The sequence below is a fragment of the Nelumbo nucifera genome, chromosome 4 (genome assembly GCF_055504915.1).
Source record: "Nelumbo nucifera cultivar China Antique chromosome 4, China Antique-T2T, whole genome shotgun sequence".
In the NCBI taxonomy this organism is placed as follows: Eukaryota; Viridiplantae; Streptophyta; class Magnoliopsida; order Proteales; family Nelumbonaceae; genus Nelumbo; species Nelumbo nucifera.
Genome location: NC_142652.1, coordinates 95,574,921 through 95,719,099, shown reverse-complemented (window position 1 = coordinate 95,719,099; position 144,179 = coordinate 95,574,921). Strand labels below are relative to the sequence as shown.

The following is a 144,179-nucleotide window of genomic DNA, read 5'->3' as shown; positions in this document are numbered from 1 at the left end:
ATCACTGTTGTATAACAGTAAGCCGGTGAACAATACCACGCGGGTGTTCTTGGTCTTCGATGTCGAGATAGGACGTAGGACAAATGGTGGGGCCACCAGCAAATATGCTCTGGAACCCGACCGGAGCTGACAGTCAAGCCAGTAGACCCGGAAAACGGTCTATCTTGGATCTAGACAAATTTCAGACCAAAAAAGATAAAGTACTGAACCAGCTTTTCCAAGTTCCAACAGCTCACCTGATCACCTTTAACTGTTGAACCGGACCTAAAGCTATGCCTTGTTCTTTTACTTTTGTTTTGTTGAAGGTAGTTGATCCCACCTCTTCACCTGGTCCACACCAATCAACCCTTCACCTCGTGCCTTGTTCTTTTACTTTTGTTTTGTTGAAGGTAGTTTATCCCACCTCTTCAACTGGTCCACACCAATCAACCCTTCACCTCGTTACCCGTGCCCGTCTATGTTAGCTGTAATCACCCCCGGTTCAACATCATGGCTCCGGTTCCACGAAGTCATAACCAATTTTGCCTCTAAGGCTCATTTTGATAGGAGTATAATATAGGAGTATAAATGCAAATATATATTATATAAATACATACAAAATAATATAAAATACAACGTTTTGCATTTTACAAATTTGTATTTAAACTCCTTCCAAAATGAGTCTTTTAAATTCAGCGGTTCATCCATCGAGTTCAAATAGAATTTGGATTTGCTACTCACAGAAGATGCCTTACAGCACATTGCAGCCACGCATTTCCTATATTTTCTATAAATAATAATATTAAATACGTGAAATCTTTTTAATTCACTGTGAGGCCTGCTATGTAAGGAATGAATCCAATCTAATTCAAATGAATTGATCCAAGTTTCAGCTTAGTGATTCATTAACCAATTTAACATTTTTTTAAAGGATTAGATTATGATATCGGAAAGACGTTACAATAATCAACTGGTATGGTAACAGAGGCGACCGATCGGTTAATACTCATCAAATTTATGGAATATTTTGATTGGTCAAACCTCTTCCCATATCTGATTTTCCCTTTTTCTAAAATAATAAATCCGGTGATAAATGAAATAAGAAAAATGACCCAATTTTTGGATTAAACCGTTCAACCAATCAGGTCAACGGCGTTTTGAAAACATTGTCCTGCGGGACTAAAACTTTAATAAATCATGGGCGAGGGCAGCACGCGCACAGAAAGTAAGGCAGAAACATTTATTTTATTTCAGAAGAAGATCAGAACGCAGGATGAGGCCGTGGCATATAATTGTTCCCTTGTTGTACATAGCATATGGTCAAATAATACAAGCTTTTATTTGGCGCATTTGGATTTTTTGACCTTCCTCATTGTCCCTCTTCTACGTTACATTTGCACACTTGCAGAAAAGCTTCAGTTTCATCTTTTGGGTCTTAGAATCCGATGCCCCGTAAGAAAGAGTATCGCAGAAGAGCATCTCTGAAGGTTATTTTGGTCATTTTACATGTATTATAGATGCCAGTTTTTGCCGTCACCAAACTGCCAAGTATGCTTTGTCACAGGCATTGTGATTGGTGGCGATCAATGGTACATTGAACGTACGTCCTCCAAATGTGTACACACGTGTGCATCAGTCAATTTTTCTTAAATAATAATAACAAATTAAAGGTTTATATAAAGATTACAAACATTTTCAGATTGGTTTGTATAATAATAATAATAATAATACAGTATGTATTTTAGCATGCTTGGATGCTTTACAAAGACCGTAACGCGTGATCTGTCGTGACATCGAAAAGCCGGTCATGCATTGATACTTTACACGCCTTTAGGACCAGGACACGTGCCTTGCCGGGTTACCGATGAATCGAACAAGTGGCGAGCTCTCGAGCAAGTAACAAAGTCTTTCCACTTGGCTAGAGTCTTGCATCGATGTGCTAAGGAATATAATATTATCCTTTTCTCATTTGCTCCTCTCAAAGGTCCCATTTCTTTTTTTTTTTTTTTTTTATCAATGGCTCCATTTTCCCCGGCAAGCTGTGGAGCTTTGAACTGTGAGAACACGCCTTGTTGAGTTGCTGTAAGTGTACTATTTAATTTTTATTTAAGAATTTTCATGACAAGTGAGTGGGAGACATTAGTAAGATTTGGATAAGAATCAGGGTGCAACTATAGCTCTCATAATACAATTAAACAAATGTAACATGAACAAAAAAAATTTAGGATCTGTTTGTTTATATTGCAATTTCATTTGTATAGTACAAAAAAATAGTAAAAAAATGAAAAATTTGCAAAATTTACTTTTGTTTTTTTCTTCTGGTTTTACATTTTCTGCTTGGGTCTACATCTTACTTTGCACTGCAAACAAATATTCCACAAAAAATAGAAAATTTCATTGATTCTAAATTTCTAATCAATACTAGATATATACACAAAAAGGACCCTTATTTAGAATCCACATTTTAGGAAAGAATTGTATGCAATAAAATAAAATTAATATTTTCTCTTTTAGAATAAGAGTATTTGTTTATTGTTTTTGTTTGAGTGAGGGATTGGTGAGAAACCATAGCGGTAAAGGGAGAAGCCCACGGCCCACATTCAAAGCCACTCAAAACGAATAGGCTTTTATAATATAAAGGGTGGAGGAAACGAGACACATCATTATCTGTACGAAGCTAATATTTTTTTGCCTTACTTTTGATTAATTAAAACTGTGGTCTGGGAAAGAAGTAATTAATAAATAATCACATTCAAAGATTGTGATTAGTTGGCAGAGTGAGTAAATTCTCAACTTGACATATGGATGGTGGGGAAGTAGACCTTTATTTTAGGTTTTATATTTTTATAGTTTATTATTTAGTTTGTATAGTGAGAGTGCAAAAGCTAGCTAGTGCTCTCCTTTTAGTCATCCCCACATTAAACCCTCCTTATTGCTTGAACTTACAAATATGCCCTTGTGTTGTAATATTTCAAAGAATGATTTGCTTATCACCTTGTGGGAGTTAAACTTTTGTCCTCTATGAGGAATATTGCTAACCCTACAACGAGACAGCTATTGGTTGTAGGAGTTGCTACCACCTACCGTTTATAAAATAAATGTTTTGTACGATTTTGTTTTGAAAAATAAGACAAAATCTGTTTTAAACGTTTTGTATAATTTTTTTTAGACTTTAGTGTCACTAAGTGTCATATAAGCTAAATAGTAAAAGAGGTCTTAAAAATGAAAAATGTGGTTCTCATGATTTTCTAGAGAGCGGTCCAACCGAATAAATTTTTTGACATTTTTGTTAAACGTGTTTATAATGCTGAGTTGGCACTGTTTTTCTAAAAGGCTACATCGATATCAAACACCATCCTAATATAAGTGGGTTAACCGCGAATTAGGTGTTAAATAGGTCAAGCCTTTTAGTTTGTATAGTTATACAATTCTATTTTTGTTTTGGGTTCAATCATTTGAGAAAGTAAGTCTAGTTTTGTTGTTTGTACAGTTACACCACTATGTATAACGGACTATATAACCAATCATGAATGAACACACTAATGTTCCGTATATATGGGCTCAGCTGAGTCTCGACCTGCTGCTTGCACCATTGTGTATAACGGGCCATGTGACCAATGACGAGTGAAGATGCCAGTGTTCACATGGGTGTAGGACACACCAAATGTGAGCTGCATATCCTAAGTGCAATCAGGTGTATCATATGGCTGCTAGTCGATCATGTATCTTGTGTTGGGGTGGTAGAAATTTTAGGGCGAGACATGCTTGTGAGGTTAGTAGGAGTGTAAGTCAGTTCATTCAAATTTTAGTGAATGTTCAATCCAAGTGCACCCAATATGTAAGTTGCGTACCTAATTTGAAGAATTTACACTATATCATGTCTAGGGTTTCAGACCAGGCCTATTTAAATTTTAACAAATTCTCAATCCAAGGCCACCCAAGTTGCATTCCAACCCACTTTTCCTTTTAGCTAAACAATTATAATAAAATTGGTTACTACTTGAACCAAGGTCACTAAGAAGAGGAAAAGGAAGAGGAAATTTTTTCTATAATACTTTTTTTCAACACAATTCTATTAAGATTCTAATTTTCATGGTTTCACCTTTTGCAAAGACACAAGGCACGTAGATGCTTTCATTGAGGCCATGAAAGGGAACTTTACCAAAGCAACATGGGGACCTCGAATTACCATAAAATTATAATACATTTTAATAACGAATTACTATGAAATTATTCATATTCCAGGTACATGTTGTTGTTATATACTTGATACCTAAGCTCAACATATAATCTAAAAAGAAAAATCTATTTGAAAATAGAAGACTAACAGCAAGCTTTAAAAGAACACAAATATTTTGTATATAATTTTCAAAGTTTTAAATTTATGATATAGAATAAACTTAAAGTATGTGTGTCTTACAATATTGTGCTTCTAAAATTTTTAATGATTATAATATTCCTCTTTATGAAATATGTTCCCTTATTGTGAGGACATAAAATGTAATTTAAATACTATTATTAAGTTTCTTCAATTCCCTTTGATTATTTAAGATATTAATGTCCATTATCTTTCATTGAATTATATATTTAAAGCATTTTCATTTCTCCTCACTAAATTCCACTAATTAAATTAATACTTAATATTTTTTTAAGGCAATAAATAATAATTTGAATAGTATAAAAACTTATATTTTTAAAGTCGACCCATATTTTTTATTAGATGATGATAAGAAGTTCAACCATTTTGGGTCAAATGGGTCAACCCATGATGCCATAATTAAACAATAAAATTTTCAAAAATAAAAAATAAAAAAATTGTACAAAATTTTGGACACATCTATGATAAATAAAAATATTTTTATCAATGATGGAAATGGAATATAAAATTAAAACAAACTAGAAATGAACCCTTTTTCAATTCTCTCTCATTAAGTCCCACATATAGGATATTAACTCTCATTCTCTTATTAAATCCTATACATAAGGTATATAGGTTTCTTATCATTAAATTCTACTTATTAAATTTAGAACACTAATTTTAATTGTATAAAAATTAATAATTTGAAAAATAACATAAAATAACCATTTCCTTCCTTCCTGGTGGTGGATAAACAATTCAATCATTTAGGTCAAATGGGTAACCAATGGTATACCATAATTAAATAATAAAAATTTAAAAATATATAGATATCATAAAATATAACAATACAGAAAATAAAAAAGATTGGGTATATCTCTAATATGATATATTCATCATTCTAAATGAAAATAAGTTTGATATGTAAAAGCTATTTATATTAATGATAGAAACAGAGTACATAATATGAAATCAACCTAAAATTGAAATGATGTCATACTAAAATAATAAAAGAATCACAAAAATACAGAAAAATAAAAGTTATAAAAAATTTTGAGCACATGTCTAATATTATATATTTATAAAAATAAAAAAGTCAGCTATGTCTCTAATTATATTCATTATGTTAAACAAAAACAAATATTATACATAAGAAGTAATTTTATTAAAGAGGGAAATGGAATACAAAATTTAAAATCAATCTTGAAATAAAACAATTTTCCTCTTTAGGTGATGAATTAGTGATTTGGGTCAAATACATCAATATACAAAGAATTACAAAAATATATAAAATTGTAGAAAATTTGTACTTATCTCTAATATTATATATTAAATATATAAAAAAAATTAAATGTGATAAGCAAGAATTGTTTTTATTAATGATGTAAGTGAAATATATAATTTAAAACTAACTAAAAATAGTATTTTCATTTAGGTGGTGGGTGATCAATTTAGTAAAATTAAACGGGTGAAGCTATAATGTCATAATTCAAGTAATAAAATTTTAAAAATAAATAGAAAGACAAATGGTTACAAAAAATTGAAAATTTGTAGAAAATATGGGTACATTTCTATTAAAGTATAATTTTCATATTAAAAATAAGTGTAATAAGTAATAATTATTTTATCAATAAAATAAATAGAATAAAAAATTAGGAGCAGTGAGAACTAATGTCTAACCGATAAACCCATTTTTTATTTTGAAAAAAACATTGGCAAGATTTTATTCAACTTAGCAAAATTGTCAAATACAACAATACATACAAAAATTCATGCACCTGAGGCCCATAAACCCATTGGCCAAGTTAAATGATTCAATAGTTTAATTTGCTACATCAATAACATAGTGCTTAAGTTAGTGTATTTTTGTAGGCAAATAGCTTGGTAGTAAATGGACCAAGATTTTTGTTTAGGTGACAAATTGACCAATCTAACTAATTGATTGAAGAATAGGATAAAAAACACTAATTGAAAACAAATGTTCTTAAAATCAATTTGAATTGTATTTTAATCTAATAAGTCAACTTGATATTCATAAATTAAATAATAACAATAAAAATATAACAAATTTTGTAAAACTTATAAAAGAATTAAGCATATATTTAATATTATATGTTTATCATATTAAACAAAAATGTATGAAAAATGAGATCTATTGTTATTATAGATGAAAATGGCTAAAAATATATAAAAGAAAGAAAGAATTAATGTCTTGTCCATGTTCTATTGACTTGGTCAAATAGGTCAGTAGTTCAACCCATATGGCCATTTGGTTGTCAACAAAGGCAATGGGTTTTTTTGAAATGGTTGGATTTAAACAAATTGTTGATTAAATTTATATGGGTGATAGGTCAATTGATTTAACTATTTGTTTCAACCACAAGTGAAAAACAATGATATAAAATACAAATAATTAGAAGATTTAAAGCAAAGTCTTTAAATTGAAAGACAACAAATCCACAAGTACACCATGCTTCGATCACTTATATTTATTGCCATAGGATCTACTATAAACACAAGTGTGCAAAGCTACATGCCAATTAGGCAATTACAAGTCAACATGTCGGTATTTTGTACACATGGACCCACATCTCACATGGGTTCCATGCATAAAGAACATTGGTATTCACTCATGCTTTGCTACATGACTAAGTTTGCACACTTATATTCACACCAAATATGAACTTTTCTTTGTTACACAGGTCTTAATAAGAATATTCAAACTATCAACATCATCACTTTTAATTTATCCAATTTCCTTTCATTAAGACTTGTGATTAAGTTATTAATTCATATTTTTCATTAAATCCCATATTTAAGGTATTTTTATTTCTCACAATTGAATTCCACTAATTTTGTCTAAAGCATTTTCTAATTAAATCTATATTACTATATACCACATAATTTTAATAGTATAAAAACTATATGTTTTTAAATCCAACCAAAAAATGAAACCATTCTTCCATTTAGGGCAATAGGTTGATGATTCAACCATCTCATACAAATCAAAATTAAGTCAATCCAAGATTTCATAATTAAATAGAAATATAAAAAGTAAATATAATACAAAAAAAGTAAGAAATGAATTTTTTGTAAAAATAAAACAGTGTAATATTATATATTCATCATATTTAACAAAGAATAAGCATATAATGAATAAGAAGTATATTTTTTTAATGATGGAAATGATGAAATTTAAAATTGACTAGGCAATAAAAATTGTTTTCCTGTTTAAGAGGTATGTCAATGGTTAAACTATCTCGATCAAATGGGACAATCAATCCATGATGCCATAATAAAATAATAATATTTTTTAAAATAAATATAAACTTAAAAGCTATAAAAATTTGGACATCTCTATAATATCATATTTATTGCAATAAATAAAACTTGTTTTTATTAATAATAAAAATGGAATAAAAAATTTAAAAAATTTAAAATCGACAAAACTTGTTTAAACATCCAAGCCAAATGAGCCAACCCATGATATTATAACTAAATAATAAAATTTTAGAATATATTAAATACAAAATTTATAAAAAAAGTATATAAAATGTGGACATATCTCCATTTTTCATATTATATATTCATTATATCAAACAAAATGGGTGATGGTGATGATGATGATGATGATGATAATTGTGTTATTGTAATTTAAAATTTCTATGTATCTCCATTCCCTGTTGCAACAAGGATGGGATCGAGATTTCTAGCCCTATTGGGGTACAGGGCAGGATGTTTGTATTCGGGGTGGGGCATGAGGTATGCCAAACCTGGCCCTGTCCTATTCTATTGCCATTCCTATTTTATTCATTTTCCTTATATTTATTAAATATATTTTAATAATTATGGTTGAAATCCATAGCTTTCCATCACTTCTTGCATGGATACAACTTGGGTAGGCTTGGGATGGAAATTTTCTAAAATTTGGATGGGCCAATCCCAAAAGCCCACGCCTGATACATTGTAAATTCTTTGAATATAGTATATAAGGCTTAGTTTCGAAAGAGTACAAATATAAATATGTACAATACAAATACATACAAAAGAATACAAAATAAAAGGTTTTACACTCTACATATTTGTATTTATACAATACAAATACATACTAAATAGTACAAAATATAAAGTTCTGCACTCTACGCATTTGTATTTGTACTCCTTCCAAATGGAGCCTAACTTGCATCCCTATATTCTTAAGGCTATGTTTGTTTAAGGTGTAAATTTAATTTTACACCAATATAAAATATGAACCAGTTCAATTATGGATGAAAATTGACACCGGTTATTTTTGAATATTTACACCAATCATGTTTGATTGTTAAGGCGTAAATTTTGATGATTTTTTTTTTCAGAATTTGGAATGCGCATCGGTGTAAATATAGCTTATAGCCTGCTACAACCTATAGCCTGTAACCTGCTACAACCTGTAGCTTGTAGCAAACACATCATTGCTCACCGGCTCTTTCATCCATGCTTCTCTTCACAGTTCGCTCTAATACAGCACCAAATACCAAATGAGAGAGAGAGAGAGAAGTGGAATGAAGAAACACCGGAGAAAATGGCAGAGCCGTACGGGATGAGACAGGAGGGTGGGAAGGCTGTCGGGGCGGAGGCATCTAAGAGGCTGTTCGGGCAGCAAGGAGGAGGCGGGACTCACCCACGGTGGGCTTTACCCTTCTCTCTAATGACCATGGCTACCGGGGGATTTATTTTAGTGGTTGTCGTCACTTAGTTCGCCTTGCATGCTAAAAAGAAGCCTAAAGCTTTTGCCGTCGGTGTAGCCAATGTCGCAGCTGGGAAGGCCGACCTTGCCACCACCCAAGTGAGAGAGAGGTCTGAAAATGGTACCGATGAGAGAGAAATCATGAGCATGATGGAGGTTGAGACGAAGCAGACAAAGAAATATTAGAGTGAGAAGAATTTTACTTCTATAAGTTTTATAGGTGTAAAAACATTTTCGAATGGAGTTTTACACCAAATTATGGTGTAAAATCGAACCGGGGTGTAAATTTACCCCGATTCAATTTTGCACCTCAAACAAACACGGCCTAATGATTGCAATTGCATTTTCTTTCTTTCTTTCTTGGTAAGAAATTGCAATTACATTGGGTCCACAACAAAAATATTTTACCTCCTAACTTGCACCCCTACTACCACTACTCTCCCTTTAACTTGTTATTGAGGTTATTTTATGCATAAAAAATTGTTTTTATGAACGTTTTTCCTTAACCAAGGATCTGTTTCGATATGCTTTTTAATTTTGAGGTTTGGACTGTGAAAATTAAAATTGAGCTTAAAAATGCCCTTAGCATTCGGTAAGAGTTGCTTTAAAGCACAACCTAATTTAAAAATATACATGTTTCAAAAAAAAAAAAGTACACAATATATCATTGATTTTTTTTTGAATAAGCTTCAAGTTATATTCTAATAATTTTTCTTTTAAAAATTCATCCCCTTTGTTTGTAGTCCTCTAATTGAAACCTAGCTATTAAAAAATGGTATTGTAAGAAATTAAATTTTTGGTAAAAGTTATTTGTTCAAGAAATCATGTTAAAAATGCATTAAAAAGCTTATTTCTTCCTTTATTTTTTAGAGGATCAACCATAGAAAAGGCAATTTGTTAATGTGTGATGAAATAAGGGCAATCATGTAATAGAAAGATTATTTAAAGTGAAACGGCGTTATGTCTGTCCTTTCCCGATAAGCCCGGTGATTGCTCGGATGGTGAACGCTTAGGGCATTGAAGCTCGAGCTCCTGCCCAGATTTCGGATAAAAACCGCCTTTTTTTTGTTCGATTTTTCAGACAGGAACCCTAAACGCAAACACACACACTCTTTCTCTCTTCAAAGACGAAGGCGATTCTTGTGACCTCAAAATCCATGGAAATTCAGCTCGAAATCCTACAATTTCTGTCAAAATTTAAGCTCCGTTAATGGCGTATGCACAGATGCCCCGAGCAAAGTTGCAGGGCTTTGTAGCGAAGCTTGCGATAGAGAGGTAAGAGCTCGCCGTACGCTTTCAGGGAGAAGGAAGAGCTGAACAGGAAGGAGGACTTTGGGCTTCGGAATTCGAAGCTCGAAAACCGGAGCAGGAAACAACGCCACAGGAAATCCGGTTTCGCGAGAAGAGATACTTCCGAGGAGGTCTTCTCGTCGTTCCAAGCCGCTTTAATCGGTCTTCGATTGACATCTGAGGTGAAATTTTGCTAATAGATTCAGTATTATAAATCACATTAATCGATTCCTTCGTCATTTTATATCTCCGATTCTTCAATGCCTTGGTATCGAATTCAACTTTCATGGACGATGTTGAGAGCTGCATATGTTTGAGGTTTTCTGTGACAAATCGTCTATTTTCTTTATTTTGTGACTCAGGAAACAATCTGCTGAGTTTGAAGCACAGTGGTAAGAACTAAAACCGTAGATCCACAAGGTCTAAAGCGTTGTTTTACTGACCATATTCTGGCCGGATCTTCGAATTCTAGTTTTAAGATTCCGATTGAGGAGAAACAACCTCAAAATTTACGTTGGAGCAGTTCAATTCCGCCATTTTTATCATCGCAAGCTTGAAATCTGAAGCATAAGCTCAGATCGGAGCCTGAATTGTAGAAGTGGAAACAAGGTGATATTTTTCTTCTATCATTTGTTTTTCTTGTTTAATTTGAAGCTGTTCAGTACCTCCAGACTTATTACTGTTTTCTGGCATCTGCCATTTTTTTCTGGCAGGAAGCTTTAGTACGAAACGAAAAAGTCTCAGATCGGTCTAAAATCTAAATTGTAAATAAAAAGGGACGAGTGTGTAATTCCGCCTTATGATTGTCGTTTCCGCCCGTTTTTCCTTATTTTTTTCCGCGAAGAAGCTTAAATCTGAGGCAGAAAAGATCAGGAGTTGAAATCTGAGGAATTTTAGGTGAGGTAAGCTTTTCTCTTTTTTATCTTTTCTTTTCTTTTTTTTTTTTCTTTTTATCCTCGTCGCTTTTTAAACTTTTGTACACCATCTTTAAAGGTAGAATAGGATTAGAGATCCTTGGTTTAGACTCTAAACAGTGGGGATCTCAATGCTCAAACGGCTCTTAAATCCTAATAACTCTTAAGTGACTGTACGACATCTAAAGCATCTGATGCCCTTCGCAGGCGACTGAGCGGCTTCTGCTAATAAGCGAAGAGTGAAAAGCACCCACCTTGCACAGGCACAGCTCATCTATTTAGACTCTTGCTTTTGTAAGGACTGCAAAAAGCTAGAGGGAGCTGCTGACACTTCCGGCCCTCGAGCGCGATATATCGAGCGTGGAAAACGGCTCTTTATCACAGAACCAAGTACTGAGACTCGTCATCAATGCAGAAGGACAGCGTCCACCTGCACTCAAAACCCTAATTCAGTTTCTTAGACTTTGCAAGAAGAGTCCCTCACTTCTCTCTCTATCCCTTTCTCTGTTGTCGGGTTCCGAATAAGAAGCAGAGAAGAGACATAAGAGAAAAAAAAAGAAAGAAGGAGAAGAACCAAAAGGGTCTAGTTCCAGTTTTTTCTCGAGAAAGGCATGAACGTGGTATGGAGGTGGACGACATTCAACCGTGTAAGCTTTCCAGGATTGGCAACGGTCGAAACGATACAACCAAGATAGGGCAGAAAGCAGGAGAGCAGTACCAAGATGAGGACGACGACGATGGAGAAGGTAGAGGAGGTGGGTGTGGTAGTGGTGGAGGTGGAAATGATAGTGGTCGCCTTCGCCAGTGGCCTGCGTCGAGGATTTTCAGGGTTTCTCGAGCATCTGGCGGGAAGGATCGTCACAGCAAGGTCTTAACGGCGAAAGGGCTCAGAGACCGTAGGGTTCGTCTTTCGGTCTCCACTGCTATCCAGTTCTACGACCTTCAGGACCGCCTGGGTTATGATCAGCCAAGTAAAGCTGTAGAGTGGCTGATTAAAGCTGCTGCAGACGCCATTGCCGAGCTTCCTTCTCTTAACAGTACCTTTCCCGATACACCCAAACAACCAAGCGACGAAAAGAGGCCCAACGCGTCCGAACCCAGATTTAACCCTGCCGAGGTGGAATTAGAAACCGACCCTTCTTATCAGCAACAACAGCAGCAGCAGCATATTTCTTTGACGAAATCTGCCTGCAGCAGCACCTCCGAGACCAGCAAGGGCTCCGTTTTATCTCTTTCCCGGTCTGAATCCCGAGTTAAAGCCAGAGAGAGGGCTAGGGAGAGAGCTGCGAAGGAGAAGGAGAGGGAGAAAGAGAAAGAGGATACTCATGCTGCTCATCAGCAGGATGTGAACCATAATTCCCAGAGCACTTCTTTCACGGAACTCCTCGCTGCTGCTGCTGCTGCTAATGACAATGGCACCAGCCCCACTACATCAGCTCAGCAAAACCTTGGTTTATCCAACTTCGTCCTGAAGCCACGACACGTGCCTTCTAGTCCCATGGATTACTTTGGCGCAGGGCTTTTTGGGCCGGCATCGTCCAGAGCACATAATTCATCTGGGTTTTCCGGTCAAACCCACTTTGGGAACCCTCAGCAGCATTCAATGGCAATGCAATCGCCTTTCAGTGTGACAGGCGATCATCCTCCGGAGCTGCAGCAGTTTTCGTTTTTGTCCGATCATCTAATCCCGGCCGCTGCTGCGGCTGGGAATGATTATAATCTTAATTTCACAATCTCTTCCGGCCTTGCTGGTTTGAATAGGGGGACCCTTCAGTCCAATTCACCATCTCCGTTGGCTCACCTTCAGAGGTTTTCTTCTCCTGTTGACGGATCAAATGTGCCATTCTTCATTGGAACTGCAGCTCCAGGGGCTGCGTCTGTGGAGAATCATCAATTCCCAGCTGGGTTTGATGCTCGCTTGCAACTCTACTATGGCGATGGGTGCAGGCATTCAGACCTGAAGGGTAAAGGGAAGAACTAATAATCTGGAAGAGCAGATCACACTCGGCCCGTCATCTTCGTTGCTGGTAAGAGTCAAACTCATTTTTTCTTCTAACTAATCTGTTTTTTCATTCTCTTTTGCTTTTCTCCTGTTTTTCTTACTCGTCCTCCGTCATTGATGATATATGTTTTTAGTTTAATCAAGAAAATTATGACTGCGTTCACTATCTTGGTGACTGTTTCGTTTAATCGTTTCTGGTTTCTTTCTTCACATGAATTGTTAGTTGGAAGGCTTTTTGGCTTTATGCCAGTTCTACCATTTGGCTAAACTTTTTTGAGACCATCAAATTCAAACCTGGCAATTGTTATTTGTTAGTCGTTTTCTTTTGATTGCAGATTTGCAATCTGCTGGATTATCATGGTGATTCCCTCGTCGATTCATGCGATCGTTGGTCGGGATCGTCTAGATGTCTGCTTTTGAGCCTTTTGCATGATCTTTTCCAGTTTTTCTATGGCCAGTCCAGGTGTCGAGCAATTTGATGAAATTAACACCTTCTCCCAGCACTGTTCATTAATGAATTTTGAATCCCTATTTGCCCGTCTAGACTCTAGAGTCCGACTTAAAACTACACATAATACCATAAATGTCCGTTGCGCTGCCAGTTGCCATTATACGAGGCAGATGTTCAGCCTATTGTCGGACGTGTCAAATCCATCTTCATTTATCGACCGTGAATCAAGTACATGTTCCCTCGTCAAGTCCAGCACTGTTCTTTAGGTAAACCTTCATAGGTCTTAGCGTTTCAATAATCAATAGTTTCTTCCCTGATCTTTAAGGCTGCTATTTCCCTATTGTCAGAAGTACTTGAACACTTTCATTACTGTTGATTGAAAAACATATCATTGTATTGATTTAACGGCTAACAGCATCAAAATGAATGTGAAATGATATTGACCTGGGGATTCTCCAGCTGCTTGTCTACATAAAGCACTTCAAATTTGCAAGTTACTAATCAATTAATGGTATCAATTACCGCCAAATTAAATACCTAAAAAAATAAAAAACTAAATTTAAGTTTTGCAACTTTATATTAATTGGATTATCTAGATAAATATGAATAGCAAGCAGATTACAAATATCTAAAAAAAGAATATCAAGCAGATAAAAAATGTCTGCATTTTATGTCAGGTGATAAAATACATTAAATATATGGGTTTCATGGGGCTACACAGTATAGGTAGCCCGTCCCGGCGTCTTCCATACCTAGGGGCTAGGGGTGATCATGGGCTAATTTCGGGTATATAAATTTTTTAAATTTATTAAATATAATATTTTATATCATATACATATAATGCATGTATAAAATTTATATATATGATGGATGCCATATTCTAATATATTTATCTATATGATATAAAATATAACATAAAATAACATATGAACATGAGATGTTATATTTGGAATACAAAACGTAAGGGGATCCTTATCCATACCCATAACTCACCCACCCCATGTGTATTATTAGAACATCCTTCCCTTAATGTTGTAAACTTTTTATTTATTTATTTCAGAGGAAGACAGTGGGATAGTGTATTTGGAACCACTAGGGTCTCATGATTATTTGTTAATAAATATGTATTTTGTGGGTTGACAAATGATAGGGAGTGTTAGATTGTAAGATATAGAAAATTTGTGGAGAGATTTATCGGTCTCTAAGTTGAAAGGCAAGAATTCCATCACTACATCATATTTCACTTTGTTGTTATGATTGTATGATCTCCGAATTTTTACTTATAGATATTTTCATTCCTTAGATCAAGTCTATCAAGAAAATTTGCAAAGAAATATTTGATTGCTTATATTTATGAATCTTAACAAGAATTATAGTAGTATCATAATAATTAAATAGACATTTTTTAATTTATGTAGCCGACCTGACATGGTTGGGATAAGGCTTTGGATGATAATGATAATAATGGTATTTTTAGTTCTATCATTTTTCAGCATTTCCCAAGTTTGTTCTAATAGTCCATATTTTATATAAACTATAGGATTATGTATTTCTTATGTATATATATATATATATATATATATATATATATATATATATATATAATATGATGTATTTTTTGGAATTTATTTTAGTTTCCCTAGCAAATCCATCATTGTCATCATCATCACCTAAGCGTTGTTTCAACTTTGTGGAATAGGAGTTGGAACTAATAGTTAGAACAAGCCTTGTTCCAATTGTTTTTTTTTTTTTTTTAAATTTCACCATTCAATTTTGTCCAATGCCATATCCATCGTTAAATTATGGGTGCTTAAATAATTTCTTATTACTTTCACCCAAATCCTTTTTTGCCTACCTCTTAGCTCATCTAACCCCTTTAACTTGTAGTAGATCACTTTTCCTAACATGTGTTTGTAGATGGTCTTATATTTACGTGATCAAACCATCTCAATACTTTCTCATTTTATCACCTATTGGAGTCACTCCTCTTTTTTTTTTTTGTATAACTTCATCTTTAACCCTTTCCTTTCTAGTTTTACCACTCATCCATCTAAACATTTACATTTCTACCACTTATGTTTTTGGACATGTTTCTTAACCATCCAACACTCTGCTCCATACAACATAGTCGGCCTTATAATTATTTTATAAAATTTTCCTTTTATTTGACATGGTATTTGTCTGTCACATATGACTCTGGATGCATCTCTTCATTTTTCCCATTATATTCTAATTTTATGGGCAACATCCTCCTAAATTTCTCTTTGATTATGGATTATTGAACCAATGGATGAGATCACATTGATTTTATCTCTTGGTCTTCAATTCTAAATGTACCCTGATTTGCACTATGATGGTGATTATTATTATTATTATTATTTTATTATTATTATTAGTATTAGTATTATTATTAAATTTACATTCTCTAGTGTTATCCATTTTTTTTATTGTATCCATACATATTAACAATATATCCTGATATATCTCTTAAAATTGTCTTTTTGGCACTCTACATTTTCAATACTTTGAACATTGGTTGTGTCCCTTGCATCAACATTTGGAAATCATGGCATATGAATATATTTGTAAGTACATTACATACTCGTATAAAATAATTTCAAAATCTCAATAGATGTGTTCTTTCTCATTTCACTTTTTCCAAAGAGTGTCAATGACATTCTTCTTTAAGCCCTTAGGCTAATTTCATTAGTTAATAGAAGAAACACAATCCTCCTTTGAAAACCCAGTGGTTAGATGAAGTGACTAACCTTGGAATGCAAACATGCTTGTTGATTATATTTTTTGGTCAAAGTTTCATGCCAAACACCAACCGTTGACATAATTCCAAGTGATCAAATGCTGAGTTACCTTTTACATAATTTCTGAATTTCATGTTGGATTTGAGGTTATTTCTTAATTTTCCAATTCATGAATGAGGGATTATGTATCAAATGTTTTTTTTTTCTTTTTTTTCCTTTTGTACCTATATCATCAGAGGCTCTTTTTGCAGTTCTTTCTTCTACTAGTAAATATGTACGTGCATTTGCACGTGACAATATCTCTAAGATAAAACTATTTGTTATTCGTGGGCAATTTCTGAACAGTTACAAGTGGGTAGTTTCTGAGCAGTTATAAGTGGGCAATTTCTAAAGTGAGAGTATAGGGCATATATACCCTCTTTATGCCCACTATATTCTTAGACAAGGGAATAGAAAACGTCCAATGAAAATTGCAGAAAAAAGGGGCATTCACTCTTTTATAGGTAGTATAGACTATTTTCCTTTAGAGCCATTGGATATGTCTTCTATGGAATGCCTCAAGAACTATTTACTTTTAGAAGTTATTAAGGATTTCAAAATCCATGGGTTCAGGAACATGTGTAATGACCCATAACTTTGCTTTGATGCAAAGAGGACCACATAATAATACCATCCAACTCAGCTACAATGAAATCATGCTCACTGATTTTCTTTTTCAAATGTCTGCAATTTTTTCATACACAAGGTTTTAAAAGGCTAAAGGTGGAAGTGAGGTAGTTGGGTGTTTGAGAGTTAAGGCATAATCCTCAAAATATATGTTATATATTGTATATATGAATATGGAACATCATACTGGTACTAAAAGAATAATATTTTTATTTAGTTTTACTGCTATTTTTCATAGTTTTATCTTATTTTTTTTTAATTTAAAGAAAAATCTCCATTATCATTTTTTTTGTTTGTACATTGGTGGATCCACTGCCATGTGTTATGGGTGAATATATAAATGGAGACAATATTCTCACATATGGTACATTAGGATATAAAGTGACACATACAATTATTATATTTAGTAAGAGAAAAGCAAATGGATATTTTTGGGTAAAAAAAGATATTACGAGAGTTTTTTAATTATATTGTCTTTTTAATTTATTTTTAAAAATGCTGAAGTAAAACTTTATCGAGAAAAATGTATACAAGAATGTGGAAATATGTTTTTATTATAATCCACCAAATATAGTTTTATTGAACAATATAGATGATTAAATCAATATTTTTATTTTTTCTCTTTTCAGAATTTTAGTGATGATTAAATGAGGCGCATACCTCATCAAATTGAGACATGAGGCAGTAAAGCATATGCCTCACCAAGTATGAGCCTCTTTATCTATATCTATACTACTATTAAAAGTGTGAAACTTTTGTTTAACTAAAATACCCCAATTTTTGAATTTGGTTATTCTATAATTGTAAGGACAAAACTGTAATTTGAACAACTACTTTTCCCCTCATCAAATCCCTTTCACTAAGTCTTATATTTAAGGTATAACTTTCACTAACATTCATTGTTCCTATTTTGACTAGAATATCCCTATTTTTGAATTTGATCCCTCTATAATTGTGAGGGCAAAAAATGTAATTTGGAGTGTTACATTTCTTCTCATTTAATGCCTTCTCATATTATGGCATTAACTTTCATTCTTTCATTGAATTCTATATTAAGTAACCATATTAAAGAAAAATAAGTGTGAAAGAATAATTGCTTTTATGTTTTATCAATGATAGAAATTATATATAAATTCAAAACCAACACAAAAATAGAGTTGTTTTCCTATTTTGTGGCGAGTTAACAATTCAACCTTTTTGGACAAATGCGTAAACCCTTGATAGGCTTGTCAATGATATCTGAAACTCTATAGCCCAATCTGACCTCCGATCTGATAAAATCCAAATCCAATTATATTATAATATTTATTTTTTGAATATATAAAATCTATATAATTATATTTGAAATTATAAAAACATATTTTTATATTATATTATATATAAATTTATCTATATATATAATAAACTCAATATTTTATGTTTACATTAATTTATTATATATAAAAAAGTTGAAAAGTAACTTTTATTTTTTGTATTTTAAAAAATTAAAACAGATTTGGATTAAATCTGAATCCAATCCGAGTCCGTTTTGAATCTAAGGTCTTCAGATCCGATTGGATTTGGATTTTTATTAATCCAATCCATTTATAGCCCTAACCCTTGATGTCATAATAATAGTAGTAGTAGTAATAAAAATTGTCATGTACAAAGCACATACACACTAATTCATTCAAAATGCATCAAGAAAAGGTGTTTTGTCTTTGCCTCAAATGCCTCAGTGCCTTTTAAAACCATGCTATAATATATTTACTGTATTTAAACCATGAGAACAGTTTGAACAATTCACTGGTTTAATCAACCAAGTGAACAGTAGTGGTTTGCAATATCGATGATATTTGGCAAAATATCCCCGGAATATCTCTATTTGCTTGGTGGCGATACAAAATCATTCAGGAGTCTTTTTTTTTTCAAATATCCATGCTATTTTGCTAATATATTGGTAGCATTTCAGACTTCATTGGTAGACTATATGTTTAAAGTTTAAAATTTTATAATATTATTAAAAACTTTTCAATATTTCATTAAAATCATTTTGATTTTTAAAAATATTTTCCTAAAAGAACTAATACAAAATTTATTATTGGATAATTAGCTTACTACTTTGATATGATTTACTTACTAAGTCGCTATAATTCAAAAGAAAAAGAAAAATGCATATAACTACAAAAGAGTATTCTCAATCTAATCAAAACATTTATTAATAATACAGATAAAAGTTATAATAGAAAATGATTGACATATATAAAGAATAGAAGATGGCTAAAGACCAAAAGGGAGACAAAGAGAAAACTACCTATTATAGTCTTTTAATTTTTCCTATTGATATTTCTACTTATCTAGTTCCTTGCTTTCATTTTTTGAACCTTAAATATGCAATTATATTTCTTTTAATGATTTCTTAAAGATTTATTAACTAATTTCATATTTCTCAAAAACTTTCATGTTTTTTAGATTTTCCAAATATCTTAGTAAAATTAGCAAAATAAAATTCTTCCAACTCTACATGGCGAAATATTCATCAATATTGAATTTGAAATTACCCATCATAGACATAAACACTTTTCTAAGTTACACATTGAGATACTCTTTCCGAACATATAAATCACAGAAATGCATCAATCAAAATAAATCCAAGGCTCAAGTGATTATAGTTAAGATATGAATACATAATAAATATAAATTTTAATAATTTATGTAGAGAGCAAACTACTAGGATACACTTGAACAATGATGGAAACTGGTGGAATAATTAAAATATTCACTGATACGTTTACGAAACCAATATGAATCTAATTACTACTTAAAATTTTTGGTAATAGTCTTGTCCATGTCTTTATTTTTCTTTTTTTCCTTTTAGTTTATTGGTTGGTACAAAGTATTGATTTGTATTAGCTAATACTTATCAATAAATTATTAGTACTAGCAATTCACCCTGATGCAGGTGAAAAAGCATTGGAACTAGGCCATATCTGCCCACGCCCAGTGTTGCATATGGAATAATGGATGATAACGAGTGTGCTAGTTTGAGAAGGGTTTTTGTAAATTTTAAATCGTTCCTGTCTCCTCAAACCTCCCAACTCATACCTTCTTCAAAACAGGTAGTGGGTTTTCTGCTTATGAAAATGAAAAACCTTTCTCAGCCCTATTCTTTTCACACTTAAAGGTGGCAGGTTGGGTTGGCAGCCAAGTCCAGAAACCACATCAAATTTCTTATTATATATAAATAATAAACAAGCAAATTAATATGAACAAACATCAACACTTTTAAGTGATAAAATCTCAAAACCTGTGACTACCACCCTATAATCCTTTTTTTTCAAAAAAAAAAAAGTCCTGTTAGGGTGAACACATACTGGGTAGAGTGGAAATTAATATGAACAAACATTAAAGTTTTCAAGTTATAAAATCTCAAAACCTGTTACTACCCTATAATCCTTTTATTTTTCAGAAAAAAAAAATCCTGTTAGGGTGAGCACATACTGGGTAGAGTAAAAATTGCCATCCATGATCCATACATGGGACTCTTCTATCTGGATGGTGAGCATGTTGACATGCATGCGTTGAGTCCAGCACACCACAAATTCTTAACATCTACATGACATCTTTTAAATCTCCTATATTTAGCTTATTTACATTATTGAACATGTACAAGTGTGACATCAGGTGTTCCTGGCTTACGCTTCCTTGTGAGTGGGAGGCTTATGCTTGCTTTGAGTAATGCTTCCAGACGATGCTTCACACGCCTTTAAATCATTGATCAATATCATTGTTTATTATTATTATTATTATTATTATTATTTATACTTGATAACAAATTCAACATTTTAGAATTCAAAAAAGTATGAATGTTTTTTTATTCTTTTTGGTAAAATGAACTATTTTTTATAGTATGCATCTTTAATAGATGCGTCCACAAATCCAAGTTTTCTTATCTTTGCTGAGTTGGATTACTGGGCATGCTTTGGATTCTGACTCCCCTTTCTGTCCATTCAGCACTGTCACTGCAACGTTCTAGGAACCTTAAAATACGATATTGGCCTAAATCGGCTGTATCGTATATATAAATACATAAACTGAGGCCCTGTTTGGTTTACAGGAATAGGAGTTTGAAATCAGAATTGAAATGAGCTATTTTGATTCTAATTGTGTGATTGGGCAAAATCGGAATCCCATTTTCATTTTTGATGGAATGGCCATTCCCTACCCCTTTCTTAGTTCTGCTGATTTCAATTTTCATTCCCATTTCTGTCTGAACCAAACAAATTATGGGAATAAATCATTCAGATTTTGATTTTAAAAAATTCTGATTCCGATTCCAAACTGCAAACCAAATAGACCCTGAGTTTACTAAAAATACCAAAACGTCTTTCATGCCTCCAAGTAGCGGTGATCATCATTGGGCGATGACTCTTTGTCTTAGAGGTTCAAATTGGGGTTCCTGAGAGAAAAGCCTTTGTTCTTTAGAAACTAGCAAGGAAGCTGGCTGTAATTCCAATTTGGAAATTGGATTATAGGGAATATCGCAAGGGTTCATCTGTGGACATAGGCAACTATTGCTGAACTACGTTAAATCTTGTCTTCTCTTCTTATGATCATTATTTACTTGAATGATTTTTTTTTTATGGTTTTGATTTTTCATAGGAAAGAAGTTAATGATGGCATGATGCTCTATTTAGCAAGACCTCAAAGAATGTTTAGTACCATTCACTACCATGTCAAAATTTTTTATTTTGAATTCTGGTTATCAGGTGCATTGCATTTGTTTATATATGCATGGTTGCGTTGTTTTTGCATGTCTTCAAAGCAGGTCAAGAATTGTCATGTTTTTCTGGATTTATTCGTCTGGTATTAAGAAAGGAAGTCTTAAATATAGTCCTACATATAACTGCATCATGATATAAATAAAAAACCGTAACCTATTTATCGGTTAACTACATGTGTATGGATTTGGAAGATGAAAAACTCCATCTTCAACTAATATGGTCTTGAGAGAAATACAAAATGGTTTTTTTTGCCGTATCTTTTCATTTTATGTTGTAAGGTTCTTTTATGGAGTCCGGAGTTATAATTATTGGCCTACTGACTGTATTTGTATGCAGCATGATGTTTTTCTATAATAAAATCATTGATATTAATTACAGTTATCACTGTTATAATACTCATTTTTGCCACATCATTTTTTGGATATATTCATATATTGTTTTTTAACTGTCCAATACTTTGTTTCGCATAGTATAGTTGGTCTTACAACTGTTTTATAAAATTTCCCATTTATTTTAAGTGATACTTGCCTTATTGCCTATATAACATAATACTCTAGATGCACCCCTCCATTTTGTCCATCTTAGTCTGATTCTATGAGTGACATTCTCAATCTCTCCTCTCATTGTGAATTATCGATCCAAGATATCCTAAGTGTGCCTTAATTTATCATCCTTTTATTATTAAATTTACATTAACATATATTCTGTTTTAGTTCTACTTGTTTTAGAATCTCTTATTTCTAAGTTATTTGTTCATAAACTTAATTTTGCGTTTAACTTTTTGATCCTAGCTCGATGAAGACAGAAAGGAATTCAGATTGCATTAAATGAATGAAATTGTGAGAATAAATACAAGTGGTGATATACAAAGATAAGAACTGTACACTTGCTAGGACTCTTAAGTTTCCTGGGTTTATCACTACGTTAAAACAGTCAGAGAGATATAGAGATAAGATGAGGCGTGTGGGCTTATCCATTCATCTGATCCCCCCACCCCCACCCCCACCCCTCAAACTGTGTAGTGGGAGAGGTCACACAAAAATTGTGTCCAAAACTGCAAAACAGAGCCCTAAAAGGCTTACAGCACATTAGCAATTTGATCTATAGAGCTAATGTGTTTAACCCTCAACTGGTGTTTCGTGACTTGATCACATAGAAAATGTATGTCAATTTTGATAGCTTGGAGCGAGCATGGAGAACAGGATTCAAGGAGAGATATGTAGCGCCTACATTATCACACCAAGGTGGCGTATGCATGGACAAAGTAAGTTCATGAAAAAGAGATTTGAGCCAAAAGAATTTTAGCTGTTGTGGCAGCCACACTTCGATACTCAGCTTCAGTGCTAGACCTGGATATATACAATTGTTTTCTTCTTCGAACACCACAAGATCAGGTTTTATCCAAGATATATTCAAAACCAGTATGAGATTTCTTATCATTAGGATTTTCATCTCAATTGGCATTTGGAGTTGACTACAAGAGGAGAAGGGACAATGCAAAGGCCATGATCAAGTGTACTCTTAAGATAGTGAAGAATACGCTTAACTGCTGCTCAATGATCATTCGTAGGGTTGTGCGTAAACGTACAAACTTGATTAATTGAGAAAGAGATATCCGGGCGCATCATTGAGAGGTATTGGAGTGCTCTGATTGTCTGGTGATACATGGAAGCCTCGGAGAGAGACACACCAGAATGCTGACTAAAAGGAGTACCACTAGCAACTGGAGTGGTTATGGGCGTGGCCATTAAGGCCAACTTTAGCCAATAGGTTTAGAATGTACTTGCTCTGAGATAAGTAGAAACCAGCCTTAGTGCGAACAAATTCAACAACAAGAAAATAAGATAAATCACCAAGATCCTTGATGGAAAAGTGACAATACATGCCCTTAATAAACTGCTGAATAAAGGAACTAGTGATGATGATGATATCATTGTTAGAGAATAAAACCTATTCAAAGACCTCACTTAACAGCTTAAGCTTTTAGGTTGAATGGTTCTTTGAGATGATATCAGAGTCACTTTGAGCAAGTGGTCTAGTGTTTGATTCTTGTCACCCCCATTATAATAAATTAAGTTTCAGCACAAGGTATGGGTGGGCCTGTGCTGCCCACGCTTCAAGCCCAAGTGGCTTTCATGTGAGGGGGCATGTTAGAGAATAAAACCTATTCAATGACCTCACTTAACAGCTTAAGCTTTTAGGTTATTTGAGAGTCATCAACATAAATAAGAACATATGTAGCTATGGTTACGGTGATATGAATGAATAGAGAAAAATCAGAGGCTGATCCTTTGAAGCCAATGGAGAGCAAAAAGGAGCTTAGCATGTAATATCAGGTCCGTGGGGCCTGTTTAAGGCAGAAGGTTGTTGCATGAATACCTATTCTGATAATTCATCATGAAAGAATGCATTCTGCACTTCAAATTGCTCTATCGACCACCCATGAGAGGCAGTGATGCCAAGCACAACCTGCACTTTAGAGGACTTGGCTACGAGACTGAAAGTTTCATTTGTAGTTAATGATATCTCTTAGCAATGAGATGAGCTTTAGAAGCTTTATGAAATCCCTTAGCAATGCTGATGAAATCCCTTGTTACCGTCAATTCATCGTTTAACACTGTATACCCATTTACAGCCATGGATGTTAGAAGCTTTATGACAGGGAACGAGATCCCAATCACTATTGCACTTAAGTGCAGCAATTTCCTCTGCCATAGCCGACTACCATTTGGGGTCAGAGAGGGCTTGTTAAAGGGTTGAAGGTTCAGAGTGAGAGAGAAGGATAGAATATTTGGAGGCTACATGAGCAAGTGGGGTCTGAGAGTTTAAGAGCTTGGTACAGGGTCAAACAATGCCATCTTTGAGGTGAGTTCGCATCAGATGGGTATTGAGAGGTGGGGGAGGTGGTGGTGGCGATGGTGGATCCGAGAAAGGTGGGGGTGATGGGGGAGCTAGGGAAAGTGGTGATGGTTCGGTGCTTAATGCAATATCACACATAGGGAAGGGCAATGGTGTAGGCAAAGTGGTCAAGGTGGTAGTCGGAGGGGTGGTGGGGAGCCCAGTTGGAGTGGCAGTAGAATAATTGAGTGTGCATGATCAAAAGTGTTGGATTTTAATCTCATAAGAGATTAAATCCAATGGGTTTGATTGGTCAATTACATGAGAAATTGCACCTACCTTTTCTTCATACCTCTTCATAAACTATTTAAGGAGCATGAATCAAACTTAAAAAATACACAATTTCGAAATCCACTTTCTCTTTCTCTCTCAGTCCGATCTGTTACAATCTCACAAAATGTTTCTTCGGAGATTTTTCAACTTTGCTGGTTGCAGATTCTCGCTCAATGCTTTGTTGTATCTTGGGAACGGATTTGTCTGTAACCTAACAACAAACTCAGTGAAACTGAGTGGGGGTAAATAACGTTCTAAAGACAGTGTCTTCAGACGTGCCTCAAAGCTTCTCCTCCAAAGTTATAGTGACCCCATTTTCCAACAATTTTAGAATGTTATTCTGTAATGGAGGCGGAAGCAAGCATGACTTCAATTAAGATGATGAACCGAGATCTTGTTCGACTAAACCAATTCGATGGAGCAAATTTCAACCGATGGCAAGACAAGATGATCTTTTTTCTGACCACACTAAAATTATATTATCTGTTGGACCTGAATCTGCAATCACTTCCTGAACCCACTGACAAAGACTCAGAAAAACTAAAGAAGAAAAGAGCAAAACGAGAAGATGACTTACTTCTGTGCCGATGACACATACTGAATGCCTTATCAGACCGGCTCTACAACTTCTACAAGGAACTTACATCTCCAAAAGAAATCTGGAAGGCCTTGAAAATCAAATACAAGGTGCAAGAAGCAGGTACGAATAAGTATCTTATTGCAGAATACTTTGACTTCACCATGAATGACCATAAACCCATATTGGAGCAAGTTCATGAACTACAGGTGATAGTCAACAAAATTCGATCCATTGACATCATCCTTCCTGAATCTTTCCAAGTGGGAGCAATCATTGTCAAACTTCCACCCTCTTGGAAGTATTACAGGAAGAAGCTTCTGCACAAGGCTGAAGAACTTACCTTGGAACAAATTCAGCAACACCTTTGTATTGAAGAAGAATCTTGGATTAGAGACAGTAAGGATAAGACCCTAGCCGGTATGCTGAACTCTAAGGTCAATTTTGTGGAAAACGAATCGAAGAAGACTAACCCTGCATTACAAGTAAAGAAGAAGGATGGGAACTTCAAAAATAGCAACAATAAGAAAGGATCCTACTATGTTTGTGGAAAGAATGGGCATTATGCCCGAGTCTACCGACATCGAAAAGGCGGAACCAAGTCTGCAAACATGGTAGAAGACAATCTAGTGGCCATGATTACTAAAGTCAACATGGCAGAATCATCTTCTGGATGGTGGTTTGATTCAGGCGCCACAGTCCATGTTTGCAAGGACAAGTCCTTGTTCAAGACATATGAAGAAGTGACTGATGGCTAGGAGGTACAGATGGAAAACCAAACATGTGTCAAAGTTGCTGGAGGAGGCAACGTAGAGTTGAACTTCACCTCCAAAAAAACACTGACTCTCCTGAATGTTCCTCCATGTTCCTGACATTAGAAAGAACTTGGTCTCAGTAAATCTTATCTGTAAGAGGGGATTCAAAGTTGTCTTTGAATCCGACAAACTAATCCTATCCAAGAATGGGATGTTTATTGGAAAGGGATATGGTTGTAATGGTATGTTCAAATTAAGTATTAATGAAGGAAAAGTTTCTACTAATATTGTTGATTCTTTCTCTTTATGACATGATAGATTAGCACACTTGAATTTTAAATCCATAAAGAACGTGAGCAAACTTGGTATAATTGCTTATAGTAATGAATCAAGTGAAAAATGTGAGATATGAGTAAAATCTAAAATGGCTAAGAAACATTTCCCTAGTGTTGATAGAAATTATCAACTTGTAGAACTAATTCATTCTGACATCTGTGAAATCAATGGTGTATTAACTAGAGGAGGTAAGAGATACTTCATAACATTTATATATGATTTTTCTAGGTACACCTATGTCTACCTTATGAGAACTAAGGGTGAAGCCTTTGACATGTTTAAACTGTACAAGACTGAAGTTGAAAAATCAATTAGAAAAAAAAATTAAAATCCTTAGAAGTGATAGGGGTGCTGAATACTTTAAAAATGAGTTTAATTCTTTCTGTGAAGAATTTGGAATAATACATCAGTGTTCTGCTCCCTATACCCCTCAATAGAATGGCCTAGCCGAAAGGAAAAATAGAATACTTATCGAAATGATAAACTACATGTTGTTAAAACCTAATGCACCCTTAAACCTGTGGGGGGAAGCTCTCCTAACAGCCTGCCATTTACATAACAGAATGGTTTCTAGAGTTAATAACAAATGCCCATATGAATTATGGATAGAAAAAAAGTCTAATTTAGCATATCTAAAAGTGTGGGGTGCTTAGTATATTATAGAGTTTCAGATCCTAAAAGAACCAAGTTAGGACTTAGAGCTAAGAGAAATATGTTTGTTGGATATGCAGAACATAGCAAGGCTTATAGGTTTATAGACTTAGAGTCCAACATAATAATTGAAACTAGATCTCAATACCTGAAAGAGAAACTCAGATCTCAATACCTGTTGATAATAATGAGACTGAAAGAAGAAATTACAAAACTGTAACACCTACAATAGGACTTGGAAGAAGTCAAAAACAAAGAACAGAGAAACACTTGGGTTCAGATTTTATCTCTACTCAGTCAATTGTATTTTTGGTTGAGGCTGATAGAGAGAAGATTTTAAATAAGATACCCATTGTCCTGAACATTGAAAATGATCCAAAAACCTATAGTAAGGCCATGACCTCTAGAGATGCTGCTTTTTGGAATGAAGCTATAAATGATGAAATGGATTCAATAATGTCAAATAACACATGGGTACTAGTAGACCTGCCTCCAGGATCAAAACCAATAAAATGTAAATGGGTGTTTAGAAGAAAATACAACATTGGTGGAACTGTACAAACTTTTAAGGCTAGATCGGTAGCCAAAGGATTTAGTCAAAAGGAATGGATTGATTACTTTGACACTTATGCACCAGTGGCTAGAACAACTTCTATTATAACACTCATATCATTAGCATCCATTTATCACTTATCTATTCATCAAATGGATGTTAAAACAGCTTTCTTAAATGGTGATTTAAATGAAGAGGTTTATATGGAACAACCAGAAGGATTTGTTCTTCCTGAAAATGAGAAGAAAGTCTGTAAACTGGTTAAATCACTATATGGATTAAAATAAGCACCTAAACAGTGGCATGAGAAATTTGATTATTGCATTATCGCTTTTGGTTTTAAACATAATAGTGCTGATAGATGCATCTACTCAAAATTCACTGAAAATTATGGAGTAATTGTATGTCTTTATGTTGATGATATGCTTATTGTGGGTACAAATATGGTTGGCATAAATGAAACTAAAAACTACTTATTCTCTATCTTCAAGATGAAAGATTTAGGAGAACTAGATATCATCTTGGGAATAAAAGTTAAAAAGCATAATAGGGGTTATGCATTAAGCCAATCACATTATATTGAGAAAGTACTTGAGAAATTTAAGCATTTAGGGTTTAAAGAATATAGCACACCATATGATTCTAGTATAAAGTTAGTAGAAAATACTGGTAGAGCAATTGCACAACTTGAGTATGCTAGTGCAGTAGGAAGCTTGATGTATGTTATGCTTTGTATTAGACCTGATATTGCATTTGTAGTAAGTAAACTTAGTCGGTTTACAAGTAGTCCCAGTACAGAGCACTGGAAAGCAATTGGGAGTGTTCTTGGGTCTCTCAAGAGAACCTTGGAACTTGGCTTGTTTTACTGTGCTTATCTAGCTATACTAGAAGGGTACACTGATGCAAGTTGGATTAACGGTAATGAAGATAACAAATCCACCTCTAGATGGATTTTCGTCCTTGGTGGGGGTGCGATCTCTTGGGCATCCAAGAGACAAACTTGTATATCTCACTCGGCCATGGAATCCGAATTCATAGCCTTAGCGGCTACTGGAGAAGAGGCTGAATGGATTAGGAATTTATTATTGGATATAAAACTTTGGCCTAGTCCTATGCCTCCAATTTCCATTTACTGTGATAGCGAGGCATCTCTGTCAAGAGCCTAAAGTGGTACCTACAATGGTAAGTCCAGATATATAAGTCTGAGACATGAATTGTTAGGCAACTGATTCAAGATGGAGTTATCACTACAATCTATGTGAGGTCAAGTATTGGTTGATCCTCTTACCAAGTACTTGGCCAGAGAATTGGTAAAAATGGCAATCAAAGAGATGAGATTAAAACCCTTTACTTAGTCACCTGTAATGGTAATCCGACCTGAACTAAAAAACCATCAGTATTGGGTTTAATGGGTAACAAGTTACAACAATGTGACTGTTAGCACTGACATTGAGAAATTTCCCATCACAACATAAACAGTGTTATCCGTTATGATGAGAGGTTGAGTTAAACTCTTAATGATGTTCTGAAATGTGTCAAATAACGAAACACATAGTGGAACTTCACCTATTTGAGCATAGAAGTGGTGCCACTTTTCATGAGAGTTTGAGTTTGCTCTTGGGATTGTTCATGAAACCAGGAAAGAAACACATTGTCATAACAGTGCTGAGCAAAACTTGAAACTCTTGCAGAGACTGGACATTTTTGTGTGTATGGGTGTCTCCAGACTGTCTTGAGAGTAATTGATAAACACATTTTGTATGCATAACTGTGTCATAGTAGTTTGGATTGAGAGATAACTATGTAATTAATCAATCAATGTGGGGGATTGTTGGATTTTAATCTCATAAGAGATTAAATCCAATGGGTTTGATTGGTCAATTACATGAGAAATTGCACCTGCACACTTGATTGAAAAATTAGCTTTTATCTTACAAAACCCAATTTTGAACTTGTCCCACATTAGAAAATTATAAGCTTTGTTTTCAGTATTTTAATAGGAGTTGATTTACACTCCTTAGAAATAGTAGAGTAGAGTATGGGGGTTTGATACCGCGCAGTGCGCACGTGCGTGTGCGGCGCAATGAGGCGCACTTTGCTCGCACTTCGCGCGGCTCGCGAAGGGCGGCTTTGGTTTTGGTGCGATGCTGACCGTTGATCACCATTGATGAGATCAATAGTCACGATTCGATCGAGTGTGATCAAGAGGCATAATTCAAAGTTAACAATCATTAACTGTTAACCATTTTTTGAATAGTCACAATGTTTGAAATTGTGACAGTTCAAGGTGCCTTATCTGAACCAGCACCTACCTTTTCTTCATACCTCTTCATAAACTATTTAAGGAGCATGAATCAGACTTCAAAAACACACAATTTTGAAATCCACTTTTTATCTCTCTCTCTGTCTTAGTCCGATCTGCTACAGTCTCACATAAGGTTTCTTTGGAGATTCTTCAACTTTACTGATTGCAGATTCTCGCCCAAGGTTCTGTTGTATCTTGGGAACGGATTTGCCTGTAACCCAACAACAAACTCCGTGAAACTGAATAGGGGCAAATAACGTTCTAAAGACAATGTCTTCAGACGCACCTCAGAGCTTCTCCTCCAAAATTACAATGACCCCATTTTCCAACAAAAAATATATAATATGTTGAACGGGAAGAATGGTTCGTCAAACAAACATCGTTTGATATGTACTATCTCTCTGGTAGGTAAGTGGAGGCACAAACATCCCTTGTGAACATTGTTGTAGTCAAGGAAGACACAAGGGAGAGAGCAAGGTTTGGTTTGTGAGTATTGTATGACCGAACATGAGGGTAGCACAAGCAATGAAATTCCCAAAGAAATAAGAAATCCGGTGTCTTCTTGTATAGCAGTTCCAACGGAGATTTATTTACAGTTGATAGTGTCCTGTTCCTCAAGTAGACAACTGTACAAAAGGCTTCTCACCACTTGGAGAGCGGCGCCAAGGCTTGGGCAAGTAAGGCAATGAGGTCTCTTAGCAATTCCGTTCTGCGCTCGGGTGTAAGGGCAAAAAAAGTTGATAGGTGATACCATGTTGCTCCAAACAGCAGTACATTTTAAAATATTCTCCACCATTATCTGATTGAAAAGCACTTGATAGAGGTACCCAATTGTTTTTCTACCATAGTTTTAAATTTCAGAAAAACAGATAAAATTTCACTCTTATAATGTAGAGAAATGATCAATAAATTTTAATATTATAGCCATGAGTGGATGAGATTGGGGAAGGATCCCATACATCAGAAGCAATCAATTCCAAGGGTGTGATAGATTAATAGAAGAAGATGAGAAGGGCTGTCTGTGACTCTTGCCCAATATACATGGTTGACAGAAAGATATCTGTGTTGCTAGTAGGAAGACCATAAGAACAAACAATAAAAATAGTCAAATTAGAGGGGTGTCCCAACTGCTTATGCCAAATGTCCAGAGAGGCTCGTACACCAACAAGCGCAGAACGATTTATCGGAGGGACGCTAAATGATAGAGACCTTGCCTATTCTCGCCTTGAAGAAGTGTCTGCCCCATTTGCCCTTTACAAAGAAACAGTGAGGGAGGAACTCAAACATGAAACGCCACATTGTTATCTTTAGTAAAACGAGATACAAAAAATAAATTTCTAGTAATGACAGTAACATGAAGAACATGTTTAAGATATGAAGAATTATGCAATTTGGATTGGCCCTACTTAGCATTTATACTACTTCGGTCTCGGGCTTTGGGCCAAGCTCATTGAAATTTTGATAAAACCCCAACCCAAATCCCCTAGTATGTTAGTAGGCTTCCAGCAACTAGTTTGGTAAGGTTTTCAATAGCTAGTTTTGCCTAGAATTTTCCAAAAGTTATTTTTTTCGCATGGGGATCCAGATATTGTCTTTCTTTTTAAGAAAAAAGAGTTTTCATTTGAGAGTGAAAGAGCCCTTAGTTGGATGAGTGAATCTCCTTTCACTTGGACGAATGGGTCCCAACCCCTTGGATGAATTCTCCAAATTCTGTTAGTCTATGTAGTCAATATTTCCGTAAAAAGTTGCATTGAATTTCCTTTTTATTTTATTCCTGAGTTATTTCTTTCTTGCTACCTGAGCTATGCCAATATTGCTACTCTGCTGCAATCATTTTTCTTCTAAACGTAACTTAGAAACAAAAGATAGCAATCTTGAATCATTATTTGCTTAGCAATCAAATAATCTAAAAATTTCAAGAACTGTATATATTACCCACAAACAACTATACATGACTCTCAAGAAAAATAAGCTGCCTGAAGCCATTCAAGCTGAGCAGAAGGTTTATTGGAGACCTAAATTTATTCCAATCTGTAGCCCATAATTAGACCCAATACGTGGCCCAACTTCAGATCTGATATGCATTCATGTCCATGATTAAGAAAATGGGTTGGTCAGCAGGTCCATGATTCAAGGGGCTTTTGAAACAAAATAAACTTGTTTTTGCTTCAAACCAGAATTAAAGAACACATTTTATATTTTAACTTGAGAAAAAACACATTTACAACCAAAGAACATTCCATATTTTTTTAGAAACAATTCATTTCAAAGCTAGTTTGTTTTAATTTGTTTTTGAATCTCACAAAAGCAATTCATTTTGAAAAACATCCTCTCGGTTTTCAAGTTATTGTTTGAACATTTTCAAAGCAGGGCGATCTAGTGTCATCGCTGTATTTGGTAAGTACATGTATTACTGAAAACCTGGAGAAAGTAAGTTTCAACTAGTATTTACATCATATGCATAGTTGTATACATACATATGGTTATCATGCTTGTGAATATCATTTCCATGGATGTATTTTCAGGAATCAGGAGCATAATTGCATATTGTTCCATACATGTGTATATACATTTATGTACATGTAAATAATTTGTGGCATATAATAAATGCTAGAATTCAACAATCTGTTTAATCCATCAAATTCCTCTTGGACACAGGTGCATGACCTATTTTGCAAAATTCGAAGTCAGCATATAGCCCAAATTAGGGCATTAAGTCTTGGTAACTCTCAAGGTCCTTTTTTATACATTTTGAGCTAAACTTGCTTTTCCTCTCTGAGGCTTCACAAACTTGGTGATGGAATTATGAAATTGTTCTTTTTTTCTTTTTCCTTCTCTAGGTTCTTATTTATTCATATCCTTTTGGAGCCAAGAAAATGATCATGCTAAAGTAGGCAACCAGGAATCTACGTAATAAAAATTATTAATTTGTTGTCTGGTTTCTAATCCTTATTTGTCCACTCAAACCCAGTCTCTGATATAGAAAACAAGATGGCATAGAGATTTCAGGATTTTAACTTTGCAAATGAACCTTTGACTCAATTTGGAAAGAGTACAAATACAAATATGTAGAGTGCAAAATCATGTATTTTGTATTATTTTGTATGCATTTACACTGTACATATTTGTATTTATACTCTTTCCAAACTGAACCTTGATGTCTCTAATTCTTTATGTTCTACATATAATAAACATAAAATATAGTTAATCCTTATTACAAACTGTATTCTATCTTCATTTTTATATACATACCAAAAGAACGCAATGCATCAACAAAAAATAATGTAAAACGTTCAATCCATTTCAGGTTTTTAAGATACCATCGTATTAAAATGTTTCGTAATTTGTATTGCAACTGATGCAGGTAAATGAACAAGTGTGGCGGGCCGTGGTGAATGCGTTAACTTCCCTACCTCAGGCAAAAGATATTATTATGTTCTTACAATTATTAATATTTGTATTCATCCATTTTTAAGTCCTTTCAGCTTGCTCAGGTATATATACATATATATATTTGGTAATTTACATGCATTTGAGCATTGTGTATTTCATTGAGATATAACATTAAACATCTCTCAGTTTATCAAATCATTTCAATGAGCTTCTTTTCTTGGTTTCGACATTTTGTTTCTTGTTTGCCATCTCTCTTCACTTGTTACCAGCCACCACTTCACAATTTAATGGTATTTTATTTTAATCTGGTGTGCTATTTTAGGTCTGACTTATAGATGGAAATCGAAGCCCCTTCTTCTGTATCTAGTGGTCGCCTTAATTAGATTGCCAATGGTTCACACAATTGATCATTCTATACTGTTCGGGTGAATCATAAAACACCATGTAGAGGGTATTTGGCTTTTTTTTTTTTGTTTTATTTTTAACCATTGGATTTGAGAATAATCGGCAAAACAGCATCCCTTTTCAATTATGCAACATTCTACCGGGTAAACATGTGCTGATTAGATGTTTATTTAGGATGTGTTTGGTTTAACAGAAAATAATTAGAGAGAAACAGAAAGTTGAGCGAAAGTTCTCAAGTTCACTTATTTGCTTTCAAACCAGACATAGCAAAATTCTCTCCCCAACCATTATAAAAATTTCAAATGGTGTTCTTAAGCCTGAGTATCGTCCCTTAGTATATGTTGGAGATTCAAATTTTCAAGAATCTCTCTCCTCCCTCTCTTGGCTCGTCTTTTCTCTTCCCACCCTTGAGTGCATGGGAACACTCCTTATCCCACATTGCTTGGGAAAGGAGGGGAAGTTGAGTATATTTGTAGTTTTGCTCTCTATGGGTAGGGGCCCATAGGAGGTGAGGGAAAAGGCACCGCTATAGATGGAAGACCCAAAAAGAATTGCTCGTCAAAAACAAAATGGTGACATACATATATTCAGCCAGTTTTGAAAGTCGATTGATCAAGGAGGCTATGGTCTCAACCATATCGGACCAAAAATTTTGAGGGAGAGATGGGAACACTAGTAGAGATATTTGTAGTTTTGCTCTCTATGGGTAGGGGCCCATAGGAGGTGAGGGAAAAGGCACCGCTATAGATGGAAGACCCAAAAAGAATTGCTCGTCAAAAACAAAATGGTGACATACATATATTCAGCCAGTTTTGAAAGTCGATTGATCAAGGAGGCTACGGTCTCAACCATATCGGACCAAAAATTTTGAGGGAGAGATGGGAACACTAGTAGAGATAGGGTGGACTCCATCACATGCCAATGCTTGCATTCAACAGTACCATTCTATTCATGAGTATGTGGGCAAGCAAGCCGATGTCCAATGCCTTGTGAGTTGAAGTATTGTGCGAGTCGTCTGTGTTCTCCTCCCCAATCTAAACGGAATAGTTTAATTTTTGCATCAAATAAATTTTCAACATGTCGTTTAAATTTGAGAAAAATATCAAATACATCAAATTTTTAGCTCATAGAAAAAATCCAAGAGAATTTGGAATAGCATTTATAGATTAAACATAATATCTAAATCCACTAGTAGAAGCTACTAGAGAAGTTCCTCATACATTAGAATAAACTATCTCTAATGGATGACTATAACAAGTAGAAGATGTTGAAAGATGTAAATGATGACTTTTGCATAGTTGACACAAACCACACACTGTTGAATCAAATGAACCATTGTATGGAAGACCAAAACGTGAAAGAACATGTTGAACAATTTTGGTAAAAGCATGTCTAAGTCGATGATGCCAGACTTGGACAGTGGCTTTCTCTCTAATGAACGCAACTACATTACTAGTAAACAATTGTGAAGACGGTTCAATCCTTGCTGAAGTAGAAAAATGATAGAGTCCACTTTTACTAGGTCCTCAGAGCAAAACTCTTACCAAATGGTCATTCAAGAGAAAAAAAAAGGAGGGATGAAATTCGAAAATAACATTATTATCTTTGGTAAATTTACTGATTAACAATAGATTTTTTATAATAGATGGATCATTATAAATATCTTGCAACTAAAACTGATGATCACCATGAGAAATTATAGAAGAACCAATATTTTTCATTTGCAAACTTGTGTCATTACCAACTTTCACCTGATCAGTCCCACTAATCTGATCGAAATTGGAGATTGTCAAGCTCAGATGTGATGTGATGTGTCACTCCCGAGTCAGTTCAGGAGTGGTGGGATTCGGAGTAATTTGGCAATCACCATTAGGGAATAAGAGATCAAATCGGCGATGACACTTCCATATGCCATGGTCAGGGATGTTGCACAGTTGACAGACATGGTGTTGCATCCTCTAGCACAACTCAGACCATCAGTGTAACCACCACGACCACCTCTTCCTTTGCCATGATGTGAATTGTTGCGCGACTGTTGGGAATTGTTCTTATTGCCGAAGGAAGCAATATTAGTAGAGTCATGGTCATCGGCTTTAGTGTATTGATTGTTATCTCGAAGCCAAGACTCGTGATTGAGCAATTGGCCAATAATATAAAAAATTCTCAATTTATCAAAGATTAGATCAATTTGTAACAGCAGTAATAATCAATTCATACTTAGGGCCAAGTCTGGCTAAAATATACAAAACAAGATCTTATTTTGAAACAGGTTTAGCAATAGTCAAGAGATTATCAACAATACTCTTGGCCTTTTGAACATACTCAGAAATGGAAAGTGTACCTTTCTTGAGACTCTGAAGTTGTCTCCACAGTTGGAGAACTCTGAATCTAAAATGTGAAGCAAAGGAATCTTCCAATGCACCCCAAACTTCGACTGAGGAAGACATGCCTACAACCAGGCCGAGTACACCTTCAGTTAGTGATGAGACTATCCAGTTTATTACCAATTGATCCAACTAATACTAGTGATCATATGCTGGGTTCTGGGTCATTGATCTCTTCAGGAGGAGCTGGAGTTTTTTCTTCAACCATTCCCATCAGCTTGTAGGTTCTAAGAATAGGAAGAAGTTGTGCATGCCACAAGATATAGTTGTCATTGTTCAACTTGATAGGTAAGTAGTGTGTAATGTTTGGCATCAACGTTGCAGCTCCTGGGGTCACAACAGAAACTAATGATCCAAGGCTATTGAGCTCCTCTTCGGCTGAACTATTGATCGACGACATGGTGGTATTGGCTCTGATGCCAAGTTTGAAATAAAATAGCAAAAGAAGAATAAATTGGAAGAATGATTTGGTGGTGTTGATCACCAGAACCTTGTTCAATATATATAACATTATAAAGTAGAGTCCAAGTACAACACTATCTTGTATAGATTACAACAAGAAGAAGATAAAGAGATAGAGAAGATAACAATTATCGATCTAGAGAGAGAGAGAGAGGTAATCCTAGATCGACTAGAAGTGAGATTATCCAGCTCTAATGGAGTCTTGGTTGCTATCCGATGAGGTGGCAACCTTACTCCTAATACGGATAAAGAAGGTGGCAGCTCTACATCATCTTCTATTTCTCCAGATTTATGTGATTTAATTAAAGATTTCCATCTCATTGATATTGGGTTTAAAGGATCTCATTTTAGATAGTCAAATAATCGCCAAAGATCTTATTCGAGAAAGGCTTGATAGAGTATTGATGACTCAGACTTGGCTGGAATTTTTTCAACAAGTTTGGGTATGGCGTTTACTAGCAATTAGAAGCGATCATTGTCCTATTGTACTACATACTACTTGCTCTTCTTGGCAGCACCCTCCTCCTTGCTTGGAATCCTATTGGTCTCATATGACTGGATTTCATGATCAAGTTCATGCAAATTGGATTCCAAGAAATAATTTTTTTTAAATAATTGTTCTAGCTGTAAAGAATCCCTTCGGAATTGGCTAATCAGAGACAATGCTGCACTCCAATCTTCCTCTCTCAAGCCACTGATAATCTTGGCAAAGAATTGAATGGGCTCTACAAATGGAGTTGGAGCACCTATTGGATTTGGAGGGCATCAAAGATCCTGTTGCATGCAATTGGCTTCTTTCTAGGGATCAAAACAATAAGTTTTTTCATTCTTTTGCTTCTCATCGATGTCGTAAAAATAGCATTACATTGCTGAAGATAGTTCATGGGGAATGGACTTCTGATCAAAATATTATTGAACAACTGTTGCGAGATTATTTTGTGGAATTGAACTCTTCACTTCTACGAATCCTTCTTTGGACGGTCTTACTTATATTTGCCTTGTTCTCTGAATGTTAGCTGGCAGTGAGGTTTTATTTATGGCACCAAATGGGTGCAACTTGGGCGGGCTTGGGTTGAGAAATTCTCAAAATTTCAATGGGATTAGCCTGAAAACTCAAGCCTGATGTAGTGTAAATTCTTCAATTCGAGTACCAACTTTCACCCCTCCAAATTTGAGCCATTCAATCCATGCTATGTGCCGGTCCCCGGAAAATAATATAACTAATATACCTTAAGCATATGTGTCGTATTAATACTTTTGAGCTCATGCCCTTAATCAAAGAAGGCATGAGAGGCATGCATCCCTTTTGGATAAGTACCAATGAAGATAATTTTGAGCACCAACCAAGAAGACAACGACCCTACAAAGTTCTGCAGACAAATGAGAAAACAACTTTCAAAAAGTAAAAGTTGGAAAAAAATTCAAGTCATAAATGTTTTCTATCATAGTGTTTATCTTCCATTGCATTGAAACAAATCGCTACATCAGCATTTTTGCATAAATGGATAAAATTCATGTTTTGTTATGCCCATTTATGGCAAATGGAAAATAGATGTTTTCTAACTCTTCATAAAGAGTGTAAATTGTAGAATTGTCAAATTGGTTTTTTTACATGAGGTATTAATTGGGAAATAAAAATGTAGTTTACTTTTTTATTTGTATTATTGTAATAACATTTTAATAAAAGTACTTCTTGAGAAGGATGTAACAATGGGTATGGCACTATACAGAATGGAATATTAATGGAAAAACAGCATTAAAGTACCCAACCCCAACCCCATATATTCGGGATAAGGCTTAGGTGATGATGATAATAGAATAATTTAATACATAGTTAGCATGGAACATAGTCGTACATTGTGCTACTTAGCATGGAACATAGTTGTCACACAACAACGAGATGGATGATGTGCTGGACGAAACTATTCCCAACTCGTGAACAAACTTCTTCATCCACACGGCTTATTTGGCAGCCTCACTTGCGGAAATGTATTCGGCCTCGGTCGTGGAGTCTGCAGTGGACCCCTGTTTGTTGTTTTTCCAGCAAACAGCACACGATCCTATCGTGAAAACATATCCAGATGTAAACTTTCTATCACCTGGATCCGACTGGAAATCGGCATCTGTATACCCTTGGATCTGTAGTGAGCTACCATCAAATACTGGACAAAACTCTTTTGTCCTTCGAAGGTACTTAAGTATGTTTTTCACAGCAGTCCAGTGCTCCTGCCCTGGGTTGGCCTGAAATCTGCTTACTACACTCACTGCCTGAGCAATGTCAGGACGAGTGCACAGCATGGCATACATGATGCTCCCTACGGCAGAGGCATATGGAACGTCTTTCATGCCATCAATCTCCTCAGAAGTCTTGGGAGACATCTTCTTGGAGAGAGTGACTCCGTGCCTGAAAGGAACATTTCCTTTCTTGGAGTTTTCCATACTGTATCTTTTGACTCTTTTGTCAATGTAAGCAGATTGGGATAATCATGTTATCCACTTCGATCTATCTCTATAGAGTCGAAGACCTAGTATATAGGAGGCTTCTCCAAGATCTTTCATGGAGAATTGCTGTGAAAGCCATACTTTCACCATAGTTAACATTCCTACATCATTCCCAATTAGTAGAATGTCATCTACATACAGAACCAAGAAAGTAACCTTATCTCCACTGTACTTCCTGTAGACACAGGGTTCATCCAGATTCTGCTTGAAGTCAAACGATTTGACAGCAGAGTCAAAACGGATGTTTCAACTTCTAGAAGCTTGCTTAAGTCCATAAATGGATCTATTAAGTTTACATACCATGTCTTCCTGACCTGCAGCAATGAAGCCTTGCGGCTGCTGCATATAAATATCTTCAGTAAGATCTCCATTCAGGAATGCAGTTTTGACATCCATTTGCTAAATCTCATAATCATGGTATGCTGCTATAGTTAGCAGGATCTTAATGGACTTAAGCATGGCCACAGACGAAAAGGTTTCCTCATAGTCGATGCCCTCTTTTTGAGTGTACCCTTTCGTCACTAGATGAGCTTTGAAGGTCTCAACCCTACCATCGGGGCTCTTCTTCCTCTTGTAAATCCACTTGTAACCGATTGCTTTTACCTCGGAGGGCGGATCTATTAGAGTCCAGACTCCATTGGTCTCCATTGAGTCCATCTCTTCTCTCATGGCCTCCACCCACTTCTGGGAATCAATGTCCAACATAGCTTCCGCATATGTCACAGGATCCTCCTCACTAGTCAAGGTTTCCACCAGGCAACTATCCTGGTCATAACCATAACGGACTGGTGGCCTGGATACCCAAGTGGATCTTCTAGGTTGGTCACTACCTGGAATTTGTGGGACATCTCCCACTGCTCTTGAGCTCTCCTCATCAAGAACTATTTCCTGACGATGGGTGTATAGTATGAAATCGGTTTCCAAGAATTGTGCATTTTGACTGCAGAACACCTTCTGCTCACTTGGGTCATAGAATAAGTAACCCACAGAGCCTTTTGGGTAGCCTACAAATAGGCAACAACTAGTTTTGGATTCCAACTTGTCTGCACTTGTTCTTTTAACATGTCCTGGACAACCCCAAATCTTCAAGTGTCTGACACTTGGTTTCTTTTCGGTCCAAAGTTCATATGGAGTATTCAGAACCGATTTGGTTGGAACCCGATTCAGCACGTAAATCGTAGTCTCTAATGCGTAACCCCAAAAGGATGTGGGTAACTCTGAGTGTATGAGAAGTGATCGGACCATATCCAATAAGGTCCTATTCCTCCTCTCTAAAACACCATTAAGTTGTGGTGTGGTAGGAGGAGCTAACTGTGATATTATCCCATTGTCCTTTAAGTAGTCCCTGAATTCATCAGAGAGATACTCGCTACATCAATCTGATCGAAGGGCTTTAATTTCTCTCCCTAACTGTTTCTCGACTTCTTGTCTGAACTCTTTGAACTTTTCAAAGGATCCAGACTTGTGTCTCATTAGGTACACGTAACCATATCGTGAAAAATCATTTGTGAAGATGATGAAATACACGTGTTGATTCCGTGTCCTAATACTTAGGGGACCACATACATCAGTATGTATTAGGTCAAGTGTGCCTGTACATCTTTCAGGCTTACCGTTAAATGGCCGTTTCGTCATCTTGCATTGTAGGCAAGGCTCACAAATGGGAAGATCTTCTACAGTTAGAAAATCCAAATGACCATCCTTTACCAACCTTGTGATTCGGTCAATACCGATGTGGCCAAGTCGGTAATGCCACAGACACGTGGGATTAACTGTATCATGGGCTCTCTTCTTGGGGATTTCAGCCGTCGTAGTTTCAGTTATGTTAGTTTCTAGAGAAGGATGTAGAACATAGAGACCATTCTCCAGTTCCCTGTATGCGATGAATCTGTTATTTCTTTTAATAGTAATCGTATTACTAAAGAAGACAGAATAACCATCTGCACAGTTTTGAGACAAAAATCAAATTTCTCCTTAAATTTTGTACATAAAGACAATCTTTCAGTACAATTGTTCCTTCTCTAAAAAGTAACTCCACGGTTCCTATGGCCGCGGCTGCAACAGTTGCAGTAGTCCCCAAGTAGAGTGTGACTTCTCCTTCACTCAGCCTTCTGCTTACCTTGAACCCTTGCAGTGAGTTACACGCATGAGTTGAAGCCCCGGAGTCAATACACTAGGACGCAGAAGCTACCAATAAATTGGTTTCTATAACACAAGTTTCAAAATTACCTTTCTTGGGTTCCAAGTAGGCAGGATAGTTCCTTTTCCAGTGGCCGGTCTTCTTGCAGAAGTGACAGGCATCCGATGCTTTGTCTTTCTTCTGCGTCTTGCCCTTAGTGGCTTTCTTCTGAGGCTTCTTTGCCTTCCTCTTTCTCTTGCCTGTCTTGCTAGCTTCAACAAGCATAACTACAGGCTCATCCTTTTTAATCAGTTCTTCAACTCTTTGCAACATATTGCTGAGCTCTTGCAAGTTGACATTCAGCTTGTTCATGTTATAGTTCATGATGAACGGATTAAAGGAAGGAGGCAAAGAATTAAGGATAACATCTATCTGGGTCGCAAGGTCCAGCCCGGATCCAAGAGCCTCCAGTTCGTTAATGTATCCCATCATCCAAAGACAATGGTCGTGAACTTGTTGGCCCTTAGACATTTGTGCGGTCATAAACTGTTTCAAGACCTTTTGTCGAGTAGAACGATTCTGCTCTTCATACATCGTCCTGAGACTGTCCAATATGTCCTTGGAAAGTTCGATCTGATCGAACTGCCTCTGTATTGGGTTGTCCAAGGAGGCAATAATGTAACACCGGGCAAGGGAGTTTTTCTCCTCCCATTCCTGATAGTCTCTCCTTCAGGCCTTAGAAGCCCTATCACCCGGACACTCCGAGGCAGGATTCTTTGCCACTTTATCTAACTTTTCAGAAGTTAGGACCAGCATAAGGTTCCTGTACCAGTCGACATAGTTTGGGCCCTTCAACTTGTTGTCATCAAGCAACTTTGCAAATTGTCCGTGTGCCATTTTCTAATAAAAGAGCAAACATCAGTCCACAGTCCAACTTGATTCATGTTCATTTCATAGATATGGATTTTAATCTACGTTCCATTTCCATTTATTCATCTCTAAGATTTCCCTCCTTTCTCAGTGACGGAGACTACGGGTTGTCTCTAGAAATGTGGAAAATCACATAGGGTGCATGGAGCCAAATGTTTCAGCTGCATAACCCCACCACCTTTCTGTGAAGGATCATATCCACTCATCATACGAGTTTTCCCTTTGGCCTCTGTTAAACAAGGTTCAAAGCCGTTTTCAGGTAAACCTTTCTGTCCAGTGAGTGCTTACCCATCATATTTGTGAACGCCAAGGTACCGTGAGAGAGTTCCCATTTTCTGGTGAAGCCCCTCCCACATCGGTCTATGACGCCCCTATCATCTTATGAAACATTCAGACAAGCCCAACAACAAATGGATAGCCCATTTTCTGGTGTGTTTCCTCATTACTAAATGACCCATCCTCATGCTAATGATGGAAGGCCTTTAGAGAGTTCATCATATGAATCTCCTTATCACATGCACTCATATTAGCTAGAGGGAATAGTTAATTACGCCCTAGTTTGATCTAGGTCAAACCCAAGTGGCTCCCACTGACTTTCATAAAGTCAGATTACGGTGGGCCTAAATCGGCTAGGGTTCCGCACGTAACTTCTCCATGAGGTGTGGGTCCCACCACTGAGGAAGGTCATCCAATGACCAAAAGGGACACCATGGTAATGATGTGCATTCAGCCATGGTGTGCGCAAGAGCCACTATCGACTGAGCATGGGCCAAACACTTATGGTCCATGTACGTAGCACATCACACATCCAAACATCACATGCAAGGATAAATTGATCCAATCAATTAATTATCTGTAAAGCCCATTTGAAGCCCATTTTAAATCCATAATATTAACCATTAATATTATCTAGGTATATGGGCTGAAATAGGGTTGAATGGTTCGGCCCATATAGCTTTAAGATTTTAGTGGGCTTTTAGTAGTTTTAACTATTTAAAACTGGGCCTTTACAAGTTGGGCCGAATTAACCATTTAATTAAACATCAATCCTCAGACCCATTAGTGGGAAAATTAGGGCTGACATTCATCCTTGATTAAACCCTAGATTCGGTCCAAACAATTTGAACCAATCTTGGTTCGAATGGGTTTAGGGTTTGATCTTTAATTCAAGAAAATAATCTGAAATTAAATTTTGATAAAAGAGCAATCAAGAATCAGTCTATCAGGGCTCTTCGCACAATCCTTCCTGCAAAACAGAGGTTAGATCACAGGTTGCAGTTTCACAAACTGCAAATCGCAAATAGCGATTCTCCCATCTGCGAAATCTCCTCCTCTACGAGTTCTCCTTTTCTGCGGCACCATCTTCGATCCAAAATAAAATAAATAGAAATCCTAGTTTCTATTAATAATTACAACAGATCGAATACCTATACATTCAGTCTAAAAAATAAAAAAATATATATATTTTACAGACCAAATGTAACAAAATAACCCATAATCTGCAAAATCGCAGGTTCCCTGCGCAAATCAAGATTTTGATCTCCTCTTGTACGAACAACCCATAAATCAAGAAAACCATAAAGAACAATTCTAAACAATAATCAGATTTATATAAAATTAATTTCAGATTATTCGCCCATTAATTTTGGGAACAGATTTCCCAAAACCCATATCTGCGCAAATCGGGTAGAACGCCTTCTGCCCATTTGCGCAGGTTCAGATCTGAAACAAATTGGTTCAAGATTTGAACCTAGGCTCTGATACCACTGAAGGGATGAGAGATCCATCATATGGACGCCCAAAACTCGTGGAATAAGGTGGGCGAATTTCCAAAAATTTCTCTCCCTTCAACTGGGAATCGCATTCCCTATTTAGAAAATCATATTTTCAAAGATCATTCTTGAACCATAAACTGAACCAGATCTGAACCAAAAGGAGTAGGAGAAGATTATACCTGATACGGAGAAATAGTATCCTCCAACGAAGGTGTTCACGCCCAAGAAAGGATCCAAAGACTGCTCCCACTGAAGATGGCGCAGTGTAGGATGGAGCAGAATCAGTAGTATTCTTCTCCAATAATTTTGTCCTTCGCAAGAAACAGCAGGATGGCACGTGAGCACAGCTTCCTATCAATTCTTTCTCAAAGAACTGATGTCAAGATCGAATCTTGACTTCTCCCACAACTGGAGATCGAACTGGATGTCTGGAGGCTACAGGAAGGAGGTGGCAAGAAGAGATCTTTGCAGGGATTGCAGAAATCTTTCTTCTCTAGTTTCAGTTTTAAAGAGGATCTGATTATTTGATTCTTCTAAAGGTTGTCGCCCCCTCCTTCTTTTTTTGTAAAACTAAAGGAGTTGCTTATCCAAATCATATTTGGATCAGTCCTCTCTTTAGGTGATAAGGATAAACCCTTATCTTATCTGTAAATTATATCAGCCTTCTCCTAATCTCATTAGGAGGTTTCTAGATCTGAATCATATTCAGATCTGGACTCTTTGAGTGGATAGGGTTAAGACCCTATCTTATTTGCTGACCCATCTCAGAATTCGCCCAAATTTAACTTATTAAATAAGTCCAGTTCGAAATGGGCTTTAGGCCCATTAAGCTTATGTGCTCACTTAACCTTCCTAACTGCTGCCTAGTTGAGCTTCCTTGTATGGTGTGGGGCCCAAGCATTGATCTACACATCAGCCACATGGGTTCAGCCTAGCCTTTGTTATAAGGCCTAGCCGAATACACTGTTATGGATAGTGCACCCCCTGAAACCCATCAAATGGGCTCTATGGGCCCAACACTTACCCTAAGTGGTCCCTGGGCCAAGCCACCTTGTAACACCCAGGGACTGTGGGCAGATGCAAGATTAGCCCATCAGGTATTATCCTCAATGGTCTTACACTTAACCTCTCAGCCCATAATGATCATACATAGCCCGACAAGAGAGGACCTCTCCCTCGGCTGCAAGGAACAGTGTTGCACTCTCTGCTTATATGGATCCCGGGAATTGAAACCTTCTTGCAAACATTTTAGAAACCATAATATATATACTTTTATATCTCATATAAAATATACTTTGCAAAACAAATCTCAACGAATGAAATCGGCTGCCGGCAGTCTTGGTTTTCATCAGTGAGAGTGCATCCCCGATCATTACCTTTGTCCGACAAAGGGGCTGATCCTGTCCCTATGATCACCCACTCAGATGAATTCTCAGACTGTCCCAACATACCCAGGTTTTGACCCCCGCTAAGGATCTCACTGATTGGTACATCAAAGACAGCCCAATCCGACACCTAGTGCAGTATCATAATCGAGTCTAGGGGTCGGGTGTAACTTTCCAGTTTTGCCCATTAATCTCCAAGGTCCAGGGCAATACTGGAAATCTGGTCCAATTCAAAGATTCAATTAATCCTACACTGTATGTGTCTAGAGTCTCACTCTGGTAGCTGAGACAGGCCACCCCAACCGACTTGGTGGCACAACAGTGTTAGCCTTATCAGGATGGGTCTCCCCAAACCGACCCACTAGTTGTGAACATTCTAAACTAACATGAGTCTCATTAAGTGTCCAGTTTAAGGGTATTACACAGAAACATACCAAGGGAACATGAATCAAATATGCATTTTTATTCATTTACAATAAACTCATAAAGTACATCATTCTGATTGAAGCTAAGGGCATACAAAACTGTCTAACAGCACCTGATACAAGAACCTGGACCCTAGGTCGATAAGGAGCTAGACCCAGTTTGTGCAAGTCTTCACCGCGCACTTTGTTACCAGCAAGCGGTGCCCTCGAACCGAGGAGAGCCTCCTCGGGATAGTCCAGAGGGAAGGAGAATCTATCCGAGGCTATATCAAACGGTTCAACGACGCGTGCTTGCAGATTCTGCGCCTAGACCCCACAGTACAGCTCACGGCAACCAAGAGGGGTGTGACACACAAGGAATTCAAATGGCACATGGTGGTCAGCCAGCCCGCGATCATAGCTGAATTCCTCAAGCTCGCGGACAGATTCATAAGAACGGAGGAGGAGATCAACCAAAGGACTGAGGTTGGGTTTGAAAAAAGGAAGAGGGAAGGCAAAACCCCCAACTAGGATGACAGGAGGAAGAAAGACTCAGCTCGGGGGCCAAAGCCAAGTCAGTCGTTCCGAGCTCCCACTGCAGATCGAGTGGACTACACGCCCTTGAATGCAAAGCGGGCTGAGATCCTGATGACGATCAGAAGTGGCCACCTCGTCTTAAAGGAAACTCGAATGAGAGGAATAAAAACTTGTACTGTAGTTTTCATAGAAACAACGGTCATAAAACCGAACATTGTAAAAATCTCCGTGACGAAATAGAGGAACTTATCCATCATGGGTACCTAAGAAATTTTGTACAACATAATAATAATAATAATAATAATAATAATAATAATAATAATAATAATAATAATAATAAGAATAAGAATAATAATAATAATAATAATAATAATAATAATAAGATAGGTCGGCAGGGGGAGCACAACAGAGATGCCCCCGAGTCTAGTAGCCGACCAGTAGAACAGTCACAGAAGCAGCCCCCAAAGGAAAGGCCAGTTCAGGGAATGATTCATGTGATCGTTGGAGGATCGATTGTAGCAGGATGCACCACAACAACAGCTCGGGCATCAACCCGTGAGGCCACCAGAGAAGAACAAAATCCCCCAAAGCGGCCAAGGACGGAAGACCCCATATTCTTCACCGAGGACGATGCATGCGGGGTTCACTACCCCCACGACGACGCCCTCGTCATAAAGGTAAAGATCAATGAGTTCGAGGTCAGGCGCGTACTTGTTGACTCGGGCAGCTCGGCAGATATTCTCTTCAAAGCCACGTTCGACCAGATTCAGTTGCAGGGAAGTGATTTGAAGCCCGCGAACACTCCTTTGGTGGGCTTCAGCGGAGAAGAAGTCAGGTCCCTTGGGAAAATGATAGTACTTGTGGAAATCGGCACATGGCCCTGCGTAGTCAGACTCAACCACGACTTTCTGGTGGTCGCGACCCCCTCCCCATACAATGCCATAATAGGTCAGTCGATCACCCATGTCCTACGGGCGGTGGTCTCCACTTATCATTTGGCAATGAAGTTCCCTACGGACTTCGGTGTAGGGGTAGCGCGGGGTGACCAACTCGAGTCCCGCAAGTGCTATGTCACCGCCCTAAAGGGAAAGACCAAAGTGGCCGACGACCTCGAACTGGAGCGGCCTACAGAGCAAGGCAAAGAATGAGTTGCGCCCACGGAAGAAATAGTCGCTGTTCCGACCTCAGCCGCAGACCCAGCTCGGACGCTTCAGATCGGTGCTTCCATCCAGGAACCCCTACGATCCGAACTGGTAAGTTTCTTACTTCAAAATTTAGATATTTTTGCATGGTCCGTGGCAGAGATGCCCGGTTTGGACCCCGACCATATAACTCACAAGCTGAATACTAACCCTGTAGTTAGGCCCATTAAACAGAAGAAACGCAACTTAGCCCTAGAACGCTGGAGGGCGGTCGATGAGGAGGTCGAGAAGCTCCTCGCAGCAGACTTCATAAGAGAAGTTCATTACCCGAGCTGGGTGGCCATACCCTGTTCTGGAAAAGAAGGCAAACGGCAAGTGTCGCATGTGCGTTGACTACACCGACCTGAACCAAACTTGCCCCAAAGATTGTTTCCCCTCCCCAGGATCAATCGCCTAGTGGATGCAACCTCGGGACACGAGTTGCTAAGCTCCCTGGATGCCTACTCAGGCTACAACCAAATTAGGATGGACCCGGCCGACGAGGAAAAAACAGCCTTCATAACCGAGTTCGGCCTATACTGCTACAAGGTTATGCCCTTCGGGCTGAAAAATGCTGGGGCAACCTTTCAAAGGCTTGTGAATAAGTTGTTTCAACCCTTAATTGGCACAAAGATAGAATGTTGTGTAGACGACATGGTCGTCAAGACACAGTTTTCGCATGAGTTAATACAAGATTTGCATTCTGTCTTTCAAATCCTGCGTCAATTTAGCATGAAACTAAACCCAAACAAGTATGTCTTCGGTGTCACCTCATGTAAGTTCCTAGGGTACATCGTCAACTGGCACAATATTGAGGCCAACTCGGACAAAATAAAGGCCATCCTAGATATGAGACCACCCCGAAAAGTGAAAGAGGTTCAAAGGTTAAATGGCAGAATAGCCGCTCTAAGTCGTTTCATGTATAAATCGGCAGACCACTGCCTGCCCTTCTTCAAGGCAATGAAAAGCAAAGGGTTCGAGTGGAACCCAGGATGCCAACTCGCGCTTGACGAGCTCAAAAGATACCTCGCGAGTATCCCGGTTTTGACCCGACCCGAAGAGGGCGATGTTTTAGAACTGTACCTCTCGGCAAGCGATGAAGTGATCAGTTCGGTACTGATAAAAGAAGTAGATCGGGTCCAACGACCCATCTATTATGTTAGTAAAGTATTGCAGGGAACAAAGACAAGATATCCAAAGATGGAAAAGCTAGCCTATGCGCTGGTCATTGTGGCCCGTAAACTCCGCCCGTACTTCCAAGCCCATACCATTATTTTCCTCACCAACAACCCTTGAGGCAAGTGTTGCTCAGGCCCAAGGTCTCTGGTCGATTGACGAAGTGGGCCACCAAACTCAGTGAGTATGACCTCCAGTACAAGCCACGAACTGCTATCAAAACCCAAGCCTTGGCGGATTTTGTTGCAGAATGCACATTCAACTCCGAGGTCCTTAGCCCAGTTGAGCACGAGGCTCCCAGTTCGGGTGAGCTCGGTGCTCCCATACCGGTTGAGTCTGAGCACCATGAGGTCGCATCCAGTTCAGTATCTCTCCTGGTTAAGCCAAGTGCGAACTGGGATGAAGAGCCCTGGGTCCTTCACGTAGACAGCTCCTCAAATCAGCAGGGCAGCAGAGCCGGTGTAGTTCTCCGCGGCCGGAACAGCACGAAACTGGAGTATGCACTACGCTTCGAGTTCATGGCATCCAATAATGAGGCGGAGCACGAGGCGTTGATAGCCGGGCTAGCCCTGGCGCAAGAGGTAAAAGCAAAACACATAGTTATCTACAGCGATTCCCAGCTTGTTGTCAACCAAGTTATAGGCAAATACGAAGCCCACGAACCAACTATGATCGCCTACTTAGAAAAAGTAAAGGAGGCTCTGCTTAACTTCCACTCACACTTCATCAAGCAAATCCCGAGGTCAGAGAACGCTAAGGCCGATGCCCTATCCCGGTTAGCACCAGTGACAACACCATGAGAACTGTGTACATAGAAGACTTACCTCGGCCTAGCATTCTCGGGGGAGGGGGGGGTAGAGGAGGTCGCTCCTGTCGCCCAAGCAGAGTCGAGCTGGATCGATCCACTCGCGAGCTTCCTGCTACATGGAACCCTCCCCGCAGACCGCAATGTCTCTAGGAGGGTAGAGCACCAGGCAGCCAAATACGTCATAATAGACGGACGGTTGTACCAAAGATCCTACACGCTCCCCTACCTCGCTGCTTACGGCCTCCCGAAGCCGAGCTTGTACTCCACGACATTCATGAAGGCCTGTGTGGCGGACACCTGGGGGGCAGGGCCCTCGCTCAAAAAGCATTACGACAGGGGTACTATTGGCCAACAATGAAAGCAGACGCAGTTGAGCTAGTCCGGAAATGCGATAAGTGCTAGAGGCACGCCAATATTCACCACCAGCCCGCCGCCGACCTCAAGTACCTCACCAGCCCATGGCCCTTCGCACAGTGGGGCATCGACCTACTCAGGCCATTCCCGCCAGCAACGGGTGGGAGGAAGTTCCTAATAGTGGCAGTAGATTACTTCACAAAGTGGGTTGAAGCTGAAACTCTCGTAACAATCGCAGCTCGAAACGTCCAGAACTTCTTCTGGAAGAACATAGTGTGTCGCTTCAAGCTACCTCGGTACTGATCTCCGACAATGGCAAGCAGTTCGAAGACATCAAATTCCAAGAGTGGTGCTAGGACATGGGGATCCGGCAAAACTTCACGCCGGTCGCGCACCCACAAGCAAACGGTCAGGCAGAAGTCACGAACAAAGCTATTCTCCGCAGACAAAAGGCCAGGCTAGACCGAGCTAAAGGGTTATGGGCAGACGAGCTACCCAGCGTTCTATGGGCATACCGAACTACATTGAAAACCGCCACTGGAGAAAATCTCTTCAACCTCACCTATGGCACGGAGACAGTCATCCCAGCCGAAATCAAAATCCCTTCACTTCGGTTGGAAGCATACAACGACAATACCAATAACAATGAGCTATGTACCAACCTCGACCTGCTCGACGAGGTGAGGGACCTTGCATACATCAGGACCGCAGCGTATCAGCAAAGGGTAGCTCGGTACTACAACGCCAGAGTCAAGAAGCGGAACTTTCGCGTTGACTACCTAGTTCTCCGCAAGGTCATGGTACCTGAGCCCGGCGTTGGCAAACTCAGGCCGAACTGGGAAGGACCCTACCGAGTAAAGAGAGCACTCGAAGGAGCGTACGAGCTCGAAACCCTAGAGGGTAGGCAAATACCCCGAGCTTGGAACATCATCAACCTAAGGCAATATTACCTATAAGCTACCGAACTGGGCAAACTGTGAGCCGATCCCAGAGCCCAAGGGCCAAGAACGCCGAGGTAACAAAGACCCCAACACTACAAGACCCAGTCGCCTCTCCGGCATGGGCAAAAAACCTAGGTAAATATCCTAAGGGCTAAAGCGCCGAGCTGAGGATGACCTCGGGACCATATCAACGCAAGCTAAGTGTTGGTGCCAAGAAGAGCAAGCAGCACGGGTATGAAACCCGGGGTGTATAGCTCGCTCCAAGCCAGGCCTACTAAACTGATGTTTCCTTTACCCAGGCGGAGAACAGATCGGGCATACAGCCTTACTATGTTGACCCGCCTCAAGCCACGTTTCGGGGACCTAATTCTATGTAGTTTGGCAATATAATCACCTCGGCAAAAGAAGAATAGTTGCACAACACTTGAGCAGAAAAAATACTTCATTACTAATGTTTGCTTTACAGTGTTAAAAAAAAATGAGCTCGCAGGCTCGATACATATCACTTCGGGCTCACAGGCCCGGTACAAATCACTTTGAGATATCCCCCTTGCCCTCAGAAGGGACTTCGGCAACACTTGAAGGATCAACCTTGTCATCAGAGTTTGGATCTTCGTCGGCCGCAGCAGCCATCTCCGGAGTGATACGCGAGGTGGTGATGGCACGAATATCAAGTTCGGGGTAGGAATGCCTTATCATCCACCGGCTCAGTTTGAAGCCCCTCCGGTATGAGCCCACCATCAGGTCGTCGAACCGCTCTGACGCTATGTAGTCGTTGACGGCCTTCACTTTGGTGTCCTCAAGGGCCTAGAAGAAGATCTCGGACTTCTCCTTGATGTCGGCCTTGAGGTATTCCACCTCGTGCTCCAGGCCCCCTTTCGAGGTCGCGAGGTGTTTCACGACAAGCCTCAGGGCGCCGTTCTCCCTTTGGAATCTCTCCAACTCGCTCCTCTGAGCCAAAGTCTCGTCCTCAAGACGCTAGACCCGCTCACGAGCTGATGCCAAAGCCTCTTCGGCAGTTTGCGCCCACTCCCGAGCTGATTCCAAGGCCTCCTCGGCAGCCTGTGCCCGCTTCAGGCTCCTCTCTGCTTGGATAATTAGGGCATGGATGGAGGAGTTCGCCTGCCAAGCAAGGAGTCAGTTCGAAAAGAAAGTAAAGAAGGAAAAACGCACAAAGGGAAAACCGCGTCAACTTACCACCATGACATGAGATGCGACACGTGCGCCGATGTGACCTGGAGGAAGCTCGGACCATGCCGCGACCTCACCTGGGTAAATGGCCTTCTTACTCTTCTGAAGAGCACAACTCGGAGTCAACACACTGCCAATCCTCTCCTGGCTCCCCGAGCTGGAAAACATTGTCGGAGTTTGGGAAGCCTCTGTGGTCTCGGCTTCCCGAACCTCTGCGACGCTGGGCTCTGCTGCCACTTCGGGGATAGACCCCACCGCCTCAGGTTTCCTGGGAGAATCCAGGTTGATGACCGGAGGGTGGCTCGGGGCTTCGAACTCCACGGCCCGAGGAGACTCCATGCGAGCACGCTTGGTGACCCGCTTCCTCCTCTTCATGCCATCAAGTAGGTTGGCACCTTGGGTCTTCTCTACCTCCATGATACTTGCGAAAAGAGCTCGGCATCAGTACAAAAAAAAAGAGAGGGAAACTAAGTAAAGAAGCCTACCCGGACTCAAACCGGCCTGAATAAGTTTGGCTTCCGAGAGGTATTCTTCGCACTCGAGACCGACCTGGGCCCAGGACTGAAAGGTCTCCGCCATGTCTTTATCCAACATGACACCGGGGTCAGGGACAGCCGCCCTCCATTGAGTAGGAAACGGCCACCCCGTAGCACTTCGGACCACGAAGTAATCCCGTTTCCACGCCGGGACCTTGTTTGGGAATTTGTGAAGAAGTTTGAATCCTGGGCGGGGAGACAGGTAGTAAGCCCGCCTGTGCTCGGGAAGGAAGCTCGCTTGTTTTTTGAGCATAAGAAGAGCAGAAAAAATTTCTAAGTTCAAAGGAATGACATATTCGCAGCAAAGGGATATGGTCCCGACGATGTTGTGAATAGAGTTCGGGTGAAGCTGACCGACTGAGACGCCAAAGTGGTTCAAGACTTCGACGATTAGGGGGTGAAGAGGAAGGCGCAGCCCGGCAATGAGCTACTCCCGGAAGACTATGATCTCATCTGGACCGTGCTCCCAAGGGAAGTTGCCCGAAGGTATGCTATATGCATACTCCCCGGGAAGGTTGAACTGACGAACAAGGGATCGAAGTCTCTCAGACGTCATAGTGGAGGGTCCGAACGTGTTCGGCATCCGAACCTGACGAGAAGTAGACTCTAGGCTACCCGGGGTGACCCGGGCTGAAGGCCCTACCTCGGGCTCATCCAGAAGGCTGTCAAAAGAGTTAGCCTGACCCGAGGTCTCCACCTCAGGCCCTTCTAAGAGGTTATCTAAGCTACCCGAACTACTTGAACTAGACATCGCAAAAGGAAAGGAAAGGAAAATGAAAAAGGCTAAGGGGACTCACCAAGGGAACGATACCGAACTAGGGAAAGTGACGCGAGTTGAAGACCCTAGACGCGAGCTCAAGGAACGATCGCTGAATTATGGCGAAGGAAAAGTGACCAGGGACCCCACTATTTATAGCCACTGTACCCGCGCATCAACGGCCGAGATCAAATCCATCCGACGGCTCTCAAGAAAACCGGTTGCACGACCCCCGAGGTGAAATCAGTTTAGCACGAAATTTTGATGTCCGATAGTTGATAAATTGTTTGACGTCCGCGCGCGAGCAGTAAGCGACCCGGGTTAACTCTAGTCGAGCCGCGTGATCCTGGTCGAACCAAGGGCATCGACGGGTCAGACCGGGAAATCTCCGAGCTAGACTAAGCACGCCACGGAGCAAATCTACCCATCAGTCCGTGAACTCCCCACGCCGGGTCAAGACCCCAGGCACGGGGAGTGGGGGGAAATTGATGGGGGTAGATTTCACCCAACCCCTTGGTTGTGCGACACGTGGAAGAAACCGGGGTGACCTGGCAGGAACGTCAGCTCGACACGGCGACATAGCACGGCCATGTCCCAAGAAGAGGCCCGAGCTTCCCGAGCTCCCGAATTCCCCAAGAAGAGGCCCGAGCTCCCCAAAAGGAACCCACACTTCCTGGGAGGTGAAACCTGAGCTCTCCCTAAGAAACCCGAGGTTAACAGAAGCCCGCGAGGGGCAAAGCCTGGACTAACCCACCTCAGGTCAGTCCGGACCATATGCCGGCACCTCGGGACGTAGGACATACTCCCATTCGAACTCAAGACTTCACCTCACGCACCACTCCAGCACCTCGGCTCCAGGTCGCGCAATTGTGAAACCGTACCTGACAGGTCCGTACTCTGAGGCAGCACGCCTGACAAGTCTAGATCTGACAGATGGAAATCACGCCGTAACGACCACCTGCTACCGCCATCTCAATTGTGGCAGAGACAGCTCTGACAGAGAGGACAGTGGCGGTTATGTCTGCCCCCCTACAGAGGCAGTTATACCTGACTTGGCAGAAACTTGGGAGTGAGTGCACCAGGTGGTTATAAAAGACCTTCTTCCCCAGAGAAATAGGTATGTGATATTTGTGCTTTCTGGTCTTGAAATCTCTTATTTTCCTTGCCTTCTCAAGAGTATTAACTTGAGGTTCGGAGTATTCCTACTGGGTTCCTCCCCGAAAATCTCCAATTTCTTCCTTGTTTCAGGCATCTTCGACTCCGTCAGAAGCAAGGTTACCAGCAGCTAAGACCGACTGGATTGCGCACCATCAACCTTTAGTTCTTCCACCCCTCTCTCAGCCGCTGAGAATATCCTAAAGTTTCTTTTTTCCCATATTGTCCAACATACTGCAGCCCTCAAACCTCTCCACATAGTCCGTCCCCTTTTCCTACGCCACCTGAAGATAGAAGGGAAAAAAATGCCCTGCAGATCTGATGGAGGGTTCCATCTACACCCAAAGAGGGAAAAAGCCCATTCCCAAATTGACCTCACAAAATGGCAAGACACTAGTAGGTGAAAACCAGTCTCCCCATCCGCTTTACATAGAACACACCAATGGGGTGACAAACAAGTAATGGGTCATTTCTTTTGGAGTAGATCATCAGTGTTGAATCTTTCTAGATAGACTTCCCAAAAAAAACTACCAACCCTAGGAGGAATTGCTCTACACCAAACTTCATCAACAAGGAAAGGGGGGTTACAGGACTAGTGGACTGGCTTAGGACTTTGAAAAAGGAAGCACAAGAAAAGAAGCCAGTGGGGGTAGGGGTCCAAATTCTAAAGTCCGCCCTTGTGGGGTCTAAGACAACATTATCAAGAAGTTCAAGAAGGCTCGAAATATTAGCAAAGTTTGAATCCCTTCTGAGACCCAAATTCCACCCAAGCCCAAAATTGGAAGAGGACGGAGTAATGAATGATGAAATTGGCTCATTTTTAAGATCAGATAGAGCATACAAAGAAGGAAATTGATCCTTTAGAGGGGCATTCCCCACCCAAGTTTGTTCCCAGAATTTTATAGAGTTACCAGAATTCAGATCATACCTGATAATGGGGGAGAATACTGGAAACAGATCGTGAATGGCTTTCAAGGGAGAAAAGCTTGTGGTCCTAGCTTTGATTCCAGCATCCCAACCACTGTGTTCCATAACTTCTCCTTCTCCAAGGGGAACCTCCACAACCACTTCCCTAGAAGAGCCATATTCCTTCTCCTAACATTCCCGAGCCCCAAACCACCACACATTTTACTCCTGGACACTACCTCCTAGCTGACTCTATGATCCCTCTTCTCCTCTCCCAGCTCCCACAAGAAGTCTCATCAACTTCTCCAACCCGTTAGATACCTTCACTGGGATTTTGAACATAGACAGGAAGTAGATGGGTAAATTAGCAAGCGTGACTTTAATCAGTGTAACTCTTCCACCAAGAGAGAGGTAATTCTTTTTCCAAAAGACCAATCTTTTTTCAAACCTTTCCACCACCGGGTTCCAAAAGCTCTCCCTAGTAGGGTTGCCACCTAATGGTAACCATAAGTAATTCAATGGCCACCCTGACACTTCACACCCCAACACTTCTGCACTCTCCCTGATCTCTCCCTCCTCCATATTCACCCCTGCTACAAAACTTTTCCCAAAGTTCACCTTCAAGTTAGACATTTGCTCAAACAGTTGTATCACCAAATTCAAGTTCTTGATAAAGCTCACATTGCCACCTTCACTGAATAGAATCGTGTCATTAACAAACTGTAAGTGAGTGAGGGGGGTTCCCGTCCTCCCGACTCTCCAACCTCTAATGTGACCCCTCGAGTCTGCTCTGTGAATCAATTTCCCCAGGACCTCCGCAATTAGTATGAACAAGAAAGGAGAGAGAGGGTCTCCTTGTCTTATACCCCTACTGGTTGGAAAAACTCTACCAATGTCCCATTCACTAGCACTGAATAATGACAATTCTAGACACAACTCATGATCCAATTGCACCATCTACCACCAAACCCAAATTTGATCAAAACTTTCCTCAAGAATTCCCAGTCCACCAAGTCATAAGCCTTTTCCATGTCCAACTTACAGACCACTCCCTTCTTTTTAACCTTCTTAAAGTTCTCCACACTATCATTAGCAATTAAAATTTGATCAGTGATTTGTCTTCCACTCACAAAAGTTCATTGATTTTGTGCGATGATGTCTGGAAAAATCTCCTTCAATCTCAATGACAACACCTTAGCAATGATCTTGTACAAGCTATTAACCAAGCTAATTGGCTTAAAGTCCTTCGGGTGGGAGGCATCTTTCTTTTGGAATCAGAGCTATAAATGTAGAGTTCACACCAGAATTGATAATTCCTCTCCTGAAAAACTCCTCAAACACCAACAAAATATCATCTTTCAAAGTATCCCAATAGTCTTGATAAAAAGCCATTATGAACCCATCCGGCCCTGAAGCTTTTGTTCTATCCATAGAAAACACAGCCTCCTTAATCTCTTCCAAATCAAATCTTCTTTTCAACCTTCTCCTGTTCTCCACCCCTACATATGGCCAATCCAAACCTTCTACCCACACCCTTCTCTGTTCTCCACCCCTACATATGGCCAATCCAAACCTTCTACCCACACCCTTCTACTTACTGGCCTTATTAGAATGGATTTAAAGTGCTCCACACAAGCCCTGGCTATCTCCTCTTGTTGTTTTAACTCAACTCCGCTAACTACCAATTTGGAGATAAAGTTCCTCCTTCTCCTTCCATCCGCCAAAGAGTGAAAATACCTAGTGTTTCTGTCTCCCCTTTCTTCTTTAGAGTCAATGTTTTCAAGTTGGTCCAACAGCGCTTTCTTTCTTTCTTCTAACCTCCCAAACTCCAAAAGATTCCATTCCTTGACCTTTGCTTTCACAAATTGTAGTTTCTTATGGAATCTTATCCCCTCCTAATCCACCATTGGGTTACAGTCATACCACCACTCCCTTACTTTATTGGTAAACCCAGGGTGGAGTAACCACATGTTTTCAAATCTAAATGGGGCGAGTCCTTCATTCCTTCTTTCCTCCTTACAAATCACTATGGGCCAATGGTCCGAGGTCAACCTTAGGAGAGCTCTCAATGTTCTTTCCAATCCAAAGAGAACAGGAATCTATCCAACTTAGAACAAATGGGACTAGATTGGAGATTTGACCATGTAAATGTTTTGTGGGCTAAAGGAATCTCTTTAAGCTCAAAGGCATCCACAAACTTGTTAAACTTTCACATGCTTTTTGTCACCCTCTGATTAATCTTATTGGTTTCCTCCGAGTATCTAATCACATTAAAGTCCCCACCCACACACCATGGCCCATCCCACAGTCCTCTAACATCAGCCAATTCCTCCCACAATTCCTTTCTCTCTTTGTAGTCATTTGGTCCATATACATTTGTGAGCACCCATACATAACCATCCTCTTGCTGCTTAAACTTCATGGAAACCAAATACTTTCCAATCAGCTCCTCCAGGCCTTCAACCGCATCCCTCTTCCACATTGTTACAATCCCCCCCGAAGCACCCCACGAAAGAGCAACCACCCAGCTAATCCCCTTGGCTTTCCAAACACTCCTCGCCCAACTATTATTAAACTCCATTCTCTTGGACTCCTCTAACAGAACAATATCTGGGTCATACCTCCTTATCACCTCTTTTATTATTGCTCTTTTTCTTGCACTCCCTATTCCCCTCATGTTTCAACTAACATCTTCATTTCCACTTCTTTCTTGACTCCCTCTCTACCTACCCACTACTTTCCCCATTTTCTTCTATCTCTTGTTGCCCCGAACTTCTTATCCCCTTCTACATCTCTTTTCAGTCTTTCTACTTCACTCAGCTTCCTCTTCTTTGTTTTGATCTCCTTCTTCCTCTTTTGTAGACCTTCTTTCAACACATTCAGATCTTCCAGCCTACACCCCTTCTTCCCCACAAATTCTGCTATCATGTCCTCTTTCACTGAATCCTCCACCACTATCCTTCATGCACTTTCCCCTCCAACCCTGTCCCCCTGCCCTTCCTTCCTCGCCTCTGGTCCCACCCCTCTTCTCTCCTCTCCAACCATCCCCCCTCTCCTATTACCTGCCTCCAGCCATGTTCTCTCCCCACATTCCTCTCCCACTCTACCCTCCTCCCTTTCCATCCTCTCCACTGACCCCTCCCCTCTTCCTTCCTCCCCACCCCTCCTCCAAGTCGGAATTCATTCAACTTCACTAAACACTCTTTCAATGATTTCCCACACTTTTTCGTTCCTATACCTCCCTTCCAGCTCCTCCCCACAGCCCTTCACTTCCTTCTCCACTACCTCGGACAACCCACCATCTAGCTTGGCTGCATATTCATGGGCTACATTACATGGCGTCGGGACGGAATCTGGAACCAAAGACACAAGAAACACATTAGTAGCACAAAACGAATTCACTTTGTTACCTGGGATTGATAGAAAGGTTGGAAAAGGACTGTTCCCAGCCTCCCTCTCTTGTTCCAGAGGTTGGTAAATGTCCGACTCCCTGAGTTGGTTGGAAAGAACTTTTGTCCTTTGGTCACTCTGGTGATCTCTCCTCTCTACCCCTAAATCACCCCTAGGAGGTGTGTTCCTGCTCTGCTTCAGGTTCTCCCGATTTGCCCATTCTATTGTACCTTGCACACTCTGGAATCTTGGAGATGAATTAGTCTGGTTACAACCTTCACCCTAAAATAAGCTTGCAATATTCCACCCATCCATGTCACCTCCGGCATAGCCACCTTCGTCATTTACACTACCCACGCTGGTACCATCATCTGAGCTTTCGTCCAAATCTTCATCTTCCTCACTGCATTGCACCCAGCCTTCATCCGCCTCTTCCCTCTCTTCTGCTCTTTCCCTTGCATATCTTGGATTCGGCTTGTCTGAGGAGCGTCGCAGGGAGCTAACCTCCTCACAGTTCCGGCGGGGGACCCACTAAAAGTTCCCCTTCTCCAACTTCCGCTACTGCGAACGTCCCCCATCCATTCTCGCCATTTGGGACAAAGATTGACCAACTTCACTATCTAGTAGTGGTCTATGTTGTGTCTTCTTACCCCGACCCACGTGACAACTTAAGTTATCACGTGGGTCATTCGATAAAGACCTGTGTTCGGTATTAGGCCCACCCGACCCGCCCACGTGACCACTTAAGTTGTCACGTGGGCCCTTAAAAGAGTGGCCTGGTTCACTTTCCAACCCACCCACGTGACTTTTTGAGTTGTCACGTGGCTCCTTCCAAATTTGTCCCGGTTTAAACTTCAATCCGCCCGACCCACCCACCACCTTCACCAGCTCGGACCAAGCCATTTTGCTCCCACAAGCAATCTGCTTCTTTGTCACATCAGCATTAGATGAAGAACCTCCCTAATTTTGTTTAATTCAAACTCATTTGAATTAATTTCCTTAAATAGGTTGCCTATCGTTTGGTTTTCCCCAGCTGATACAGTAACCCTAGATTTAACCTTCATCTGCTCCACCTTTTCACCGCCCTCCCTCTTCCCTCCACGTGTCCACCACCCTGCCATCTCATCATCTTCAACCTTAGGACTTCCCACCACGACCGTTCAACTTCTGAAGCCACCCACACCTTGTACCGGGCTTCATCCGAACAGATATCAAAGAACCTCGGCAAGTTCTCATGTCTAACACCAGCAACCTATAACTCCACTGCACTCAGGTTACGTCTATCAGCCTTCACTAAAACACCTCCCAGGCTCTGCACTATATACTCAAGAACAGGGTCCCGCCATAGGTGAAATGGAAGGCCTATTAGCTTCAGCCAAACACACCCATCTTGAACTTCGACTTCATTGCAGATTGGGTTCTAGTTCTGAACCTGTATCAGACCTCCATCCACCACAACTGCTTTGAAGCTTAGTTCCTGGTTGTCTCCCCAAAAGGGAACAGCATTGCTTCATTCCCAACACCTAACTCTCCTGCAACTGTACTCAGAACCTTCTTCCAATCTGTCACCCCTTTATCAGCCACTAACACCATTCTTTTCTTCCATTCCTCCTTCCCCACTCCTACCAATATCCTTCGATGAATAGAAGAGCAAGCAACCACCATTTCAAGACTCAAATGGCCTTGCACTTCTACACTCCCAGAGGTACCAATCGATGCTGCCTCCTCCTGAGTTTTTTGACTCTGGTCTTCAAGCTTTTGGCCAGTTGCCTTCCCTCCATCCACTCCCTTCTCTTCCGAAGCTACAAGGTAAGACTACAGCACCTGCACAAAAGCCATCCACCCTTTCTGCAATCTCCCTTCCGGCACACAAAGCATCCATTTCCCATTTGTTCCAAAAAACTCCACCACAGAGACGAACCACCCCTTCTTGTTTCTATTCAGTTCTGTTACATATCTCTTGCCTTGAACTAACATGGAGTTTTTCCAACCATTCACCTTACCAGAGTTGATAGCCCCATCTACGAAACCTTTCATCCATGTTATAACCTCCTTTGACACCAACACTGTCGCCCTGTTATTCTCTCTGATTTTCAGTACAACCTTGCCTTTGGTCCTTTCCTCTTCGAACTTGAACGTCTTAGCTTCGATCGACACCTCAGACCTCCATCTTCCTACTGTTCTGAAACCTCTCTCGCCCTCCATTAATCTGATGATGATAACTAACAAAGTCCTAGCTTAAAATACTTTCTCATAATACTTGTGAAAATACCAAAAAGGTGTGGTATACTCAGTTTGTAAGAAAGTGGTCTGATCTCCATTTAAGTGGATTGCTTGACTCTCATGTATACAACCTGTGGATGACTTCCTTTTAGGATAGAATGTATAGAATGCATGAGATCATAATACATGTTTTATTGTGCATGCTGAACTTTGGTTTTACAAGAATGCCATGTTAATGATCAAATTTGTTGTCCAGCACTGTCTCATCAATCTTTAACCAAGGTAGTGAAGGCTGCAAAAATTAAACCTTCATGAATCATTCTAAGAGTTTGACACTATTTCTACTTAGCCTTTCTCTTTAGAATCTCATTTTAATTTTTTTTCACAATTATATTTGGGGTTTTGCATAGTCACTGCATGAATTTAATGAGCTTAGATTCGAACAATAGAGTATTATTGTCTCTGTGTTCTTAATTCTCAGTAAAATTAAAATTATCTTCTAGAAGTCCCGTTAATCTCTTTGTTGTTTGGCCGATTTATGCCTTATTGTTAGAAGCTTAGTGACATAGAGACTCGTAACTTTGTCTTTATTGTTGAGGTTGCAATAGGTGGGAATCTACATTCCATGACTGAGGTTATAGCTCAACTTGGATTGCATTTGAATTTCTGAACACTTGTTTGGTCAGTAGTGTGTGATAATTTTTCTTTTTTTTTTCCTTTTTGATTATTTACTGTAGTTAATTTGAGCACCTTTCATCCTTTAGAAGCCTACAAATAATATGAACCTCGTGTAATTTGGGAAAGTGTGCTTTTTGGATAATGAGAAATTTGAATTTCAGTTGACAAGCTTTATTTGAATCCATGATCAACAATGTATTTGGAACTTCACTTCACTGGGGTAAAGTTGTTTTTATTAATGATTTGATGAAATCTAACATATTCTGTGCCATAGCAACTTTGAATGATAGCAGACCTGAATGTGAGAGAAGGTGGCTCTAAAAAGAATACTCAGTCCTTAGCCAATAGGGAAGTTGACAAGGTTCAAAATATAGATGCAGGGTGGGTACTGGTGTATTAACCTGTATCCGTACTGTTTCTAATTTTTTTAATATTTTCGAAACTGATTCAGAGGGACCAGTTTAAGGCCGTTTATCCTCCAAACCACTTGCCAACTCAAAACACCTCTTGTAAGGGCATATCGAAAAGTTGGTCTTATGGGTTACATATTGATGCTCAAGAAAGACCTCAGGGTAATGCAGTGGCACTGTCTAGGCGTAACTCCAACCTTTTTAGTCAATTTTCATGTGGTTATCAGCTTGCACCAAGGCAACTTTAGTCGAACTTGGCCCAACTTAGATTTTTCGGTGTTATTCGTTTTGGCTTAGGGTCTCGAGCTACAGCCTGTGTCCCATTCATAATGTTTCAGCTTACTTTTTAAAAAGTATATATAATAAAAAAGAGAAAAAAGGAAAAAAGGAATAATAATAAACATGATTTCAGAGCTCTGCTGTTTTAATCGTTTCTCATAAGTTCATATCTAAACCTTGAATAATTGATAAAAAAAAATTATCTTTGTAGTTTGTTATTCCCTTCACTTAGGCTTTTGTCTCATTTAATTAGGATTTGAGCTGAAAAAATAACTCAAATTTTCTTTAAGTATGACTTGGGATATAGCAGCACGCAACCTTGTACTCCCTTTGGACAAAACCTGAAAATCACAAGAGCAAAGAATAGGGACTGTTCTGAATTTGATTTCACACTTGTCTTAAGATAAGATGGTTTATAATTGGCTTATTAACCATGTTGCACTACAAGAAAAATGGTCTAAGTCGGCGGTTTAGACCCGGCGGTCTTATTGACCGCCACTATAGTAATATCTAAAGAGCCTACATTGCGTTCGGGAATAGATGCGGCGGTTTTCAAATTAAATCAATCGAATAAAATCACGTAGTTGCAGGGAGTCCAATTTTTTTTCCGCACGAATACAAAAGTTCTTCGACCCTAGGTTTTTGACGAAGGTTCGAATGGGGAATGAGAAGTCGCACCAAGCAGTTTCTCATTTGCTTGAGAGACGAGAGTTTCAAGAAGAGAGAGAGAGAGCGCAACGGAGATGGAGGGTTTTTTCTCCAACTGCTTTCATTCTAGTGAAACCCTAGTTCGAGTCATGTTCGAATGCTTCCAATCAGAGAGAGGATTTTTTCAACGAGCAGTTTCTCGTTTGCTCGAGAGACGAGAGTTTCAAGCAGAGAGAAAGAGCGACGGAGATGGAGGGTTTTTTCTTTGAATCGGTCACTCAAGTTCTTGCCCACTTACGCAGTTTTTTTTTTCCAATCTGTGATAAACATCAGAGGAGATGGGTACAAAGCATGACCAATCGTTTCTTGCCCCGGCAGCCACTGCTGTCGCCGACGGTCAACCACGGTAGAAGGGGCTACGCCCCGCCATCATCTTCCTTCGACGCCCCAGTTTGAGTCATGTTCGAGTGTTTCCAATCAACTCAACCGAATCGATCACTCAAGGGACTGCGACAATATCATTTTTTTTCTTCCGCGATTTACAAAGCACCACCAACCGGTGACCTTTGTTTCTTACGACTGATCGCGAATCTTAGCTATTAGCAGTACAAGTAATAAATCTAGAGGAGATTTGTGTCATCCAAGTGCCTAAACTGATCCATATGACTTGACCAAGGGTTTATCACAGATCTGAGACCGAATCGTTTCTTTCAAAAAAAGGGATTTTCGAGCCATGAAAGATCGGTGTGGTTTGCAACTTACTTAGCAGTTCAGGAAATATTTTCTAAAAATTAATACCCGAAGTCTATTAGTTACCCATTTCTTTTGGAATGAGGTATTGGATCCCTTGGGTGTAAGAAAAGAATAAAGACAATATCTTATGCTAAGATGTCCCGAGTGAGCTTGCTTGAAATGCTTCTTATGTGTTGTAGTAAGTTTTGTAGAGGGTGAACTTGTGTTGTAATACTGGAATGTTTTTTATGTGTTGTAATATGTTCTGTAAAAAGTAATATTTACAAAAATTAAATTAGGGTAAGATACAAAAACTTCTACAAATACCTCTCCTATAATTTTACTTTAATAAAAATTTTCCTTTTATTTTTAAAAAAATTTAACAAATACCTCCTCCCTTCCGTGAATGACTAAGATAAACGTTAAAGAGATGATTATTTTTTAAAATACCCCTTGTACAAATTTCTTTTTTCCGTATGAATTCCTTAGTTGATTCTGTTTGTGACGATTTGGTTTGGAAAAGGTGGGATCTTTTCTAATTTTCTTTTTTTTTTTTTTTTGTTTACGAATCTGTTCATTTTTTATTTTCAGGGTGGAGATCACTATTTATTCTCGACTTGAATTTAGTTCTCCTTGAAGATGATGGGGATATTTGAAGAAATGGGTATTTGTGGGAATCTCGATTTCCTTGCCCCGTCGGTAACGAATGGAGAAGGAGATCCGGTGCCGGAAACTGAACCGGAGGCCACTGTGGAGGAAGATTATACTGACGAAGAGATGGATGTAGACGAGCTGGAGAGAAGGATATGGAGGGACCGGATGCTTCTGAGGAAGCTTAAAGAATAGAACAAGAGAAAGGATGGTGTCAATATTGCAAAGCAGCGCCAGTCCCAAAGAGCAGGCGCGGAGGAAGAAGATGTCGCGTGCTCAAGATGGGATCCTGAAGTACATACTGAAGATGATGGAAGTCTGTAAAGTTCAAGGCTTCGTTTATGGCATCATTCCTGAGAAGGAGAAGCCTGTGAGCGGAGCCTCCGACAATCTTCGCGCCTGGTGGAAGAAAGTCAGGTTTGATCGCAGCGTTCAATCTGGGGATGGGGTCAGCCAAGGACAGACTAATGGTTCCCCTGCCTGCTCCAATAAAGGGTGAAATTAGCAACACAGAGTTCGGCAGGAAGAGGAAGCCAACGGATGAACCCGTGGCAACGGCGGATCACAAGATATACAACCGTGAGTATCTTAGGTGTCCTTACAGTGATTATCGCCTCGATAAACCTGACAGGAGTTCAAGGAACAATCTGCAGGCAAATAGCCCCTATGAAAACGTCCGTACAGGGTTTGGAATCTCAAACTTTGAGATTACTGAAGATAAACCAACAGTTTTCTCTCTGCCATTCGGACAACCCAAGCCAGTTGCTCCACCACTGAACCCAACCCAATCGACTTTCAGCCTCTCAGGACTTGGGCTGCCAGAATATGGACAAAAGACTGTAATTTTATGATAGCATCTTCAGAGGAATAAGTGCTCTAATCCTGGAAATGTTGCTGCCATGGATGGTCAGAATTCTGAGCCGCAGCCCAAAGTTCAACTGGAGGAGAACTTCTATGGCCAAGGACCCGCCATAGGAGGTAACATGTTTGAAGAAAACAACATGCCTTCCAAGCTCAAGTTCCTCCGGCTGATTTGTTTTGGTCGAGGACAGAAGGGGAAGAAATTTGCTCTGAACCACTAATTTCTGGTTATGGTGTTTAGAGGTTTTAGAGTTTCCTTTTGACCTTCTCTAATGCGTCTGTTGGAGGATTATTTATGACTTCCGGCCAGCCATTGCTTCCATCGTCTTCTTGTGCTCCATCATCTTCGGACTTCACTGAAATCCGAAAATCCAGAGCGAATTTCTTCCCCTTCTATCCTCGACAAAAACAAATCAGCCGAGGAACTTGAGCTCGGAAGGCGTGAATACCACGCGAACTAGTCCGTTCGTGCCCACCATTGATCTGGTGTACTGGAGGTCCGGGTATTGAAAGATGTGATGTGTTTGGAGGGCAGAGTGCACCGCCATTTTGCCGTTGTGCGTCGTGAGGAAGAAGATAGTGTTGCTAGAACATGGCTGCTTTAGTAAAAACAGATGTACATTAATTCGTAGAAGGGTAAAATAGGTATTTTGAAAAAATATCATTTCTTTAATGTTTTCTGTCTTGGTTAGACCTATTCATGGGCTGGGCCGAGCCGGGCTCGGGCCAGGCCGGCTCGGCCCAGGCTTTTACTCTTCATTAACGGAAAAATGTTAGGCCCGAGTCTAAGCCCGACCCAACCAACGGGCCTACAACTTGGGCCCGAGCCCGGCCCCGATAAAAAGCCCGAAGCCTAATCTAATAAAAGCCTGACCTGCGATTTTACATGTTTCTTGCTTCAATAGAGTAGATTGGCTTGCTTTTCTAATAACTGATTAGTGTTGTTTCTCTGTCTTTCTCGTTTAACAAGTGGAAGAAGAAGAAGAGGGAGAAGACAAACATGCTTACCATCGGATTTTTTGCTGCCATCGACTAAACATTGTAATAGAATAAAGTGGTAAATAGAACTCGCCGCCGCCACCAGTGATTGTATTCACCGGAGAGTTCGCGGTGAGTGGGTGACTGTGATCTGTGAGTTGCGAGCCTGACCTGCGATTTTGACAATGATCAGTTCGCGTCTGAGAAAGAAAGAGAGAGAGAGAGAGAGCTCGCCACCGCCGTCGGAGTTGTTGTGCTGGTGAACGTTCGTCGCCTTGCCGGTTGTGGCTGCCTGAGAGTGTGAGGATGAGAACTGTGGAGTGTGGAGGATGTGGAGATTGGAGAAGAAGGGTTCGGCTGGAAAAAAAAAGGGAAAGAGACAAAGAAGTGAAAAAAAGAGGGGTACTCGAATTGACTAGGGTTTTTACTTAGGTTTAATTATAGGTCAGGCCGGGCCATGCTATTTTGGCAAATCTCGAGCCCAGCTCGAATTTATTGCGGGCCGGGCTTTTTGGCCTGAGGTTAAGCCCGTGGGCTCATATACCTGTTCAAGCCCGTCCGGGGGCTGGGCTGGGCCGGGTGGTCTTGGTCATTGAAGGAAGGGAGGTATTTGTTAAATTTTTCAAATGAAAGTAAATGGGAGGTTTTTACGATTGTCAGAAACTTCAGGGGAGGTTTTTTTGTACTTACCCATTAAATTATAATGATAAATTCTGAACTATATATTAGGATCCATTTGTTTTGTGGGAATAAGGATCTGAAATCAAGACTAGAATCGACCATTCTAATACCAACCATTTGGTTAAGCAAAATTGGAATCTGACTTCCATTCTTGATGGAATAACACTCCCTCATATGAAGGAGTGGCCATTCCCTTCCCCTCCATTGGGAAGGAGAATCCATTCCAACCAATTCCAATTCTAGTTTGAACCAAACAGGTGGGGGAGTAGATCATTTCAATTAGAACTGTAAAAATTTCAATTTCACTTCCAATTTCGGCTGACAACCAAACAAATCCTTAATATATTACGATAATCTACAACATATATAGCTATATAAAGAAAGAGCATGTTCCAGAACTGGTCCTAGAACCAATCTTGATAGGGTAGGTTTTGGTCCTAACAACCTAGAACCAACCCTTACAGGATAACTCCAAAGTTTTGCCTTGAAACCGAACCAAACCAATCTATGCTCACCCCTATTTAATATGGCCTAGGAACTATCTATGATTCACTTTTGCAAAATCCATGACACTTTTTGTAAAAAAAAAAACAAGAAAAACTTGAAAAATGTGATATCCTCAAGTCAAACTATGATAGAATATTGGCTGCACGTTAAATCAAATTTTCTGCCAATCATGTTCATGAGTTCACATTACACAGGTTTTTCGTACCTGTGTAAATAATGCCCGAATCAAATTTTAATGGTTTAACACCAACCTCACCTCGACTGCTCTTCAATTTTTCGTACACCTTTTTCCCGAAGTGCTGGTTGTCTGCGTCAACACTGAAACAAACCAGCTAGCACACCAACGAGCCAGCCCTCAGTTGGCTCAAATTTAAAAAGTGGCAATGTAAATAATGCCCGAATCAAGCAAGGTTCAAAGTATTGGTAGGAAGTATCGGGCTGTATCAGTACTTTTTTTAGGTTTTATTTAATATGATTCACCTGTATCGGCCTGTATCCCAGCAACCCTCTGAACAATGTCTGACCCGATCCACCCCTAGAGGGGCGTATCGGGAAGCCATCGGCATAATACATATCAACCGATACATATTGATACTTTGAACCTTGGAACCAAATAGACAAAGATTACCACAAGATTTGCCATGGCAGTTATACTAGAAGACAAGGTTCAAAATATCGCTACACCCGATACACCAATAGGGGTGTATCAGAAGCATCAATACCTTTCTTTAATTTTTCATTTTTTCGAAACTGGTTCAGGGGAACAGTTTAGGTCTCCTCCACCCCCTGAACCAGTCAGACACCCGATACACCCAGTATAGAGGCGTATCACAGGGGACCTCCATCCCCTGAACCTTAGCCAGCTAGGCAAGTAAATGTTAAAAAACTTTATATTTTATGTATATTTTACCATCTACTTTCAGAAAAGAATTCTTTCATTACTGACTTCTTTTGTCTAGAGACATCAAGTCTTATATTTCTGAGAAATGCCCACAAATTTGTGTTCTTAATATGATGAATATTTTGACACACCAAGCCTTTTCCACATAGTTGTATATTTTATACGTCATTATACAAATTTTATTTTATTATGATAATACTTATTTAATTTATATGATTTTTGTTTTATTGATTGTGTCATGGGTCAAACTATTGATAATGATAGATTTATGAGCTTTTATAAACAATTATAAGTTTATAACAGTTTTAAAGAGAAATTTTAAAGCTAAGACTCAAATTGCATGCAACTACAACAAGCAGTTATGGTATGAAATATGACAGACAGGGTTCAAAATATCACAACTTATACTTGTCGATTTCCAGGGTCACTGATAGGCTGATAACAGGTTTAGAGGATAATACTAACGGGACCATATTTAATTGCAATATAACCCAGAAAAAAAATGAACTATAAAAAACAAATTTGTACACCGTAACCACAAAAACCTTGTCGAAGCTCATGTTTTGAACCATGTTAGACCTTTTGTTTGATAAGCAAATATGCTGCTACACTTGAGCCTTTCAAACTACAAGAATTACAGACCATGTGACATGATAAAAATCGTATGTAATGACATGACGGAATCCCTTTCTTTTGTCTTAAAGCTTTCTGAAAGTAAAAAGGATTTTTAAAGCTGTATACACAGAAAATTCAAATGCATTGGTGCTTCGAACCATGCTGCTGGACTAGGGGCCTTTCAAACTAATGACCAAGGTTGAAACCATGTGGTACTTTTAACAACTTTAGGAAATAGTACTTGCCACTTCGGATAATTTAATAACGTGACAGAAACCTTTTGTGTTGTATTAAACGTGCTACATAGTCAAGTAAACAAATTGGAATTTTAAACATGTGTCCACTTGTTAAACCATAACCAGAAAATTAAAACGGATTGTATGCATCATGATATGGTGATTGGCTAGAACTGCAGCTCATTCACCCTTTTGTTTACAAGTCACCAATAACAAGGGTCCTGGTTTCATATTGTCAAACAAATCAAAATACAACCTCTGCCACAACAGTTACTTTGGTGGATACATACACAAGAAATCAAGCACATACCATTCCAGTGCTTCACAAAATTAATAGCTCATGAATTTGGTCATTCTGTAAGGAAAGGGATGAATTGGTCATTCAGTAAGAAGAGACCACTACTCTTGATGTTGAAAGTAGGAATCGTTGTTTCTAGATAGAATTGTTAGCTTTGACTATTGGGAAGCCATGAAAATAGGGTAAAGAAAATGGCATTGTATAGATGATCAAGGATCATGAAAACTTCCAACGGATTATAGTATACAAAATAGCTATGATATAAGAGAATCCTGGAAAATAATCCAAAAGCATCTGTCTAGAAATATTTGAAAGTTGAACGTGAAAGGATCGTTTTAAGAATAATCAAGCATGAAAATGAAATAAAGGAAGTAATGGGAGCAGAGAAATAGCATTGACCAAACAGATATGGGAAAATGCCTGGGAAGCACAAGTATGTTGGGAATTTAGTCCCTGCTGGCTGCAATGAAGACCCGAATATTATATAGAGACGCAAGAATTTGTGGAATTAAATGTTTCTTTGGATTGTTCCGTAACTTTTTTTAGCATGGTTTTCTGAGTTAAGTCAACCAGTTCAGATGAACACCACCAAAGAAGACAACTATGATGATTGCACTCTATTGTCAATAATAGACATGACCATACTCCGAAATGTCAAGAGCAACGGATCTAAAGATGTGGAAATAAAGGAAGCTCCCCTACTTTGTAGTATGGTTTTTCTGAGATCAGGCTATATTGTACGTGTCAATCAGGTGAGAACTCAGAAAAGTACCATGGAAAAATGGCAATTACTAGCCACATTGCACTGTAAATAGACATGAACCTTCTCAGAAATGCAAAGCTGAGGGCAAGGATCGAATGGCATATATTGAGTAGACATCATGACGAATTAAATATTCTTGGGTTTCTTGCCTAATTTTGTAACATGTTTTTCTGAGAACCTGCAATGCTAAGCAGATGAAGAGGTGCCTATTAGGTTGCCCAATTTGAAGAATTTCAGCTACATCAGGATCAGTGCCTAATAGCATATTTAACAGATCCCCAACCCAAGTTGCACCCCTAGAAAAGAATTAACGCAAAAAATGACAACCACAAGTATATTAAACAGTATATTGTCAACAGAGACGATCCTACTCAAAAAAGCTGAGGCCAGGAATCAAATAGCACATTGCAAAGCAATGATGCAAGGAATTTTCAGCAACATCTGGTTCAGGTTGAAGAATTCGGATTAGCTGAACGCGTTGGCTGTTCAGCTGGCTGTGGAACCAATGATGAGGTTCCACGCCAGTAATAAAATAAGTGGGGCCCGCACCTTTACAGTGGGGCCCATGAATTTATTGCTGCCGTGGAACTTCATCATTGGTTCCACAGCCTGCTGAGCAGCCATCGTGTTCAGCCAAACCTTGCTCCAGGTTGAAGCCCATTGCAAATTTAACAGATCCCCAACCCCAACCCAACCAAACCCAAGTTGCAGCCCTAGAAAAGAATAATGCAAAAAATACACGAGCTACATTAAACAGTATACTGTTGAAAGAGATGATCCTACTCGCAAAAGTCGAGAACAAGGATCAAATAGCTTATTGAGATGCATTATGCAAGGAATTCAAAGTTTCTTGGTGATGTTCCCTAAGTTTGTACAAGCATGAATTTTCTGAAATCAAGCTACAATCTGCATGCCACCCAGGTTAAAACTCAAGCCACACAGTGGCATGTTTTTTTTCTTTTCCTGGCTCCTATACACTCTGCCCCACCTAGATCAAAAGGATACCACAGAAAAAAAGACAACCACCAACCACATTTCACTGTCATATTGTTGCTAGGCATGATACTAAGTAGATAGAGAGGACAGAAAGGCACACTTTTTTGGTTGGTTGATAGAGTGGCATATTGAGAAGCAAGATTTTCAGCAATTCAATGTCTTGGTGATGTTTCCTAACTTTGTAGCATGGTTTTCAAATATCAACCTATAATGTTGACATACCAGGTCAGAAGAATGCAGTGAAAGAAGGTAACCACCAAACACATTGCAGTCAGTGTATAGTCTATAGAATGATCCTACCCAGGAAAGCTGAGAGCAAAGAAGCAAGAATGCCAGGAATTCAATATTTCTTGGAGGTGTTTCCTAAGTTTCTGGCATAGTATTTCTGAGATCAAGCCACACTCTATATGTAAAGCAGGTATGGAGAATAGCGTGAAAAAAAAAAGATAACCAGCAGCTACATTGTACCGTATGTTGTTTGATTGAGACATAATCCTACTCAGAAAAGCTGAAGGCAAGGATTGATTGGCATGAAATATAAAACATAATTATATATTACGAGCAGCAGTGAGATCAACACAGAATACGCCATGGTGTGAAAATCAATTTAAAGATCATAGAGCAACAACGGAAACATGATGGGATCCACGCTGGTCAAAGATAGGGCATGATAAAACACCAATAAAGGAAAGATCCTATAAGTTCTAGGAAACTGGTAAGAAGATCAGATTCAGCATCAGACAGAAGCCCAGCTCCCAATAATAGTTAGATTCAAGTCCAACAAAATCTTGAATGGGCTCTGTTAAGGAGGAAATAGAAGGAATTCCAGTAACGGAATCCCAAGGATTTTAAGTTCCTCTCTGGAACCAAAACCTAAAAGAACTACAGAGAAGAATCCTCCGATATAGAAAACCCTGAATTTAAACTAGGTTTCACCTTCAATGTACTGGATAACATCCAACAAGATCAGGTGGCCATTATGAATGCCTGGATCAAGTTCTCAGCTGAACGTTTTTGCTCCGGTGTGCCAGATATGTGGACAACACGATCACCACGGGATGATTTTGACTCAACAAACTCTATAGTTGCACCTGAGATCTGGCCCAATAAAAGAAGTAATTCTGTAAGCATGATTAGATTTTCAACCAAAACAAAAAACCAAGGATTATGCTGCCTTTAAGTACAAAATATGCCAAATATGCTTCACAATCAACTGAAGGATCTAGAGGAACCATGCAGATCTTACCAGAGGTAACATAATGATGACAGTTAAATATTGAAGGCTTAGAACTGAAAGTGAAAGATATAGAACCTTAAGCAATTCACACACACACACAATAAGTCTACGAAGTCAACACCTATTTTGGGATATAATCCCACACAGAAACAGAGAGCACAGAAAGTGCTGGTTGACCAATATATACCAAAATTGACCATAGTAGATGTACCCCACCAAGATCTCATGTGCCAGTAATCAAATAACTTGATCTAATTCCCCATAAAGAGAAACCTACTTAAGTGATTTCTAGGCATGAAAAAAAAAACATGGGTTTTCTTTAACATGAAACAATTCTTGTTTTCAAAAGAAGGGATGCATGCACTTTCCATATTATTATGGGCCCAATGTAAGCACAAAATTGAAAGCAAGACCCACCAAGGTGAAACATACTTTGCATTTTAAAACCATAAAAAAGTCACTATCTTAACAGGAGGAATATTTGTAATTTGAAATCAATGGGGAGTTCGATTCAACTCCAGAAATCAATGATTGGAGAATGGGCTGATCTTGAATGACTCAAGTCCCAAAAATCATTGAAATTGCAATCTTCCATGTTGGGAAACACCCCCCTATGTAGCAGGTTAAAGATAGCAAAGGATACGTAAGTAGGGTTGCGAACAGATCAAATTGAATCTGATAATAGGTAGAACACACAATTTGCTTCATTTATATGAGAATATAAATAGAATCATAAACATCAGATTTATATGAGATGCAATTCAATTCGTATTACAATTGGATATTGAACAGTATAACTAAACTAAACTAAAAATGATCCAAAAATATTTTTTATTATTATAATAATAAACTAGAAATGGTTTTGATATTGTATTCCATGAACAAAATGAATTGATAACTACTTCAGTAAAGAACAACATTCTATAGTTGCACCTGAGATCTGGCCCAATAAAAGAAGTAATTCTGTAAGCATGATTAGATTTTCAACCAAAACAAAAAACCAAGGATTATGCTGCCTTTAAGTACAAAATATGCCAAATATGCTTCACAATCAACTGAAGGATCTAGAGGAACCATGCAGATCTTACCAGAGGTAACATAATGATGACAGTTAAATATTGAAGGCTTAGAACTGAAAGTGAAAGATATAGAACCTTAAGCAATTCACACACACACACAATAAGTCTACGAAGTCAACACCTATTTTGGGATATAATCCCACACAGAAACAGAGAGCACAGAAAGTGCTGGTTGACCAATATATACCAAAATTGACCATAGTAGATGTACCCCACCAAGATCTCATGTGCCAGTAATCAAATAACTTGATCTAATTCCCCATAAAGAGAAACCTACTTAAGTGATTTCTAGGCATGAAAAAAAAAACATGGGTTTTCTTTAACATGAAACAATTCTTGTTTTCAAAAGAAGGGATGCATGCACTTTCCATATTATTATGGGCCCAATGTAAGCACAAAATTGAAAGCAAGACCCACCAAGGTGAAACATACTTTGCATTTTAAAACCATAAAAAAGTCACTATCTTAACAGGAGGAATATTTGTAATTTGAAATCAATGGGGAGTTCGATTCAACTCCAGAAATCAATGATTGGAGAATGGGCTGATCTTGAATGACTCAAGTCCCAAAAATCATTGAAATTGCAATCTTCCATGTTGGGAAACACCCCCCTATGTAGCAGGTTAAAGATAGCAAAGGATACGTAAGTAGGGTTGCGAACAGATCAAATTGAATCTGATAATAGGTAGAACACACAATTTGCTTCGTTTATATGAGAATATAAATAGAATCTTAAACATCAGATTTATATGAGATGCAATTCAATTCGTATTACAATTGGATATTGAACAGTATAACTAAACTAAACTAAAAATGATCCAAAAATATTTTTTATTATTATAATAATAAACTAGAAATGGTTTTGATATTGTATTCCATGAACAAAATGAATTGATAACTACTTGCATGAAACTTGAACCTATAACACTTCAGTAAAGAACAACATTCAAACCAACTTTAGCATACAATATAACTTTCTAAGTATATATAGGCATATATATTTAACCAATTCAAATCAAAGTTATTTGGGTTTGTTAGGGGTGGATCACTATTCAATCCAATTATACAAAAATCAAATTTGGATCACCCTTAATGGGATCGAATTGAAATTCAGGCAATCGCACAGCGTTTGCTTCATAAGAAAGTGAACACGTCATTAGAATGATTAACTTAAAATAGCACCCATCCCTCCACTAACAATTCATGCAACACTCCACCATTGTTATGTTCTAATGGAGTAACGGGACAAAGATGATGTAATGTTACCAATGTCTTTAAAAGCAAGCTGACAAGCGAGAAGTTTAACTGATCTGATTAAACAGAATGCAGTGCATCCCATATAAGGAAAACCAAAACCCACCTTTCGGATGTTGCCCATGTTTGCTCCACCTTTTCCCATAACTTTACCCACTGCATTTGCGGGAATTACCATCTCAAGAGCAGAAGGCGGAGGCAATCTGCAACAAAAATGGCATAGATGAAGTACAGTCAAGTAAAACAACAAATAAAAAGAAAGGAAGCTATATTCAAGATGCGAATTCAGGTGTGGAAACAAACCCTCCATATGGTTTTGATGAATATGAAGAAAGTGATCCATAACCATTCTCTCCACCCTTCATAAGAAAGCAAAGAACAAAGAAATGAAAGGTTAGTGGAATTGACAAAACCAAATCCTATGCGAAAGTCGGGACAAAAAGAGATGACTTGGCAATGCTGAACTACTCATATAGTGGAATCAAAAACATTTTACCAACTATATTCCTTCCCCTACTTCTGTTTGATATGAAAAATTAGTTTCTTTTGAACAAAAAAAAATTAAGGCATGTTTTCAAGAAGAATTCTATTTACAAGATCTTTCAAATGAATATCAGATTTGATAAGAATGTGAATCATTTTTTTTATCAGCAGAAAAAATTAGTTTATAAGAATTAAAGAAAGCTGTAGCAGTAAAAAATGATGACAGGGATGCCATCCCCAGGAGCTTATCAAATTATCAATTGAAGAACTAAAGTAGAGAAGTATCAATATTATACAATAACAAATAGAGAAGAGTGTTTTATTCCACATGTACATCAAAGAAATAAAGGAAGAGTGTTTTATTCCGCCTCTCCAGTCTCTTAAACACAAACAAACAGTGACTTAAGTATTTTAGATAATTTTTTTATGATCAAGCAAGGAATAAAAGTTTAACCAGAAACATGTCAATCTAAACTAAAAGGCAAACATAACAGCCGGTGCTGAGTCACTAACAAAGCTATTGTCCCATATTTAAAAGGTTCTTGTTCATCATTGTTCATCTGGACCCCAAAGCAAGTTAGAGGTATTCATGACTGTGTACACAGAGAAGAGCAAAGAAAAGAAATCGACTGTTTAGCTACTTGAAAGAAGCTTACCGACAATGATCCATATCCATAAAGGCTGCTTGAAGATAACATGCCCAAGCTGCTTCCACTTTCAACCCTATCATAACCCCCCAAAGGAGCAACTGGTGGAACACTAGGCAGGACTGAAGGGACTGAAAGACCACTTCCACCAGAGTATAGAGAATCAGAAACTGGAGGGGGGTTGCGACCACCGTCCCTATCCTTCAAAACATCATCTCGAAGCCTCAAAACAATCTGAACAAGTGCATCTCTCACACTACTAACCTCTCCAACAACCTATATGTGCAACATGGAGGGTGGGGTAAGTTCAACTGTATTCAAATTAAAATTTGGTCCCAAGTATATGGAGTTGCCAAGAGGTAAACAAATAATATATAGAAAAAGAAGAAAGAAAATTCCAAGGACCTCAACAAGTTCATCATTGTCCTCTGCACATTTAGGCTTATCGCTTTTGGAGATGCGCACATCAGCTTTGGTTCTCTTTCGCATTTCATTTATAATTGAGCCACTCTTTCCAATAATGCAACCTATAATTTTAGATGGAACAAGGAGACGGATGCTAACAGTGTCGTCATCTTCATCATTTATCTTCCCTTGGAGTAGTAGAATGGCTTCAACTGCCATCGACTTCACATCATCTGAAGCCTACCAACCAACAGAAAAAACACAAATTAACAATTAAGTTAAAAAACAAGCAAAAAACGAAAAAATTAAAGGCAAAAACCACGAATGACTGATGGGGGTGGTTTTCAACCACATTCTACTGACCAAGGATATTAGGATGAAAGATCAAGCAAACAAGCCTGATCAATTGATCAATTCCTTCAAAGAGTCAGGAGGATTATGTTACATATAGTGTGAGAAAAAACTTGGCAAATTGACCTCCCATATTATTACTGGCAAGATCCTCTTGAGAAGAATTATCAAAAACATACATGAATGCACAGCCTCATGGACATGCATGTAAAGTGAAGAAGAAGACTCGAAGAATAATTTATGTCCCACTTCTCAGAAAAAACAAAAGTAGAAAGCCCTAACCTCTGTTGATGTGACAGTTATCAAGCACTCGTCACGATCACCCTTTGTATCATCAACTTCAACACGAGCACCACTCGCCTGCCTCACACTCTTAATGGAACTCCCTCCCTTCCCAATAACACGCCCTATCTTATCAAAAGGGCAAAGCAATCTTATTACCAGTTCTTCAGATCGAGAGGAACCACCATAACCAGAAACTACAGGAAGAGAAGATGAAGAATAGACAGGCCAGGCACTGCCTGTATCCATATATCCATGGAGATCAGGCATATGTGGTGTAGCACCAATCACAGGAGGAATAGATCTAGATGGGGGAATAAGAGGATCTGTACTTGGGTAGAAGCCTCCAGCTGGATAAATAGGGATATCTGATGGGATAATGATGCTTGGAGGAGCTTCTGGTACTGTTGCCTCAAGAGGAATTACTTCTTTTGGAGAGAACTTGTACATGATAGAAGAGACTGCATATAGTGCCTTCTTTACAGCTTCTGCATCACCAGTTATCTACTCAAAAATAATTAACAAACAATGACTCAGGTATCAGAGAAATTCAACATTTCAAAAGAAACCAGAGGAAAATAGATATCAATATAATACATTCACTTTGCAAAATTTTAAACAAGCAATTTCTACTTTAAGAGAGAGAGAGAGAGAAGGATAACATGGGAGTAGGTGCGCTAGTTGGGTACCCGGCTTGAACTTACACTGAATTGGGCCCATACCACAAGGCTGGGCCATTATTAGAATTACATGAAAGAAGACCTTAGTTTTCTCCCCATGTGTGTGCTTCCTCAACCTTGGTTTTCGAGTTTAGATAACAAAAACATCATGAATAGGGTTGCTTGGTAAGAAAATGCAAACTTTAATGGCAGAACTTTAAGCACCCCCTGGGGGTGATCATGGGCCAAAACTTAGCACCTATGGTAGGGGATAGAGCCCAGGCTCAGGCCGGGCTTTTGCCTATAACTTATAGGGTTATTTTTTACAATAAAATAAGTAGTAACTTGAACATTATTTTTAGAAAATGCCCCCAATCAAACACTAAATGGGATCCCAACAAAAGACCAGTTCAATTACATTCTGACAAAATAACCAACATAAGTCCATGTGCCAATAAATCTCAAATGTTGCTCCGAGCCTCTATCAAACATGTAATCAAAAGGATCAACTATTGCACGATATCCTATTGGAAACCAGAAGGTGTAATGGACAATGACATAAAATAAACCTTAAAAAACTTGCCATACATAATGACTTTCCAAAACAATCGATATTTCTATTTTAAAAGTCATATTTCAAAATGTCATATGATTACAATCATATAAGTACTAAATATTAGCTGAAAAAACAAAACAAAGAAATGCAAAAGAAAAGTTTTCCTTTGGAACTGTTTGGACCTTCTAGTAGCTCTACTAATGGGCCATTAATTATATTTTCATAAATATGATGTGAAACTGACTCAATGCCAGTGGTGTGAAAATACTCAGTAATCCTGGGCCCAATAAATTGCTGTATCGGTCAAATGGAGCACCGGCCACAAAAATAAGCCTATGGCTGCAACTCATGCAGGCCCCACGTGATATGCAATTAAATCCAATCAAACCTTCTCAAAATCTTCTTAAGATTCCATTGGAACCTTAAAATTTGCAAAGTACTTGGAGACTTAAAAGATTCATTATCTTGCAAACATTTATTCTTTTAGTTTCATTGTTTAGGAAAATAAATATATTTTAGATCTTAAAAAGAGATATTTTAAATCCTCTATATAATCCCTTTTAAAATCATTTGAGCATTGAGTGAATGAATGAATGGATGAAAATTTTTCTCCATTGATTCGTTTAGTGCTGACTTCAAATATATGAAAACACTGATTATGTCTTCTGCTTCTAGGTTGTTGCACTCCTCTTTGAACATTATGAACAACATCTTTAATGTTCCAAACCCCTACAGATGACCCTCCTAAATCTCTAGCCAGACTTTTGTTTCATTTAACCATCTTCCAAACCCTGTTTAAAACCACTTTTACCAACTTAATGGTTCTTTGCTTTATTTACTCTATATTTTTCTATTGCTAACAAATATAATTATTGATTTGATTATATATTAAGAAGGTATGTACATGGTGAAAATTCCCATAGCACCCCCAACCAATAGGTTAGATTTTTCAACTTATGCAATTGGGACAAAAGATCCTTTTCAAGTAAAAATACGTATCCTAGGGTAGTTCCCTAGGTTCAATAATTATATTTCATTAATAATTATCCATAATTTTCATAAGTATAAACTTCATGTTTAAGTACAGAAAATCAACATATCCCAACATATTCATGAGAAAAAAAAAGAAAGAAAAGAAATTTCAAAAAAATATAGGGGCTGAACCCCTTTTTCTGTTATAGGAAAAGAAGAAAGAACGGAAATTTCAATACAGCATTTAGCAATGTTTGTGTTGATTAAACCATAACAAATAAGAAAATAACAAAAAGAAATTAGTATAATGAATATTTTAGTTTAAAAATGTCTATTTTAAAATTATAACCTCAAAAAATTAAGAATATAAAAGTTTTTTCTAACACACTATGGAAAACTACTTGGCGATTAGACAAGCAAACCTCCAAGGGCACCTTGTCACCTTGACAACTATGACTAGAACATATTAACCCTATGAAACCCTGTTTTTTCATTGCATCATCCAGTGAGGTTTATAGATTATGTAAACTCTCTTAAGTTCTATCCAAGGTTCAGAGTACTTATACACCCAGATACACTGGATGGGGCATATTGGGTGTTTCAACCACATTCTTTACGTTTTTTCTTTAGGGTATTTTTTCCAAAAATTGGTCTGAGGGGGTCGATCTAAGGACTGCCTAACCCCTCAAATGGGTTAAAACCCCAAAATTCCCATTTTCAGTGTATCAGTGACCTACCCATACAATATGTATTGACCAATACGGGCTGCTACATTGCAAAATTTGGATTGGTTCTATCCAGCCTATTTTGTTGGATAAACCCAAGCTAAATATCATACTAATAAACTAGGGGTTTTGTGGCCTGATTCCAGTGAGTTTTATGGATTATTTAAGCTCTCTTAAATTCTATCCAGCCTATTTTTGGTTAAACCTAAGCTAAATCTCATACTAATAAAAAAAGTCAAGAGTCCACTTTTCAAGAATTTTAAGAAATGCAAATCTAAATTGTAGGGGAAATAAAATATTCCAAAAAGCCTACTGGTTCAATTAGTTAGAGGTCAAAGTGCCATGTGGTAAGTTAAATATTAAAAGTTAAAACATAAAGTTGTATCTTATTAACTTTAAGTACAATATAGGTCAAACAGTCAAAACTCTAAACATCATTGCTACAAACTACAAATGGTAATTTACATATTCAAACATCAATTCAATGATAATTCATTTAAACAACAAGAAGCCCAATGAGGCACGCTTGGGTTCAGATGAAATTCAGTGCACATAATGATGCCTCACAATTTTTTCCATCAGTCATAGTGATGGCTCACCTTTTAACCTAGGCACACCCAAGTTACCATTTTTATAACATATCCAATTTATATGGGATCCTCTCATACAATGAATGACCCAAACATAAACAAAGGTTTGATAGGGCCATTACGTAAAGTTGGTCCCAGATATCTAGAGTCTTGGAAGGGGTAGACTGGATGCAGACCTAACCTTCAGCATTTTCTTGCATGAAGTGGCCACATGCTTGGCAGTTGTCAGCCCATGATTTCACCGTTTCACCAAGCTACAAGTCTACAAGCCCTCTCCTTTGAGAGGTTTGATCTGTTGCTGAAATCTATATCTATATTATATTATATAGAGGAAAGAGAGAGGCCAGGAGCCCTCTCTTTTCTCACAGATGTGGTTTACTCACTTTGTAAATTAAAAATATATAAAGGATCATAATAAATTTTAGTCATATATCATCATTTATCAGCTTCTTATATTTCAATAATTACTTGAACAGTATAAAACGATTATTGAATGTTAAATTACAGTTTTTTTCTTAAAATCTTCCATATCCTCAAACACTTTTTATTAATTGATATGCACATAAAATCATAAAATCTTTTTTCCAACATTACTCATGCATTGCAAGAGTCCACTAGCTAGTCTTAAAAATAAGCTAGTAGGCAAAGAGAATCCATTTACCAGAATAAAGTTGTCAAAATCCATAGCACATGAATGAGTGGGATCATTTGTGTCCTTGGGGAAAACTTTGATGTTTGCCTTTGTCTTACTTCTTAATTTCTTGATTGTGGCACCAGCTTTACCAATAACATTAGCTGACTGGCTAGTAGGGGCAAGAATATGAGCCTCCTCCTTGTCCTTCCGTTTCTTGTCAGAATCCCCAGCAGTAGCCACTGCATTGGCAATGGCTGCATGTACTTTGAGAAGTGCATCCTGGGCAGCACAGAGAGGCTCCATATCATCATTGTCATCATCAACCTCCACATCTTTCTTCTCCTTAACATAGCAATATATTGTTATAACCCTCTCCTTGGCACCAGGAAAGGGATCCACAACCTTAATCTTTGCACGCGTCTCCTGCCTTAATGAATTTATCACTTTCCCGCTCTTACCAATTACACTACCAATAACATTATCTGGGCAAAGTATGCGATAAACAACCAACTCATCATCCCCTGCGTCTTCTTTGTTGCTAGACCGTCTTTTTTGGTTCTTGCCATCCACATCATGATCCTTCTGTGAGCGGGATCGCTTTCCACTCTCACCCATATCGGGCCAAAGCAACTATGTTTGATGGTAGAATTGCTTCCTGTAAGACAAAATGCAATTAAATACACATTTAATTGAAGTCCTACAAGAGAATATGTGAACAAAATATTGGAACCCCCGCAAACATTCTCAGAGGATAGGGACTTGAGACTTCAGTATACTAAAAACTCAACCCCAAAAACGTAAAATAGAAAAAAGATTATCTCAAACATAAGAGCGTACTAAACAGAGAGATACTATATCAAACTGCTAAAACCCTAAAAAGCCAGGAGCTACACGGACCCACTAATTCATCAACATGAATTAATCAGTTCAAAACACCATCTTTTCAGTGAGAAAAACCTTACACCAATAATGAATGAACCCAACCTTCAATCACCTTAGAAATTCCAAACGGCTTTATGCAACAGATAATAAAAACAAAGCATATAAAAAAAGATTAAAAAGAATAGTAACAGCATTAAGTGGGGAAAAAGGAACCATAACGGCGAAGAATCCTTCACAAAACAACCTAAAACTGAATTCAAACAGCAAATGACAGATTTTCACCTTAAAATGCATCGACCAAAATCTAAAAGAATTTCAGAATAAATTGAAACAGGAGACAAAAACTCCCAAGAACAGATTTTTTTATAAGTTCCCAATACCAGTTTTCTCCCAACAGAATCAATCAAGATGAAAGAAATATAATGAAGAAACGGTAAAAGAAAAGGAAGACACGTTCAGAAGCATTAAAAGAACAGTCCCGAGAAGATGAAGTAGCAAACAACTGCTACAGATTCCTGAATAAGAAAAACGAGGATGACGAAATGCCCTAAGAAGAAATACATACTCACTTAAACCAAAGCCCAAGAGAAACCCTAACCCTATAATGCTAAGAAAAAGAAAAGCTTGAAGAGAAGAAACGGCAAAACCATGGCGGGTCTCGTACCTGTGGCGAGAGGTTGGCGGGCCGAGTAAAAACCCTAACCCTAGGAAACAAAGACGAGTTGCGACTTGTTGCTGAGCTTCAGACCCTGTGGAGGAGAGTCCGATTCCCCTTCAATGATAAATTGATGATAGAACTGGATCTAGCAACGAAACCTAGGGTTCAATTTCTAAACCGGCTTCTTCGTTATTTATAATTTTATTACTTCGGAAGGAACCGGCCTTTGCAGGTTGACCGTCCATTAACCGGAAAGATACCGTTCGTGGGCCGAGTAGCCCGACGGGCCGATCCGATTTAAGTCAAGTTTGGACAGCAGGCATGGGCTCAGGTGTAAAACATTCTGATTTTTTTGGCCGGGCTCCTGACACGACTTGATAATGTATTTATATAATAAAAATAAATTTTATATATATAATATATATTTTTTATTTTTTTTAAATAATAGTGAGATCCTTCATTATTTTTAGGTTTTGAGGTTTTTTAATATAAATAAAACAGTTTTTTACTTAACAAAAAAATCTTTTCCAATTTTCTAGTTGGATTGGGACTTGGGCCTAAGCTTCAAGTTTTATATAAAGGGCTAGGTTCGGGCTCAAGACCTAGGCCTATTAGTTGGGCCGGGCTCGAATCGGGCCTGGATATATTTTGTTAATACAGAGACAAAACCCGGCCTGAAGCCGCCCTGGCCCAGCCCATAAAAGGTCTAATTAGAAATAAGCTTCAAGCTTGAAGTAGTGAAGTCTTCAATTTCTTCAAACGGGCGTAAGTTGGGTGGGTTGGGCCTTGTGTAAGGTCAATTCAAGCTTAACCATGGGATAAGGCCCAAGCCTGGATCAAGGTAAAGTCAAGCCTGATTTGTTCAACTTGGATCCAACCTGAAATTTGATATATGGACTTGGGGTCAGCCAATCAGCCCATGTTGAATTTTTTTTTTTTTTTGATAATGAGGAAATAATACAAAGCAAAAGAAAGAAAAATAAAGAGAAACTAACACATGACTCAGACTATACAACCCGTGGGTTGATCCCTCCCCTAAACATCAACTAGACAAATAGAAGACAAAACACTGAAGCTCGCAACACATGGGATACTATTTGTCTATTTCGTTCGCAGGAAGTCAACAATCCTAAAGATATGTGAGTATTGGACGTTTAACCTCTGTCTCACTCCTCAATGATGGCTTTTATGCTCCATGATGTAGTGTTCCGATCCCTGAGACAATTTATCACCAAATTTGAATCCCTTACCAACCCCATGATGATATATTCCTCTTGAAATATTTAGCAATGTCATGGGCTTCGAAAGCAGCCCACGCCTCCACAGTATATTATGGTATGGAACACTAGCCAACATGTTTATTTGTACTAACCAATATCTCTCCTTTGTCATTCCTCACAATACACCTAATCACTACCGATTCATCTTTTTTCTATGATGCTTCAAAATTTACTTTTATAAAAGATTCATTCGGAATTGTCCATCTCACCCTTATGTTCTAGGATTCTTTCACTTTTTTGTCAGGATTAAAGAGCTTAGTGAACTCTTCCCAATCACCCCTAGCTCTACTAAAGAGGATAGCCAGAGGGAAGATATTATTCTTAAACACCTTCCCATTTTTGTTTTTCCATAATCTCCACAGAAAAACTAGAAACTCCATCATACTTGTATTCTTGTAATTAGGCATTTTGCATCCTTTTTTCCCACCAAGATTTTACATTATCTCCCCCGCATGGGTCTCAAATCCACCCATTGCAGAAGGCTCCAAAACTGCCTAGCATAATCACAATATAAGATGTGGTTGTAGTCCTCCAGTTTCCAATAAGGGCTGCACTCCTCTTCTAAATCCACCCCTCTTCTCCTTAGGACACTTTTAGAGGGAAGTTTATTAGAAAGAAGCAAGAACATGAAGAATTTTAGTTTTGAAGGGCAATTTAGAGTCAAAACTTTCAAACCATTGTTCCCATTAGTGTTAGTATTTGAGTCATTATTTGCTAACATATTGTAGGCCAATTTTATCCTAAAATTTCCATTGGGATTAGGATACCACACCACCAAATCATCTTTCTCTCCAGAAGGGATAATAATGTCTCTTATTATTCCAATACCATGTCCCTAAAAGGCCACATATGTTAGATTCATCCCACTTTTCCCTAGAACCATCCATTAGATCGCTAACATTCCTCATTGAGATTGTATTTCCACCAACTGCATTCATGATAAGATGTCCCTCAATATAGTTATCACTCCAAATGTTAATTTCCTTATCATTTCCTATACAATCCAATGAATGCCTTTCTTAAGGATGTTATGATGGCTTAAAATTCCTTTCCAAGCTCATGAACTCCCTTGTCTTCCTTGGTTTCCCAAAATCAATATTCCTCAAGTATTTTTTTTCCCTCATGATTTGCACCCATAAGTTTGAAGGATCCGTTAAGATTTTCCATCCTAGCTTAGCTTAGCAAGTAGCATTCATCCATTAAACTTTTTGATGCCCCATTGGATTTTGATTTACATAGCAAATTCCATCCTAACAAAGTTTGGGAATTGGCCCGAAGCTTTAGCAGACTTTTTCAAATTTTTTTAATTCTAAAAACATTATTGACAGTTGTCCTAATAAAGAAAATGCAGTCATCAGCAAATATAGAATGGGAACCCTTGGTCCTTTCCTTGATGTAACAAATCCTAGGTTAGCATCCTTCTTTTATGAGCAAATCATTCTAGTTAGGGCTTCACCACATAAGACAAAAAGTATGAAGATTGGGGATCCCCCTCTTTGATACCCCTAGCTAGTAGGTTTAAACTCTCTGGTTGGGGATCCATTTACAAGAACTTGGAAAAGAGATAGTGGATACACATTGCATTACTCAGTTAATTTGTTTATTGTTAAACCCATATCTTCTAACACTTTCTCTAAAAAATTTCATTCCAATCTATCATATGCTTTTTCCATATCTATTTTACAAGAAAGAGTACCACCTTTACCTTCTTCTTTCTCATTGTGTTAAATAGTTTGTGAACTATAAGAATGTTGTATGTAATTTGTCTTCTGGGAACACAAGCACTTTGGAGAGAAAAAATTATCTTACCAAGGTATGGTTTGACTCTATTTACTAATATTTTTGCAATGATTTTGCATATGACATTGCACAGACTAATAGGCCTAAAATTCTCCACCTAAACTACATTATTAGATTTTGAGATAAGAGCAACAAAAGTCCTATTGATTTTCTTAATCATTATTTTAGAGTGAAAAAAATGCCTTAATAGTCTCTTCAATTGAGTTTCCAATGATATCCTAGTATTTTTTTTAAATAAAACATTTAAACTATTTGGGCTAGGGGATTTTAGGTATTGCATCGAATTCAAGGCCTCCCAAATCTCAACACCAGTTACATCCTTACCAATCTCATTATTTTGGTCCACTGCAATGCATGAGATGATGAAGTTGACTACCTCATCCATGGCCTTAGTACCATTCATACTAAAAATACCCCCTCATTCCTTCTACATCTTGAATCCAACTCCCCCTATCATCTTTGATTTTGGGAATTCTATTATGGTTTCTTCTAATCATCAGTGTGGAAGAATTTATTATTTCTATCCCTAAGATGAATCCAAGTTATTCTAGATTTTTGTGCCCAATGTGCTTTCTTTTTAAGAGAATCTTATTTAATTGTTTTTGAATTACTCCTTTATTCTTAAGTCCTTTCTTCTTAGATTATCCAAGAGTTCTTGTTGGACTTCAGATAATAACCTAATCTACCTTTTCTTCTTATCATGGATATTTCCAATATTTTCAAAATTGTTTTATTTCATTTTTTAATTTCATTGGTTGTAACAATTCTTTTTTTTTAATGAACTGAATCCCTTTCGATTCCTTGATAGAGATGCCCTATGCCCTCATGATAACATCTTTTAGATCCTCTCTATCACTCTACATTGCCTCAAATGAAAATGGCTAGGGCCTAAAATTTTGATAATTTTCCAAGTTGAGAATCTTGATCTCGGAGTTTGGATATCTCATACACTAATCATTGTTCAGTAGAACTCAATCTATTTTTTCTTGAATAATTTTTTTTTTTATCTCTAGGTAAATCTACTCCCTTCGCTGTTAATTTCGATCAAATTACAACTATTAATTAAATTATTAAAAGTCTTTGTTTAGAAGAGGGAAACCTTTTGACCCCCATTTTTCTCATCACCATTTCTAATGGTGTTAAAGTCCCCTAAAACACACAATGGGCCATTAATGGTGTTTTCAATGGATTCAATGATATTCCAAATTCTTGGTTGATCCGCAAGAGCAGGAGGAGCATAAACAAAAGTATAAAAAAAGTGGTCATTTTTCATTCTGTCTACAACCATAGCATGAACTAGTCTGTCATTCGAAAACAAAACATCCACATTACACATAAGGAGATCTTCCAGAGGATCTAGAGACCATTGGAGAACACACAAGCATCAACTACAAAAAAACTTTATCAAAACTTAGAGTCTTAATAGTTTTACTAGTAGTGGATGGACTAACTCTAGTCTCCATCAAATAACAAAAGTTGATTTTTAAAAGTTTTGGTAAGTTCTCTCACTTGCCTTCTAAGGAGCTTCATATCCACTCCTATAATGTTCCATGCCAAGCACTTCATCTTCGACTATGAGATAATTGGGGCCCTTGATCTCCCTACTATTCAGTTGCCCTTAGTTTCCTCTAATATCCACCAACAGAGCTCTTGGCATTGTAGTGATTGTTACTATATCTTTGTCCTCCAAATCGGTCTGTTTCTCCCATTTATTTGTTATATCATCCTCCTCACCTTCAACTTCATCAAACTTATTGCCACCTTCCTCCCCCATGAAGTCAGCATCATGTTCACCTTCAATTTTTGTTAGAGGCATATTGTTTTTCTCTAAAGAGACTTTCTCTAAATTCTTACTCACAACTTCGTTCAAGTCTTTGCCAAAGCAGCTAGTTTTCTTAACTACAGTTGCACTTGACTCAGCCTTGGCAACCCATTGGGTTTTCTTAGTTGTAGATTTAATGGTTACAAAGCCAAGCCTGACTACATGGGTTTTGTTGGTTACTTTTGATAGCAAGGATCTCCCATTATTCACTTTCATGAATTGATTTCTATAAAATTTTTCTCTTGCTTTTAGTCTTCATTGGTTTGTCTATTAGATAACCCAACTTAGAACCTCTACACACAAACAACTTCTTTCTTCTCTTAACCATAACCCATTCATCACATGAATGTTGGATAATTGTAGGATTTGTGGCCAACCTTGCCACATCCAAAACAAACACTACTAGAATTCTTGTCTATAGAGGCTCTTGGCCGGAGGCGGTTAGGAAAAAATGCCTCTATATCATATCAAAGAGGGCAGATTGATAAGGTTACTTTTAGAGGCAAATTTTAATGCCTCTTATGCCCTTTCAATTTTTGGTGGACTCAAAATTAGTCGCTAATTTAGGTTTTGCCGCTCAAATGCTATTGTGCGCACAACCGGAAATACTCTATGGCAGACGACTCTCTCGCTTGAAGCAAACCTGACTATCTCTCTTTCTTCCTCCTCTCTCTTCTCTCTCGGACGAACACTTTCTCGCACAAGAAAAACCTAGTCCTCTTTTCATTCTTCCTCCTCTCTGGTCTTCTTTTCTCTCATTTCTTCTCCATGCATTCTCTTTACTCTTGTCTTTTCTTCTCTATTCATTTCTTCTCTACCAATTTGATCATTTTTTTTTTCTTTCTTATATTTGCAAAATTTTTGGCGGCTAAATCTCAGAAGAGGGGGGCGAAGAAAAATGGATGAGAACTCCAACGGTGATCTCTGAAGTTATTCTTGAGCTTCAAGAGGAAGAACTCAGAGAAATTGAACGGTATCCAACCATTAGTAAATCTCTTTCTCTCTCTATTTAGTCAATCTCACCATTTGATTTTTGTTCTGCACCAAAAATATGTTCTTTGTGCAAATATCCCTCTTGCATCCTTTGGACTTTGTGTGTGTGTGTGTGTTTTAGTGGTTAGTTTTAGTTTGGCTTAGGGTTTCTCTTCCTTTGACATGTGGTTTTTTAGTTCGGTAATTTTTCAACCTACACCGGCTTAGGGTTTCTCTTACTAAATGCAGTAGAGTCACGTGGTTTCCTACTTGTTCATACCAATGGTGGACTCAACCATATGCGGGTTGGGGTTAATATGATTCTCTCTGTCTTCTATTAAAAGGTTATGTTCTAACCAAGATTCCCATGAACCTGATATTGCTTATAATCCATTTCTCATTCAAGGGTATTTGTTAGGAAAGGTTGAATGGAAAAGAAATAACTTAGCATGTCATAGTTGTATGAGTTTATAAAAAAAAGTCCATGCATTTCCTATGCACTATGCCTTTAGAAGCATGAAATGGCTAATGTAATGTTTTAATGAATATATGAGGACTATTGAAGAAGTTTGATACTGTTACTTGATGCCACTCTTGTTTGTTGTCTAATGAAGTTTTTCTCTCATTTTGGAAAGACTCACGCTTGTGTCCTTTTAGATGTGCTACATTCCTATGTCTCATCATGTCTAAACTGAATTAGAGTCTGAAGATGAGAACCATGATGTTAGTTGTTGAGGTACAATTATATATCATTGGACTCATTAATGAGAAATTAGAATCTTTGTTATTGATGTTTTCATTGCTTGGAATATTTTGGGCTAAATTTTAAGGCTGGTTTTTGGGGATTGGAACTCTAGATGTATTTGTTTATTCCTATGGGTGTGGGTAAATTATACCCACAAAATTGTAAGCTTAAGTTTCATATAATACTTAATAACTTACCTTTGCTGATAAATTATTTATGTATCATTGAATAACTCCATTATATGCTTCTTCTTTTGCTTGAGTTGAGTTTATGCTAATGAATCCATCTACCATTTTGATTATGCATTTGGTTGCTATCAAAGACTTTTTTTTTTAATTTTTTGATAATTGTAGTTGCTTTCAAAGATTAAAGCTCTTGTGATCAGTAAAATAATATTGAATTTGTTTGGTAATCTTCCAATATTTTAATTCAATTATATGATATTCTGCAATATCTTTAGGTTTGGAGAGAGAACAATTTAAAGCTAGCTCCTAGTAAGGGGCGTTACAATTGTTGAAATGAGGTCTATCACAAGAAAATTGGCCCAAGAATGTTTCAATAGATGGTTGAGCAGGTACACCCCTGCTTCTGTACTAGCCTTTCTTTTAAATTTTTATATGTTGTTATGGCACTATTGCTTTTGGTATATAAACTAAATTTTCACCAATTTCAAGTAAAGAGACCATAACTTTACTGCTTACGAACTTGTACATAATAGTAGAAATATAGAATTGGTATCAAAGTTCAAAATAGTAAATATATTTAATGGATCCCAAGTAAAAGGGGTAAGAACACAATTTTGAGTCTTGAGAGTAGTGGCCCCTTTGTTGTATAATCCCTTGTTGTACATGGGTGCTGATTTGGAAATTTTGGATTTTGGATTGGATTCAGATTTTGAAAAGTCAATAATCAGATTTGAAAGTTCAATAATCGAAAGAGAAAAACAAAGAAAACTATACAAACACTAAGAAGAAAACAAGCAAACAAATAACTAACAGAACCACAACACCCATGCATCTTTTACTTCCTTGAATAACCCTCCTATCTTCTTGCCTCACTTCCAATTCCCAAACAAATAACCCTCCTATCTCCATTGTCTTTGATATAAGGTGGGGGCAACTGGCAAACATCATTTTACTTATCACAAACAAATAAGATAAAAGTCAAATCTGAGCCCCTCATTGAAATCCTACCACCCTTCCATTAGCTATTTGCATAATCCTTCAGTGTTGTTCTTTACCCTACCCATTTCAACTTTTTTAAGGTAAAGTATAGTAAAGCGTATTGATATCAAAAGCATGGTCCTCTGTTTTTTTTTTTTTTTTGAAGGCAAAGCACAGTCCTCTGTACAATTAAAAAATTGTATATGACATCCAATTAGGGACCCCTAAAAAAATCCACCCTCAAAACAAAAGAAGAAAAGTACCACTTTTAAATACACTATGGAGATATATCTACCTTGATATATAGATGAACTATAGCTGTGACTATAGCTAGTAATTTTATGACCCCATAAACCATAAGTTCCAAACCTACCAGATTAAATGACTTATGTCTTTTTACATTGAAAATAGGGCTTCAAATGATAATCCATTTACCTGAAATCAATTTCTATATAGCAATATCTTGCACTTAATGCTTTGGAATTTGATTGATGTTAAATTCAGCTTGTGATGATTATTATTTGAAGTTAAGCTCCAAAGAAGGGGTTATTTGGCACATATTAGACTTCTAGAGCCTTTAAGCATATATAATGAAAGCAAGATTCTAAACATAGACAACATTCCTTTTCTATATTGGACTAGTTATGCTCTAAGGGCCTATGTTGCTCTTTGAACAACCCATTGTTCCTCTCCTCCCAAATTGTCCATAGAATTGCTACTTTGATAATTCTCCAAATTACTTTTCCCCTTCTTTTGGGTTGGGCCACCCTTAAACTAAATAGACTAGTTGCATTCTAAAACCCATTAGTTTTATCTTTATCTCAAACCCATTAAGAAGGTGGGACAAAGTGTTGAAATTTGAAAGTTCAAAGTAGATCTTTGTCCCAAATGAAAGTTCATTTGGGACTGAGTTTTGTCTCAAATGAATTCCAGGATCATCAGATTATTAGAAATTCAAGAATGAGAGTTACCAATGTTAAGAGTAAATTTGATTTTGTAATAGATATTGATGATCCATAGGGTGAATGGAATGAAAAGATGCTCACTCATTGTCCCAAAACTCTGTTTTTAGGATTGAGTTTTTGCATCTTTACAAAATACGATGTGACTGAAATGAAGAAAATAAAACTCAGTTGATAAAATGATATACCTGGGCCAAAGAGGCAAGGAAGACAATACTTGACCTGTCCAATGGGACACTATAGGATTGATGATGTGGGCTAAGAAAACCAATACTTTGCTCAATCTATAATACCCTCTAAACCAAATTGACTTGGACTAACCTATCCCCTAGATAGACCTAATGATTCATTCATAAACCACTAACAGATGGTTTGTGTCACAGGTGTAGTTGTACAAGACTTGTAGACAAGTTTCATGTGTCTCTTGTTATGAAGATTGAGGCCCACCAACAAATGGATCCACCCAAGAATTGCTTATGTCAGAATGATCAACACTCTGCAGGGTTCAATGTCTACTTCTGCCTTTTTCTCTCTCCTCATCCCTTGCCTTTGTAGCCCTATCAAAGTTTTGTGTTTTTTTTTTTTGAATTTTATTTAAGTTCATCCCACAGTCAATTCACTTTTAAATCTAATCATTCCCTTCTGGAATATGGGTATCTTTTTAACACATAGCACAATCTATGCATTGTATGGATATCTTTCCTAGCTAATCAATTAAGTAATAGATGCAGAACCAACCCTATTATTAATGGGGCCTATCTAACCTGATAAGAGCTAGTTATAACTGATGACAACAAACCTGTTAATTCTCTTGCTTTCTTTTTCTAGTCTCATAGTCAAACTGCCTTGGAAGCCAAGTAGTGGAATTGTGGCTAAATGCAGGAATTTTTTGTGGCTTTTTAACTTTCAGACTTGTAAGTCATATTGCATGAAGCAGAGTTAAAGGCAAAACATCACAGTAAATTGGAAATTTTAATTTCTGACTATATTTCAGATTAGTGAGGGATATATGTTCAAATTGAGAAGAACCAAAACTTTATGAATCTATAGATTCATGTGTTGCTGTTGTGTCTGATTGAACCCTTTGTTAAGTGCTTACTATTCACTACCTCTAATATTGTGATACCATTGCAACGCATAGTGGAATTCATGCTCTTTATTTTCTGTGGAAACAAAATATACAATATTATTGTATTCTATGTCCTTCCCTCTTTGGTATAGGACATTCAAGATAGTTTGAGTGAAGGTTTAACAACTAAAGCTCAGATGAAGAGCCTGAATTTTCTAGAATTCTACCACTTAATTCATTTTCATAGGCTGTAAAAAACTTTCAAATTGGATAGGTTGGCCACCCATTTAGGGGTAAAACCATTCAATCTATTTCTAGAAATTTGGAGATCATGTAAACCTTTTAGATTCTAAAGGTCATCGAGTATTCTTCCAATAAGAAAGTTATTGGAGAAGTTTAGTGGCCAAAGGTTTCTGATGCTTCCCAACTCGGGGGGAATCAAGCTTCCAAACTTATTCCACTATAAGTCAAGAAACTCAAGCTAGGATAGATTCCCAAAGGTCCGAGGGATTGGTCGATTAAAGTTATTGTAATAAAGGTCAAGCCACTTTAAAGCTTTCAACACAAAGGCTAAACTTGTGTTACCTTGGAGCTCAAAGTAGAAAGATTAAGCATTTCCACTGAAGACCTGTTTAAGTTGTAGTGTACGCCTGCCCAAGTGCAGTAATCCAATTCATTATTACCAACATTGTTGATCGATCATCCTTCTGTGCATCCACCAACTTGGTTCTATACAGAAACCCAAACAAGAAAAGAGACAACCATGGAGAAAAGGCGATTGCAGGTTTCCATCCTTGTAAACAATCAAAATGATCATATATTTCAGTTAATACCAAAAAATTATTGAAAATGCTAAAATTTTAACATTAGTCATTAGTCATTAGTTAATACCAAAAATGTAAAAAATGAAAAAAAACACATTAGTCATTAGTTATTGAAGGATAATTACAAATAACACATTGGTCATTGATGGGATTTTCTATTTCCATAGAAAATAGAACCATTGGTGGTACAAACTTTGCATCTGAACCACCTTCCTCCTGCCTTCTTATTTTACTCCTCACAAACAAACAAAACAAAGTCAAACTGAAACAAAAGTAAACCAGAATTTACACAGCCCATTTGCACCCCATTCACTTGGTTAGGTGCAGTACCTGTTTCAACTAGAAGTTGTTTTCTTCCAAAATATTGGTGTTCCCTTCACTTAATAACTAAGACTTGGTCTTTCTTATATGAATTATTTTGAGCAAAATCCTTATACTTCTTATATTATATGAGCTTCTTTCAAGCCTTGACCAGGAGAAATTCACTTAAGTGTCATGTGGTACACATATTATATATATATATATATATATATATATTTTTTCAACATTCTTTCCTGCATTTTCCAGCTGCCCTTTAATTGAATACCTACTGGGAAGATCCAACATTTAATGTATGCCAAATTAATGGAAGCTAGTGGCTTAAATTTTTTCATCTTGTGCTGTTGCAAATCCCATCAAGAGTTATTTTGGTTGATTAAGAATTTCTCTTGAGGTCTTTTTGTTTCTTTTCTTTTTCCAAGTGTTAATACTTAATACACAAGTGTATTGGGTTTGTATGGGTGATCAGGATTCTATTTAGTACATGTGCAGGGAGGCACCAAAAGCAGTCATAGAGCTTTAAAATTATGGATTACCATTCTCTCGAACTGGAGATGGGAAAATATCTCTGCGTGCATTTGGTAGTCAAAGCTTGGACTTTGGAAAATGTATCAAAATGCAAATTCAGTACAAAATTTTCAATTACATGAATTATTTGGAAAGTCGCTTATTTTACATTGCCATTATAGGTGGGCATGCCTAGTGTTGTGCATGTGCTGCTGATCAAACTGGCCATGCTTTTTTGCACAAATTATATGGTCAGGAAATGAAACATAATACATAGTTCTTTGTGGAATATTTTGCATTGGATCTTCTAATGGACAATAACGGTAAGTTACTACAGATGTGTAAACTCTTCCCCATCGATAAATGTCTCAATTTCTTCTAGTTTCAATTTGATCATTGCAATTTGGTTTCTAGCTTTTTATAAGTGCTATTTCTTTGATTCATAAGAAAGTTCCTTAAGAATGGTTTTTATTTTTGTGACATTGTTTTTCCATTATTTAAGGACTATGAGATGTGACCTCAAAATTTAGGTGCACCACACAAACAGAATAACTGTGTGAAATATCTATTCCATTACAGAGTTTTACACTTTTACTATAAGCATAACAGTTGTACTTTAGAAAATCCCTTTTCCCAGAATACCTAAAAAGAATTTGTTGAAATCATTTTTGTCCTTGGCTAGTTTCTTTTAGATGTTTTTTGCTTCTAAACTTTGATATTCACTTCAGACAATAAATTTTAGTATGTGAATTAAGTCTACATTTTTATCCTAAAAGCATCCAAGTCTGCCACCTATGATAATGCGCTACCCACACCTAGCCAAAGGACATTATAGCCACACATTAGGAACATCTCCCCATAAATGAGAACATACAACTGTGTAAGTAAGATGTTTCTGGTTTGTGGTTGTAGTGTCTTGTGGGTAGGTGTGGGTAGCATTCTTGTGGGTAGAAGATTCAAGTGCATCCTAAAACCCTTTTCAAGATGTTTTAAGGAAAATATAGAAGAATCGAGATTAGGCTCTAGTGTTGCCAAATTTGGAGACGAGGGTAATAAAGTAATTTTCAAGGCTTGAGGGCTGTAGATCTCACCTGCTAAGAGTGAAAAGACGTTAGAGGCCCTGGGAGTGTTCCCAGGGGCGAGGATTCTGACAATTAAGTTAACTGAGAGCTTAAAGGAAGCAAAAGTCACCACAAGAGTGTAAGTGATTGCTCAAGTATGCGTGTGTACCTTTGGTTGTAGTGTCCCTTTTATAGTAGGAATTGCCTAGGTGGGGAGTAATGCACAATGTGTAACCGTCTTGTATATTGTGGTCACGTAAGGGGACCTAGAGAGGTGTCGGCCGACTACAACTCTATGTCATTGGCTAGCTCAAGAGTAAATGCGCCTAGAACGTGCATCCGCATTAAGTGCTCCCTAATCGCTAATGATAGGAATTACTCGAATGCCCTTAGGAATTTGCCATAAGTTGAGAATACCCCTAGCCGATGCCATGTGTTAGGATCTGGTGGGCCGACCAAATATGCCTATCTCAGGCTCTAAATGTTAGATTAGATGTCCATCGTTGTCCTATTAGGAATGTTAGGACAGAGCTTATGTTCTATCTTGGTATGTTGGTGAGGGACTATTCTAAAGTCCCACTTTACATTACTAATTGGAAAATTGTTCCACTTGAGACTAAAATAGATTATATAAAGCTATTAGGGTGAGTTTAAAATAGTTTTTAATTAACTATTGATTTATGTTGATTACTTATAATTAATATTTTTCTAAATTTTCTATTTCCAAGATAAATTTAAAATCCTTGAGGATATGATTGAATCATCCATTATTACTAAGGTTGAAAAGATACATCGTAAATTTCAATACCATGTAAGGAAGCATTATTTTGACAAGTATAAGCCAAAGTGAGAGCGAGCGTTGGAAGAGGCCTTAAAACATGAACAAATGAGGACCGTAATGATGTCATTTGCCTCTTCATCTATTGGGAGATGCTCGAGAGTCATGTATAAATTGAAATAACATAGTGAAGTTCTTTGAGAATGTGGTAAATGTATTTTAGAATAATCTATACTTTTATTGTCATAAACCAAGCCAGAACAATGGCCATCGTGAGGGCAAAAAATAAACTTGATCATCATTTGGGCTAAAAATCATATGCGGTTCACCTAGATGAGTTGGTAAGAGGATCAACCCATTTCATGTTTCTTTTTGACTTTCTTTCATTTATTTACTTAATCTCTTATTGCTTTATTTGTTGTAGGCATTAGAAAAAAAGGAGGGAAAATAGGTCCCTCATAGATGGGAGGAACTTTTTAAGAGGGCCCACTACAATAAAGCCAAAGAGTTTTATGATCCTCAGGTGAGAGAACTCTTAGTAAGAAGTTTTTTTTTTTGTATTTGTTTATTAATTTGACAAATTTATCATGCTTTTGATGGCCAACCATGCAAAATATATATGCTCTTTAAAGAAACTATTGTCTAGGCAAAGATGGAGAAATTTGTTGCAAAAATGCACAACAATGCATCCAAGTTCAGCCCATGGGTGAACATGATGCAGTGGTAAAGGTATTGGGCAGTGAGCGTACTTCATAGGTTTGTTGCCTAGGTTTGGGCCAAACTTGAAAAGCACATTTGGAATTGACAGGCTCCAAGGCTTTATGTCCTTTGTGGCTGCTATTTCACAAAACACTAACTTATATATGGTCCAAGAACTTTGGTCACAAATGGTTGTAATGTAGACAAAGATTGGGGAGCTATGGACCTTGGTGAAACAGGTGCAAACATACTGGTTAAGTGAAAGCCCTATATATGTGCATATTAGATTGAGTGAGAGAAACTTCAAGGAATGAGTCATACCTATTCCAAAATTGTTGATTGTCTAACCCTCTAAAATGGTGATCAAATTTGTTGCTAACCATCTTTACAACTTATTCAAGTCTCAAGTCTACTATGAATCATGACCTACAACTTATATTCAATGAATTGGTGGTAGAAAACTTAAAGAGGAGGAAAATAGATTGTCGTAGCTATAACCCCTTTTTCTTGTAGTGACTCAATAATTTCTTGCAATTTAAAATCAATGTTCACATATGCCATGGTGGTCCAAGATTATCCACTCTCCAGAAAGAAGTAAGAATAAGAGACTGACTATCCAAAATAATATGAGAGGTTTCAATATCTAATGCAAAGAGAAGACTTGCAATTAATCCAACCCAACCTAATAGTCTAACCCACCAACCCATTAGTGACCCATTTAGACGAATTTAAATGGATTGGGTTCAACTCAAACCTGCTTTAATCCAATCCAACCTAATAGTCTTTCAATGAGATATATACAAATTGCAGAAAAAAATACAAAATTTATGGAAAAAGAAAATGAAAGAATAGAGGAAAAATATAAAAATTACAGAAAAAAAAAGTGCAAAAAGTATAAGAGAAAAATATAGAAAGCACAGAAAATGAAGAAAAAAAATGAAATTATAGAAAACACCATAAAGAAGAAATTATAAAAAATAGAAATTGCACTAAAAAATATAAGAATTGTAGAAAAATAACAAAAATGATAGGAAAACACAAAAAGTATATAAATCTTGGAGAAAAAAATAGAAATTTTAGAAAACATAGAAATTAAAAAAAAAAAACAAGAAAGAGGAAGCAATTGTGTAGTTTCGTTTTTTTTGAATGATTGCTGGGAGCCTGAGACTATTGAAAGCATTTGCGCAATAAAAAATGTGGAGAGAAAGAAATAGAATTTTACTTAAATGGATCCAACAAGTTAAATCAGTTCGGTCCAAGCGTAGAGCAAATCTAAAACCATTTATAGCAAACCAAAGATAGGTCATTGAACTAGAAAGTTCAAATCAAAAGCGATAAAACAGATGAACAAAGTGAATATTAAAGAACAATTGATTGGAAAAACATCTTGGTTTTATTTGAAAAAAACAAACATTTAATTTACAAACAGGAAAATCGGTGCATTCAACATTCAAAACCTAAGTTTGAACCAAACACACAAACGCCATGGTATAAAGGAGGAAGGAATCTGTATTTTATTTTAGAAGATCCATGCAAATCTATATCCACCACAAGGGATCACCAAGTTGCCAGAAAACATGATTTGAAAATTTGAACAAACCATATATAGTAGCAACGAAGTTTCTCTAAAGATTTCGGTATTGATTGGGAACTGTTCTGAGTGAAGAGAAGATGAAACCGTTCGCTTCCTAGCTAACTTAGTTTTTGCAGTTGCAAAGGTGAAACAGAGAAAGAGAGTCAATATGATGAAACCCTTGTTTATTAGTTGATACCCTTGTTGGATTACCCAACCCGCTATTGACCCAAGACAAAAAAACCCAACCCAACCTGTCAATTAATGGGTGGGTTGGCGGGTTCAACTGGTTGGGTTAAAAATTGATTACAATAGCTTCAATTATTTCAAGGGGAGGACAAACACTATGCACATAAAGTGATCCATCCAAAAAATGAATGGCCTAATTCATCTATAATAATGACACTATAAATGGAAGGTACCATCAACACTGACCTGGCTACGCTTGGAAATGAAGCAAATAGTGTAAATGCAAATATGCAAAGTGAATTATGGTCCATACAAATGCAAAGTTGGGTTAGTTTTACATGGGCAAATTTACTTTTTCATCAAACGTCTTTTAGTTGTAATGGATGCAAACATGAATCCCGATATAGAAATATACCTTTTTTAACATTAACCACTTTGAATGCAAATTTACTTCTTTTTTTTTATGTAAATTTACCTTTTATTTTAGGTGTAAACATGCCTTGAAAATTATGTTTTCTAACATTATTAATACACAAATGCTTTCTTGCCAAACACTAGCAAAACTAAACCAGAATGTATATTTGTATTAAACCAACATTTATACCCTATTTGCACCGTTTCCATATGCAGCCTTAGGAAGGCATGAGGAGATTTCATCCAAGAAATATTAGAACTTAGCTCAGTGGGACAAAACACTTATTATTATTAAGAATTGAGCAAGGACATCTCATGAAAGGATTAACTATTAAGTATTAACTTTCAAAAAGTGTTCATATGTCCTAACTTCTCATGGTTAGCATATATCTATCAGTAGACAAAATCCATATCATTCATCATTTAGTCAAAGAAAGCGATAGCTTGATTGGCATACAATAACAGAAGATGGCCCCTTCCCAGATTTATAGATAAAAAAAAAAAAATCCTTAGGTTGGTGGTGCCCTTTGATATGAAAGATTGCTCTCGATAAAACACTGTGAGAAACCTTCTATGGAACAAGTTTCATGTGGCCGACATAGTTAGTTGGGATGAGATGAGTTGGTAGTAGCATCCAACTCTAAAGTAAAGATCTTTTAACTTACCAAAGGTAATAACTAATAAACTTAAATATATAGATCCCACAAAAATCATTTCTAAAGTTATGTTTGGTTTGAAGGAAAAGGTAAGGAAAGAAAGAAAAAGATAAAGAAATTTGTTTTTTTTTTTCCTTCATTTTTCTTTCCCTACATTTTCCTTCAAACCAAACATAGCCCAAGTTTAAAATGACTATTAATAGGGATTATAATTTATTTGGATTCTAAACTATTGCGATACAATTGGAAAATGACGGAGGAATTAAGACATGTATAGATATGTTTAGGAAACGAATATGAATCATATTAATATTTAAAAATACAGATCAACATAGTAAGGTATGGATTCCTATAAACCATGAGTTGATTTGCATATAGATACTCAAGGGTCTAGAAGAGCTTAGGGCAAGGAGAAGGCTGATGGTGTATGTTGGGAGAAGGCTTATGGCCCTGTTTTGGGAGGGCTTCAGTTTTGATTGAGCTGTTTAGAAGAACCTAGTAATAATAGTTTCATCAGAAAGCCATTTTCTTGCTCTCTATAAAAGTGTATTTGAGCTATCCGGATTTTTTTCCATCAAACATGGTTTTTGGATTTTCTGAGCCCACCTTGCAAAGCAAAAACCATTGTATGAAAGTACTCCCAAATGGGGACTTGAGGCCTGTTTGTCAAATCTTTTTTAGTATATCTTTCAACAGCCTAATAGACAAAAAGACACACTGAGCTTTTGGGATCTGATCTTTAAAGACCAAGACTGTTTGGTTTATGTTGTGGTCTACCGAGCTGTTAAAAACAAATGGAAAGGCTATTTTCAGCACAAGAAGACAGCTTTAATCTCCGATTTTCAGCCTTTTCAGTCTTTCTGTGCAAACCAAAAAACACTGAAATACACGCCAAACACCACCTTGGTTGATTTGAGCATATAACCAATATACACTAGGGTTCAGTAAAAGGATTCCTTACAAGAAGCGTAGTTGGTGCACCTACACGTACAGTTGTGAGTTGCGTGTTCTTCACGACTGTCGACTGTACTCCATGGGCGTCTAATCAAAAGCCTCTTCAATGTGTTTCCTTCATAGATAAGACAGTCGTTATTCCTTTTTCTTCGCGTTTTCATTGCAAGTAGTAAGCTTTAGGGTCTCTGCATTTAAAGCACAAAACATATATATGAAAGCACAAAAAAGTGCTTTTGCTTCAGATTGTTCAAAATACTTTTTATTGACTTATTTTTGTTTTCCATAGCTTAAAACTCAAAAGCGAAAGCTCATATAAACGTGGTCTATGTCTGTCGGGGTCGGGATATCTTGCTTGGAAGAAAGATCGAGTCAGTGGAATGTCATTCTCCAGTTTGTTTAGAAATTCTGGGGGAACATCAGCACCAACCATATTTGCGATGTTGTGTGTGGAAATTGAAAGCAACTCAAATTATTTGACATAAAAACGATCGACTAATGTGGAGATGGTGACCATTTGATTTGGAAAGGTCGTTAGGAAAATGCTCTTTTTTCTTTCTTTCTTTCTTTTTCTTTTTCTTTTTTTTTTTTTTGAAGTTTTGAGCCACGGCGTACATGTGATAATAAAATGACAAAAATATCCTCATTTCATTAATAAGGTTATTTTATATTTTTTGGTAAATAATTGAGCTTATCACTATGGTATGTAAATATAAATATAGAGTTAACTAGAGGTTGTTTGATAATAACTGAAGAAGCTGAACTAAACTGAATGACATGTTCTTAGGGTAATCATTTTCAGCCTGTCCCGGAAATTCTGGGTATGGGCTTTGATCAATCATAACCTCTCATGAATTTTGGTAAAAAATTCACCTGATTGATTCTTTTTATGGTGCAGGTTGATTGGTTGTAAGTTTTTTCAGTATTATATATTTCCGATAGTCAAATCCATATATAATATATTATATATTATGACATATAATTTTATATTATATAATGTATAAAGATAATTTTTGTACATAAGTTATGAAATATAATTTAATATATTTATATATTTGATATTGTATAAATAAAAATCATAAGCCCGGGCCTGGCCCAGCCCAGCCCATGACCACCCCTTAATCTGTCTTTAGTGAATAATTGATTAAGTAGATTACAAACTCTTTATGTAAATCAATTTTCCTATTGTTTAAGGTTTTTTTTCTTTAATATTATATATTTCAATTGTGCTTAGGAGATTGTTGGTCGGATGGCTGGACTATTATAGCCCTCATAATACCAAACACAGGGCAGTTTTTTAGTTAACCCAACCCGAGTTGTTGAACCACCAATCCTAACCCTAACCTAACCTGATGACTTTAGGTTAGTTCTTCGTGTTTGTTTTTTTTTTTGTTTTTTTTTTTTTCTCTTTTACTTCAAAAGAAATGGTCTCACTACTTAAACTTAAGATTGGTTTACTAGAAAGGTTATGGTGCTTTAGGATACTTATGGAATACAAAAGCCTTTGTCTTTAAACTCAAAATATGAACAAATGTCAGGATTAGGCTGGATCGAATTGCACAAGTCTCAACACTAATTGAATCTGAAGCTACGTTGGCCGCATTCATATTTTTGAACCTTAACCCTAATCTGACCTTGGGTAATCCAGAAAAATTGGGTTGGGTTAAGTTGAGCCTTGGCCAATTCGACCCAACCCAATTTTTTTTAACTTTTATAGAGATATGCATTTAATTACTCATGTATATGCATGCCATGTATGTATACATGCAACATACATGCAATTATGAATCCATTAATGCATACATGCCTGTGAAATCTCTGGCTGCTTGTTGTGGAGATTTAAGATTGAATTCCTTCTAAGCCAGAGTTAGGGATGCAACTTGGGTTGACCCAAGTTAACATTTTACAATGCTTCCAACCTGAGTCAATCCAAGTTGAATCCCAAAAGACAGTTGGGGATGGACTCCCCTCCCCCGAGTATGAATTCAGTCCTTACAAATAATCTCTTATTTGTATGTTTTCATTCATGGGAGATAATTCCCAATGCACAGTTACAAATGGCTGTGAGTATGGTACGTTTTGTGACTTGTGAGGACTGAATTCGAATTCCCCTCCCCTCTTTCCCCCTCCCTGGTTGTGTAGCCCCATGAAGAAAAAGAACATCCAACAAGAGAAAGTCAAAGTTGGACCAACCTGAATATAATCTAAAGTCATTCTGAAAACTTTAGGTTAGGGTTCCACAGCTCAGGTTGGGTCAATTTAATCTTACTGGACTAATAACCCCTACTTGGAGTTCAGATCTGCACCCCACAATATATCTCCGTCGTGTATTAGGAACATTTCCCGATAATAGTACAGAACCAATAATGTCATCATCATGAGATATTCCCAATACATGATGAAGATATTCTGTGGGACATTGTGGGGTGCTCCCTTGTGGGCGCAGATGTGAACTCCCCTATTTGGCAATAGACACTGAACAGAATGAAATGAAGCAGGATTCATGTAGCCAATCCCTTATTTGACAAAATTTAGATGATATTAATGATGGCTGTGAACCCTAACCTGACCTTCAACAAACCCAAGTACGTTACCATGGTTTTTTTTTATTTTTTTTATTTAACCCAGCTCTAGTTGCATCTCTAAAGAAAAAGAGGTACCTCGGCTAATCAGTTTGACATTGCGAGATTGGAGTTGGAATTTCTGAACACTTATAACTATGGCTGTCTAATCAAATATTAATTAGTAGCAAGAAACTTTGACATTTTACGATAAGGGTATTTTTGGAATATACATTTTCTGTTGGGAAACGGTAGAACGAAGAAGAAATTTGAGGTCAATTAAATAAAATAATTTCACTTTGACAACACTCTAAAGTTAACGCGACCAATGTTTGGTCACTTGGTCTGATCAAACTGATGAGAGTAGAGCCCTAGCTCTCGATCGCTTTCATTTTATTGTTACTGACTTCATCACCTAATCAACTCCACTCCAGGCTTCTGTCTATATAAAGAGACCTCACAAGCTTCCATGGCCTCATACTCAAGCAGCCAGTTGGATTAATTAATCTTGGCCTCTTGTCTCCCCAAAGAGAGAAAGATTGAGATGGGTTTTTATCTTCTTTCATCACCGACTCTGAGAGCTATTCTCATGGTCTTGGGCACCCTGTGGCTCCTGCCGGAATTCATGGTGGCCCAGCATTCAGGAATCACCAGGCACTATAAATTTGATGTATGCATATTGCATAGAATCATAGAATTCTGTCAACATATGTCATAGCTAGCTAACAAATTTTTTCTTTTGTATGTTTTTCCCTCACTTTGGGTAAATTTGAACCCACATTGCAGATCAAGCTTAAGAATGTGACAAGGCTATGCCACACCAAGAGCATTGTGACTGTGAATGGCCAGTTTCCGGGGCCCCGAATCGTCGCTCGGGAGGGTGACCGGGTGCTTATTAAGGTGGTTAATCAAGTCCAAAACAACATCACCTTGCACTGGTAAGTGATTGTGGTGTTTAATTATTAAGGTAGTTGTGTTTGGTTTACAATTTACATGCATGATTAATACTTGAATTAAGTATGGTAAATGGTTGTTTATGGAAGAACAGGCATGGAATTCGGCAGCTCCGGAGCGGATGGGCGGACGGGCCGGCCTATGTGACTCAATGCCCCATTCAGACCGGCCAGGCCTATGTATACAACTTCACCATTACTGGACAGAGAGGGACTCTGTTCTGGCATGCCCACATTTCATGGCTAAGGTCCACCCTTTATGGACCCGTTGTCATTCTTCCCAAGCGCAATGCCTCTTACCCCTTCACCAAACCCTACAAGGAAGTCCCCATCATCTTTGGTAACTAAATGACTCACTAACAACCAATGAGATGAGTGAAATCATTAATTGTGTAATTGTGCATGGTTTAATTTGTTCTAGTTATAATTTCACCAACAAGCAGAATCTTGACTTGAATTTCCAGGAGAATGGTGGAATACAGACCCTGAGGCTGTGATCAGTCAGGCTTTGCAGACAGGAGGGGGCCCAAATGTCTCTGATGCCTACACCATCAATGGTCTTCCCGGTCCATTGTACAACTGCTCGGCCAAAGGTAACCCAACCAACCACTTTCAGCCCAATTCGGGTTTGGCCCAAGAACTAAACTAAACCGGCCAGTCTAGCTAACTGATGCTTTGATTTGTTTCACTTTGTCAAATGCCTTAATTGACAGATACATTCAAGCTGAAGGTGAAGCCTGGGAAGACTTACCTCCTCCGTCTGATCAACGCTGCACTCAATGACGAGCTATTCTTCAGCATCGCCAACCACTCTCTCACAGTTGTTGACGTGGATGCAGTCTACGTGAAACCCTTCGACACAGAGACGCTTCTTATTACACCAGGCCAAACCACCAATGTCCTTCTAAAGACCAAGCCTCACTACCCCAACGCCACCTTCCTCATGGCCGCTAGGCCGTATGTCACCGGCCTTGGCACCTTCGACAACTCCACCACTGCCGGAATTCTCGAATACCAACTTCCATCCACCACCACCACCACCAGATCATCATCAGCAGCTAAGAAACTCTTGAAGCCAACACTTCCTCCCCTCAATGACACCACCTTGGCCACCAACTTCGCCAAGAGATTGCGCAGCTTGGCCACAGCTCAATTTCCTGCAAATGTCCCTCAGACTGTGGACAGGCGCTTCTTCTTCACGGTAGGCTTGGGGAGTAGCCCATGCCCGCAGAACCAGACCTGCCAAGGGCCTAACGGCACCAAGTTCTCGGCCTCAATCAACAATGTCTCCTTTGCACTCCCCAACACCGCCCTCCTGCAGGCTCATTTCTTTGGGCAGGCCAAGGGTGTGTACACCACTGATTTCCCCACAAACCCACCCTTTCCTTTCAACTACACCGGCACTCCACCCAACAACACATTTGTGAACAATGCTACCAAGGTTGTGGTGCTGCCTTTCAACACCAGCGTCGAGCTAGTGATGCAGGACACTAGCATACTTGGTGCTGAAAGCCACCCTCTCCACCTCCATGGATTCAATTTCTTCGTCGTTGGCCAAGGATTCGGTAACTTTGATCCCAACAAGGATCCTGCCAGCTTCAATCTTGTCGATCCTGTGGAGAGGAACACCGTCGGTGTGCCATCCGGCGGTTGGGTAGCCATTCGCTTCATCGCAGACAACCCAGGTGGGTAATCCTCCTCCTCCTCCTCCTCCTCAAAGCCTTATGATCCCAATCATATGGCAGACAACCGAACCGTGAGCCTTATTTTTTTCCAAAACCGAACCGGTACTACCGTTTTTTTGGAAAACCGGTAACCGAAGCTGATCGGTTAATCAGTTGATTCGTTTGATTAACGGTTGGTTTTGTTTATCGGTTTTTTTTATTTTTATAGTATTATATATAATAAATACAAAATATTATATTATAAATAATAAATAATATATTATATATGTATATATTCATTTATAAGATATAAATAATATAAAATATATATGAAAAATATATAATATACATAAATATATGTATATCGGTCTGTTTGGTTAACCATTGATTTTTTATATTGGTTAACTGAAACCACACCGATCCCTTTAATTTTTTGAAAGTACCAAACTGATCAGTTCGATTAACCAGAATTTTTGATTCGGTTTTTTTGGCTTTTTACAATCACCCTTAGGCTTAGCTATATAAATCTTAGGGTCATTTACTCGAACATTCCTTGTAGTTTCATGGATTTACTAAAACCTAACTATAATTTAAAAAATGACAGTTTTGACCTTAACATTCCTCCAAACACATTGAATCTGCAGAAAGCAAAAATGGAGATGTCATTCTTGTCCTTAATAAAATATGGGCATCAACTCTATTTGGTAAAATTTATGTTTGAAGAAGGAAGACACATTGCTCACAAAGAAACATAGATGTCATTATTCTCTCTTCTTCATTCTGCTGAAGCCAAACATTCTTTGATAAATCTGAAAATCAAACTTCGTTTCTTTCTAGAAGTTTCATATATAATTTTAGGGGTGGTCAGATTACCATTTGTAGACAGAAATACAAGGGATTAAGTAAATTGGCTGTAAATTATAGTGGGTGTTTTAATAAAACATAAAGGATGGGTTTTAGTAAATCTGTAAAACTACAAAGAGTGTTTCAGTGAACGATCCTAAATCCTATTTTACCATTTAATTCATTTTAACCCCAAGGTGAATAATCATATGCCCAGTGCTGTATGCGGTGGGCCAAAGGTTAATACAACTTTGGCTTGGGCGGCCCAGGCCCAAATTTGAACTTTCACCTGACATTAGCCCTGCAAGCCCAGCGCAAATTGAAGTCATACGAATTAATAATATTTTGTTTAATTCATTTCCATGGTGTGATTATATGTCAACAGGAGTATGGTTCATGCATTGCCACCTTGAAGTCCACACAAGTTGGGGTTTGAAGATGGCATGGGCTGTGATGGATGGAAAGCTCCCAAATCAAAAGCTGCCACCTCCACCGTCTGATCTTCCAAAGTGTTGATCTTGATCGCTTAAATTCGTTTGGAATGGACTAGTGCAATTATTTATTAACTTATTAATTTTGATTATCCGTTTTGTTTTTTTTTTCTCCTTACAATATCTCAGCTCCCCTTAACAGAAGAGTCAGTCCTTTGAGGCCTTGGTGTTTGTATTTGTTTTTTTCTTTCAAATTTTTATTTTTATTTTCTTCCTTCCTTGAAGGAGAAAAGAGAGAACAATAAAAGAAAGGCCAAGTTTTTGTATTTGTCTGAAGATTTAGATGTATGTGGGCCTGTGGGCAATCTTTTCTTTTTACATCTTTGCTCAACCTTAAGGTTGTGTTTGGTTGCAGTGAAAATTCATTTGCATCAATGCAAAATTATGATAGTGCAAATTATTTGAGTGCAAATTTTATTTTATTTTTGTTTTAAATTTTACCTTACTTTGTATTAAAAATGAAGTAAATTAAGATCCAATGCAAAATAAAATAAAATTTAAAACAAAATTAAACCAAAATTTGCATTTTTTTTATCATTTGCAGTCTCATAAATTTATATTAGTGCAAATAAAATTGCACTGCAATCAAATACAGCCTAAGGCTTAGTTTGGAAGGAATACAAATACAAATATATAGAGTACAAAACTATATATTTGTATTATTTTATATGTATTTATAATACACATATTTGTATTTATAGTCCTCAAACACAATAAATAGAAGAATTGAAATGTCCTTTTAATAGAATACTGTGCCTATCATTTGAAGGTACAATAAACAAATAAAGTGATTATCCATTGCAACTGTTAATGGGCTGACCTGTAATGGTTTTGTGTTTGTTCTATACTTGGCCTTGTCATGGTCAGCTATATGAATCCCGAATCATAAACATATAAGAGTTTGGCATAAGTTTCAATACTAGCTACCAATCTGATGCAACCCTCCACTTTTGGGACGGGATCAGCTGCCCAGTTCATGGAATGCGCCCCACAGTCCATCCCATCTGTGCATTCGAAGTATCTCCCCATGACAATAAGCGAGATTGGCTTCCATCAAGGTAAGCCCGTATCAACACTGTTTTAAAGCCTTTTGTAATTTTGTTGGACTGATGTTCTATTAGTGCCTTTCTGAACGCATTTCTACCACCTGGTCTTCAGTGTTGCAATGCTTCAATTCAATTTCTTTTCTTTTTTTTGCATCTAACTTGCGAATGAAATGATGATGAATTTCTACGTGTTTGGTTCTTCCTTGGTGAATTGGAGTTTTTGTGAGAGCAATAGTGGACCTATTGTCACAATGTACCCAAGTTGCCTCGTTTTGCTTCTTATTCAAATCATTCGAAATCCTTCGTAGCCAAATAGCTTGGTATGTAGTCATAGTTCTTAAAAGTGCAATAGTAGATTGCTTCTTTGTTGTCCAAGATATAACTCCTAAATTAAGGCTAAATAGGTAATTTGTTGTTCTTTTCCTATCATTAGTATTACCTGCCTAATCACTATTAGAAAAAGAGATTAGTTTAGAGTCAGTGATACTTGTATATCGTATGCCAAAATTGGGTGTGCCATTGAAGTATCTCAAAATCTTATTTGTATCTCCAAGACGATGCTTACTTGGTCTATGCATAAACCAGGAAATAATGATTAGGGAATAGTAGACCTCCAACCATGCTTTTGAAATATTTCTCATCACACTTCTCAACACCATCGATGAAGGAAAGTTTCTCATTCACATTCATAGGAGTTTTAGTAGTTTATTGTTTGACATTCCAAACTTTCTCAAGAGATCCAAAGATTTTTTTTGATAGATAGAAATTTCATTACTATCTTGAATAACATGAATTCCAAGCATTTTGACATTTCAAAACATTGTTCATATTCTCCTTAAAATTTTTAGCCATTTCAAACACGTGGCATTTAGGTGATACCTCGACATTGAGAAAGCATATCACCCCGATAAGGCGGCTAGTAGCACCTTGCCTAAGGCCGACCTAAAGTATCTTGGTTTGTCGGACCTAAAGGACATCTGCATAAGGAGCGACCTCCTTCAGGATCCATTCGAGCTAAGTAGGGTACAAATGGCAACCTACAATGCGTGCTTGCCAACTTATAACATAGATCCGTTAACAAGACCGAGTTCTCTGGAGTAATAACGCTCGACCGTTAAGCCAACCTACCCGCATCAGAGTCGATCGAAAGGCCCTTAGCTCTCTGCACAGATTATGTAACCGACAGAGATATTCTCTCCCGACTTAGCAAAAGCGGCTCCTGGGAATCTCGGATCGGTTACAAAGGGTATCTAATCCTTTACTCCTATATAAAGCCATCATTCTCCTGAGAGAAGGTACACACAATTAAGATCTTGCATACTCTCATCTTCCAAGCATTCTCATTCTCCAAGAAACTATTCACTGACTTAAGCATCGGAGTGCCCACCCTGGGTAAAAGCAACCCGGGCATTTTGATATTGTTTTCTCATAGGTCTCTCTAGAGGACTATACAACTTATCATCCGAGCTACCTTTAGCTCGGCCAAACTTAGCTTGGCTTCTGACAAGGAGACCTCCAGCTCAGTATCCTAGTCATCCGCCACGTGAAATCTGCCAGATCGCGCTCCATCAATTGGCATCGTTTGTGGGAACCACTACTAAAAGCCAAGACCAACCCACACTACAATCAGGTCACAGTGGGGCAAGACCAACCCACACTACTCCCAAAGGTCCCCTTAGTGACAATCAGACAAATCACTATGCCCTTGACTCCACCAAGCATCCCACCTGTGTCAAACTCAGCTCTTCCACTACCTTAGGTGAACACACCTCTTCCTACATTCGAGCCCTAAGTGGCTCCCGCTAGAATCGATGAGCGCCAGTTCTATAAGTTAGTGTAGTGTGTTTGGGAGATGGACTCGCAAATGAGAGCATGGGAAGATCGGTTCACCACCTTGCTAGGGGTGCAATAGCAACAAAAATCTCAGTAGTAGTAGTAGTGAACGCAGTAGCAGCGACAACAACAACAGTAGAACACTGGGCTGAACCCTAAATTGGTTCCCAACTAGGTCCCTAATCAGGTTCCCAACCAAGTTTCTAACCAAGTTCCAAACTAGGTTTCCGATCAAAACCTGAACCAAGCCCCGATGGAAGGGCAGAGCCGAGCTACTACGCCCATTGGAACTGAAGCTGCTAGCTCAACCGAAGGAGACGCTGTAGATGTACACACTGTGCCTTAGAGTCAACTCGCCCCGTTCGTGAGCGAGGTGGATAGAAAAATGAGAACAAGGAGTCCAGTTTGATTGGCAACTTGCCCGCATGACACCTATCTCGCACCTTGCCGCTAGCCGTTGAGATACTTGCGGCCCCGCGGCCTAAAGACTTCAAGGCCCCCAGTCTCGAATCCTATGATGGAATAATAGACCCTGTGGACGACATTGATAGTTTTCAAGCCTTAATGCAGCTACACAAGGCCAATGGTGCAAGTCTGTGAATGGCTTTCCTAACAACTCTCCGAGTAATAGCTCAGATGTGGTACTCGGGATTGGTCACCTGATCCATAAGAAGCTGGAACTAGTTCGCCACGCACTTTGCCACTAGCAAGAGGTTCCCCAAATCCGTGACTTGCCTATTGAATATCATCTAGCAACTAAATGAGACCCTCTGAGACTTCATCAAGAGATTCAATTTGGAGCGTCTCCAAATCCCCAACCTTGACCCAACAGTACAACTCACCATAGCGGTGAATGGTGTCCGCCACTTTGATTTACACTGGGAAGTTGAGTTGAACCCTCCAGCCTCTATGGAGGAGTTTCTCACCCAGGTTGATAAGTTCATGAAAGCGGAGGAGGCACTGGTTTGAGCCCATAGAAATATCGGCCTATGTATTTTACATAATGAATAGGTTCACTAGCACTCTTATGGAAGTCATTTTCTACAAAATACCAGCCTATGTATTTTGTTTTACTAGGTTTTTGGTGCTTGTTTGAGCCCATAGAGTGCCTTATTCAATTTTTACACTTTATGATCCATGCCTAGGGGTGGCCACGAGCCAAGACTTTCACGAGCTATTCAAGCTCAGATCAGCTTGGTTCAAACCGAGCCAAATTCAAGCTCACTATATAGGCTCATTTGCTAATCGAACCAAACTCGAGCCCAGTGAATCTTGGCTCGTGAGGCTCGTGAGCCTAGTATTAAATAAATAAATTTTATTATACATACATATATACAATAATTTTATTATATATAATAATATTTTTATTTTTCATGTATAATAGTAAATAATTTTTATAATTCTTATTTTCTTGTATGTAAAATAAAAATAATTTTTATAATAATTTTTTGTGTATGTAATATTAAATAATTTTTATAATTCTTAATTTTTGTCTAAAAATAAAAAATAATTTTATAAATATATTTTTTTTATTTAAAAAAAAAACTTGGCTTATAGTCGAGCTCGAGCTAAGCTGAGCCGAGCTCAAGCTCAAGTCTCTAGCTCAAATCGAGCTCGAGCCTGATACTATTCCTGCAAGCCGAGCTCAAATAGCCAAGTATTTGACTCAACTCGGCTTGAATCCACCCCTATCCATGCCTTCCTTCTCAAATCCCTATGGTTGCTCAACATATATCTCTTCCTCAAGATCACCATTGAAGAAGGCTGATTTGATATCAAGTTGAAAAACCTACCACTTCTTTTCGATTGCTAAGGCTAAAATAGTTTTAAAGTGTTAATTCTAGAGACAAGTTCAAAAGTTTCAAAGATACCATTACGTTATTGCTTCTTTTTTAGGAGGTAGATTAACCAATGTCTATTGGTCATTCTTTACAATGGCATTTATCTCTTGTTGCATTGTATTACACAATTCTTCTTTTGTTATTGCATCTTCAAAACATGTTGGTTTCATGGCACATAGAGCAAGTACACAAGAGGAATATATTTCATTAAGTCTTCTTATCTTCCTTGGAGGAGTTGAAAGAGCAAAATAAGATGGGATTATATCATGCATAGGCTTAACAGAAAATTCATTTGTTTCAATACACTAGTTAGTGTGCATGTGCTTTGCATTTAGCAACTTTTTATGATGATGGTAATAATAGATAATATGTTTCCAATTTTTTATATTTCTATTAAAATTATTCGTATTTTTCACACTTATTTTTATTTAATATGCTGAAATATATGATATTAGATATGTGCTCAAATGTTTTCTACCAATTTTTTTTGTATTTTTATACTTGTGTATTTTCATCTTTTAATTATTATTATTATTATTATTATTATTATTTAATTATGACATCAAAATGGTTGATACATTTGCCCCAAAAGGTTGAACTTTTGACTTACCACTAAACAAGAAAACAACTCCATTTCTGAGTTAGTTTTAAATTTGTATTTTATTTATATCGTCATTAAAAACAATTATTCTTTGTCATATTTATTTTTCATTAATATAGTTAATTAATATAGGACTATATGAAAGAATGGGAGTTGATACCCTAAATATAACTTAATGAGAGGAAATTGAATGAGTAGAAATGTAGTAGTTCAAATTACATTTTGCACCACCACAATTAGATAGGGGCCAAGTTTAAAAATAGGGGCATTTTTGTCGAAAATAGGATTCAATGAATGTTAATGGGTGCTAAGACCTTTAATATAAGAGTTAATGAGAGGGATTTGAATGAGGAAAAAAGTGGTTATTCAAATTAGATTTTTGCCATTACAATTAGAGGGGGGACCAAATTAAAAAAAAAAGGAGGTATTTTAGTTAAACAAAAGTTTTACACTCTCATTCGCACTTTTAATAGTAGTATAGATAAGGGCACAATTTGATTAGTTTCCTAATTCTAAGCTTCATTTTCATTAAAAATCACATTATGACATATGATCAAGCTTTTGGAGATAGGATCATAGTGTTGATAGCTTTTTGTCTTCTTATTATACTCAATGAAAATGCATTTTATACTTTAGTATCTAATTTCCTTCTTTGTTTTGAATGTATGAATGCATAGGCTAAAGAATTAAAAACTTTTAAATGATTTACACTGGATTTTATTCTTCTCCAAACTTCATATGGAGTTTTACTATTGACAATCCCTTATCGTGTAGCATGCTTCTTATTGCTATTTCAATAATAGTCCTATTTTTGTGCTTAACCACACCATTTTATTATGGTTAGATGCATTCCCTATTCCCTATGTACTATAAAATTCCTTGGAAGTAAACTCACCACCATGGTCACTACGCAAGGTAATAATAGAATGACCACAATGTTTCTCAACAAGCACTTTAACTTTAAATTGTTTGAAAATGGAGGACTTAAAATTTTCTTCGATAAAATATACCCACATTATTCTCATATAATCATCAACAAATAAAACAAAATATTTATTTCCACTAAAAGGATGCAACATGCAATTTGCATGGGACCACATATGTCAGCATGCACAAACAATAATGGTTATTTACTCTCCATGCTTCATACACACTTTTGCATCATTTTTAACAAGTGAAAGACTAGTAGCCATATTCAATTTATGCATCACATGCAATCCACCAAAATGCAAATGTGCATATGGTCTATACCATAGGCCCATAGCGTGGAATCTTCATTAAGCATTAATTGCAAACTTTTAAAACACTATTAGAAACATCTTATTTTTGTCATGGTAATAGAAAACATCAATTTCCTATCTTTCTTGTTATGAACCATGCAACTATCATTGTCTCAAACTTAACAAATTTTGAGCTAAACTAGGAACATACATTAATAACTTTTCTTCTCCCATCATAGTGGTAACAACAATAGTGCCAATTCCACACACTTGAATTTGGTTGTCGTCACTCATTCTCACTTGTCCTTTCATGGAATCATCAGAAGAGTTTTGTTTCCATTCATGTGATTACGACACTCACAATTGAAGTACCATGTTACAGAACTAAAATCATTGTTACCTCCATTTGAATTTCTCTGTTGACCATGAGATCTGCCTCTACTTCTTTCATTGTGACCTCTTCCAACACCTTCAAATCCTTTCTTAGAATGAATCCATCTTCATCTGAAATGCTTGCTCTGATGATATTTTAATTCTATTCAGTATTTGTTCATGTGTTTGTATAGAACATTAGAACCCATTAATTCATTCATATAATAAGAAAATAAGTCCTTATACTCTTCTATAGCAATGACAACATGATCATATTTAGATAGCAAGCTTTTTAACACCTTTTAAACAAAATTTTGATCAAGTAATTCCTCTTCACATGATCAAATTTGATTCACAATTGAGTTAAGTCTAGTAAAAAAAATCATGATTTTTTTAAATATTTCATAGAAAGGTTTTCAAATTCACAATAAAGAACCTGTAATTTATACCTTGATACTCTTCTTTGAGAATATCCCATGTTTCATTTGAAGTGATGCTATCCACCATGGCTTGATGGATCAATGACAAAGCTTTGGCATCTTTCTTCTTCTCCTTAAGCTTATTTTGTTGAACTGATGTAAGTTGATTGGGTTCTTCAAACTCATTTTCTACAATATCCCAAGCTTCAATTGATACAAATATTGTCTTCGTCTTAATGCTCCAAAACAAATAATTCGTGCCATAAAAAATAGGAACAACCAATGAACCATTCACAACATTATCTGCCATCCTACCACTTTTGGAACAACAAGGCTTTGATACCACCTGTAAATAGTGGTGGTAACTTTACAGCAATTTCAGAACCAGCAGGTTGTGTGTAGAACATTAAAATTGAGCAAGTATTAGCTGCAACAGTACATTATTCTAGAGACAAAATCTGATAAAGAAGAAATTTGAAGAGAGAGAACTTTTCTTCTATTACTTCATAACTTCAATACCTACAAGGAACCATTTAAATAGACTCAAAGCTAACAACTAACTAGATTTCATGATAACACGTTCAGCATGTCTTAGCCAAATTCTTTACCAAGAGATCACCAAAACAATTACACTAATAGATCACTACACAGACACGTTATAAACAATGGGAACTAACTCAAAACTAGAACTGATTTTTTTTTAAGGTATAAACTAGAACTGGTTGTGACTAGGCAACATGCCCTATTGCAATTTATTCCAATGAAGAAAAAAGACTCCTACTGATCTGAAACGTGGACCACCTAGCCCCATAGTTTGAATTACTTAACACTAATTGGCCTAGGGTAATTACGAAATTCCTTCTTTTTATAAGTCTAAATTATTTAGAAACAATCAATCAAAGTTTAGACAATAAAGTAGCATATTAACATATGCCCCAGGTTAATAATCAGCGTTGAAGAAAAATAAGAACAAAAACAAAACATGTCATACTAAAGCTAAAAAAACTAAGAACATAGACCTCATGACAACTACAAAATTGCTTGGGTTGCCAATTCTCCTAGGACCCATTTGCTTGGGTTACAAAAATATAGTCAAGTAACAAAACTCATAAATCAAACCAATGTTTTTGAATTGTTGACCCGGATGGTTGGACTATTAATTTGGCCTGGGAGCCATGCAGGAAACTAGTTCTCTTATTTTTCCAAACCTCTGGTTCTTGGCCAAAAACCGTTAAATTGATTAATGATCCGTTGATCTGGGAGGTCAACTATCGATCTTTTCGTGCATGTTTAATGGGTTTTTTTACTGCTTTTTATTTTAATTATTTTTGTCAGAATGAATTTTCCGTTCGATCTGTCAACCCAAAAACCAATGACCAGAACCGTTCCGAGTCAATTTTTAAAGCATCGAACCCAACTTCATCCAAGAGAAGATTTGTTGCCGGGACAAAAACTAAATACCAACTACTTTTCTTTATTTGTCACAAAACCAAAACAAACACCCGGAAAACTTGTTCAACACCCTAAATATATAAAATTAAGTTTGCACAAAACTGAAACCAATTTCCTAACCCATTAATATAATTACCTCAAAAAAATCCATTAAGGCTTAAAACTTAAGCCGCCTTGTCTTTCTAAAACCAAAGGGGAAAATAAATCATCAACCTGAGACAATAATCAAGTCCAAGCAATGGCTAAACTTTTCCGAATAAGAATAAATTTTTGTTTTAAACTAATGAGTTGGGAGCTAAATTAAACTTTCAGTATTGAAAGAATTCAGCTTTCTAATTTAATTATCAAGCGTTAAGTCACATTTATTTCCATTTAGCTGGTAAAAAATTTTAAATTGCTTGGACTTTATGTGCATGTTACACTTATGTAAGATAGTGACGATATGGAAAATATTATCTACACTAATATGCATTTGACACGTGGTCACCTCAGAGGGTGACCTCATTTTTTCACAGGCCTCTGAGGGCGTTTCCAGTATTTCACCCCTTTCCCTGTGATGAGGCATTACGACCATGACCGAACCCTAGCCTCCAGTTCATTAAATGCAAGAATAACACCCGATTACGTGGTCATAGCCTTAGGCTGTCTTTGGTTGCAGTGCAAATTTATTTGCACTAATATAAATGCATAGGAATGTGTAAATGTAAAAAATGCAAATTTTTGTTTAATTTTGTTTTAGATTTTACTTTACTCTATTTTATGTTTTAATTTACTTCATTTGCACTGCAATCAAATAAAATGAGCTAAGATTTGAAACAAAAATAGGTAAGAATTTACATTCAAACTATTTTTCCTATCATGGTTTTGCATCAATACTTGCAACCAAACACAATCTTAGTAAAATCCATCATCATCGTGACCTGACGTGCAGAGCCGTTACAAAATGGAGACCGGATCTGCTCCTCACACCTGGTGCCTCGCATGCACATCCTATCATACATTGGGAACATCTCCAATACTTAATCCTGTGAAACAACCGTTTGTGAGGAACAGATCCCATCACTACAAAATGACCATAACGCCACCATTAAAAATGGGGATTGGAGGCCACAGTCACTTCTCTTACACATGTGCTATCTTCTTGACACAGTTCCTTTTGCTTAAATCGATAGTTAGGCAACTGAGAATGAGAATTTATTGACTTTTGCCACTGTAAGTGGTGCTGCTAATATGGTACACCACATCCGATCTAAGGTTTATCATTGCTTTTCTAGCAACGGACAAGGTTATCTCATTCATGAATGGGTGCACTTTTTGACCTTGAATTGGATAACCAATTCAATATTAGTAGTAATTGAGACCATATTTATTGGGAATGCTTAAAAATAAGTGTTTATTGGAAATAAGTGCTCATTAGGATTGAGATTATATACTTAAGCACTTATTGGTGTTTAGAAAATAAGCTAGAATAGTTGTTTATTTTAAAAATGAGGGCTTACTTTTTCTTTCAAAGTTATCTCTAGTTGAATTTTAAAATACCATTTATAAAATTATCCCTAGTTGAATTTTAAGAAGTACTTTCAAAAAGTGCTTTTGTAAAAGTATTTTCATAAAAGTGTTTTCATAAAGTGCTTTTATATAAAAGTACTTTTCATAAAATGACTTTCATAAAAGTGTTTTTGTAAAAGTAATTTAATAAAAGTACTTTCATAAAGGGTATATTTTGAAAATTTGAAAGCAAATGAAGAACAAAATAGTCACAAATGATTATTGAAGTAATTATTGAAGAAAAAGACTACCAAATGTCCGATATGAAATAAGTGCTTATTTTTTCAAATAAGCACTTGAAATAGTTGGGTGCCAACTGAAAATAAGTGTTTATTGGAATAAGCACTTGTTTTTAAGCACTTATTTTTAACATAAGCACTTCCAAACATGGCCTGAATCCCATAGACTAAATTGGTAGATGCCTATTTTTATTGTTACCCAACTTGTCCGGTCTCAATTCTTTTTGGTTTTTTAAGGTGAAATCAAAGAGGTTAACTCTTACCCTTGACTCTTCCCTTATTGGTAGTTTTTTTAAACATTGGTTTTATTTGTTGATTATTTAGCCTAATAATATATCCATTTCAATATAATTAATTTTTATTAATAATTATAATTTAATGTAAATACACCTAATGTATCTAAAATTATAGTTAAACTGATAATTTAATATATATATATATATATATATGTATGTATATATGTATATATATATGTATGTATATATATGTATATGTATATATTATATATATATATAGAGAGAGAGAGAGAGAATTTAATGGAGTAATCAGAGAATTAATGGCATGAGTTATTGAAGAACAAAACTAATGTCATAATTAATTATAAGAGATAATTAAAGGAGTTAATGAAAAAGAGGAGAAAAAGTTAGTGAGGAGAGACAAAAGTCTTAAAAGTGATTGGCACTTTGAGTTTTTTTGTTCATTTTAAAATTAGAAAAATTCAAAAAATAGGAAATAGATAAGTGCCAACAACCAAAAAATAGGAAAGTCTTAACTTATTGGAAAATTCTGTTTTAATATATAGATATAAATTTGGATAGGCTCCAAAAGGGAAAGGCGGCTAGGGTTTGACAAGGGTTTATTTTGGAGTGTAATAGCTAGAAAGTGTGAACCTAGGGTGGAGAAGTGAGATGGGTTCAAATCAAGGGCTGAGGTTTTCCTTAAACCTCTCTTGGTGGGTAATTATAGGGACTTAGTTTTGAAATTGTGAGATGTTTTTAAGACATGGTCTGGATTTAAGGAGGGGAATCTAATGGTTGCCAAAATTATGAAGGTGAAATGGATGAGCAAGTGAGATTTTTGAAAACAGAATCTAAAGTTTTTTGAAGGATGAAGGGGGTGCCTTTGAATGAAAATTTTATGGAGGGATGTTTAAGTGGGTCCCAATTGTTTTAGGCGGTTAATTATGTTAGGGTCCGTTTGGATCGCCGTTGGAATCGGAATTGAAATCCTTTGGAATTGGAATTGGAATGGTCCATTCCCATAATTTGTTGGTTCAGACAGGAATGAGAATGGGAATTAAAATCAAAGGAATGAAATTTCATTCCCAAGGGAGGGGCAGATGAGGGAATGCCATTCCAGCAGAAATGGGAATGAAATTCTGATTCTGTCCAATCAAACAGTTGGAATCGGAATAGCCCATTCCGATTCCGATTCCAGACCCCTATTCTAGCAAACCAAACGGGGCCTTAGAGTTGCTAGGGATCTTGGGCAGATTGAGCATTAGAAGTTTCAACCAGTAAGATTGTGCTAATTAGAATCTTTCTTGATGAAAGGGCAAAATGGGGTATTTGGTGCTAAAATTTGGTGGGTAGGTAGTCGAGTGTCTCAAGAAGATGATGTCAAGGTCACATGACCTGAAAACCAAGTGAGAGGGTAGGATTTCTTATTTGGGGGTTTCAACTAATGAGAGTGTGTACACCAAAATCTTTCTAAATCTAGGGGTAAAATGGAGATTTTGGGGCTAAAATTTGGTAGGTGAATAGTTAAGGATTTTAGGAGAATAATCGTAATGTTTGATGGTCTTAAAAATTTGGATGAAACGAAGGCTTTTGTGTTTGGAGGATCAAAGCCAATGAAAATGACAAGATCGAAATCTTTTTAAATGGAGGGGAAGATGAGGACTTTTGGACCGAAATCTGACTGGTGAGTAGTTGGTGGTCTTAGAAAGGTAATGGTAAGGTTTATTGAATTCAAGAACAAGGCCAAGGGAGGTCTTTATGTTTGGGGAGTTTCAAACAATGAGAATGGTCAAATCGAAATATTTCTTAAAGAAGGGGTAAAATGGGAATTTTTGTGAGCAAAGTATGGTGGTTGAATATGTAGTGATGTTTGAAGATGATGGTAAGGTTTTATGGTCTTAAAAGACAGGTCAAAGAGAAGGTTTTCAGGTTTAAGGGATCATACCCAATAAGAATGGTCATATCAAAATTTTTTTAAATGGAAGGGCAAAATAAGAAAATTTTGGAATGAAATTTGATAAGTAGATGGTCAATGACTTCTAAAATTTGATAGTAGGATTTGTTAAGTTTAAAGTTGGGTAAAAAATAAAGATCTCATATTTGAAGGTTTTTGCCAAGAGGTGATAAGTGACACAACGAAAGGTAAAGGTGGAAAATGATAAATGGGGATCTAAGAGTGCTTAAATGTTGTTGGATAAGTTTGATACGTTTTGTTGTAGGGTCAGAAGGGGAGATGTAGGGCTTGATGGTTTTTATCACCGTGGAGTGCTAAATGGAATTTTGGTTCGATGATGGGTAAAATAATAGAAAGTGGAGGTGGAGTTTGGTGAATGGATATCTAAGGGTGTTTGTGATCTGGCAGATAATACAAATATTTTGTTAGATAGGCAAAATGAAAGATTTAATGGTTCAATGTCTTCTAAGTCAAGTTGGATCAGTTAGCTGTGGGCCTCGAATCGGAATCTCAATTGCTTTAGGGGTTGAATGAGAGAATTCTTAGGTGGAATTTGGTATAGTTTGATCGTGTTGGGTATGTAAAGATCATAGGTTTTAGCATGGAGAAGTGTTGGAGTGTTAGATTTGTTGAAATAAAAATGACAAAACCTTGGAATTTGGGGCTGAGATTTGATGTGATTGGATATTTCATAACTCTAGTTCTAATGATGGAGTGTGATCATGTGACATGGAGTTGATGGGGGAATGATTGGAACCATTGGATGGGAATCTTACAAGTTTAACAGTTTGCAGAATTAATGGTGAATTTAAGGGTATTTGAGTGGACATTTGGTTTCTATTTTGATATATACTAAAAAGAAATTAGAGAGGTTTGATTAGACACTTAGGGCACAAAAGGCCTTTCACATCCTTTGGCATTACAAGTTGCAACCCTTGTTGCATTCTTCACCCCGTTTTCAAAACCTATGTACAGATCATCCTCATATGGTTGACTTACAGGCGTTATGCATAGTGTGGCGAGGAGGAGATATGGGCTCCCAAGAAAACACTAATTTAATAAATAACAAACAAGGGAAAATCTATGATATTGAAAAGATATGATATAAAAAGAGTTTTGACCAATTAAAACCCATTCATGAATTTTAATAAATAACATCTAATTCTCTATCACATTTATGATTCCAATTTATTTGAATTTTAATAAATAACATCTAATTCTCTATGACGTTTATGATTCCAATTTATTGATTAATTGTTTTTCGGATATCATATTTTTTCCAACAAACAAAGCCTAAACATGGCGTAAGGGGAATGCCCTGAAATTTGAACTCGGTTTCTTTTGATGTAAAACATGCGTGTCACACAACTCGCAAAATGTAAAATGTTGCCACAAAATTGTTGTGTCATCAAGCATAATTATAAATAAAAGAATAAATAACTCCTATAACGACATCTCGTCAGTTGACTTTGCCAATCTAAGCAAAGCACTGATCCCACTCTAAGCCTAAAGCCATGTTTCCACAGCACGATGACAACATAATGTCCACACTCCACACCCTGGATTTAATGCTTTTAATATCTATCAGTGCTTTCTGCTTTCTTTTCTGCCTTTTCCGTTTCTCAATTCAATCCATCGCTTTTTCCGGGAGGGCTCGGTTAAGCTATCTCCAGTATCTGTCTTTTATTCTTTTCTCTTTAATTGTCAAATTCAGAAGTCAGAACCTCTGAAACAAGCTGCTGGCTGTGCTGCACTGATGCTTATATAATTAAGGGATCCTGGTAGACCTCACATTTCCAACAACTTCAGCGCTCTCTGTTCTTCGTCTCATTCTCTATCACTCAACCATGAATAAGCTTCAGCCTGGTCCATCTAAGCACTTGAGAATCTCATCAACTCTCTTCCTCTTCATCCTCCTCCTCCTCCTCCCCATCTTAGCTTCTGGCGAGTGCACCTGTGATCCAACAGAGGAAGAGCATGACAAAGCTACATCACTTAAATATAAGATAGCTGGGATGGTAGCAATTCTGTCGGCCAGTGCGATTGGAGTCTGTATTCCGGTGCTCGGAAAGTCATTCCCGCCGTTGCGACCTGACAATGATATCTTCTTTATGATCAAGGCCTTCGCAGCTGGTGTAATCCTAGCAACAGGGTTCATACACATTCTCCCCGATGCGTTCGAGAAATTAACGTCGCCTTGCCTCAAAGGGAAGGTGTGGGAGAATTTTCCCTTCACTGGGTTCGTCGCAATGATGTCTGGAATCATTACGTTAATGGTGGATACCATTGCGACCAGTTACTTCCAGAGGCTTCACTTCAATAAATCTCAGCCGTTGAGTGTCGACCAGGAGACGGGCGGTGAGCATGCAGGGCACCTCCATGTTCATACGCATGCTACGCATGGTCACTCTCACGGATCGGATTCAAGCAGTTCGGAGCTTCTTCGGCATCGAATCATTTCGCAGGTAAAGTTGCCATGGGAGTTGGACTGACCTATCTCACTCAAATGGGTTGTTGAGAAATCTGGTATTTGGCCAGAATCTTGGTGGTTTCCTTTTCCATCTCCTGCTTCTCTTCTCCAATTAATCCTTCTGTAGGGTTTTTGAATTCCCTTAACTGTTTTGCCCTGATTATTATGAATTTATGAGAACTGAGTACTAATAATGATGTATTGGTGATGAAGGTTTTGGAGTTGGGGATTGTAGTTCACTCTGTGATTATTGGTATTTCTTTGGGAGCTTCTGAAAGCCCTTCAACAATTAGGCCCCTGGTTGCAGCTCTGACTTTCCATCAGTTCTTTGAGGGCATAGGACTTGGGGGGTGTATCACTCAGGTATCAAATTAAAACCATTTGTTTCATTTCATTTACCGAATTGCAGTATGTTGTCCTCTGTTTCTTGGACCCCACCCAAGGAGTAGAGCTCCACTTGGGTTGGTCTCAACTGGGTCCTATGCTTTTAAATCATTTATGTAGGTTCAGTCCAACTGCAATGAAAAAGATGGTTAATTTCATTTGAGAGTTTGTATCTCTGGTTCAATTGCTTTTTGTCTTTTATTTGTTTATTAATTGATAGATATTTCATCTTTTTTCATGTCTGTCAACAGGCAAGATTCAAAAGGAGGGCTGTAGTGGTGATGACACTGTTTTTCTCTCTTACCACTCCTGTTGGGATTGCAGTGGGCTTAGGAATAACAAACATTTATGATGAGAACACTTCAACTGCTCTAAGCGTTGAAGGGGTTCTTGATTCTGCTGCAGCTGGGATCTTGATTTATATGGCGCTTGTTGATCTACTTGCAGCTGATTTCATGAACCCTAGGATGCAAAGCAACGGAAGACTTCAGATTGGAGCATATATCTCACTTTTAATTGGGGCTGGTTGCATGTCTGTCTTAGCTAAATGGGCATAATAGTTGTGGTTGATGCACAGGAAATATTTGTAATATTTGTTGTAATTTTGCTCTTTTTACTTTTTTGAATTTGAAAGTAAAGCATTGTTGTTTTGTTTTCATTTACAGACATTCATGTAATAATGTACTTGTGCCTTTTACATTCATAGATGATTAAATCATTAAATGTAGTTTTTGATGGATACAGAAGAAAAACTAGCCCACTTACATACAGGAAGATATGGAGCTGTTTTTATTCATCTTCTTTAGAGAAACTAATTGGTTGGGCCGAAGCTTTTTGGCTGAAGGACAACAAATTTAAACTTTGGAGGGTTTATCTCCTGCAAGCAAAATCTCTTTGCTCACGTAGCATCCAGCCACACATTAGGAATATCTTTCATACGTGTTAAATTTATGGGAAGATATTTTCAATATCTGGCTGAATTCCCATGCTTTCACAGAATACTAGGGATGCAAGAGTATACAATTGTTATATATAATAATTAATAATCACTCATATTTTATATAATACTTTTAATATTATTTTACAACACAAAAATAACAATAATTAATTTTAGATATCATTGTTTATCAAATTTAGGGATGACAATTTTCTCCATTTCCCCAATCATCGTGGGGATTTTTCCTGAATAGGGCAGAGATAGGGATGATTTTTCCCTCACGGGGATAGACATGGGAAAATTTTCATCCCTGTTGGCGGGGACGATGCGGGGATGGGGAGAGTGCTCTTTGCCCCACGCGGACCCCGATCCCCACCCCATGGGATCCTCGCTAATATATATGTATATATACACATACATTTATATATGTATATATGTACGCATACATCTATATATTAATGTTTTTAAAAATATAGTTGAATATATTTGAATCTTTTCTAATAGGATTGCAATTTTTAATTATTTTATTTTTATTTTTTAAATAAAATAAAAAATAAAAACATAGTGGTTGACATTATAAAAAATCACGGGGAATGGGGATCCTCATGGTGATGGGGATAACTTTGTCCCTGCCTCGCCCCGTTGCCATTCCGAATCAAACTAATGAAAATGATCGACCTGCTTTCTAGTATTTCTAGTCAACTTTGGTTGAACAATTTCCCAACCAATTGTATTATTATTAGATATCTATTATATTTTCATTATAAATTTATCTTCAATGGCTATGTACTTTTCCCATAAATTTTTAATAATTATTGGAGATTAAACTATTGTTATTTATTAGAGATTAGACTATTAATTTAATTGAAATTGGGAGTGTTCAATGATTGGTTCAGTTCAATTGCAGGCCGTTTGACTAACCAAATCGATCTCGTCAAGTTGGGAGTTTATCACTCGAAACTGATTGACCATTATTTAAAACCCACAAACACGGATTGTATCGGTTTGGGCCTATTTTCGGTTTGGTTCGTTTGTTCAAAAGATTTAAACTTAAAAGTTAAACTTAAATTTAATAAATTATAATGATATTATTAAAAAATAAATTTATAATATAAAATATTTTAGACTAAGAAATATGAGAATTTTTCCACTTTCCTGTATTAAAAAATTAAATTTAAATATAAAATATTAATAAATATTTATGGTTGGGTCTGTTCAGTTTTGGTCAGTTTACAAATGGCCAAACTAAAATTGACCTAACTTAGTCGGGTTGGAAAATTACTAAACCAAAGCCTATTGGAAATACTAAAAAATTGACCAACTTGGGTTGAATTCGATTGAATTGATTATTAAAAAGTTAAAATATAAAACAATTATATACTCTTATGTATTTCTATTATTTAACTTTTACTTAACAAAGTCCGTGCCATGCACGAGTCTCCACTAATATATAGATATATATGCATAGTTCTTGCTCACAGGAATCCCATCACTACAACCAAAAGCTACCACTAGAAGCACTCTTAATTGGGCATTAAAAAAAATTTCCATAAAAAATATATTTTTTCTATTTTTTTTTTTGGCTAAGGACAGTATATTTGGGCTTTATGGTGTAGCCCCATCTTGCAAAGGCAAAAGCTGCCTTGGAAAGACCCCCAAATGGGGACTAAAATAACTTCAATGAAAATAAGTTATTTTATTATTTTGGCTTAAAGGACTGCAAATTTGGGCTTTTCACCTAACATTATTTATAGGCCGTCCAAATCGGGTCCATCTTACAAAGCCACCGGAAAGCCCTTCCAATGGCCACAACTCTTAACTCTTAACTTTTAAAAGTTGTTTTTTTTTTCTTTTTTTTTATGTTTTTCCAAATTTATGGAAACGTGGGCGTATTGGATTGAGCTGCTTTGTTGAATAATGGATGGGGCAAGTTAACACCATACTTTTTTTTATCAAAAAAGACACTATACTTTTGGGGAAAACAAGGTTCAAAGTATTGGAAGGACAAATATAAGAGATATATCGGGACACACCTTGGATACATATAAATACGGACGAAAAATTAAGAGACGCATGAAAACACATGTAAATGCTATAAATACTCTAATAAATTCATAAGTAAACACCAATATCACTAAATATAAGACTTAAATGAGTTATTTATACATAAAAATCACGTGTTTTAATGGGCTTTTATAAAAAAAAATATTATAATCAACAAACAGGAACAAAAACATACTATTTAATAAAACACTTAATTCAGTTCCAATCTGCCAAGTTCCAACTTCAAATTTTAAATCTATTATAATTTACAAATTCAACATTTGAATCCCATTATGATGTTTAAAAGTTAAAACTTTACATGAAATCATCAATCACATAATTGATCAATTATTATATAAATTATCCAATTTTAAGTGTTAATGTGTTAGTAAATTAATTTTCAATTGTTATTCAGAAATTTTTTTATTTTTTTAAAATATTTTTTTTCAATTATTATCTAATACAAATATCCAATTAAACAAATAATAACTGTTTTCATATTTTTGAGGCCACAATTATATTCACATTCAAATTATAGATTCTCATGTGAAATATACCAATGCCTTTTATTTTGTATTTTTTAAATATTACTAAAAAATCTTTTTAATTGTTTTAAACATTTTCCAAGTGTTATCTAATCCATTTAAGCAATCAAAAATCATTGAATCAAATAATTATGTAAAATTTGTAATTATTGAATCAAACATTTTTCTGTATTTTTTAAATAATTATTTATTTTTTACTCAAATAATTATTTTGCATGCTTTATTATAAAAATTAAACAAATATTTTTTTTGAATGGCTTCATGGACATCTATTTTTTTATTCTAAAATTAATAATTATTTTGCAAGTTTTATTCTAAAAACTAAATAATTATTTATTTTTATTCAAATAATTATTTTTCATGTTTTATTCTAAAAATTAAATTAAAATTTAAAAAAAGTAAATATGTAACAGAAAATTTGAATGAATTTATGGACATAATAGATGAAATACTTAATTTGCATATTTCATTCTAAAAACTAAATAATTATTTATTTTTATTGAAATAATTATTTTGCATGTTTTATTCTAAAAATTAAACTAAAATTTAAAAAGTAAATATGCAACAGAAAAATTGAATGGGTTTATGAACATAATAGATCATCCATATATTTATTGTAAATATTTATTATTAGAATTTTATCATAGCAAAAAATTAGAGAAATAAATAAATATTTATAATCTAAAAATAAGAATAAAAAACAACATAAAATCTTCATATGATATTTCGATATATTGATGTCATTCTTAGCTCTACAACTTACTCAACCTATATATTATATATTATTCTAAAAATTATAAAATAAAAATATCAATTATTTAGAAGAAATTTAAATTTATCTATGAATGTGATAGATCATCCATAGATCTACAACATAATCAATATTTAGAGGTAGATCACAAAAAGAAACCTAAAATTTTCATTTCTTTCAGATTTTTAATATTTTAGAAAATTTCAAATATTCACAAAGATGTTTCTAAGCATCCAAACTAAAAAAACACAAAAACATTGGCTGAGATTGTAAAAAAAATTGAAGAAACATACATATTTTCGCTCATTTTTTAACAATCTTGAAAAACTTGTTGGATCTTGGAAATTTGTGGATATTTTGGTGGGTTTTGACTAGATTTCATTCTCCAAGAATGGTATGAAGGTTTCTAGAGGGTTTTGGGAAGAAAGAGGGCTTCTAAAATGAAGTTTTTTTTAGAAGCCCTCTTTCGAATGACGTTTTTTTTTTTGATTTTCCGCAACAGTAAAATCGCATTGTATTGGCCATACGCTATCGTATCGGTTGCGTATTTTCTGATACAACACTGAAATAGGTCGATACTTATCGAAACGTTACCGAACGGGCACAATACGTTTCCGGAATGGTACTAAAGATTTGATACCATTCCCCGTGCCGGAACCTCAAAGATACGATACATATCAGCCGATACGTAACGAAATTTTGAACCTTGGGGAAAAATCAAATTTGTATACTCAAGCAAATCATACTTTGAGTAAATTTCTTAAATTAACCTTATGGTTTGACTAATTGACTATGTATACCTTTACTGTTTCACAATTGTCTTGACCCTAACAAAGGCTAGGGGTGTTCACAGTTCGGTTGACACATTTTTTGGAATTGAACCGGTACTATTAGTTTTTGAAAAATTGGTAACCGAAACCGAACCAAAGCTAGTCGGCTAACTGGTTGATCGGTTCGGTTAACCGTTGGTTCGGTTCATCGATTTTTTGGTTTTTTTAGTTTTTACAATATATATTATAAAAATATATATAAATATATAATAAAAAATTATAAATATATAAAATATTATATTTTAAATGATTAATAATATAATATATTATAAATATATATATATAATGCATATTTATTAATTTATAATATATAAAAAATATAATATATATATAATATAATATACATAAATATATATAAAATATATAGAAATATATGTATACTACTCAGTCCGGTTAACCGCCAGTTTTCTATATTAGTTAATCGAAATAGAACCGGTACCTTCAGTTTTTTAAAACATCAAACTAAAACCAAACCGACCGGTTTGGTTAATTGATTTGTCGGTTTGGTTTTTCGATTTTTTTTTTTTGCTCACCCCTACCCTATAGTTTTGAGAAGAAAAGTGCAAATACCTCATTTCCCTTGGCTTTTCAGTAATAAAGACATTGAAATTACCAAATTACCCTTATCATTGTTAATGTATTATCATACATAATTTAAAGTTTCAAATAACCCTTCACTAATTTATTTTGATAGACAATTTTGAAAGAATTATTCTCGTTACTTTTCTTGGACAAATGTAAAAAGGCTGAAGTGAAGTAAAATTAATGCATTACATCAACACTTTTTATTTGGAATGCTGACTAAAGGAAGGTATATGCACCTTTTTTCAAAACAATAGGGGATGTTGTTGTTAGGGTCAAAACACTGGGGAGTTTCATAGGATTGCTAGAAAACCCAATGAGGTTTTTATAATTTTCCTTATTTGTAAATGTGATTTAAATTGACTTTAAAATAATTACAATATGTTTAGTACTAATATTTTTTATTAACTTTTGATATTATTAAAAATTGAAATTATTTAGTATATTAAGTTTTTATTAAGTTTAAATTCCTTATGAAACTTAATTAACTATATGATTTTTTAATTTTAGTGGAACTTAAGTTGGTTTTAAATTAATAAATCTAATTATAAAACTAATAATTGTTAGATGATTTTGTATTAGTTTATATGAATTTTAACTTAATTCATCTTACTCCTTTTATTTATTAAATTAATATTTTTTTATCAATAACTATAATTAATAATTTTTTTATTTTATTTAAGTAACTTACTAAATTATTTTTATAATGGTTAATTATTTTTTATTATTTTTAAGTGGAATATAAATGGATTATAATTTTAAATAGAAGTAGATTATTTATCACAATAATATATCATTGAATATCTCAATTTCAATTAATTAATTTTACTGATAATTACAGTTTAATGCAATATATGTATGTATGTATATAATTGTAGTTAAATTTATTTATATATGTATATATATATAATTAAATTAAAATGGACATTTATATAGATATGAATTTTATGCAATTTAATGAAGTAATGGAGATGGGAGAGAATTAGGCCATGTTTGGTTCAACTCTCATTCTTTCTCATTCTTACCCAAGACAAAATTCTAAAATAGATAAGAATGGGTAAAAATAGGCAGAATGAGAAAATATTGTTAGAACCAAACACTTTTTTCCTAAAAATGAATTCTTGTTAGACTAACAAGTGCTCTATGTTTATCATTTTATTCTTTAAAAAACAATTTTGCTGGTATTCATAAACTGCTAACCTAGGTCTCTAATAGTCAATGTTTACGAGTTGACATATAGATGTTTTGTAAAAGTATTTTCTTAAAAAGTGCTTTTATATAAGTATTTTTTCGTAAAAGTACTTCCATGAAAGTGCTTTTATAAAAGTACTTTCATAAAAATACTTTAGGGAAGTGCTTTTATAAAAGTACTTTTGTAAAAGTGTTTTTATTAAAGTGCTTTCATAAAAGTGGAGTGCTTTTATAAAAGTACATTTAGTACTTTATAAAAGTGCTTTAATGTAAAAGTACTTTTATAAAAGTGTTTTCAAAAAGTACTTTTGTAAAAGTGTTTTCATAAAAGTACTTTTGTAAAAGTGCTTTTGCAAAAGCAAACATCTATGTCAACAATTTTATAGGTAGAGTTTCCTCAAAGAATTAAGATGAGCAAGATGGGACATGACTATTTTTCATACTGCATGCTACTCAATTTTCGTGCTACGGGGCTGATTTTTCATTCTAAAAAGAATGTAGCCCATGACAAGAATTTTGTAACCAAACACTCTAATGTTATTCATTCTTGCCCATTCTTGCCTCGAATAAGCAAGAATTAAAAGAATGAGGCCCAGAGCAATGAACCAAACATTGCCATAGTGGCATGGGTTATTGAAGGAGAGTGTATAGCATAATTAATGAGGAGACATTATTAAAAGAATTAATGGGATTGGTCACTTGAGTTAAATGATGAGTGTTAAATGTCTTAGAGGTGATTGGTCACTTGAGTTGTTTTGTTAAATTTTAAAATTAGAAAGTTAAAAAAAAAACCAAAAAAAAAAGATAAGTGGCTTTGAGAATAAACTATAGAACAGGAAAGTGCTAGCTTAGCACATTGCAATTTAATATATAGACATAGATATTTTATAAATTATTAATTAATTTTATTTATTTAAAAAATATAATCATATTTATTTTTTAGAAATAAAAATATTATTTACAAAATGCTTAAGAATTTGAAATTATGTTTGCTTATTTTTTAATATACTAGAAGGGACACGATGCATGGGCTTTGTTAAAAGAATTTGAGGCAAAAAGAGTTATGGGTATAATTTGGGTAAGCCCAATTTTAGTTTGGTCCAGCCCAACCAGAGCTTTTGCATACTAGGTCGGGCTTGGACCCAAAATCTCAGGCCTAACCTAAATTTAGGTTAGGCTTGGGCTGAGCCCAGGTAGCCTAAACCTAACCCAACTCAATATGCACCTACTCAACATTTTATGATATACATATATATATATATATACATATTATTAAAACACTTGAGCCCAAACCCACTCCAAGATATGTTGGATTAAGTTTGTCTTGGGTCTTAGTGTGCATTGGGAACATCTTCCATCCTTGTCATTTAGAGATGTTCCTAATACACAGTTGGGATGTGATGTGGGATGCCTGTGGGGTGTGCATACAAATTCACATTTAAAGGTCAGTTTAGTCATTAAAAATAGTTAAAAGCATACATGGACAGCTTCTATTAATGGTCGGGAACAGTGACCTGTCAGAAGGTAAGCTTTAGACTACAAAAGCTTTCTAACAGGGGATCTAAGTCAAGGTAAGTTTAGAGAAATGGTGAAAACTGAAAGAGAGTTTCAAATAATAACCCTAAAATTCAAAGGTGTCTGCCCCTCCACCTAGAATAAAGTTTGAGGTTAAAAATGACAATCATCTTTTTATTTTTTATTTATGTTTTGAACAAACTTACATCTTCACTCAACATTTTCTCCATTGAGATCCTCGTATAAGAAAATGAGATCCTTGAAATAAAAAATTATACATTCTAAAAGCACGGTAATATCCCTCATACATACATATTAAATTCATGGAGAAATATTCGTGATGTGCGGCTGAATGTTTTGTTCTGTGATTATTCACACAGTATTTGATTTTAGGAAATCTTATATCGTCAAGAGGAAGGGGCGTCAATAGCCATAGAGGTAGTTTGCCTTTTTCTTTTCTTTTCCTTTTCCTTTTTCCTTTTCCTACCCCTCAATTCTTTTGGCATCTCATGTAATCTTTTATTAACTTAACATTTTCTACACTGAAAATCCATATATGTATTCAGAAAAAGCGGTGTGTGGAGTGGTGGTTCTCCTTTGCGGGTTAAAACCGGTTGATGGGAATCTTTCACTTCAAAGGATTGATACAATATATTATGTTTTATAGTAGGGAATATAGGCCTTGTGAGAAAAGCTACACTCAGTCAGGAGCTTGGATCTCCTACCCCCTTACACTCTTCAAACATCTCTACCCACAGGACACACTACAAGCATATGGTCCTCACACTGGGTAGAGATGTGGGAAAAGTTCGTGGCTAGGTGGCACGGGACCAAATCCACTGATCTACAGCTTCCTGTAAAGAGATGGGATTTCGTCCTCACAAGTCACAACATTTGCAACCGTGTATTAGAAACGGGATGATATTATTATGTACAGTTGTGAAGTGTTGCTAAGATGGTATGAGCACATTTTTGGGAGGACAAAATCTGGAATTCTGCCATAAAATGGATGCACAAGATCGACCGGATCTGTCTAATTTCTAGGTTTTTCTTTTCTTTTTAGTAAACAGGGGGGCTAGTTTACGGTCAAAAGAAGAAGAAAAAAACGTAAGATGTATATAATTCCGCATGTTATGACTAAAGACTCCAATCAAAGCTGATTCTGTGTTGGTAACTTTCTAAAAGCATAATAAATTTGGAAAGAGTAGAAATACAAATACGTTGTACGTACGGTACAAAACCTTGTATATTGTATTTTTAAATTTTTCTAAATCTTGTATTTGCCTGTACATATTTGAGCCGTAAGGTGAGGTCTACCATGAAAAGCCTATAATTATTGATTTCTAACTTTTTGGAATGGTTTGCAACTTTGACTACATGCTATATTATGACAAAATTAGGTAGGCACAAGTTAATCTTTTATAGAATTACAATTTAAAATCCCCAAACCCCGTGGTAGTGGGATTTGATCCTAGAGGTGTAATGTGGGTTATGCCCGCTTTTGCAGGCTGCTTGTGCTGTAGCGGGTTGTGGTGTGCTGGCATGTGGGCTTGGCCGCTTGGGTGAATTGTGCCCGTCTGCCCCTGGACCTCTTAAAAAGGTGACTCTGGATCTTCTACCCACAAGAATTCTACCCATGACTATCCACAAAATACTACCTCCGTGCATTGGGAACATCTGCCCGTATATAATAACATGTAAAAAGATGGAATATTCCCTATGTGTGGCTGTTTATGTGGGTAGGTGTGGGTGGAGTTATTGTGGGTAGGAAATCCAGACTCCTTAAAGGTTAAGTCATGCTTGGCACAGCCCAAGGCATGAGCGCTAGGCAGGACCATGCTATGTTGTAGGCCTGGGCAAGGCTAGGTTGAGCCAGACCAAGTTTTTTTTTTATTTTGTCATTTTCTTCATTCTTTGCTAAGTAAAAATGACAAATTTGGGGACAAAAAAATTTAACAAAATACAAAATAGATAACAAATTGAAGACAAAATTTCAGAAATTTTATTTCATCTGAATTTAATGATTACAAAGTAAACAATAAATTGAAAAATTTATAATGGAGTTAGAACAAAAAAAATAATATAATTACTGTTGTATTGAAAAATAATCACGAATAAATTTAAAAAAAAAATTGAAAACCAAAATTTACAATAGTTTTAAAAATGTTGTATAATTATTGAGTAATAAAAAAAATATTGACTTCGTTATTTCCTTGAACTTCAAGTTCCACCTCCATCTCCTTGATCTTGATTTTCATCAACTGCATCTAATGAACCATTAATTGAAGTGTTATGTCCTCCCTAATCTTGTAGTCTGTCTTTAGCATCCAGTCAATCCTTCAAGCATATACACATTTATAGACTTTCATTGTTCATGCAATTTCTCTTGTCATCAATTACCCAAGTACCTATACTAAAACAAGACTCTGATGGAATTATGGACACCAATGGGGTTAGTAGATCACATGCCATGGTGGCAAGAACTAGATAATTTTTTCCATGTTCTTTCCACCATGCTAAAATATCAAAGTTATTTAATTCTTCATAGCTAAGAGAATTTGATAAATTACTAAAATTAGCTTGTAAATATAAATGATGTTCAATAATTGAACTTGATGGAGAAATGACAATGGATTGTTCTCGTAGTACTAGTGGTTTTGGTGTTGAGGCTATACAAGTTCTTCTATGTCCTAATTATTGAGATTTATATACACTATACTTTCAAATAATAAATTATTAACTTCATATTTTTTGTTCTAATTTCACTTTCTATATTTTCATAATAAGATTCAAGTAAAACATCTAAATAATTTCTAATCATAGGATTTAATATTACAACTAAGCAATAAAGAAGAGAAATAATTTTCGAGTATTTTTTAAATTTAATTTCCATTACATCAATAATGTTTTTAAATTGTAAATTATTTTTATATTTTAAAAAAGTAACTAATCATAAATAATTTATTAACTAAAACCTAAGAAGTTGAGCAATAAACACCCGAAAATGCATTAGTTGTATCATAAAAAATATTTTATTCAAACTACAATTTTCCGATCGTTGTTAACTATAAAATCTTGGGGCATTTTCTCATTATAAAAATTTGTAAGAACATCTTTATATAAAAATACAACTCTCTGCATAGAATAAGTGGAAGTTCACTTATATTGAACATCTAATACAAAATTTATATATTTTAGATCATATTTTTTATACAAACATTTAAATTCTTGTTTTCTTGTTCCAAAACTTGTAATTTACATAGTGCAATTTCTAATTTTAGAACTGTGAGGAGAAATATTATTTAAAGCATCTTGTACACATAAATTAAGATGTAATATGCACATCTAATATGAAATAATTGACCATATAAACATGGTCTTAATTGAACTTTTAAAATATTTGTTGTTGAATCATTGTTACTGTCATTATCAAAACCAATAAAAAACTTTATTTTCAATTTCATAAATATGCAAAGTATTTAAAATACTAGAAACAATTGTTGGGCCAAATGTGTGGCCATTCGAGTCTTGTAAAACTAAAAAAATCTTTCTTGTAAAAGCCAATTTTCATCAATAAAATGCCACATAACACAAATATAATTAATATTATACTTTGAAGTCCAAATATTAGATGTAAGTGAAATTTTAGATTAAAAATTGACAAAGTAGAAATTAAAATTTTTATATGAATTTTTTAAAATTATTTGCTCAAATTGTATTTATAAAATTTTTTTAAATTGGAGATTTATTGAATGTTGTAAAATATTTCTATCCTAGGGTCTTCAACTAATAAAAATGGTTATGTAGCATGTATAATATATTTAGCTAATTCATGTCTCATTTTCCTAAGAAATATTCAAAATTACTAAAAAACCCACACCCAATTTGTGTTTTATTTTGATTGTTTTTATTTTTTAGATGACTAACCATATGTTTATACAAAATGGATAGTACCATCTTTGTTTCTATAACTAAAATTACTCTTACATTTTATGCAAACAACTCTTTTTCCCTTTCCCTAAAGATGTTCTATATTAAACATTTCCTAGACTAGGTTGGTTTTTCTCTTTTGTAGGTGTGGCTTCTGGCATCAATGATTGAACCATTAGCACCCATGTTGGTGTTGTTGTATTGTGATTGTACATCCCTTGAAGGTGAACATGTTGGGAAATGGATTTTAATTGCAACTTACTTGGTCCGCTAGTCTGCAATCCCAACTTGATTTCAACTAATGAAGCTTCTAAGCCTCCCAATTTGCAAACTTGCGATGCTTGAGCAAGCTTTCTTCTTGTTGAAACTTGAATAAAATTAAGAATTAAGGATTAGAGAGTATGAGAGTCCATGAAAGAGTATATGAAAATATGAAATAGAATGAGAATTGGTGTGATGAAAATTTAGGAGGGTAAGTATAATTTATAGGAGTTGGAATTAATTCAATTGACTAAAATTTCCTTAAAAGCTGGTCATTTTATAGTTGTTTGTTTGTTTGTTTTTTTGTAAAAGTTAGTAATGAAATGGTTTGCCTTTTTCTGCTAAGTATTGTGTGCTTTTTACCTTCTGCCGAAGCGATTTTATCACTCGAGCTGTTAGAGCTACATGTACGAAGTAGGATCTTTCGGTAGTTGTTACCCCGAGCTGTTCCTCCATACTTGAGGTAATCTTATGGTATACCCCGAGGTGGTCACTATAGTAAGCCCGAGCTGTATGCACCTAGGTTAAGTTGACGTGGGTTGTCCCTTATCAGGTTCAACTAGAATACCGAGGCAGGCTACGCTTCATAGGGTTCATGCCCGAGCTGCCTTTGCCTTCGGTATTAATACTTGGCCTTTGCCAACGAAACGATTAGGTCTTTCACAGTGCCGAGGTCTTAGTTAGCTCGATGTTTTAGCCCTTAGGCTGAGGGAGTGACTTATAGTCCACTCTTGGAGTTCGCCCATGCCATGGAGGCGACTGGGTCCTATCGCACCGAGGTCTACGTTAGCTTGGCATTTTGGCCCTTAGGCTCTGGAAGTGACTCGTGGTCTACTCAGTAGTTCACCCATGCCATAGAGGCGACTGGGTCTTATCGCGCCGAAGTCTACGTTAGCTCGACATTTTGGCCCTTAGGCTTTAGGAGTGACTCGTGGTCTACCCAATAGTTATAGGTAATATTACCTTAAGTTGACAATATTCCATGCCCGAGGTACTTGTTTCCCTTCTAGGGTTTCGAGCTCATATGTTCCTTCCCCGAGCACCCGCTTTACTTGGTAGGGTCCTTTCCAGTTTGGCCCGAGCTTACCAACACCGGGCTCATGCACCATAACTTTACGAAGAACCAGGTCGCCGATGCAGAGGTTCCACTTCTTGACCTTGGCGTTATAGTACCGAGCTACTCTCTACTGGTAGGCCACAGTCCTAATATATGCGAGGTCCCGTACTTCGTCAAGGAGGTCGAGGTTGGTGCGTAGCTCGTCTTCATTTGCCTTGTCATCGTACACTTCTAGTCGTAGCGAGGGGACCTCGATCTCGGCTGGGATGACTGCTTCAGTGCCATAGGTGAGGTTGAAGGGAGTCTCGCCTGTAGCGGTCTTCACTATGGTCCGATAAGCCCATAGAACATTGGGTAGCTCGTCTGCCCATAATTCTTTAAGTCAGTCCAGGCGTGCCTTCAGTTCGCGGAGGATAGCTCTATTCGTGACTTCCGCTTGGCCGTTTGCTTGAGGGTGTGTGACTGAGGTAAAGTTCTATCGAATTCCCATGTCTTGGCACCAGTTTTGTAATTTAGTGTCCTCGAACTGCTTACCATTGTCAGAGATCAGTACCCGAGGTAGCCCGAAGCGGCACACTATACTTTTCCAAAAGAAGTTCTGTACGTTCCGGGCTGTGATTGTTACGAGAGGTTCGACTTCTACCCACTTAGTGAAATAATCAACTACTATCACTAAGAACCTCCTTTGGCTTGTTGTTGGTGGGAACAGTCCGAGTATATCGATCCCCCACTGTGCAAAAGGCCACGAGCTGGTGTGATACTTCAAATCGGCGGTAGGTTGATGGTGGATATTGGCGTGCTTCTGGCACTTGTCACACTTTCTGACGAGCTCGATCGCATCTGCTTTCATTGTTGGCCAATAGTACCCCTGTCATAGCGCTTTTTGGGCGAGGGCCCTACCCCCCAAGTGTCTGCCACACAGGCCCTCATGAGTGTCGCGGAGCACGAGCTCGGCTTCGGAAGGTCGCAAGCAGCGCAGGTAGGGGAGAGTGTAAGATCTTCGGTACAACTGTTCATCTATTATGACGTATTTGGCCGCCTGACGCTCTACCCTTCTGGCGGCATTGCGGTCTGCAGGGAGGGTCCCGTGTAGCAGGAAGCTCGCGAGCGGATCAAATCAGCTCGACTCTGCTTGAAAGGCAGGAGCGACCTCTTCTGCCCCCCTGAGAATGCTAGGCCGAGGCAGGTTCTTTATGTACACGGTTCTCATGGTATTATCACTGGTGCTGGCTAATCGGGACAAGGCATCGACCTCAGCGTTCTCCGATCTCGAGATTTGCTTGATGTAGTGTGACTAGAAGTTGAGTAGGGCCTCTCTTACTTTGGCTAAGTAGGCAATCATGGTTGGTTCACAAGCTTCGTATTCGCCTGTGACTTGATTGACCACGAGCTGTGAATCGCTACAGATGACGATATGCTTCGCTTTCACCTCTTTGGCTAGAGCTAGCCTGGCTATTAATGCTTCGTACTCCGCTTCATTGTTGGATGCCGCGAACTTGAAGCGTAGTGCGTACTTCAGCTTTGTGCTGCTTGGGCCGTATAGAATGATTTCGGCTCCGCTGCCCTGCTGGTTTAACGAGGCATCTACGTGAAGGATCCAGGGCTCCTCATCCCAGTTCACGCTTGGCCTAACTAGGAGAGATGCCACACTGGTTACTACCTCACGGTGCACAAGTTCAATCGACCTGGGAGCTTTGGGCTTGCCCGAGCTGGGGGCCTCGTGTTCGACCGGCCTGGGGACTTCAGAGCTGAAAGTGCATTCCGTGATGAAGTCTGCTAAGGCTTGGGCCTTGATAGTAGTTCGCGACTTGTATTGGAGATCGTACTCACTGAGCTCAACGGCCCACCTCGTCAGTCTATCGGAGACCTCGGGCTTGAGTAGAACTTGCCTCAGAGGTTTGTTGGTGAGGACGATGACAATGTGAGCTTGGAAGTACGGAAGAAGCTTCTGGGCTGCAATAACTAGTGCATAGGCCAACTTTTCTATCTCTAGATATCTCATCTCTGCTCCCTGCAACACTTTACTAACATAGTAGATAGGTTGTTGGACCCAATCTACCTCTTTTATCAGTACCAAGCTAACCACTTCGTCACTTGCCGAGAGGTACATGTCTAAAACATCGCCCTCCTCGGGCTGGGTTAAGACCGGTATACTAGCGAGGTACCTTTTGAGCTCGTCGAAAGCGAGCTAGCACTCTTTGGTCCATTCAAAACCTTTGCTTTTAATTGCCTTAAAGAAAGCCAGGCAGCGGTCTGCCGACTTGGACATGAAGCGGCTCAAAGCAGCTATTCGACCATTCAGCCTCTAAACCTCCTTCAGTTTCTGGGGTGGTCTCATGTCTTGGATGGCCTTTATTTTATCCGGGTTGGCTTCAATGTCGCGCCAGTTAACGATGTACCCCAGGAATTTACCCGAGGTAACACCGAATACACACTTATTGGGGTTTTTCAACCCAGAGGGCATGACCTTGTAACAGTACAGGCCGAGCTTGGTTATAAAGGCAGTCTTTTCTTCATCAGCTGGGTCCATCCTAATCTGGTTGTAGCCCGAATAGGCATCTAGGAAGCTCAGCAACTCGTGCCCTGAGGTCGCATCCACCAAACGGTCGATCTTGGGGAGTGGGAAAGAGGCCCTTTGGGCAAACTCAATTCAGGTCGGTGTAGTCGACGCACATGCGCCATTTGCCGTTAGCCTTTTTTACTAGAACGGGGTTGGCCACCCAGCTCGGGTAGTGGACTTCCTTGATAAAGTTGGCTGCGAGGAGCTTCCCGACCTCCTCGTCGACTGCCCTCCATCGCTTTAGGGCTAAGTTGCGTTTCTTCAGTCTAATGGGCCTAACAGTTTAGATTGTAGAGGCTCCTCAATGGAAGCACCGATCTGCAGTGTCCGGGCTGGGTCCTCCGTCGATGCCGGGATGGAGACGATCTCTTTCATGGGCGCAGCTTGCTCCTCGCACTGCTCCTTAGGTCGCTCCAGCTCGAGGTCGTCGGCTACCTTGGCTTTCCCTTTGAGGGCGACGACGTAGCATTTGTGAGACTCAAGCTAGTCACCTCGCGCTATCCCAATTCCGAAGTCCGTGGGGAACTTCATGGCCAAATAGTAAGTGGAGACCACAGCTCGTAGGGCATGGGTGATCGGCCGACCTACTATGGCATTGTTCGGGGAGGGGGTTGTGACCACTAAGAAATCGTGGTTGAGCCTAGCATGGGTGATCGGCCGACCTACTATGACATTGTACGGGGAGGGGGTTATGACCACTAAGAAATCGTGGTTGAGCATCACTATGCTAGGCCAAGTGCCGACTTCCACAGGTACTATGATCCTTCCCAGGGGCCTGACTTCCTCTTCGCTGAAGCCTACCAGGAGAGTATTTGCGGGCTTCAGGTCGCTTTTTTGGAGCTGAAGTTGGTCGAAGGCTGCTTTGAAGAGGATATCTGTCAAGCTGCCCGAGTCGACGAGGACACGCCTGACTTCAAAGTCGTTGATCTTTACCTTTATGATGAGCGCGTCATCATGGGGGTAGTGGACCCCGCGTGCGCCATCCTCTGTGAAGAAGATCGGATCTTTCGTCCTTGGCTGCTTCGATGAGTTCTGTTCTTCCCTGGAGGCCTCGCGAGCTGATGTCCAAGCTGCAGCTGTGGTACAGCCAGCAACAATCGAACCTCCAACGATTACGTGGATGGTCCCCCGAACTGGTCTCTCTTCCGAGGGCTGCCTCTGCGGTTGCCCTGCCTGCCTGTTGGATTTGGGAGCATCTCTATTCTGCTCCCCCTATCGACCTGCTTGACTATTATTATTATTTTGTACAAAATTTTTCAAGTATCCGCGATGGATGAGCTCCTCTATCTCGTCACGGAGGTTTTTACAATTTTCAGTGCTATGACCGTGGTCTTTGTGGAAACTACAATACAAATTTTTATTCCTTACACGAGGATCGGCGTTTAGCCGAGGTGGCCACTTCACATACGGGGCGTCCTTGATCGCCATGAGGATCACGGCCTGCTTCACGTTGAGGGGTGTGTAGTCCGTCCTCTCTACTGCTGGAGCTCGGAAAGGCTGACTCGGCTTTGCCCCCCGGGCTTGGTCCTACTTCTTCTTGCTATCGCCCTGAGTTGAGGGCTTTGTTTCCCTTTTCCTTTTCTCGAGGGCCTGCTCGCCCATCTAGTTGATCTCCTCCTCCATACCTATAAACCGATCCGCGAGCTTGAGGAACTCGGTCACGGTCTTGGGCTGATTGACAACCACGTGCCACTTGAATTCTATATGGGTCCAGATTGGGTATTTGTAAACAAGCGTCATTGAACCGCTTGATGTAGCTCCGAATGGACTCCCCTTCCTTCTGAACTATGTCGAGGAGGCTTTCCTGAGTTCTTGGGCATCTTTTGTTGGTGACAAAATGGGAGGTGAAGATTTGCACAAACTGCGCCCAACTTCTTATCGATCTGGGCGCAAGATTTTGGTACCATGTGCGGGCCACTCCTTTAAAGGTGGTGGAGAAGGCCACACACATACAAGATTCACTGGCTCTTGCCAGGTGCATCTGGGATTGAAAGGCATCCACATGATCATTCGGATCGAAGGATCCATCATACTTATCCAGTGGAGGGAGCTTGAAGTCCTTTGGCATAGGGACCGCAAGAAGTTCTGATGACAGAGGGGAAGGGACTGAAAGGAGAGGAGTAGCTTTTACTTCATCTAAGCTTACCTCCTCCTAACCCTTGTGCTCGGGCAGGACGCGGGTAAAGGTTCGGCGAGCTCGTTGGCGCCTCTGCTGCTGCTTCGTCGGGTCGACGTTGGTGCTGCTGGCTTCAGTATTACCGAGCTCGATGGGCTCGGACTGCTGATGATAGCTGTGAACCGAAGGGCCCTGCCTGTAATCTGCGGCTAGGACCTCGAACTGGTTTTCTACGAGCGGGAGCTCGAACTGAGAGCGCTGAGGAGATGCGGGCCTAACCGGCTAGGAGGCCCCCGACCTACCTGCAGGCTGTGAGGCGGGGGTGACTGGTCTCTCCTTCCTATCGTGGGACAAGGCTTGGCTTTTGGAAGGATTCTGGGTTTAAGAGGCCTCTCCCCGGTGAGGTTGTTCGCTCTGGCGGGAGGGCTTGGCTTGCTTCGAGACCGGATGCCAAGGGGGAAGCAGCTATTGGGCCTGAGGCAGTGAAGGAAACTGTTGTTGGTACTGGTACTGAGAAACTTGATGCAACATTTGCTGCTGGTAGAGTTGAAACTGCTGGAACCATTGCATTTGAACTTGCAAGGCTCGTATGCACTACACCAGGTCTTCAAGCTGGTTTTGGTTGCTGATTGGGGGAACAACGGAAGGTTCAGTGAAGGTTGCTCCAACCGTGGAAGGGAGTGGAGTGTTCACAAGTGCCACTGTGTGTGGCACGTTCAAGCTGGGAACTCCGTCCGTGGAGAGGGGGACGGTGAACTGTCCAATGCAGACAGTAGGGAGCTAGGGTTGCTCCCCTGAAGCATTCTGGTCGGCACCACGTCCGGCATTACTAGAGGAATCCATGAATGCTGATTTTTTGAGAGGGAATGTGGAGGTTAGAGGAAGGCTTTTTAAAGCGTTCCCACAGACGGTGCCAAATGATGTTGCGCGATCCAAGCACTCCTTGCTAGTAGTCGACTGGCTCCTAGCTGGCGACGGACAGTACCTGAGAAGAAGACGATGAAGGATTCCCGGGGAACTTGCCCGGTGGGAATACTCCGATGCTTAAGTTAGAACACTTGAGAGATCTGTAAAGAATGCAAAGAGAGCTGAGAGTGCAGGTAGCGCTAGATCAATGAAAGTTCGAGATTAACATAAGGTTCCTTTGCCCCTTCGACCCTGGGGCTTTTAAATATGGGTGTTCTTGTCAAATCGGGCGTAATCGCCACTGGACCTCTGATGTAGCCGTTATTTGCCAGGGCTGCGCAGGTAACCGTTGTAGAGTTCTACCCAATCGGATCAGTGACACGACCCGGAAAGGACAGACACGCCACCACCTGTTGAGAGACGTGGGTGCAGTCTGCTAGATTGGAAAGGACTGCGTCGTCAGTCAGGAGACATGATGCAATCTGATGGGTACGGTCTCATCAGATAAGAAGCTTCCTGGGAATGCCACGTCGCTTAACAACGAGCTATCCCATAAGCCTTGTAGCGAGCTCCTGGATGTGTCCCGGGGTGATTCCACCTGAGGTTGCCTTTGGGGCAGTCTTCTTGCCTAAGTATTGGAGTCAACTAGTTCTCTCAACTCGCGAGTTGGGATAGACTTGTCTTGGAGTATTCCCTTTCCACATGCCGGGGTCCATGAGCTCGCATTGTAGCGAGCTCATCCCATGGCGAGCTGTAACTTAGCGAGCTGTCCTGCGAGGACCTTAACGAGCTCGCTACTCAGTCATAGTCAGGCTGTCATGCTGAGCTGTTGCTTATGCTGAGTCACGTCCACGTGTCGCCTTCTTAGGAGATCGGGTCAAATCACCCTCCATCAGAAACCAACACTGTGTTAAGCAAAACCAACCTAGTCAGTTTGAGTCGGTTTGTGTTGGTTTGGGTCGGTTTCGGCTCTAAGTTCAACCATGCTTGAGAGTCAAATTGTATTGAAGATTGTGCTTGAGTTGAGGGACTAAGGGGGGCGGACCATGTTAGAATAGAAGTTATCAAGAAAATAGAATGTCAAATTGTATTAGAGAAAGAAGACTGAAATTTGTATATTTCAAGAAACCTTCTAATCTAAGTAAAAAAGGACACCTAATTATAATTGTAATTGGTTGTCTAGTTGTCTTACAATACTTGCCATTAATGTCATTCCTAACTAGAAGACTAGAAATTAAGTTAGGTTGTAATTAGGATAGAGACAACTTAGTTAAGTAGGAACTAAGTAGGTTGTAACTACTAACTAGGAACTAAATACTAACTACTAAGTCGGTTTTCATTTGTGAAAACCGAAACCGACCCGAACCATCGATTTATAATTTTTTACAACCCGAAACCAACCAGTATTGAAGAAAACCCGACCAACTTAGGTTGGGTCGGTCCGATTTGGTCGATTTGGTCGGGTTGGGTCTTCTTATGAACAGCCCTACATGGGTGGTCTGCATTTTTCACTAATAATAAAGGCTTTAGCCTAGGCCCAGGCCGGCTTGCACCCTGAGCCTAGATTGCAAGCCCAAGCCTAGCCTCGCATGTGCCCGGGCTGGGCTTATAAGCTTTTCGAGCCTAATTATTTAGATATTTTTAAATTAAATTAAATAACATATAATACATAAAGAAAGAATGCATAAATCTAAACTTAGTTGGACTTGGTTAGACTTTGGGCCTATAGCACAAAAAATAAGGCATGGAACTCATTTAATTCTTAACCTTGGTTTAGTTTGGTTTCTGTATCTATCCGTGAAGGCAAGGCCTTCATTCCCGGACTTGAGTGTTGCTCCAATGGACATTGCTTAAGAAACATTCCCAAAAGGCCTTGCCTTGGAGGGCAGCTCTGATATTTGAGTTGACTCATGTATTATCATATGATAAAAAGATTTTTATATATCTTATCTAAATAATAAACATTTAATATAAAATAAAATAAAATAAAATTTATATATATATATATATAATATAGTATAAATATAAGATATAAAATATTAAGTATATATAATTTATTAAATATGATCAAGCAAATCCAACCCGTGTATCGCATGGGGCTCTTATACTAAACATCTAAGCCTAAAGATGCCATAACTATTCGTTGTAAACTTATAATAAAAGCCATAAATTTTTGTTATATATGGATGGATGGAGTGATTTTTTATATTAACCTACTAATAATA

General features: G+C 37.6%; 6 protein-coding genes across 13 annotated transcripts; 4 read left to right on the top strand and 2 right to left on the bottom strand.

The window, feature by feature from the left end:
• Nucleotides 1-9,981: 9,981 nt before the first annotated feature.
• LOC104610792 (transcription factor TCP2) lies at nt 9,982-33,877 on the top strand. Of its 7 annotated transcripts, none has more exons than XR_016085577.1 (7): nt 9,982-10,534; nt 10,715-10,961; nt 11,066-11,254; nt 11,474-13,293; nt 13,604-13,985; nt 32,914-32,977; nt 33,620-33,877. XR_016085577.1 is itself a non-coding variant. In XM_010277579.3 (5 exons), exon 4 carries the CDS (start codon nt 11,889-11,891, stop codon nt 13,245-13,247), a length of 1,359 nt encoding a protein of 452 aa, XP_010275881.1. In that variant the 5' UTR covers nt 9,982-10,534; nt 10,715-10,961; nt 11,066-11,254; nt 11,474-11,888; the 3' UTR covers nt 13,248-13,293; nt 33,620-33,877. The 7 variants fall into 7 exon arrangements, 1 of the variants encoding a protein (XP_010275881.1); XR_016085579.1 differs by having other exon boundaries at nt 32,914-32,989; XR_002023416.2 differs by lacking the exon at nt 13,604-13,985 and having other exon boundaries at nt 11,066-11,249.
• A 23,888-nt stretch (nt 33,878-57,765) lies between these two features.
• Nucleotides 57,766-58,233, bottom strand: LOC148800875 (uncharacterized). Its single transcript, XM_088903857.1, has one exon. It carries the CDS (start codon nt 58,231-58,233, stop codon nt 57,766-57,768), a length of 468 nt encoding a protein of 155 aa, XP_088759983.1.
• Nucleotides 58,234-63,039: 4,806 nt separating this feature from the next.
• On the top strand, nt 63,040-66,324 carry LOC148800874 (protein ETHYLENE INSENSITIVE 3-like). The gene is given in 1 exon segment (XM_088904408.1): nt 63,040-66,324. A coding segment is annotated over 1 exon segment (639 nt). The 5' UTR covers nt 63,040-65,010; the 3' UTR covers nt 65,650-66,324.
• Nucleotides 66,325-71,928: 5,604 nt separating this feature from the next.
• Nucleotides 71,929-82,991, bottom strand: LOC104610791 (KH domain-containing protein At4g18375). 2 transcript variants are annotated; one of them, XM_010277578.3, is made up of 8 exons: nt 82,824-82,991; nt 81,305-81,932; nt 77,142-77,645; nt 76,509-76,748; nt 76,113-76,379; nt 75,277-75,332; nt 75,080-75,176; nt 71,929-72,501 (listed from the first exon to the last, which is right to left on the bottom strand). In XM_010277578.3, the coding sequence occupies exons 2-8, from the start codon at nt 81,890-81,892 to the stop codon at nt 72,370-72,372; spliced, it is 1,884 nt and encodes a 627-aa protein (XP_010275880.1). In that variant the 5' UTR covers nt 81,893-81,932; nt 82,824-82,991; the 3' UTR covers nt 71,929-72,369. The 2 variants fall into 2 exon arrangements, with proteins under 2 accessions (XP_010275880.1, XP_088759182.1); XM_088903056.1 differs by lacking the exon at nt 71,929-72,501 and adding an exon at nt 73,524-73,580 and having other exon boundaries at nt 82,824-82,984.
• A 20,647-nt stretch (nt 82,992-103,638) lies between these two features.
• LOC104610789 (laccase-17-like) lies at nt 103,639-107,507 on the top strand. Its single transcript, XM_010277577.3, has 6 exons — nt 103,639-103,831; nt 103,948-104,099; nt 104,210-104,454; nt 104,579-104,707; nt 104,828-105,799; nt 107,007-107,507. Exons 1-6 carry the CDS (start codon nt 103,706-103,708, stop codon nt 107,135-107,137), a joined length of 1,755 nt encoding a protein of 584 aa, XP_010275879.1. The 5' UTR covers nt 103,639-103,705; the 3' UTR covers nt 107,138-107,507.
• Nucleotides 107,508-121,472: 13,965 nt separating this feature from the next.
• LOC104610788 (zinc transporter 1-like) lies at nt 121,473-123,453 on the top strand. Its single transcript, XM_010277576.2, has 3 exons — nt 121,473-122,341; nt 122,560-122,709; nt 122,982-123,453. The coding sequence occupies exons 1-3, from the start codon at nt 121,724-121,726 to the stop codon at nt 123,285-123,287; spliced, it is 1,074 nt and encodes a 357-aa protein (XP_010275878.1). The 5' UTR covers nt 121,473-121,723; the 3' UTR covers nt 123,288-123,453.
• Nucleotides 123,454-144,179: the final 20,726 nt, after the last annotated feature.

Excerpts from the sequence above, each read along its gene's own strand:
- LOC104610792 (XM_010277579.3), top strand. The coding sequence starts at position 11,889 with ATGGAGGTGGACGACATTCAACCGTGTAAGCTTTCCAGGATTGGCAAC.
- LOC148800875 (XM_088903857.1), bottom strand. The coding sequence starts at position 58,233 with ATGAGGGGAATAGGGAGTGCAAGAAAAAGAGCAATAATAAAAGAGGTG.
- LOC104610791 (XM_010277578.3), bottom strand. The coding sequence starts at position 81,892 with ATGGGTGAGAGTGGAAAGCGATCCCGCTCACAGAAGGATCATGATGTG. Across the intron at positions 77,646-81,304 it reads ATTTTGACAACTTTATTCTG|ATAACTGGTGATGCAGAAGC; the intron begins GTAAATGGATTC and ends ATTTTTGAGTAG. Across the intron at positions 76,749-77,141 it reads TAACTGTCACATCAACAGAG|GCTTCAGATGATGTGAAGTC; the intron begins GTTAGGGCTTTC and ends GTTGGTTGGTAG.
- LOC104610789 (XM_010277577.3), top strand. The coding sequence starts at position 103,706 with ATGGGTTTTTATCTTCTTTCATCACCGACTCTGAGAGCTATTCTCATG. Across the intron at positions 104,455-104,578 it reads GGAAGTCCCCATCATCTTTG|GAGAATGGTGGAATACAGAC; the intron begins GTAACTAAATGA and ends TTGAATTTCCAG. Across the intron at positions 104,708-104,827 it reads GTACAACTGCTCGGCCAAAG|ATACATTCAAGCTGAAGGTG; the intron begins GTAACCCAACCA and ends CTTAATTGACAG.
- LOC104610788 (XM_010277576.2), top strand. The coding sequence starts at position 121,724 with ATGAATAAGCTTCAGCCTGGTCCATCTAAGCACTTGAGAATCTCATCA. Across the intron at positions 122,342-122,559 it reads GGCATCGAATCATTTCGCAG|GTTTTGGAGTTGGGGATTGT; the intron begins GTAAAGTTGCCA and ends TTGGTGATGAAG. Across the intron at positions 122,710-122,981 it reads TTGGGGGGTGTATCACTCAG|GCAAGATTCAAAAGGAGGGC; the intron begins GTATCAAATTAA and ends GTCTGTCAACAG.